Raw genomic sequence first — 113,487 nt, 5'->3', positions numbered from 1 at the left:
TAAAATATTAATTTAATAAGATGCAACTTAAGGAAAAAAAAAAAAAAAACAAAAATAAAAATGTGAGTTGTGTGGTATTTAACTTTAGAAAATTTTGATGATAAACTTTTAGTTTCATTTAAATTAAACAGTTGTTAAATATTATCCCATAATTTGAGGAAATATATCATAAAAAATTATAAAAATTAATTTACTAATTAATTATTCTTAAATGTTGATAATAGACTTTTAGTTGGAGTAGATGTTAAAAGGTTTTTTTTTTTTTTTGAAAAAGAAAATGTAGATTGTTGTTTGGGATTCAAATTTAGAATTTTTTATAATAGACTTTTAGTTTGAATAGAATTTAAATTTGTTGAAGTTTAAAGATAAGTTTTATCTAAATTAAACAATTGCTAAATATTATTTCTTGATTTGAGGAATTATATGATAACAAATAATATAAAATTAATTTATTAATTGGTTGTTCTTAAAAATATTGATAATAGAGTTTTAGTTAGAGTAGAAGTCAAAACATGGGGTTTTTTTTAAGAAAAAAAAACGTAGGTAGTTGTTTGGGATTAAATTTATAATTTTTTTATAATAGACTTTGTGGGAATAAAAGAACTGAGTAGGAGTATTGAGCCGTGGGTCATACCCGAGAATGCCAAGGAACCCGAGGATAATCAGACAGCAGGATAAGCATGTGAGTCAATGGGCCGAGGACGAGGACAAATAGTGACAAACAAGTGGTGTCTCCCGAGAATCCAAACCTCCTCGGTATGCAATGTGGAGGGGTGGAGTTTGGCCACCTAGAGAATATTGTGCAAGAGTAACCATGTTTTTGAGGATAAACTTTAGAGAAAGGATTCAACAGTGAACTAAGAAATATCTGAGAAGAATGCTGCTACCACCACATTAAATGTTCTGCACCTAATCCCCTGACCACATTTATGTGGAAATAACGCCAAAACAGGGATATTTAGTCTTACAACTACACCCAAAGCTTCTAGCAGAGTTCTAATGGGACAAGCATCCAAGAGATCATCTACATGATCAACAAGTGGAAGGTTAGGATGAAGGTAGAGGGGAAGACTATAAGGAGAGGGCCTCCATGAAAGAAGGGGCATTTGGTCTACAGAAAATAAAAAAAGAACTCTTTGTACTTAGAAAAAGTTGGAATAAAGATAAGAACTTATCTTCCTCGGATTTGATCGAAGAGTGCTTTTCTCTTCAAAGTATACTTCTTAATCATTCTGACACTAAACCAATCTACTATGTCCAATACTTAATTCGTTAAGTCTTCACCTGTAAACTCCACTCTCTAACAAATTTATTGTTGTGAGCTTGTTGGGCCATCACTCACTTCTCTTGGGCTGAGGGTCAATTTTAGTCCTTACAGACTTTTAGTTTAAATATAATTTAAATTTGTTGAAATTTAAAAGATAGAATTTTACCTAAATTAAATAGTTGTTAAATATTATCCCTCAATTTGAGGAAATATATCCTAATAAATAATATAAAATTAATTTACTAATTAGTGAGAGTAATCATTTTGGCATAACCATGATTTCTAAACTCAAATTTTATTATTATTATTGTGGGGTCCAATAATTGACGGGCCAGGCCCATTTGCTGATGAAGGGTCCAAAGGCCTAAGCCGAAAAAGGTCATGGCCAGAGTTCAAGAATAGTATGGCCCAATTGGCCCGGAGAAGCAGCCGAGGACAGTGCAGTCCTCGGCTGACCCAAAAATAAGGGCAGAAAGGTAAAAGGACGTGCTTGAAGGGAAATCTAAAATATCTAAGAAAGGCTTCCTTTGCCACCTTCCCCATGCATATCTCTGCGCCTAACAGAACCTTATCCTTTAACTTTATCAACAACTCTCAACGACTTAGGTCTGGGACTGATGGGACAAGTATCAGACTTGGAAAGGTCGACCCTACACGTGGACGAAAAAAATTGAACGCATGCTAGTATGAAAGAAAAATATGTAACCTAAAGGAGGGGACTCCAGTCCCACGGAAAAAAGAGGAGGGGTTCCAGAGGTGGATACACCTAAACCATACGTGAGTTCCTTAACAAAACCACAGTCGGGTAAACACGACTTAGCCTTTCGATCCCACTCTCTACAAATGATATTGTATGGGCCCATTTACGTGCGAACCCAACTCTACTGCGGGTTGACGCGAAACGTGTCCCTACAATTGGCGCCGTCTGTGGGGAGGCTTGCGTGTTAGCTCGAGCGGTGGCAAAGTTGAGCTTCTGTCGAACAAGGGACTACGAGGGTGCCTGTATCACCGGCGACACATTGTTGCTATTCCAACATAAGCTCCCACTAGGGGCTGCGTTCCACGGTGTCAACGACATGGGCAAGCCTAGGGGCTTCAAACATCAGGCCAGCTTCCCCCACCTTATTTGAGGAGTTAAACCTTCAGAAGATAAGCAAATAAAGAAGAATACAAGTTTTGGACAGAACCAAGGCCTTGTATGGTCCTCGGACCCAAGCCTCTGGGGAAACACACTACTTAAAAAGAGAATACAAGTTTTGGACAGAACCAAGGCCTTATATGGTCCTCGGACCCAAGCCTCTGGGGAAACCAACTACTTAAAAAGAGAATACGAGTTTTGGACAGAACCAAGGCCTTGTATGGTCCTCGGACCCAAGCCTCTAGGGAAACCAACTACTTAAAAAGAGAACACAAGTTTTGGACAGAACTAAGGCCTTGTATGGTCCTCGGACCCAAGCCTCTGGGGAAACCAACTACTTAAAAAAGAGAATACGAGTTTTGGACAGAACCAAGGCCTTGTATGGTCCTCGGACCCAAGCCTCTGGGGAAACCAACTACTTAAAAAGAGAACACAAGTTTTAGACAGAACCAAGGCCTTGTATGGTCCTCGGACCCAAGCCTCTGGGGAAACCAACTACTTAAAAAGAGAATACAAGTTTTGGACAGAACCAAGGCCTTGTATGGTCCTCGGACCCAAGCCTCTGGGGAAACCAACTACTTAAAAAGAGAATACAAGTTTTGGACAGAACCAAGGCCTTGTATGGTCCTCGGACCCAAGCCTCTGGGGAAACCAACTACTTAAAAAGAGAACACAAGTTTTGGACAGAACCAAGGCCTTGTATGGTCCTCGGACCCAAGCCTCTGGGGAAACCAACTACTTAAAAAGAGAATACAAGTTTTGGACAGAACCAAGGCCTTGTATGGTCCTCGGACCCAAGCCTCTGGGGAAACCAACTACTTAAAAAGAGAATACGAGTTTTGGACAGAACCAAGGCCTTGTATGGTCCTCGGACCCAAGCCTCTGGGGAAACCAACTACTTAAAAAGAGAATACGAGTTTTGGACAGAACCAAGGCCTTGTATGGTCCTCGGACCCAAGCCTCTGGGGAAACCAACTACTTAAAAAGAGAACACAAGTTTTGGACAGAACCAAGGCCTTGTATGGTCCTCGGACCCAAGCCTCTGGGGAAACCAACTACTTAAAAAGAGAACACAAGTTTTGGACAGAACCAAGGCCTTGTATGGTCCTCGGACCCAAGCCTTTGGGGAAACCAACTACTTAAAAAGAGAATACAAGTTTTGGACAGAACCAAGGCCTTGTATGGTCCTCGGACCCAAGCCTCTGGGGAAACCAACTACTTAAAAAGACAATACAAGTTTTGGACAGAACCAAGGCCTTGTATGGTCCTCGGACCCAAGCCTCTGGGGAAACCAACTACTTAAAAAGAGAACACAAGTTTTGGACAGAACCAAGGCCTTGTATGGTCCTCGGACCCAAGCCTCTGGGGAAACCAACTACTTAAAAAGAGAATACGAGTTTTGGACAGAACCAAAGTCTTGTATGGTCCTCGGACCCAAGCCTCTGGGGAAACCAACTACTTAAAAAGAGAATACAAGTTTTGGACAGAACCAAGGCCTTGTATGGTCCTCGGACCCAAGCCTCTGGGGAAACCAACTACTTAAAAAGACAATACAAGTTTTGGACAGAACCAAGGCCTTGTATGGTCCTCGGACCCAAGCCTCTGGGGAAACCAACTACTTAAAAAGAGAACACGAGTTTTGGACAGAACCAAGGCCTTGTATGGTCCTCGGACCCAAGCCTCTGGGGAAACCAACTACTTAAAAGGAAAAACTGTGTTACATGGATTCTCTAGTTTGCCCTCGGATCCTCAACACTAAAGGGACCAGTATGGAATGGAGTAATGTGTTTCCGAAAGCATAACTGAAGTCATGCAATGCTCGGTCACTCCCTCAGATGAGTTATTTAGAATTTGTCGTTCTCATACAATATTCTCGTGCTTACTATGGAACGTTCAACCGTTATCTCGATTAGTTTCCTAAGTTTAACTTGCTATGAATTATTATTATTCTGCCTGATAGTGTCGATAGATTAGAATTAGTTGGATCGTGTTTCAAAAGTTCTTGCTTTAAATACTGCCGAGGAGAAACACACACATGGAGCACACCAACTCACCAAGTGGTTTTATCAAAGGAACAGCATTCAAAACAAGTAAAGAAATCGCCATTTTTTACTAAAGCAAAGAGATAGTACAGTGTACAATGAAAAGCTAGAATCAGTTTATGTCAAAGCCCACTACACGACCAAAAGAAAGGAAGATACAAGAGAATAAATAAAAGCCGGGGAAGTAGATCAGAGGAGAGGTTGGCTACAGCTCCAAGACCTTGCTCTTCCTCAGTGCTTTCACTTGCCCACAACTCAAACAGCAAAAGAGACCCAACTTGAGCCTGACACCGCTAAAGGAAAGGTGCAGGGAGTTGGAAGCTGAGGGGCTTTCTCTAAATATTCGCCCGCCACAAGGCAGAGACGGTGATGGCGGAGAATCTTTCTTCTGACACACCAAAGTTCTGGCATGAACAGAACCTGCTTCGGATTTTGACTAAAAGAGGGAGAAACATCCTTTCCCCTCGATTGAAATGGAGCACTCTCTTGAACTTATGCTTCCTGTGCCCATACCTCACCATTTTTCGTCTCATAAGGGCGCGGCGCTCCTGTGGCGGAGGGAATTCTTTCTTCCCAACTCTCGTCTCAAACATGTTATGCTAAGGGAGGACAGCACTGAGTATAAGAGCTGTGATTTGGGAGAAAACTAAAGAGTTGGTGCGAGGGTGAAGTAACTTTCTCTCATATTTATTTATCTAGAGAAATAAGGTGGTGGCATTTAATGCACGCAGCGCCCCAAGGAACGCTACGGACAAGATGGCTTAGGCTCAATATCCAATGCCACCTGTAACCATGGGATTAAAGGAGTCTCTGGAAGGTGCACCTCGAGCATTGGGACGCCAGAAAGCACCATGTAACCATAAAACTACGTAAATACCCTTAAAATTATGGGCCAAGTAAATTCGCGGTCCAAGCCTGTTCTGCATGGGGGCCCAGGGGCCATGGCCCACATCGAGGAATAACTGTTGCCAAGGACAACTTGCTGCTCGGAACCTCGTGAAATACCTGAGAAAAAGGAGAAACTGAACTCAAAGAATCCTGGACAGAACCTAGGCCTTGTGTGGTCCTCGGACTCAAGCCTATGGGGAAACCAAATGCTGAGAAAACCTAAGTTTTGTTTTGGACAGAACCTAGGGCTTGCATGGTCCTCGGACTCAAGCCTATGGGGAAACCAAGTAATGAGAAAAAATCTAAGTTTAAGACAGAACCTAGGCGCTACGAAGTCCTCGGACTCAAGCTTTTTGGGAAATCGACTGCTCGGATGGAGAAGTTTCTCGGCTCAAATACTGGAAAAGGTTAAGGTCAGTATGCTCAAGAGATGATGAAACGGCCTGATGATCGTTAGCCTAAGGAAACTACTCATTGGGAAGGTGACATGTCCTCGGATAGCTACTTCTTACACCGTATCTAGCACTTAGCCCCCATCTCGGCTAATTTAAGGTGAGTTTCGTCCCTCACTGGTCGGCTTTGCTATGTTAAATAATTTTATTAAAGTCATGGTGACGCCTTTTTTATTAGCAAACATTTTAGCCTTAGTTATTATTGATTCACATACTATATTACGGCGCCGAGCAGCGTTGGTAAACTTGTAAAAGCATAAAAACATAACATACGAAATAAATGAATAGCAATTTTTATTAATATGGAAAATTGTTACAACGTACAAAGAAGGGCTTGAACAAGCCTATACAAAAAATGAACTGTCAAAGCAACACTAGTATCTGCAATACAGATAAGTGAATAGTCAGCTGCCTTTCAAACTCGCCTTCAAAGCTTTTCCAATCTCTGCCTCAGTACTGCTCGTATCAGGAGAAGAACCTTTTTAGAAAAAGATAAAGGAGAAGGAAGAAGAATTGGAACACATGGAAGCACTTCAGCAAGCTCTTGTCGCCGAAGAGTGCAAAGGAAGAAGATGGAGGAGATGAATGAGGAAGATGGAGAACATGAGCAAGAGAAGGAGGAGAAGAAGAGGGAAGCAATGAAAAGAAAGTAAAAGGAGCAAAAGAGGGAGAAGGAAAAGCACCAGGATGGATCTGGTACGGGAAAGAGGAAGAAAGAAAAGTAAAGGGTGGCGCCAGTGAACGAAGAGAGGAAGAAGCAGGGGCATTTAGTCCCTGCCCCAGTCCTGACTCCTAGCACACCGGTACCACATTAGATATGCTCATAAGAGAGCGGGTGGTGATGATGCTGTGTGTTCTCGGCTCAGTCACGTCGGAGGTGCGACGTGACGAGTTCCTGCTTCGGATTTTGGCTGAAAGGTAGGCGAGACAAATCTTGAGTCTCCGCCACCCTTGCCCCGATCGAGCCATCTCGAGCTTAGCCAGAACAAGGTATTTTTGGAAGGGAGAAAGTTTCTTCATCACCTATGACTGTGACGGACGTATTACGAGTCGAGGTATAATCAGAGGGTAAATGTGAATGCTAGGAGGAATCTAAGGATTTCAGTTTTCTAGGGGATTAAATGATTCACATATGAAAGAAACAACTCATGTCCACCCTCTTTATATAAGGGACGAAGAGGATGGCCTTAAACGTGTTCTGATCTTTAAGGAAATCTGCCAGCAAGAATGCGACTGTTCCGCTCCCCCACGTTATCAGTAGCCATTGAATTTGAGAGGCCTCGTGAAGGAAAAACATTAAAGACCTACTTCGGGTAGCCAAACGGACAGAAAGGATAAAGGCTAAATCAAAAAGGATATCTCGTAGATAGGAGCGTTTCCTGGGCATTCTGATAACTGCCAACGCCAGGGAAGGGTCGAATTAAATGAGCCGTAATAAAAGCTCGGAGTTACCAAAACCCCCCTCTCCAACCAAGAGGCCGGACAGCAGGGTTTTGAGGGGCTATTGTGGGGTCCAATAATTGACGGGCCAGGCCCATTTGCTGATGAAGGGTCCAAAGGCCTAAGCCGAAAAAGGTCATGGCCAGAGTTCAAGAATAGTATGGCCCAATTGGCCCGGAGAAGCAGCCGAGGACAGTGCAGTCCTCGGCTGACCCAAAAATAAGGGTAGAAAGGTAAAAGGACGTGCTTGAAGGGAAATCTAAAATATCTAAGAAAGGCTTCCTTTGCCACCTTCCCCATGCATATCTCTGCGCCTAACAGAACCTTATCCTTTAACTTTATCAACAACTCTCAACGACTTAGGTCTGGGACTGATGAGACAAGTATCAGACTTGGAAAGGTCGACCCTACACGTGGACGAAGGAAATTGAACGCATGCTAGTATAAAAGAAAAATATGTAACCTAAAGGAGGGGACTCCAGTCCCACGGAAAAAAGAGGAGGGGTTCCAGAGGTGGATACACCTAAACCATACGTGAGTTCCTTAACAAAACCACAGCCGGGTAAACACGACTTAGCCTTTCGATCCCACTCTCTACAAATGATATTGTATGGGCCCATTTACGTGCGAACCCAACTCTACTGCGGGTTGACGCGAAACGTGTCCCTACAATTATTATTAGTATTATGCTTGTGCAATGCACGGCTTAATCAAGAATCACATGTAAACTAAAAAAAATAAGAAAATGTTTCCTAATTTCATTAAAATAGATAATAAAAATAAAATTTTATATATATATATATATATATATTTGGAAGTGAAGTAATCTTTTACTTTAAGTTATATAATGAATATATGTTGTGTGAGATGATAAAAAAATTATATTTGTAGCTCCAAATTTATATATATTAAAAATAATTAAAATTGAAAACATAAAGCACCACAATATACACATAGATGTAAATAAAATGCCCTAGATTGAATATATAAATGCAATTCGTAAAATAATTTAAAACATAGATTAGTAAAAGCTTCAGTTAAAAAAATTAAAATAAAATGTTTATCTATAAATCTAAACATCGAAAAATCTTATTTCATTTAAATATTTTATATGGTCCCAAAGAGCGAAACATTAGTTTTCAATCCAACATTTTTTTTTTTTTTTTTGATAGAGTTTCAACTATCAGAAATTTTACCAGTTGATCTAAATGGAATCCACCAATTTAACATAATTAATTTCATTGAATTATAGAATTAAAATGTTTCCGCTTACATCAATTAGTATTTTTTTAGTAATATTTAAACTTAAGAAATAGTAAACAAATAGATTTATTTACTTGATTAAATCACATATATAATCAAATATAATCTAAGGGAATTATATAATTTAATATATTTTAAGATCATTATTTCATTCGTTTTTTTTTTAGATCATTATTTCATTTATACTTGAAAAAACAAATTGGTAATGATTAATACCTTGATGCTACTGTGGTCCTCTTTCTTGTCTTGTTCTTCCTCCTAATCATTGGATCAAGCTTGTGGTGATTGTGTTGCGTGGTTTATAATGGGAACTACTTGGTTTCATAATTTTTTTAAAAAAAAAAAAAAATCAAACTCAGCTTATTTTAACTCTTTTTTCAACTTCAAATATTCTTTTTTTTTTCTTTACCTCATCCTCACACCAAAAAAAAAAAAAAAAACACAACAAAACAAAACAAAAAAAGAAAGAAAAAAGAGTAAAGTAAATAAAACAAAACAAAAGAAGGGTGGGTATACCTGACTCATATGGTGAAATCCTATATCCTTGTTAGCTTTGAAAGTTGGTTTGGAGAATCAAAGATTCAAAGGTTTCAGTGCTCATAATCCCACCACCACTATTCTTTGTCTTCTTATTCTTGTTCTTCGAATTGATTACTGTTTTGAGGCATTGCATTGGGCGACCTTAATCAACTTTTTTTTTCTTTTTTCTTTTTTTGTAGGGGTGAGCTCACATAATGACTAAAATTTAAATACTAAATAGCTTGTTGTTTAGTATATGATATACTATGGTATGTGTAGGTATGATAAGCCCAGTAGTATATATCTATCTCTCTCTCTCTCTCTCTCTCTCTCTCTCTCTCTCTCTCTCTCTCTCTCTCTCTATATATATATATATATATATATATATATGTTGGGTCGGGGGCCCAATTCGAGAACATCTAGTAGTCCGAGGACGGGTAAACATTGTCATGGAAGTCTGCATTAGTGAATGAAGAAATGAGATTTGGTCATAAGGGTCCAAGAAGGTAGTCCGAGGAAGAATGCCTCCTTGGCTGAGCCAAGAAGAAGTCTGAAGGTGTGGTCTACCACCCAGAACAACATTCTAGGAGATTCTATTGATAAGGGTACACATCATGAAGGCACAAGACAAAAGGGAAATATGAAATATCTAAGAGAAATCCGCTACCATCGTATTGAATGTTCTGTAGCTAACTCTCTGACCGCATTAATGTGGAAGTGATACCCGAACAGTAATTTTCAATCTTACAGCTACTTCCAGAGACTTCAGGAAGATGCTTATGGGACAAGGATCGACATCAGAAACATGGTTTACACGAGGAGGGTGGAGATGAAAGAAGGTAATATAAAAGAGAAAGAATACCCTGAGGAGGGAGGATCGAAAGATTAAGAGAAAAATATTGTAGCAACAAGAACTAGACTTATAATCAAATTTAAAAGAATCATATATAAGAACTAACCTTCTCAGATTAAGTTGATGACGATTTTCTTTGGATAAAATCAGTTTATCTTTGTTTTTTTGTAGTCTGGATCCACTATAATTGTTATCTAATTCATTAGAGCCTAGTTTTCTAACTCACTCTCTACAAATTCATTGTATTGGATTCTTTGGGTCTAGATCCTATTACCTTTTGGGCATAGGAACCAAATTGCGCCCTTACAGTATGATTCGTGAGTTATGTGGTATTTAACTTTAGAAAATTTAAATGATGGATTTTTAGTTTTATTTAAATTAAATCATTTTAAGTTAAAAATTTTTGAGGATAGACTTTTAGTTTGAATATAATTTAAAATTTTTGAAGTTTAAATGACATGTTTGATCTAAATTAAACAATTGCTAAATATTATCCCTTAATTTGAAGAATTATATCATAAAAATAATTTATTAATTATTTGTTCTTAAAATATTAATAATAGACTTTTAGTTATGGTAGAAGTCAAAACATGACTTTTTTTTTTGAAAGAAAATGTGGGCTTTTGTTTGGAACTAAAGTTTAAAACTTTTTATAATAAACTTTTAGTTTGAATATATTTTAAATTTCTTGATGTTTAAAATGATAAATTTTACCTAAACTAAATAATTTTTAAATATTATCTCTTAATTTGAGGAAATATAACCTAATAAATGATATATAAGTAATTTACGTATTAGTGAGAGTAGTCATTTGGTGTAATCAAGGTTTTTAAACTCAAATTTTATTATATAGTATATAATATATATATATATATATATTATTAACTTTTCAAATAAAATAAACATTTTAAAAATATAATAAATAAATAAAAGAAAAAGTGTTGTACCTCAATCAAATAAGGAATTTGTTATACCATAAATATTAATGTTTTCCAAACATGCATGGGTGATATGCCCCCGGCCCCCCAAGCGGGCACACGGCGTCGAGGTGAGGCCCCAAAACCTTGTCATGTCATATAAAAACAAAAAAAGCTGTAGGTACTGAACATTAATTGAGAATCATGCCCTTTAGGGTCTGTTTGGATTGAACTTATTATTGCTGAAACTGAAAACTGAAAACTGAAAACTGAAAACTGAAAACTGAAAACACTGTAGCAAAATAATTTTTAAATGTGTAAAAAGTACCGTGGGACCCATTTTTAATATTTTTAAATGCGTAAATAGTACTGCTACAGTACATGAACAGTAACAAAACAGTATATGAACAGTGAAAATGGTCTCCTTAAACGCGTGAAAGTGAAAAAAAAAAAAAAAAAAAGAAAAAAAAAAAAAGAAAGGGGAAAAACGTGGACGCGGATTCAGCAAACGCTGAATCCAAACCCACCCTTAATGAATGACAATGGATCGGGTTTAATGGGCTTTTCAATCCAACCTCATTCATTCTAATACGGTTTGAAACTTTTTAAATGAATTTGACTTCAAATTTTTAAACCCATTAAGGTTTGGGAATTTTTTTTTTTTTTTGAATTTTACTTTAAGGTACATATGAATCCTATTACTACTTTTTTTTTTTTTTTTTTTTTTTTGGTTAGAGAGAGTTTCAATCTATGGCGTCCGCTCCTGATGATAGCTCTTTATCATCAGATCAAGACACTAATAAGTTTTTTGGTGTAGGCAGGAATTAAACCCAGATCTCTTATACAATCATCAGAGATTTTATTAACTGAGCTATTCCTATTCCTACTTGATTGTGAATTTATATTACCAAAATGAAAAATTATGGCTACAGGCTAATTTTTTTCTTATATCATTCATATTTACAAAATTTTCAAAAGATAAAAAATTAATAATTATGCTATTAATAAAATATCTAAATTTCAACTTTTGTAGTTTAGAATTGCGCATAAAAAATAAGTTTATGAATCGAATAATAAATATCATTCAATTAGTATGAAGTTTGACATTCGTGTTAAGAATATAAAAAACATACAATCAAACAGTTAGATATTCAAAATACTTAACCATGTTAATTTTTTTTAATGAGAATTGTAGTCAAATTAATAGCAAAACTTTCTCCTTATTAAAATACCTTTATTTCTAACAATTTTATTTATATTCAAAAACTATGATTTTTTGTTATTCCGCCATAGGGAAACCAAAAAAAAAAAAAAAAAAAAAGCCAAAAATCTTTTTTTAAAAATAAAAAGTTAATTTCTATACCACCATTTATGATATTTAATTATTTATTTGACTAAAACTGCTGGTAATTCTTTTTTTTTTTTTTTGAGAAAAGCTGGTAATTCATATTAATGAAATGGATTTTGATTATTTCAAATGAGATGAATTTAATTAAGATGGAATTACTAAATTATAAACTTCAAAACTTTGACAAGTAGTTGAGAACGTGGAAATCAATACGATCTGACCAAAGAATTTATGACTCTGTTTATACTTTTGCAGGTGAGATATGCATCACTCGCGTCTTGTCTTAACAGTATGCACTGTGGTACTCATGTCGGTGTTGTACGACTTTTTAGCGTATTCATACTTCCATTTATATCAAGGGACTAGTACAACAAGTCTCTACAACCACAATTCTAGAACATGACTTGTTTCACATGTAAATTACCACACGGAATCTTTTATAAGTCATTTGTAATAGAAATCATTGATGATTCAATTCAATATTGTAAAATAAAAGTTTTCTTTTATTAAAAAAAAAGGGAAATTGTAAATTGTAAATTGTAAATTGAAAGTTAAAAGTTAAAATAAAATTCCCACATAATTTTGTTCTGTTTAGTGTACAGTTTTTGGTGGTTTTATATTAATGTCTCTGAGTTTTACCAATTTGTTGAAATTCTCTGCACCATCTACAATTATGCTGATTAAACTTGTATTAGTAATGTCTATGTATAATTTAAAATTCCATATGTACATATTTTAGTGTTATTTATACTTATTTATCATTATGCACACATAGGTCCATATTTATATTCTGAAATTCATAAAAATTTATATATTTCTCTAACACATATAATTCCCATATTTGGTGGGGTGGAATATCCATGCAGTTCCCAGTAAAATGAAATTATAACTACTACCACAAGTACAATATCCTAAAGTGGCTGAAATTAATATATAAGGTTTGATTATGATATTTGCAGTTTTGGTATAATAAGACTATAAACTATAATAAGAATAGACGTGTAGGTAGCAAAGTACGAACTTTCTAGCTACTTGGTTTCAATGTCGTCGGCACAATTTTCAACCACAGGAAATTAAATTAATGTTTCTTAGACCTCCAGCAGATTGCTTGACCTTTCTATCCCTCTCTTCCTCCTTATCAATATTCCCTTCCAAATTGGTTCTCCAAAAAAAAAAAAAATTCCCTTCCAAAACTTTCCATTTACATACATACATACAAAGCTAGCTATATATCAATTTTTTTTCAAGAAGTGAGACATCGCGATGATCCAAAAACACCAAAACACACGCATGGATTATGTAAAGCACTCAATTGGAAACCCTGCTCTTCTCTTATTCTTCCTCTTTGGGTTCTTTTATCTCTGTATTTGGTCCTCCTCTATCACAAAGTCATTCAGTGTGTTCCAAAAGGAGTCTCTTTCTGCACTATCAAACACAGTAAGTTTCAACTTTCTAAGCTTATTCCTTCATTGATTTCACAAACATGCATATGGGTTGTCTTAATTTTGTACAAAAAAAAAAAAACACTCAAAATTCTTTTAATTCTTACAGTCAAACATTCATGTTCCTCAAGATGACCTCGAAGAAGCTTTATCGAAAGCTTCAATGGCAGACAAAACGGTCATTATCACTATCATAAACAAGGCTTATGCAGAACAAGATATCAAAGCTGACATCACCATGCTTGACCTTTTTCTTGAGAGCTTTTGGCTAGGGGAAAACACTAGGCCACTGCTTGACAACCTTTTGATCGTGGCAATGGATCAGACGGCCTACGATCGCTGCCTTTTTCGACGGTTGAACTGCTACATGTTGAAAACGGACGGTTTGGATTTTGGGGGAGAAAAAGTTTACATGTCCGAGGATTTCATCAAGATGATGTGGAGAAGAACTCAGTTTCTCATTGAAGTTCTTAAGCGTGGCTACAACTTCATTTTCACGGTACGTTACTATTTTTTTTCTTATAGTTTAGTATTTAGAGTTATAAACACGGATTAAAAAAAAAAATGTTTGCTTGCATGGGATTTAATTTTTTCTTTTTATTTAGTTAATGAATGATTTAATAATTTCTCGTAAAAAAATAAATTTCAATTCAAAATATAGTGAAAATAAGCCAAAGCAAAAAACTATAACACATGTAACGTTACACAATACATTTACGCAATCAATCATAAAATAAAAAAATAATAATAATAAAATTAAAAAATTAAAACTATGACTTAAAGACGCTATTAAAACTATGGTTGAAAATGTAACGTTGGCTTTATAATTAGCTAAGATGTTTTAGTCTCTTAGAGTAGAAGCTAGAAAGTAATACTTTTGAAGTGAACTTAAAGTTTGCACTTGTAATAAAATTTATCGATTCCTCTCATTCTACTTAATTAATAAGGAAAAACAAAAGTTACACCATTAATTAGATAGTTTTTGGTTGATAATGCCAATGGTTGGTTGCATTTAAAAAATAATGATTGGAATATGATATAGGAATGTGAATGCGACTGTGATTGACTTTTGGTTAGGAATATTAATGTAGGATACGTATCTCGAATTTATTATTATTATTTGTTTCTTTCTAAGAAAGAGATATATTTTATAAGAAATGAAAATTTTAGGATATGATTCTATGGCAATATTTCATATATAAAAAAAAAAAAAAAAAAAAAAAAAGTAGTACATCGATGTAACATGTGTCATTTTTGCCATAGTTTGTGATGTGAACGTGGGCCTCTAAGTTGAAGCATTTCATGAAGCCCTGTTGTCATGTGAAAATAATTTTAAATTGCGGTCATGCCATTTGGATTTTTCCGGTGTAATTTTTTGGTATGTCAAGAATTAGCAATAGACTAATTATATTCCAATATAATTCAATTAAAATTTGATTAGCCCACCTCAAAAAGGCTTAGTATTGGATTAGCTTAGCCAAAACAACCTGTCTTTGACATTGGATCGGTTAAGTGCTCGACAGAGTGGCTAATATGGCCTTTGGGGGGTCGGTTTGGCTGTAAGATGTTTGATATTAGTTATTAAGTGGCTGATTTATGTTGTGGGTATTCGATCTTGATTGTCGGTAGTCGATTTTGGTCATTATATCTGTTTATGATTAAAATAGAATAAATAAATAGTATCTAAATAGAATACTACAAAAGTAGAAAGTAAAGTGAAAATAGACTAACAAAAATACAAAATAGTAAAAAAATGAGTTTTTTTTTTTTTAGCTTAAACTTATAAAGAGGTTTATATGAATGTTCTTGTTGGAATGTCTAAATTTAGGTTTATATGTTCAGAAAAAATTAAATAATAATAATTTAGGTTTATGTGAATGTTCTTATTGAGTGTCTAAGTTTAGTATTCTCTAGGGCTTTACTTTTAACAAGATGGATTATTTTGGGAAGAAAGCTTAGAAATTTCAGAGTCATCTAGGAGAGCAAAGGCATGTATATATAACTATATAAGACAAAATGTTTGGTTTGTGTTCTGAAGGAACTGTCGGTGGTGGAGATAATTGTGATAATAAAGAAATGTTATAAAGTTAATAGAAGTCATAAAAAAATATATATAATATATATATAAAAAATAAAAGAATAAAAAAAAATAAAAAAGGTGACAACTTTTACTATGTGACAAGTCAAGAAGTCTACCACCGTGGCCTTTATCATACCATTTTTTACTACTATTATATATGGCCGATTGTGAGTAGTGTAAAAATAGTGATAGGTTTATATGTAATTAGTTGGCAGCCAATCAAGGGCATAGTTAGAAATTTATACTTGGAGGGCTGGTTTGTTGTAATTTTTTTTAGAATCACTACAACAAAAATTGTAGTATTAATACAATAATCATAATTCAAAAATTTATTGAATACAGAATTATCAACTTTGATATATTATCATATTCTCAACAATTATTTAGTTCACTATAGATATATACAAAAAATTTCACTATTATTTTAAAAACTATCAACCCATTATTATTTGTGATATTGAAAATTTCCTATATTTTTTAAAATTTTTTAATGAATTATTTAGCACCTATTTTCAAACCAAAAAAAAAATCAACTTAAAAAAATGATGACATAGAGAGATAAAATATATTATAATATAGCAAGCAATACAAAAATTGAAGAACAAAATCTTGATAAACAAAACATATTCATTAAACTAATTATAAAGGCAAAGACTCATATGGTCAGATTCATATCATAATTAAAAAAAAAAAAAAAAAAAACCATATGTCCATTATCATATGTATAACAAAACTTAAATTTAAATGCCCATATGCTTGAGTTTATTTGGTTGTGCTGAGAAGTGAGTTAACGTATTGATTTGAAAGAGGGCAGTGTGGGCTAGCAGTAATAGGGAGATGTACTAAAGATAGCTTCTTGAGATTGAGATAAATGGAAAAAAGGTTAGTTTTTTGTTTGAAGAAGTGACTAAATGATGCTCTTTTGAAACAGTTGTTATTATCCATTGGGTACGCAACAAATCAAGGGGGCCAGCTAGTATATTATTCGAGGATTTGTGGACTTTTTTTTTTTTTTAAAGAAAGATATGTGGACTTTAAGTCATATATTTATTGGACTATGTTGAGATCTTAGGAATAATTGGGGGGTTGTCATATTTTTTGAGGGGCCCATTGCCTATTACTTCTTTGTTGAACCAGACCTGTAGCCTAAAATTACCAAAATAGTAGTAGAAAATTAAAATTTTGGAGGGCCATTGCTATTGAGAATTATGTGACAATTCAAGAAGTCTACACCCCAGACTATACGATACCATTTTCTACTACTATTATATATGGCTGATTGTGAGTAGTGTAAAAATAGTGATGGGTCTATATGTAATTAGTAGGCAGTCAGTCATAATTTACCATATAAGATAGTTATAATTAGGTGTACTATAAAAGCTGTGTTACTAGAATAACATATGAGAAATTAATCAATACTAAGAACTTTGGAATTTGGATTATGCATTATTGGTCAAATTCTGATACACACATCATTTTGTGAAACACATCCGTGCACATGTAAATAGGAACTGAAATCGTGAGTGATAGTGACCAAAGCTTTCAAGGATTTTTATGACCTACAGCTTCACTTGATTTTAGATTGAAACTTTCTGGAAGACCACTAAAAGTGACAATTTAGCTATAGCTGGAATGCAGCTTTATAATTTCTTTCACATGTTAGATCTAAATATGAGCCCGAAATGAGACACTGACTATACTCAGACAAGTCTCCATATTCGAGAATAGAAACTGTAACGTGGGGACATTTAATTCTCAGACCATATGCTCAAAAGGTAATGTTTTTGGTTGAGATCATATACTATGCTAATTATTTGTGTTGCCCTCAATCATTGTACCAAACCTTTTATATAATAAATTCAAAATAAAAATTAAAAATAAAAAACCCCATTATCTAAATAATCAACTCATTCATCATATTGATTAGACTTAATCAAGTTCAAGTTATTGTTATTTAGACTCTGTTTAACATTTTTATTTAAAATGGATATTACATATTTCAATAAAGTAATATTATACATCTAATAATAAATAAATGATGTTTGGTAACATTTTCAGGTTTTTGATTTGCATTTTCACGAAAACTTATGTTGCATTTTTTATTTTCTGAAGCAAAAAATGAGAACTCCAAATTTGAGGATTCTCATTTTTGTATTTCCCTTTTTCTTTTCATTCTCCATTAAAAAACAATTTTCCCTCTCATTGTTTTTTATTTTTCCTCTCATTTCCTTATGAATTTTTTCTCTCCTCCCATGGATTACTAGCAATTGTGCATTTCAATAGTTCAAAGGGTTAAGTGTAATCGGTGTGATAGTTTAGGATGAAAAACTATAATTTTCCAAATCTAACTCCAACACTAATCACTACCACGTCTACAATTCTATTTCATTCTTATTCCAAAGGGAAATCATCGTTACATCTTTTTGTATGACAATATTATTTTCCATTCTCATATAAATCCATGATTTTTCAATTTTTCACATATAAAACTCTTTTAAAGATATATCAAGGAGGATGAGGAGAATAAGAGAAGAGAAGAAAACAAAAACAGAGAAGGAAAAAAAATGTAATTAGTTTAAACATTCATAATAATAATCATCACATGTGACATTAGCCACACAAAAAAAAAAAAAAAACAAAAACAAAAACAAAAAACAAAATAAAAAAAACAAAACAAAAACAAAAACAAACAAACTTGAATGATTATCTAATAAACTCGTTAGTGTTCATTATTTTTAGAGAAGTGTTACATTCATAATATTTTTAGAACACTTCACCGTAAATTATAAGTGGTAAATTATTGTTGGTTTTAATTTAAATTTACAACTTTAAAATTAATTTTTTACCCACCCATAAAAGTCAATAACAACTTTCCATTTAAGATTTATTATGAAAGTGTTGTGAAATTGTTATGAACGTAGTATTTTTCTTATTTTTAAGGGTAATAACCAGTGCACATATATTGTTACACAAAGTACACTCAAACACAGTTTTGTACTCAACTCATTACTTGAAGTTACGATTTCAGTTTGGAAATCAAGACGAGTTCAATGTAAAATTGTGCATGTGTGCAATTCATGCGAAACAAAGTGTGTGAAATAACGCCACTCTATTTTTATATAAAATTGGTCAAGTTAAAAATTAATAAACCAACATATATGGAATAATTTCTCTTATCCTCCACTAGAAAAAGATAAGCTCGTAAAAAGAGAGTTGAAATGTGTAAGACAGCCGATTGGGCTTTTTCTATAGAAGCCCATTGGTAAGCACGTTAGGAAAAAGATGTGTAACACATAACTTAGCCGATTGGGCTCTTTTTTATATAAGACCATTGGGCTTTCTTTTGTAACACATTAGGGCCTTTTTTTTTTTTTTTTTGCCTCTTTGCGGATTTGTTGTTTGTATCCTGTAATCTTTTAGATGGAGGGGAACCCATACTCCATGAGTGATACTTAGATAGTCCCAGGACTATCTAAGTTTTTCTCATACTCCGTAGCCTTGTTTTTCTCTTTTCCTCTACAAAAGAAAGTCTTTTATATATTCAGGGGGGAAATGTGACTTGGCAAAAATAAATAAATCACATATTGTGTAATCAAAGTATTTACATTCTCATATTCTCTATCTTCACCCCCCCCCCCCCCCCTTAAATCATGAAATTGCTCAAGATTAGTTTGTTAATTCCTAAGCCAAATAATAGATTGTTCAAATAGCTAGATGCTCAATTTAGTTTGTGCCGCTTAATTCATTTCATAGAGCACCATTTTATTAAGCATTAGGTTGGATGGGAAAAATTATCTTATGAGACTCTCATGGAGTGCTTCTCTTGAAATATATGACTCCCACTAATATATGGTAATGGGATCTACTAAATATGAGAGGAGTACTCCATTAGATGATATCATGATACTCTCTCCCTATTTAGGCCCATATCTAACGAGAGGATATCTCATGAATTTGTATTATGAGACCATCCTCTCATTTCTAGCTCGTGAGATCCACAGATATGGAACCCACACATCTTGAGCAAGAGAAGTCTTAAGAGACTGTCTTATATGATACTTTTTTTCATATCTAACCTCTTTCGATGAATTGACGATAAGCAAAGGTTAAATATTGAACTTTCTAAACCAAATCAAGTTTATGCTAGGCCATAGGCCCATAAACATAATGCTCTTTTCTTTTTTCTCTATTTTTTCTTTTCCCTCCTTATTTGTATGTTCTTAAAAATTATACTATTCTTATATGGTTGAACTTTTTGTAACAGGATACAGATGTGATGTGGCTAAGGAATCCCCTTATTAGGCTAAGTACAAATGAAACCAAGGATCTTCAAATTAGTACTGACAATTTTTTAGGTGATTCGCAATCTGAAAAGCATCTTATCAACACTGGCTTCTACTACATTCGATCAAATAATAAGACCATCAAATTATTAGAAAAATGGTATGCCATGAAAGACAACTCAACAGGACAAAAAGAGCAAGATGTGTTATTAAACCTGATAGGAGGGGGGATAATTAGAGAATTAAATCTTAGTGTAAGGTTCTTAGACACCCGTTATTTTAGTGGGTTTTGCCAAGATAGCGAGGATTTGAGGGCAGTGGCTACAGTACACGCCAATTGTTGTAGAAGTATTAGTGCCAAGGTGAATGATCTAAAGGCTGTCCTTCGTGATTGGAAGCGATTCAAGAAGTACGCTTCTTATAAACGATTGGCTAATGTAACGGCAAATTTAAGGTGGTCATTACACTGGGGATGTTACAAATCATGGAAAGTAGCTAGTACGACTATGGGTTAATTAATGTATAGTTTGTTTTATTTGTGGCTTCAATTTTTCAAACTCATAAAGGGAATATAATTTATTTATTTTTTTTTTTTTTGAGAGAATTTCAACCTATGGCGTCCGCTCCTGATGATAGCTCTTTATCATCAGACCAAGACATCAATCAGTTTTTGGTGTAGACGGGGATTGAACCCCAGGTCTCTTATACAACCATCAGAGACTTTACCAGTTGAGCTAACTGGAACTCACTATAATTTATTTGATATACATAGATTGATACATGATTTGACCATAGAGTGTTATATTTACTTAGCATTATTTTGATCCACATTTTTGCCTCATGATATCTCTTATCTCTTATTCTGTTATGATAACTTTTGCACTTAGTAAATTGGCATTTAGCGTTGGTAAATTGTCCTGTATACGGTTTGACCAATGAAGTAAATACCGTACGAGGCCGTTTTGGTTAGTTTGAGAATCGAAATATTTTGAATACCAATTAATACTAGTATACTATTTAGGATTTATCGCTAATAATTATATATATACATATAATATAGTTATTTATGAATTTATATGTTTATTGGATAAAATAAGAATAACAATTTATTAAGAATATTTAAAATTATAATATCTCTTTTTTTATTTTTAGATAAGCTTAGATATCATTGTTTATGAAAATGTATCAATATTAGCTCTTTAATAATATTTCATGGCAATGTGTTGGTTTTTTTTTTTTTTTTTTTTCTTCCTTTCTTTTTTGTTTCATTTAAATATTTGTGTTGTCTGGTAAAGTAGATGATTAGATTGGAAAGGTTACAGAGTGATGTTATGTACAAGCCCATTACAAGCAAGCTAATAAGGGTCTATTTGGATAGAACTTATTTTGCTGAAACTGAAAATTGAAAATACTGTAACAAAATAATTTGTAAATGTGTGAATAATACTGTAGGACCAATTTTTAATGAAAAAGTTGATAAAAAGTGGAGTTTGTGTAAAATAATTTGTAAATGTGTGAATAGTACTGTAGGACCAATTTTTAATGAAAAAGTTGATAAAAAGTGGAGTTTGTGGGACCTGTGAACAATGCATAAGTGCACTGTTCACAGAAGAACGGGTCAACCATTGCAGCTGAAAAGAAAAAAAAAAAAAAAAAAAAACCTGAGCAAATGCAAACACAGCACTAATAAGTGCTATCTAAACTAGCACTAATATTCCTAAGCGTGTTTGAGAAAAGGTTTTTTGCTTTTTGTTTCAGGGTTTTTTTTTTTTTTTTTTTTCAAATAATCTAATTAATTTTTTTTTTTTTTTTAAAAGCTAGTTTTACCATTGCACACATTTGGTGTGATAGTCACCCCGAAAGTATAAGTGCTTATGGAGTGTGGAGAGTAAGGACTGGGGTTTACGTTTGCAGAAGGGAGTTTTACACACATGTATCTTAGATTAAGTTTGAGTAAAATTTCTGCTTGTATCAAAATTTAAAAAAAAAAAAAAAAAAAAAAAGCTAATTTTTAATTTTTTGTCATATATTTAACATAAAAGTTATCAAAAACTATATTGAAGGTGAGTTTTGATAAAAAACTATGCAAATAAGTTTTATTCCAAAAAATTTCTCAACAAAAAAGTTTGCCAAACTCACCTTTTAAAAAAAAAAAAATTTTTATTTCTCAAATAAAATATTGCTCTTTTTTTCACTTATGTAAATGCACTACAGAAAAACAAACGTAGAAGCCATTGTCATGACTGTGGGCCGAAACTCCTTTCTACACACACACACACACACACACAAAAAAAAAAAATTGGGCCGAAACTAGGGAGAGTGTGCACGTTTGGGCCATAATATTCGGTAGATAGTGTGAGCTGCGACTGTAATAGTATGATATTGTGTGGAATTTTTTTTTTCCCCCGAAAGTTAGATGGTTTGTTGAATTCGACATGATATATTGCATCTTTGCATTTGCATATTAATCATGACTACCACAAAAAATTTCAATTTTCTTAGGATGAAATAAAATATTAGCAGTTTCTAAAATTACTCCCAGAGTTAAACTCAACTATATAAGATATATATAACATTATCAAATTATTCAAATTAAATAAAATATAATTGAAAAATATATAATTATTGAATTTTTAAAGTAAGTAATATTTCAAGACATTCCAAGATCAAATGTTTGGCACATCCAAGTAAGGCAATTTGTCATGAGAAGTATCACACTATATATACTAAATAGACACCAAGAGCCTTGTACCACACCAATGATTTTAATGGTCTAGTGACACCTCCCTTCGTACTAAGTATCTATGGGTGAGCAAGATTAAAAAAAAAAAACACACAAAAAAACAAAGGTCTTGTAGCTCAATTGCATGGTCTGGTCTCTTTTATAACACGGAATTCCCCTCTCCACCCACCTTGTTGGAACAAATAATATAAAAGAAGGGCACAACTTCTGTCTAGTGCCTCCAATACACTGGACCCATTACAATTATGACATGTGTCATGATCGTAGCAGGTTCAATGTCACAGAACACTGGAAAGAAGTAACACCCATAAAAGAAATGGTACATACAAAACATTAATTAAGAATCATGCTCTTTAATGAAATGATAATGGGCCAAGTTTAATGGGATTTATGATTAAACATCATTCTAATAATAAAGGTTTGAAACTTTTTAAATGAATTTGACTTCAAAGCTTTTGAATTTGACCTTAAGGTATGTATGAATTTACTCTCTTTGTTCTAATTTTTTTGTCTTGTTTGAAAAGTCAAACTTTTTAAGAAAACATTATTTATTATCTTGTCTGTCTTATAAAAATGTATAAATTTACAAAACTACTCTTAAATAAATTTATCAGTTTTTTTTTTTTTTAATTTTTAATTTTTAATTTTTTATAAAAGAGTTATTCTTAATGAGTTAACTAAAAAGGTGCCCCAATTATATTGATTTTTTAAATATTTGTTAGTTTTCTTTTCAAATAGTTTTGAAAATAAAGTAGGGGTATAACATGAACATTAGTAAATTAAATCATTGTAAATCTTATCCCTTAGTCAAAAGTCTTTTAGCTTAATATCCTAATAAAATATTAATTTAATAAGATGCAACTTGAGGAAAAAAAACAAAAATGAAAATGTGAGTTGTGTAGTATTTAACTTTAGAAAATTTTGATGATAGGCTTTTAGTTTCATTTAAATTAAACAGTTGTTAAATATTATCTCATAATTTGAGGAAATATATCATAAAAAATTATAAAAATTAATTTACTAATTAATTATTCTTAAATGTTGATAATAGATTTTTAGTTGGAGTAGACATCAAAAGATTTTTTTTTTTTAGAAAGAAAATGTAGATTGTTGTTTGGGATTCAAGTTTAGAATTTTTTATAATAGACTTTTAGTTTGAATAAAATTTAAATTTGTTAAAGTTTAAAGATAAGTTTTATCTAAATTAAACAATTGCTAAATATTATCCCTTAATTTGAGGAATTATATCATAACAAATAATATAAAATTAATTAATTAATTAGTTGTTCTTAAAATATTGATAATAGAGTTTTAGTTAGAGTAGAAGTCAAAACATAGGGTTTTTTTAAGAAAGAAAACATGGGTAGTTGTTTGGGATTAAATTTATAATAGAATTTTAGTTTAAATATAATTTAAATTTATTGAAATTTAAAAGATAAAATTTTACCTAAATTAAATAGTTGTTAAATATTATCCCTTAATTTGAGGAAATATATCATAATAAATAATATAAAATTAATTTACTAATTAGTGAGGGTAATCATTTGGCACAACCATGGTTTTTAAACGCAAATTTTACTATTATTATTATTATTATTATTATACCCGTGCGATGCATGGCTTAATTAAGAATCACATGTAAACTAAAGAAAAGAAGAAAATTTTTCTTAATTTCATTAAAATTAGATAATAAAATAGATAATAAAAATAAAATTATATATATTTATATTTGGAAGTGAGTAATCTTTTACTTTAAGTTATATAGTAAATATATGTTGTGTGAGATGATAAAAAAATTATATTTGTAGTTCCAAATTTATATATATTAAACAATAATTAAAAAAAACATAAAGAACCACAATATACACATAGGTGTAAATGAAAATGCCCTAGATTGAATATATAAATGCAATTCATAAAATAATTTAAAAAATATTTTAGTAAAAGCTTCAGTTAAAAAAATTAAAATAAAATGTTTATCTATAAATCTAAACATCGAAAATATTTTTTCATTTAAATATTTTATATGGTCCCAAAGAGCAAAACGTTAGTTTTCAATTTAACATTTTTTTTAAAAGAGTTTCAACCACCAGAGATTTTACGAGTTAAACTAACTGGAACCCACCAATCTAACATAATTAATTTCATTGAATTAGAGAATTAAAATGTTTCCGCTTACATCAATTAGTATTTTTTTTAGTAGTATTTAAACTTAAGAAATAGTAAACAAATAGATTCATTTACTTAATAGTATTTAATAATCATTTACTTAAGATCATTATTTTATTCATTTTTTTTAAGATCATTATTTCATTTATATTTGAAAAAAATGGTAATGATTAATACCTAGGTGCTACTGTGGTCCTCTTTCTCGTCTTATTCTTCCTCCTAATCATTAGATCAAGCTTGTGGCAATTGTGTAGCATGATTTATATTGGGAACTACTTCGTTTCATAAAATTTATAAAAATAAAATAAAATAAAAAATTCAAACTCGGCTTATTTTAACTCTTTTTTCAACTTCAAATATTTTTTTTTTCTTTACCTCATCCTCACAAAAAAAAAAAAAAATAAATTAAATTAAATAAAACAAAACAAAATAAAGGTAGGTATACCTGATTCATATGGTGAAATCCTATATCCTTGTTAGTTTTGAAAGTTGGTTTGGAGAATCAAAGATTCAAAGGTTTCAGTGCTCATAATCCCACCACCACTATTCTTTGTCTTCTTATTCTTGTTCTTTGAGTTGATTACTATTTTGAGGCATTGCATTGGGCAAATTTAATCAACTTTTTTTTATGGGGGTGAGCTCACATAATGATTGAAATTTAAATACTAAATAGCTTGTTGTATAGTATATAATATGTTATGATATGATTCGTGAGTTATGTGGTATTTAACTTTAGAAAATTTAAATGATATACTTTTAGTTTTATTTAAATTAAATAATTTTAAGTTTAGAATTTTGGATAATAGACTTTTAGTTTGAATATAATTTAAAATTGTTGAAGTTTAAATCATATGTTTGATCTAAATGCTAAATATTATCCCTTAATTAGAGGAATTATATCATAAAAATAATATAAAAATAATATATTTATTATTTGTTCTTAAAATATTAATAATCGACTTTTAATTGGAGTAGAAGTCAAAACATGACCTTTTTTTTTTTTTTTTTTTTTAAGAAAATGTGGGTTTTTGTTTGGAATTAAAGTTTAAAATTTTTATAATAAACTTTTTGATGGGACTGACGAACTCAACTTCCATGGACGATATTATCGTTACCAACGAGGTCATCCCCTAAGACGAGCTGATCAAATGTCCACACCATTGACGAAGGTAGCAAAGCCATTCAATACGGGCAATAATACCTCGGGTGGTTACAAAGACAGCTGTATAGACTGTTGAAAGCCCATTGAAGTCAATATTATTGAGCACAAGGCGTTACCAAGAAAGGCATTAAAGCCACAATAATTGCCACAACGACTAGGGGCTGTAGAAACATATATAAGGCCCTCACAAGCACCAACACAAGGTACATAGACACATCTAAGAACACTGCTAGTTATTTTAATACTCTCTTATTTCCTAAAAACTCTTTTATACTGATTTTGGTATCGGAGACGTTGTGGTAGGCACCACACCGATAACCACCTTAAAGGAGTTACCTTACCATATCAGGGTGACATAAACAGAAGAACGACTCCATCTAGACGCACACACAACGACTGACGAATCTGCACTTCATCACTTTTAGTTTGAATATAATTTAAATTTGTTGAAGTTTAAAATAATAAATTTTACCTAAATTAAATAATTTTTAAATATTATCCCATAATTTGGGGAAATATAACGTAACACATAATATATAATTAATTTACTAATTAGTGAGAGTGGTTGTTTGGCGCAATTAAGGCTTTTAAGCTCAAATTTTATTATATATAGTATATATATATATATATATAATATTATTAAATTTTCAAATAAAATAAAATAAAATATTAAAAATATGATAAATAAATAAAAGAAAAAGTGTTGTACCTCAATCACATAAGAGATTTGTTAAACCAAAAATATTAATGTTTTCCAAACATGCATGGTGATATTAGACATGGCAAAACGGGTCAGAATTTTCTGACCCGACCCGAAAAATACCCGACCCGAACCCGATTTTTTTGACCCGAAGCAAAAACGGGTTGACCCGTGACCCGACCCGTGTTTTGTGCGGGTCAACCCGACCCGACCCGCGACCCGACCCGAACTCGAACCATTTTTTTAAAACTTTTTTTTTTTGGTAAAAAAAATAGTGAAATTAAGACAATATTGGTTTAATTGTTTATTGTGAGTTTTAAGGAAAAAATTGATACATTTACATAACTGCATGCAAATTAATTGAAAAATAAATGGTTGAGCATTCTGTAATGAGTAAAGATTTTTAGATATCAAATAGCAAAGTACATGCCAAGATAATCCAGTTACAGTAAAGTTAAAAACATATTTAAAATTGTAGATATGTGTGAGACACATTCACGAGTGTGAAAATAGTAAAGCCAAAGTATCAAATTAGCATAAATTATGAATGCTTAGATCTATTTTTTAACAATTTATGTTCAAAATAAACGGCTTTTCAAAATAAATTATGATATTTCCTAAAGTGTGTGCTGCTTAACAATGATATGATCTTCATAAAAGAGACTAGGTATAAATAAGTAAGCAATCAAACTTTAATGTATATCTCAAATTGAAATAGAGTGTCAACCACAATTGATAATAGATTATAAAATTAATTTTTAAAATTGTAACTTTCTTATATGTTTTTATTCTTTATCAAATGAGTTATCCAATAAGTCATTTGTAATTTTTTTTTTTTTGGAATGTTGATATTGTGTAAAAATAAAACTTGTATATTTGTTTTACTTATCTTTGTGTTGTTTTGTTTTAGATAGCAATGTTAGGATTTGTATAATTTTAAAATTATTGAATAAATGTTAATAAATTTAACTGAGTTTATTCTTGATATAAGTAGTGAATGCAAAATAATGCATTTTACATCAAGTAATATGTTGCATAACTATCCAAATGGCAAATACATATTGTTTTCTTTATAAAAATAAATAAAAAATAAATAAAAAATAAAAAATAAAAAATTTCATGTGAAAAATACGGGTCAACCCGACCCAACCCGACCCGACCCGCAACCCGATTGACCCGAACCCGATTTCAACCCGCTTAAAATGACCCGTTTTTGACCCGTGACCCGTTTGACCCGTGACCCGATTGACCCGACCCGAACCCGACCCGACCCGCCCGTTTTGCCATGTCTAGGTGATATGCCCCCCAAGCAGGCACGCGGCGTCGGGGTGAGGCCCCAAAACCTTGTCATGTCACATAAAAACAAAAAAAAGCTGTATGTACTAAACATTAATTGAGAATCATGTCCTTTAATGAATGACAATGGATCGGGTTTAATGGGCTTTTCAATCCAACCTGATTCTTATAAGGTTTGAAACTTTTTAAATGAATTTGACTTCAAATTTTTAAACCCATTAAGGTTTGGGATTTTTTTTTGAATTTTACCTTAAGGTACATATGAATCCTATTCGGATTCCTAGTTGACTATGAATTTCCATTATTAAATTGACAAAATTTGATTACAAACTAATTTTCTTCTTATATTTTCCTTTTTTGTAAAATTTTCAGAAGATAAAAAATTAATAGTTATGTCATATCAATTAAATGTTTAAATTTCAACTTTAGTCTAAAATTATGCATAAAAAAATAACTTCATTCATCAAATAGTAAATATTAAATAACATTTAATTAGCATAAAGTTTGACATGCGTATTAAAAATATAAAGAACATGAAATCTAATTGTTAGATTTTCAAAATACGTAACTATGTTAATTTTTTTAATAGGAATTGTAACCAAATCAATAAAGTTTATAGTCAAACTTTGTCCTCACTAAAATACTTTCATGTCTAACAATTTTATTTAAAATAAAATTTTTTTTAAGAAAAAACTATGATTTTTTGTTATTCCAATAAATTGAAAAACAACAAAGAACCAAAATTCCTATGATTTATTCTATAACAAAAGTGAATGTGTTACCTATCTTTCTCAAAAAACAAATCTTAAAAAAAAAAAAAAGAAGTTTCTTATACCACCATTTATGATATTTAATTATTTTTTAGACTCAACTGCTGGTAATTGATCATGTGAACGAATGGATTTGATTTTTTCAAATGAGATGAATTTAAGATAGTTTTGTTATGCACCAAAAAAAAAAAAAAAAAGATGGAATTACTAAACTGTCATAGCATTATTATAAACGTTTTCAACTCCATGAATTGATCACCAATTTAAAGCTTTGACAATTAGGATCCGTTTGGATAGAACTTATTTGCTGAAATTCACAATTAAAAACTGAAAATATTGTAACAAAATAATTTTTAAATGTGTAAATAGTACCTTGAAACTTATTTTTAATGGAAAAGTTATTGAAAATTGAAATTTGTAGATTCGTAAACAATATACAAATATACTGTTCATATTGAAAAGTCAACAAAATCAACTAAAAAAAAAGTGAAAATGGAAAACGCAATGTAGGAAACGCAGATCCAAACCGCAACTTAGGTTGTGTTTGGTTCGTGTAAAAGCATTTCCGGAAAATATTCCATTTTCCGGAAATGCTATTTTCCGAAAAGGAAAATGTTTTCATGTGTTTGGTTGCACTTCAAAAAAAATTTCAAAAAATATTTTCTGGTGATTGGTTGTGTTCTTGAAAATACCATAGAAAACACATTTTCTCACATTTTCTCGGTTGCCAAATGAATATATAATCCCATTTCTCAATTGATAAACACCGAAACAAAAACCAACCAAAAAAAATTCATCAAATCCAATCAAATTCATCAAAACCCAACCATTTCTCAATTGAGATTCAAAGTCGAAGTCGAACGGCAAAGTCGAAGGGCTCTGGGTTCGCCGGCGAAGTCGAAGGTTGCGATCTGGGTGCGATACGAAGTCGAACGGCGAAGTCGAAGGGTGCGAAGTCGAAGGGCTCTGGGTTCACCGGCGAAGTCGAACGACGAAGTGGGTTCTAGGTTGCGATCTGGGCTCTGGGTTCGATCCTTCTCTGGGTTCGCCAGCGAAGTCGAACGGCGAAGTGGGCTCTGGGTTGCGATTTGGGCTCTGGATTCGATCTCTCTCTGGGTTCGCCGGCGAAGTCTAACGGCGAAGTGGGAGGGAGTGCTTTCTTTCTTTCTCTTGCTCGTTGGCTGGATCGGCATTTGGCTGAGCTCTCGTTCTTTCTCTCGCTCTCGCTTTCTCTCTTGCGCGTGACCCAGAAATGATTTGAAGTAAAAATGAAAATGTAAAATCATTTCCGGGTCAAAGGAGTAAATTTTGGTCAACAGGAAATGGTTTTTCGGAAAATTTCATTTTCCGTTGCTACCAAACACGCGGGTTTGGGGGAAAATGATTTCCTAAAATCATTTTCTCCCAAAACAAACGCACCCTTAGTTGAAAACGTGGAAATACGTTTTGACATCCGCGTTTTATGACCAAAGAATTTATGACTGTACTTTTCTGGTTAGATATGCACCACTCGTGACTTGTCCCAACACTTCTGCACTGTGTCAGTGTGAGTGACTGTGACACTAACGTCGGTGTTGTATGTCTGTGTCACTGTCACGTATTCATACTTCATTTATATCAAAGGGACTGCAACGAGTCTACAACTACACTTCTAGAACACGACTTGTCACAAGTAAATTAGCTCAAGGAATCTAATGGCTACGAAAATCAAGAATTAAACATTGTGATCTAATAGAAATCAATGATAATTAATTAGTTTAATTCAATATCTAACACCAATATCATTGTAAGGACTTGAATTGGATTGGACTCAAGAATTGGATTAGACCTAATACAGGATTGGGTTTAAGCTCAAGAAGTCCAAACAATAAATTTATAGAGCGTGGATAAAAAGAACTAGATCTACTCTAGAAGAAAAACGATAAAATTTGCTAATTTAAAGCTACTAAACACAAGTAAAATAAGAAAATCTGTCCTCGGAGTGGCCTGAGGAACTTATATTATATTGTCTTGTTTTTTAACAGCTTTACAAGAGTTCACAGTCTTATCGAAATAGTTTTTTTGGATTTCTTCCCTGATCTCTCCTCCTTTTTTTAGTACATCTTCCTATGCTATATACTACAATCTTGGTATCATCCCTACCACACACATGTAGGTTAGATTCGGAGAACTCCATCCTGTCCCATCCAACACCTCCTAAAACCATCAACTAGTAGCTGTAAGGCTGTTTGACCACTGTTCAGGCATCTCCTCCACATTAATACGGCCAGAGAGTTGGTTGGGAGGCATTTAATGCGAATGTAGCAGCTTTTGAAGATATTTGTTTGCACTTCTCTTTTCTTACCCCTTGTCCAACGACCAACCCTCAGTTGTGATGTAACGTCGAAGAAGGTCCATGATGATATAGCACTCTTACTGACCTTGGACCTTTGTTACCGAGATGACTTTTCTCCTCGAACATTCGTTGTACTTATCTCTTATTATTTCTACTCTTCTCTTTACTCCGTTCCCCTTATAATTTCATCTGGACATCTTTGGATGGTCTAATGTCCTCGGATTGGGCCATAGGCCCAATTAGTACAGCCTTAACAGTACCTTTTGATTAACTGGTCCCCGCAATAGCCCTTCAAAATCTTGCTTTTTGACTCCTCGGGATAAAAGGATGATTTTGACGTCCTCAGCCCCTCTTGTTTATGGTCCTATTCTGTATTCCTGACCTCCTATATGTCTTTTTACCTGCTCAAGGCAAGCTCCTGACGCTTTGGTGTCCAAAGCGTGCCATCATCAAATTTTGTTTGCATACGCCTAACTTGACCCAAATATTCTTGCATTCTTATATCTCGGACTTCCAGTTCCCCTTTTACTTGGCCTACGATCAGTCTTGAATCCGAGAACATTTCCACTATCTTTCCACCCATTTTCTGGACCATAGCCATTCCCATCAGCAAAGCTTCATATTCTGCTTCGTTGTTTGTATCCGAGAATCCCAACCTCAAGACTTTTCAATGATGATCTTTTCAGGGGATATTAGAACTAGCCCCGCTCCTACTCCTCGCTGGTTCGCTGCTCCATCCACATGTACTTTCCAGAATGAGGAGTCTTGTGTGGAGATTAGGCCAACTGATTTTTCATCCATGCCATGTTACTTCACCTCTGCTTCTTCTGGAAGTTTAGCAAATTCGGCTACTAGATCGGCGAAGACCTGGCCTTTCACAGAGGTACGAGGCATATATTTGATGTCAAAAGCCCCTAGAATCATGCCTAATTTAGCAATCCTCCCAGTAAAATCTGCACTTCGAAGTATGGACTTGAGCAGTAATTGAGTTAGAACCACCACGGTGTGTGCCTGGAAATAATTGGGGAGTTTTCGTGTAGCATGCACTACTGCCAAGATGGCCTTTTCCAGTGATAAGTACCGCACCTCGGCTTCATGAAGTGACTTACTTACATAATAGACTGGTCTTTGGATGCCACTGTCTTCTCGTATCAAAACAAAACTTACTGCATGAGAGGCTACCGCCAGATAGGCAAATAGGACCTCGTCCACCTCAGGACTGGACATGATAGGCAGCCGAGATAGGTACTCTTTCAGCTGCTAAAATGCTATAGCACATTCCTTGGTCCATTCAAATCCTTTCCATTTATGCAGTAAAAGGAAGAAGGGTCTGCACCTATCAGCTGACCTAAAGATAAATCGATTCAAAGTGGCAGTCATCCCTGTCAGTTTCTGGACCTCCTTGGGGTTCTGAGGTGCTTGCAAGCCGTTAATGGCCTTAATATGATCTGGGTTCACCTCGATTCCCCTGTGAGTCACCATGTATCCCAAGAACTTTCCGGAGTCTACACCAAATGAACACTTTGAAGTATTCAGACTTAGTTTGTACTTTTTCAGAATTCCAAAAATGCTCATAAGATCTCCCACATGCTCAGACACCACTTTGCTCTTTACAACCATATTATCAATATAGACTTCAATGTTCCTACCCAATTGTGGTTTGAACATTTTGGTCATCATCCGTTGATAAGTAGACCCCACATTTTTCAAACCAAAAGGCATCACTTTATAGTGATAATTTCCAATGGGAGTGACAAAAGCTGTCTTTTCTTGATCATCCAATACTAACGGTATTTGGTGATATCCTTGGAAGGCATCCAAAAAACTCATCCGAGGATGACCGACCGTTGCATCCACCAACTGATCAATCTGAGGCTTAGGGAAGGGTCCTTGGGACAGGCTTTATTGAGATCCGTGAAGTCCACGCATACACGCCATTTTCCAGTCTTCTTTTTCACCACCACCGTGTTGGCTAACCATTGAGGATAAAAAAATTCCTTAATAGCCCCTGCATGCTTGAGCTTGGTTACTTCATTTCTGACATCCTCAGCGTGCTCTTTTGACGGACGCCGAGGTGGCTGCCTCTTCGAAATGATGGAAGGGTTAACATTTAAATGATGACAGATGAAACTTGGGTCTATGCCCGGGGCTTCATACGTACTCCATGTGAACACATCAACATTTTCTCTGATGAACTCAACCATTTGCTCTTTCTCCTGCAAAGGCAGTTTAGCTCCAACCTGAAAGAATTTCTCCGAATCATCACCAACAATTACCCTCTCTAGATCTTCACATTTCGCCTCGTCGACAGGTTCGTTGAAGGGTAACGTCGGGGTTCTAATTGCTAGAAACCATTATTAGTGGTGGTTGAGGTCTCCGCCTCAGGCCGATGTTGGATAGCCGCTACCAGGCATTGTCGGGCAGCAATTTGATTTCCTACTATCTTCAAAACCTGGTCTCCGGATGGGCACTTCATCTTCTGGTGAAGATTAAAGGAGATAGCCCCCAGGGTATGAAGCCAGCGTCTGCCCATAATGGCCTTGTAGGGAGAGAAAACATTTACGACGATGAAGTCCACATCCACCTCATCCGTACCAGTTTGCACAGGTAATCTGATTTGACCTTTTGGGACGACCATTTTACCTTTAAAACTCACCAGAGGAGAACTGTAGGCTGTTAAGTTCTCAGGTTTCAAATTTAGCCCCCTATACAAGTCAGGGTACATTATGTCAGCAATGCTGCCTTAGTCAATCATCACCCTTTTCACATCATACCCACCAATTCTCAATGTAACCACTAGGGCATCATCATGGGGCTGTATGGTTCCAACTTTGTCTTCATTTGAAAAACCTAACACTAATAGGATACCCATCTTGGCTTTCTTAGGCATCGAACTAGACTCCTTGGCTTATTAATGGGATATCGACATTACCTTGGAAGGACAAGATCCAGTCCCTCCCGGGGCAGCAAAAATAACGTTTATTGTGCCAAGAGGGAGTCTTGAAGAAGCATCTCCCTGAAGCTCCGAGCCCGTTTGGCTTACCCAACCACTGGAATGATGCAAGAGTTGCTTCAACTTCCCTTCTCGGACTAATTGGTCCAAATGGTCCTATAAATTTCTACAATCCTCAGTTATGTGTCCATGATCCTAATGATAGTGGCAATAAAGGTTCTGGTTGCGTCTCATAAGATCTCTTGCCATTTTGTTTGGCCATTTGAAGAACGACTCATTCTTAATCTTCCCCAATACCTGTTGTACTGGCTCTCGAAACACAGCGTTAACCACCTGGGTATTGGCGGATCCTGACTGCCCAACAAAGTCTTTCCGAGGTCGGATATTATTGTACCAGTTCGACCTAAAATCTCTCCTCTCTTGAGGGATCACCTTAGCCTTTCCTTTCCCCTGTAGTTGGTCTTCTTCTACTCTTCTGTACTTGTTAATCCAATCCATCAGTTGGCGTACACTAGTAACAGGTTTACCAGTTAGAGATTTCCTTAAATCGTGCTCAACTGGAAGACCAGCCTTAAAAGTGCTAATGGCCACATCATTGTACTCTCCCTCTATTTCGTTAAACATCTCCCAGTATCTATTTCAATAAGCCTTTAGAGTCTCACCCTCCCGCATGGACATAGACAATAAGGATCCCAAAGGCCAAGGAACCCTGCTACAAGTAATAAAGCGAGCACCAAAAGCCCGGGTGAGTTTCTTAAAAGAGTTAATAGAGTTCGCCCTTAAACCGTTGAACCACCTCATCACCAACAGGCCCAAGCTAGATGGAAAGACCTTACACATCAAGGCTTCATCTTTGGAGTGAACGGCCATCCTTTGACTGAAATGGCTAACGTGTTCTACCGGGTCTGTCCGACCATTATAAATGGTGAACGTGGGTTGATGAAATCACCAAGGAAGTCTCGCATCTTCTATGTTTCGTGTGAAGGGTGACTTAGAAACTTGACTCAGCCCCTTGTTCATGGCATCGTTCTCCAGGCCTTTGCAAGGCGGCTTTTGTACCTACGTTTATGGTGGTACTCCTCTTTATAGGAAAAGGTCTTGCTAGGCGGAGTTCTGCATCTCTGTCTATAACTAGCACCATCTGTCTCTTCAGAGGATGGTTCGGAGCTGGGCGATGAATGTCTTCGCCGAGCATGACGCAACTCCCTATTCAAATCATCGATTTCACGTTGCATGTCTCTGTCATTCTTTGCATGGGAAACGTGGCTCTTCCCTCGAGATTGACTTTTATTGGTGTGAGTTGTGTGCACACTTCCCTCACGGCCTCCTTTCTGTTCAGGGTTCCTACACGGATTGCTATGCTGAGAACCCCTTAATTCTGCTTGATGTAGATTAACATCTACCTGGTGTGGTCCTGCCTCCTCTATCATGAACGTTGTAACCAAATCTCCTTTAGACTAGATCAAGCTCTTCCTACAGACAGTGCCAATTGTAAAGACTGGAATTGGATTGGACCCAATACAGGATTGGATTTAAGCCCAAGAAGCCCAAACAATAAATTTATAGAGCATGGATGAAAGAACTAGATCTACTCCAGAAGAAAAACGATAAAATTTGCTAATTTAAGGCTACTAAACACAAGTAAAATAAGAAAATCTGTCTTCGAAGTGGCCTGAGGAACTTATATTATATTGTCTTGTTTTTTAACAGCTTTACAAGAGTTCACAATCTTATCGAAATAGTTTTTTTGGATTTCTTCCCTAATCTCTCCTCCTTTTTTTAGTACATCTTCTCATGCTATATACTACAATCTTGGTATCATCCCTACCACACACGTGTAGGTTAGATTCGGGGAACTCCATCCTGTCCCATCCAACACCTCCCAGAACCATCAACTAGTAGCTGTAAGGTTGCTTAACCCTTGTTCAGGCATCACCTCCACATTAATGCGGTCAGAGAGTTGGTTGAGAGGCATTTAATGCGGAGGTAGTAGCTTTTGTAGATATTTGTTTGCCCTTCTCTTTTCTTACCCCTTGTCCAACATCCAACCCTTAGTTGTGATGTAACTTCGAAGAAGGTCCATGATGATATAACACTCTTACTGACCTCGGACCCTTGTTACCGAGATGGCTTTTCTCCTCGGACATTCGTTGTACTTATCTCTTATTATCTCTACTCTTCTCTTTACTCCGTTCCTCTTATAATTTCATCTGGACATCCTCGAATGGTCTAATGTTCTCGGATTAGGCCATAAGCCCAGTTAGTACAACCTTAACAGTACCTCCTGATTAACTGGCCCCCATAATCATATACTATATAATAAAAGTTAAGTTTAAAAGTCATGATTGCATAAAGTGACTATTTTTACTAATTAGTAAATTAATTTTATATTATTTATTAGGTTATATTTTTTTCAAATTAAGATATAATATTTAACAATTTTTTAATTTAGGTAAAAATCTATATATAAAATAATAGGTGAAGCAGAGAGAGTGTGAAATTGAATTCCAAATTAGAACTCTAATTTTGTGCCATGTGTCTAGAATCTGAAATTGAAGTTGAATTTTGCATCATGTGGCTAAATGTATGTGGGCTCATTCTCATTAAAACCACTTCTATGTATCGGGTCAAGTGAGTTACTGTGCTAATTAAGTTGTTTTCTTGATTTTGTAGTCAAACGTGAAAACCAAAGAGATTATTAATATCGGTGATAAAAACTTGGTTTGGGTACATTGCATAATTTCCAAATAGATAGCAAAGCCAGAGTTTGCATCTTTGTTATAAATTGCTTACAAAGTTTGCATCTTTACATTTGCACTGAGTTTCGGATTAAAGTACTTTCTTCTTGGTTCTGATGATGAGTTTTGTTTACTATTCACTTACAAAGTTTGCATCTTTACATTTGTTATAAATTGCTAATATGTGATTAGATGCACATTATGCCTAAAATTCACTATCCTTATATTTGGCTTTTTGTTCAGGTTGGGCACCTATAACAATGAAGAAAGCACTGTTGTGGACCGATGGATGATACTTTTTGTAGGCTGCAAAGGAAATTAGTGATCAATGAAATCTCACGTGAATTGGAGAGGACCCGACTGTAGATGTCTGGATGGCAGATGTGAGTCACTATGTTTTTAAAATGTTCAGTGAAGGTAAAGGTTATGAACAATGTAAATTTTCCGGAGAGAGATTTATTATTCTATATTTACGCAAGTTTGGTCACCTTCTTGGAGTGGATCACTCCACCCTGTCTTTCTACTGTAATTTTTTATTCAGATTGTTACAATTTAATTCGAAATTTTATTTGAGTTTTCCTATTGTTGTTACTATCATATATTATCATTCCAATTGTTCATTCCAATTTTATTATACACGTGTACAATCTAATTATTTTTAATTTTGCTATCATGTGCAGAAGCCAATGAGATGAAATTAATAACACATTAAACACTCATGTTTTGGGAATCGGTAGTACCAATCTAAATCCATTGGACCTGTTTCGTGATAATACAACTATGAAGGATGTATAAAAACACGCACAAACCCATCTCTCTATAAAAAGAGATTGGAGAGAATTTCTTTTATCAACCATGGAACTTCAGAGGTTTTTTCTTCACACAAATGTCCATCATGTTACAAAATGATCCATCGTAAAACTACAAAATGAGTACAACTCTGAGAGTTTTTTTTTTTTTTTTTTTTTAAATTTTAAATTTTTTGAGCTGCGAAAATTTCAATCACCGTTAGAGATTGAAGATTCAAAAGCGTGAATGGATCTTTTGGATAAACATTGTCACCAAGGTTCATCTTTCTGTGTAAAATATATATACTGCTAAGTTTTGTTAATGAAATTTTCTGGTTAATAATATGAATTTAGACTTAACTGAGCCTTTTAAACATAAATAAACTCATGATTAATAATATATCCATTCACGTGCGGTAGCACGGGGCTACATACTAGTTTATTATTAAAACCTCAACAAATTTAAATTTTATTTAAACTAAAAGTCTATTATAAAAAAAATTCTAAACTTTAATCCCAAACAACAACCCACGTTTTCTTTCTTAAAAAAAAAAACCACTTTTTGATTTCTATTCTAACTAAAAGTCAATTATTAATATTTTAAGAACAAATAATTAATAAATTACTTTTATATTATTTTTTATGATATAATTCCACAAATTAAGGGATAATATTTAGCAATTGTTTAATTTAGATCAAACATATCATTTAAACTTGAACACTTTTAAATTATATTCAAACTAAAAGTCTATTATAAAAAATTCTAAACTTAAATCCCAGACAAAAAATCACATTTTCTTTCTAAATATATAAACAACCTTTTTGACTTCTATTCTAACCAAATGTCTATTATTAACATCTTAAGAGCAATTAATTAGTAAATTAATTCATATTATTTCTTATGATATATTTCCTCAAATTAAGGGATAATATTTAACAAATGTTTAATCTATCTATCTATCTATCTCTCTCTCTCTCTCTATCTATATATATATATAATAAAAGTTGGGCTTAGACACCGTGGTTCCACCAAGTGACTTTGCCAAATTACAGAAATTTTATTAAATTTTTAGATTTTAAGAAAAAAAAAAAATATATATATATATATATAATTTTACTTCTATAATTTCTAAATGGATATTAGATTAATCAGAACTCTAATTCATTGTTATCATAAAGTAAGTGTATCTCTAAAAAAAAAAAAAAAAATCATATAGTAAGCGTAAAAAAATTTGAAAAGAATCCTATAATTTATAATTCATTCTTATCTCTAATTCATTGTTATTATAAAGTAAGTGTATCTTTATAAAAAATAAAAAATAAATCATATAGTAAGCGTAAAAAAATTTGAGAAGATTGATCCAAGAATTATTGAAGGACGAAGGAAAATGTTTGCTGAGCACAACAAGCTTACAGTGGTTTTTCGCATGGCAAGAGACAGATTTCAAGATTTGGATTTTGTTCCTATTCATTTAAGTGTCATTTATGGCTATGCAGTATCCAATACTGTTTCCTTTTGGAAAAGATGGTTTCTACATTGGCATTCCTTAGTTCAATAATGAAGGAAGAAGAAAAACAAAGCGAGAAACTATTACAGTGAGGGAGTATTACGCATATAGGATTCAACATCGAAGAAATGAAGGACAAACAATTCTCTGTGGTGGTCGACTCTTCCAACAATTCATAGTTGATGCATATACAGCTATTGAAGAAGCAAGACTAAGGTTTATACACAAAAAAACAGCCACAATTAAGAGCTGATTTGTACAAGAACGTGCGTGATGCTGCTGTTAGAGGTGGCACAAGTCGTAAATCACTTGGTAAAAGAATAGTTCTCCCTACAACTTTTACAGGTGGACCAAGATATATGATACAAAACTATCAAGATGCCATGGCAATATGTAGATGGGCAGGTAATCCTGATCTACTCATGACATTCACTACAACGAGACGACAATTGATGATAATGGATATCCAATTTATAGAAGAAGAGATGATGGAGGATTTATACAAAAAGGAGATGTCAAGCATGACAACAGTAATGTTGTTCCTCACAATATCAATCTATTGATACAATATCAAGCTCATATAAATGTTTTTTTTTTTTTTTTTTTTTGAGAAACCAGACTATTAGTAGCCTGAGCTTTTATTCCACAAGAAAACAACTCAATGAATGTCAAAGATTATAAGAGAAGCGATGTCCTCAGGCATGAAATCAGTCCATACCGAGTCTCCCTACAATTCTTGGCTTTTTTGGCTAGTGCATCTGCTACAACGTTGCAGTGCCTAGTATTAAAAATAAATTCAAAAGAAGAAAGAGCAGCAACTTGAGTTCGGATATCCTCGAGAATGTAGCCATAAGTCAAGTGATCTGTGCTGTCCAGATTAAGAGCTTGGATCACCTGGAGGGAGTCACCTTCAAAGACAACATCTTGAAGGCCTAGCTCCACCGCAAACAGCACCGCTCGGCGACAAGCAAGGGCTTCTAACTCCACAACTGTTTGAGCTACAGGAACTGACGTGGATAATGCTCCAATAGCCTCATCATGCCAGTCCCGGACGATCACACCTAGCCCTGCTTGGTTACAAGACTTGAAGACCGCAACATCAAAATTAACTTTGAACTTATTTTCATCAGGTGGCTGCCATTGCTGAGGCAAAGAAGGGCCTGTAGCAGCTGGTGTATGATCTTGGACGTCCAGATATTCTTGAAGGTAACTTCCGGCCAAAGAGCTAATACGGTTGAGAGGCTGGACTTGAAGGTTGAGTCTCAGAGCATTGCATCGGTTCCACAGCATCCAGGCAATGATGACGAAGATCTCGGCTCTGTAATCTTCCTTGATCTGCATGTATCGGTGAAGAAGTTCTTGAAAGCTTAAAGCATGGGCATTAGCTAAGTGCAAGGACCAAGAAAATGAGCTCCAGGCTGGTTCAAGTTTCGTGCAAGACCATAGGGCGTGGAGGGTGTCCTCGGGCTGAGCTTGATAGGCGCTGCAAACCTCTGTGGTGGCAATATGTCTCCGAACCAGGTTGGTCATTATGGGCAAGGCATCGTTGCACGCACGCCAGGAAAAGTGCTTGAGCTTGTTTGGCACTCTAAGTTGCCATAAACTTCTCCAGAACAACCTCTGATTCTTAGATGATGATGTACCTGCAAGGTTAGTAGAGTTACGAGAAACAAGAAGCTTGTATGCACTCTTTGTTGTGAACATACCCGAAGAAGTGAGGCCCCAAATAATTTTGTCAGGCGGAAGTCTTATGCTCAAGGGCATGCCGCAAATAACAGTGGCTTCATGGGGTAGGAAAAGCTGATTCACCAAGGTCGAATTCCACCCTCTCAACTCCGGATTGATTAGGGAGCTCACCTTAGTTTCTGGTGCAACTGAGGGAAGAGATGAGATGACCAACCTGTTGGATTGAACCGGCAGCCACTTATCCTCCCTTATTCTTATGGATTGCCCATTCCCAATCCTCTAAACCATCCCTTCCCGAATCACATCCCTAGCACTTATAATGCTCTTCCATGCATAGGACCCCAAAGTAGAATCCTTAGCTTCAAGGATTGAACAATCCGGAAAAAATCGAGCTTTGAACACTTTATGGCATAAAGAATCCAGATTATTAATCATACGCCAAACCTGCTTGGCCAACAAAGAATCATTAAATTTTTCAATGTCTTTAAATCCCATCCCTCCCTTCTCCTTATCTTCACACAATCTCTCCCACTTAACCCAATGTACTTTTTTACTATCTCTGTTGTACCCCCACCAGAATTTTCGAATGAGAGTTTCTAGTTCCTTGATCAGACCTTTAGGGAGCTTGAAACAACTCATAGTGTAGGTAGGAATCACCTGAATGACCGCTTTGATAAGCACCTCTCCACCAGCCTGTGAAAGGAGCTTCTCCTTCCAACCTTGTAATTTTCTCCAAACTCTTTCTCTGATGTAGACAAAGCTTTGTTTTTTGGCACGCCCCACCAATGCTGGCAAACCCAGATATTTTTCATACTACCGAATGGCTGGTACTCCTAAAAGTTGTTGAATCTGATTCTGCATGTCTTGATGGGTGTTTGCACTGAAGAAAATGTTTGTTTTTTCTCTATTTATTTTCTGCCCGGAGCCTTTTTCATAGACTGAGAGTAAATCAAGGACCCTCTAACATTTCTCCACTTTAGCCCGACAAAAGAGTACACTGTCATTTGCAAAAAATAAATGAGCTACCCGTGGGCCATTTCTGCAAATAGATACACCTCTGATGTCACCATTAGTTTTAGCCTTTTTGATAAGTCCCTGTAAACCCATAGCACAAAGGAGGAACAAGTAGGGTGATAAAGGGTCACCCTGTCTAAGGCCCCTTGTAGGTTTAATGTTACCCACAGGTTGGCCATTAATGAGGACAGAATAGGAGACTGTACTCATGCAGGAAGATATAAGGGAGACCAACTTATTCGAGAAGCCTAAATGCTCCATTACCTTCACCAAAAAAACCCATTTCACCCGGTTATAAGCCTTGCTCATATCCAACTTAAAAGCCATAAATCCCAATTTACCATGGGTTTTTCTTTTAAGGTAATGCAAGGTTTCAAATGCCATAAGGACATTATTAGTGACAAGTCTACTTGAGAGAAAAGCACTTTGAGAGTCATCAATCACATGGGATAAGATTTTTTTCAACCGGTTAACCACCACTTTGACAATTAATTTGTAAACAATATTACACAAACTAATTGGTCTAAATTCAGCAACTCGTTTCGGGTTTTTAACCTTTGGAATAAAGGCAATAAAGGTAGCATTGAGAGATTCATGAACCTTACCTGAATTTAAAGCATTAAGAACAATAGAGATAACATCATCACCAACAATATGCCAATAAGTTTTATAAAAAATGGGAGACATACCATCTGGACCGAGCGCAATGAGTGGGGCCATTTGTTTAAGAGCAAGGAGCACTTCTTCAGCTTGATAGACTCGGCTTAAGGAAGCACTCATTTCAACTGTGATCACTGGTCGCAAACCCTCCAGGATGACATCAAACTGACTCGGGTTTGATGATGTAAACAAGTCTTGAAAGTAGTCTTCAACCACTTTGCCCAAAACCTCTTCCTCTTCAACCTAAACGCCGGCCTCATCTTCCAAACCCAAAATGAGATTACGTTTATTTCTTTGAGTTGCTCTACAGTGAAAAAATCTGGTATTTTTATCACCTTCCTTCAACCAAGCCATACGGGATCGCTGCTTCCACATACATTCTTCCTTATTCTTCAGTTGCTCGATTTCAGAGCGTAGCATGTGCACACGGGTAGGATCTGAAACATACCCAACCGACTCCTCCACTACCTTCAACTCCTTTAGCTTTTTGGCTAGGGAGTTACGGACATGACCAAAGGATTGTCTATTCCAAGTTTTCAAATTGTCTTGGACTGAACTGAGTTTTCTGCTGAAGCCCCACACCGAAGCTGCAAGACTAGTTGAACCCCAAGAATCTTTGATGACCTTTTCACATGAATCATTCTTAACCCACATGACCTCAAATCTAAAAGGCCCGCCCCGCCTATAGAAACGCTTCAGTTCAGAGTCCGAGCATAGTAGTATTGGCTTATTGTCTGAATGAAAAGCATCTAGATGATGGATTCGGGAAGTAGGAAATCTCAACATCCATTCCAGTGTGGCAACACCCCTATCAAGTCGAATCCACACATTGTGAGCACCAGGTCTCCTATTGCACCATGTAAAAGGGTAACCATTAAATCCTAAATCCTTCAATCTACAGTCATCCAGAGCATCTCTAAATAACTGCATTTGTCTTTTAGGTCGATCAAGCTAGCCAAGTTTCTCCTCACCCAACAAGATTTCATTGAAATCACCCATACAAATCCAAGGAAGAGAGAAACGACAGCTTAAGACACGTAGCAAAGACCAGGAGTTTTCCCTGTTGGCGGTGTCAGGGTCACCATAGAAACCCGTAAACCACCAAGCGTCATCAACTCCATGGTCCACAATAGCATCAATGTGATTATCAGAATAAGATTGAACATCCACAGAACAATCAGCTTTCCAAAGTAAGGCCAAACCACCACCTGTATTAACACGTGGAACAACAAAAATGTTAGCAAACTGCATTTTTCTACCAATTCTTTCCACAGTAATTTTTCAACTTTGGTTTCCATCAAGAAAACCATCTTGGGATCTTTATTGCTCACCAACGCGGCAAGCTCTTCTTCTATAGCTCATATAAATGTTGAGTGGTGCAATCAATCTAAAGCAATTAAAATATCTCTTCAAGTATATTAACAAAGGCCCTGATAGAGCTACAGTGTTGGTACAAGAAAACGTAACAAGAAATGAAATATCCGGAAAGAAACAAATAAGTGATGTTGATGAAATCAAGAGTTACTTAGATTGTCGATATATTTCTGCGTGTGAAGCATGTTGGAGAATTTACCAATTTGACATACATTATCGAACTCCAGCAGTTGAATAATTATCATTTCATCTACTAGATGAACAGACCGTCACTTTCACAGACAATCAAGGAGCTAGAAATGTTATTGACAAGTATGACACATGGAAGAGCTATGATTGCTCAACTTTTATATCATATATAATTTAATATAAAACAAAAAACTTTAGTTAAATATATATTCATTATATTTTTGAGATCATACAAATTTATGATTGCATTTCTTAACTATTACATTGAGGTCGCCACTTAAATATGCTTTAAATAATTTTTTTTAGTTATTGAATTCAAGGTTTTTCATATAAATATGCAACTATGTTTAAATTATGCAAACTCTTTTTATATTTTTCAAGCATATCCTTTTTTATTAATTGCATAGTTATCTACCATATTCCATTCAATTAATTTTGGACTTATATATGATTTTTTTAATAAAAAACTTAATCTTACACAATATGCATTCATTTGGATATACACCATTGTTAGTTTCTTTAAAAACTTTTTCCCCTCTCCCCTGGTGTGTATGTTAAAATACAAATATTCTATAAAAAAAAAATTAAAAAAGAGAGTAAAAGATTAGTTTATTTTTATTATCTATTTAATTTTAATTAATATAAAATTATTATTTTTTATTTTCAATAATTTACAGATGACTCTTGATTAAGCCGTGCATCGCACGGGCATAATACTAGTCTATATATATATATATAACCGAAACTTTTTAAGCTCCCACAATTTTCCATGTCAGCATTATTTAAAAAAAAAAACAAAAATTTTGATTATTTTTTTCCTAAAGCCCGATAATACAAAAAACTAAAAACCTAAATTCTAATCAAAACCACGGCAAAAGCAAAACCAAAAAAAAAAAAACAAAAATTCTGATTATTTTTTTCCTAAAGCCCGATAATACAAAAAACTAAAACCCTAAATTCTAATCAAAACCACGGCAAAAGTAAAAAAAAAAAAAAAAAAAAAAAAAAACAAAAATTCTGATTATTTTTTTCCTAGAGCCCGATAATACAAAAAACTAAAAACCTAAATTCTAATCAAAACCACGGCAAAAGCAAAACCATGGGCAACATATACGACCATTCCTCTCTCTCCTCAGAAACCCTCTCTCTCCAAAAATCAAAACCTTCTCCTTCCCCCAAAAATCCAAAATCCAAATCCAAAACTTAGGATGAGAAAGGAGGAAAAGCCGATTGGATATGTTGGGAAATGATTGACCCATCATCTTTACCTCTCAGAGCTCAAACTGGTACAATGATGAAGAAGCCAGAATTCTTGATGGCTTGCAAGGTTGACCAGCGGTTGCACTTCAAATCCAAGGTTTTCTTTCTTCAATTATATTGAATTGGGAAATTCTAGCTCTTTATATTATAGATTTATGTTGCTGTTAACGAATTGTTTTATTAAATTTGCTATATATGATGAAAAAGCTTGCCCCTTTTATTCACTGTTGTTTTCTGAAGATGTTTAATTGAATGGTACAGTGAATTTTCCTTACAAGCCAAGTAGAAAAGGATTATATATGGTATGGATTTGGTGTCATCGAATAGTTGTTTTAATTTCCCAATCATTAACATCATAGGGATAGCTCCCCCAAATAGAAACTATTTGTCTTTTGATGTCACAAGAGTTGTGTTCTTTTATGACTGGTCTTTATAATATTTGACTGTAGCATTAGTGTTTGACACTAATTTTCCAAGTTACCATCCTTCCTAGAATCTTCTCCTTTATGTTTTTCTCTCCAACAAAATATTCAAATTTTGCTTTCTACTTTGCCAAGATTTGATCCTTTAAAGTTTAGCAAATGGATTGTTGAATAGCAGTTTGTGCATGTATAACAGTGACATTTTAGATTATTCTCAATAGAGACATAGCGTCTTTTTTAACTATTGTTATATCCTGTTGAAACAATGAAGTCTAATCCAGTCATGGGTAACTCTAAATATCGATTAATTATCCTACTTATCTCTCAAATTTGGAATGGTGGTTGTGCTTTTGATTGTGGCAATTTAAATATCAGTTTTTGCTTTATTTGACAAAATGATAAAAAGAGTTTATAATAGTGCCTGTAAGGTGTTTGATGCTATGTCTGCAGTGGGATTCTGCATATGGGATTCTACATAGTGCATATGAGGTGTTTGAGGTGTTTTTGCTTGTATTTTCATTCCTATTTTTTATTTTTAAGATCCTTCTCAAGTTTATAATTATTTTATACTTAGTAAAAGCCCTTTTGCACATAAGGTAGAAGTCATGTTCAAAGTTTAGCTCATTAAAAGAGGGGTGGCTCAGTGATGATCTCCCTCTTAAGTTTCTTCTTGGTTGGCATTTTATTTTTAGCAGCTAATCTTTGCTATGCAATCTTCTAACTCCAAATTTTAAAGCTATGAACTTTTTAGTTGCTGATATTTTAATATTTTATACTCTGTTGCTAGGATTGTATTAGTGGAAATTCAATTTCATTCCAGCCAAGCTAAATAAGGTTGTTGTAATGTTAGCTAATTGTGCAGGGTGAGTTATCTTCATTTTCATGATTTCTATTTTCAGTACATTATTACAACATTATGTTCAAAATACTAAATTCCTTGATGTGAGACTAGCAACTTTCCATATGAAATTCAAGGAATCTTAGAAATTTTAAATTAACATAAAACATGTAGCTCAAAGAAGATGTTCAAATTTATGTTCCATCCCATCCCTCTCTTTTTGTGTTATTCATGTTCAAAATCCTAAATTCCTTGATGTGAGACTAGCATCTTTTCATATGAAATTCAAGGAATCTTAGAAATTTTAAATTAACATAAAACATGTAGCTCAAAGAAGATGTTCAAATTTATGTTCCATCCCATCTCTCTCTTTTTGTGTTATTGCTTTGGTTTTTAATAATAATAATGATTTTTGTTTGGTCAATAAGAAATTATAGGATTCAAATTATAAATAATTTTGGGTTTTTATTTAGTGTGTTTGGGATTCAAGAATCTTTATATAGCTATTTTATTTGTTTTATCAGTTGGTTGGTTTCAACTTTGATTCATGGTTATTTTGTTCTTGACTTTCTATCTTCTGGGTATTAAATTTTCAAATTTCTTTTATTGATATGGATTGCAGTGACTCCTTCCATCGGATTTCCAGATCATCCACACAGAGGTTCTGTCCTCATTGTTGTTTTTGATATTATGTGCATTCATTAATCATGGATCATTTTGTATAGTTAATTAGGTATATTCTGATGTGATTTATGTTTTACAGGTTTTGAGACTATCAGTTACAGGTATACCTTGTCTCAAAACTATTCAATTACTTGATTACTATTAGGTTTAATTGTAAAGAAATTGAAGTTGAGTTTTTTGGATTTTATGTAGGCATTACTCATCAGGATTGTGCAGGCCATAAGGGTACAATTGGACTTTCCTTTTAGCTATGTGCTAATTATAACGAGTAGATATGTTATCTTAGAATAAAAAATCTATCTCTAATCTTAAACACACAAAGACAGACTTGTCAGTTTGAGATAGAGTTGGCTTCTTGATATCTACAATTAATAGATAGTTGATCATGAATTTATAAATATATAATGAGTGATTTATCAAATTGACGATTCTTTTTAGTTGTGTGTTTCCAACTTCTTTCAATTTCTTTTTGGTTTTTTTTTTCCTCCAGTTTTACAGTATCTTCTAATATACTTTGCAAAAATTCTAGAATGGTAATGCACAATTAACTGGAAAAGAAAAATGGAAAAGAAAAGTTGTGCACATCACTTTTAAGGATTCTGCAATCACACACTACTGAATGCAAATTAAACTTGAAATGTCATATTTACATGTTTGCACGTACCAAATTAAAAATGTCATATTAAGTTTCCACATACTGACTTGATTACTCATATGCATATTAAATTATTTATCAGATGAATGAATACTCATGCATATTGGTAGTATTTGAGAAGAGTACTAAAGATTCATAATCATATCACTTAACTTTTTAATATTGTTATTGTTGATGTGATGCTACTTTAAAGTAGTGAGAATGGGAATTTGAATTGTACATGATGATCTATAGACTAGATGGGGTTTGATGGAAGGTTGAATAATCAAAACACTTTGAAATGCATATCATTTATGCCAATGGTGTGAGACCACTCCACAAACATTTTCGTGCATGATAGCTTTGTGATTGACTTTGTGTGGATGGTAGAAAAGACTCATGTCGAAGATAGATGTGAAAGCATTTTTTTAACTCTTTGCTTTCTCTTTGCCCATTAAATAATAATTTCAGGGATATAATTTTTTTAAAAAAAATATTAAATTCCTATTTTGCAAATTTTAATGTTGAAATTAGATAAAAGAGCTGCACTTATCAAGTTAAAAAAGGACCAGGTTTTTACATTCCATTTTAAGTGTGTGTTCAATGCTTGATATATTCTTTTTCTTATTTGACAATGCAATGTTTTAGATGATGATTTTCAAACCATATGCTCATATCTTTTGATTTTCATGATGGAAACGATGGACTGTATGTGATTTAAAGTCTTTGGTGTTATCTTTAATGTGAGTTATGAAATTCAATGGTGGATTAGTGAAACTAAATAATATGATTCTTATTCTATTAAGTGGACATTTTCATGTGGTGGTCTTTGTTATTGTCATGGAAGTTAATAAGTTATTTTCTTTTTCAAGGCATATAAGTTGCACTTTTGGGAGATCTAGGGTACCATGGAAAAGAAAGAACACTGCTGGGGGCCTAAAAACAACTTTATGTTGCTCTAACTTTATGTTACATCATACAAAGACACAATTGTATACAATAATGAAGATTTCCAGCCATGAGAAGTGGGAGCATATAAGCATAACAAATTATTTTTGTATTTATTTGTATGTAAGTTTTTGATATTATATTATTGCAATTTTAATGTGGAAATTGTTATTATAAACCTTGATTTATTTGTTCAAATATACAATTTTTATTTATTAGTGCTTAATAAAGGCAAAAAAAAAAAAAACATATAATATATTAAAATAAATTTCTTGAACTTTCCCGTGCATAACACAGGTTAGCGACTAGTCTATATATATATATAAAACCGAAGCCTTTAAAACTCCCACAATTTTCCACATCATCATTTTAATTTAAAAAAATTTTAATTTTTAAAACTAAACAGTGAGAGAGTCCTAACAGGAGTCTCTTATATATATATATATATATATATGTATATAAAAGAGACAAAATCTTTGAAAACCCTAAAGCAATCTCCTCTGTCTGTCTCCACTAAGAGAGAAAACTCTAAGTTTCAATTTCTTTGGTATGCTTGCTATTGCTTTTTCTCTTTTTTGTGAATAAGTTTTTTTTTGCTTTTGTTTTGTGTCTGGTGGAGGTGATCTTGTGGCTGTCTGTTCTTCCAAGCCCCATGAGATTTTACATGACTCTCATTAGCGATGGAGTAGTACTTTACAATATATAGTATAACTACAAGTATTGTGGTAAGTTTGTTAACTTTTTGTGTAGTTCAAAGATGCTATATTCTATATTATTTTAGATTATATAACCTTAAGCTTTACCTTATGGAGACGTATGTTAGGTTGTCTCACATTAGAAGTAGCTTATTGCATTTGTTGTACAAGTTTTCAATTCCTTTTGTGTGGATATTTTTTCACAGCTGTGGAGTAAGGTATATGCATTATATGTTATCTTATGTTTTCTCTTATGGTATCATGCTTCTTTGTTTATTAATTAAAGATTATGTTAGAAGCCTATATTATTTGCACCTTCAAAGTGTTTGACAATGTTTGAACCAAATTTTTCATCAATTATGAAGAATTGGATAAAAAAAACTTAGAAAAGCTTTCCATCCTTACTGAAATTGTCTCGCAATAATGACTTTTTGTTTTTGTTTTGTTTTTATAATTTGTAGGTTCTGAATCTTTTGATTTTAAATTTTATTGTCTTTTGAAAGTTTGACCATCTAAATTTTTGGGTTCAATTTTTTGCAATATTTGAAACAGTTTAGCAAATTTCAACTGTTATAACTATGGATTATTCTCTTGAAGGTAACCTATCTTTCTCTTATATTTTCTCTATTTGGTAGTCATATATATATATATATATATATATTTTTTTTTTTTTCCTTTTAGACGTTTTAACATTAGAATTTTTTAGTTATTTTTTTTCAATATCTAAATTTGTTAGCTAGATTTTTTGCAACCCATTGCATGTTCAAGCAATGACTTATTCATCAAATTGTAACTCAAAAAAATAGGAGCAATTCACGCAATAGTATAATTTCATAATCAATTTAAAATTTTATAAAATTATTTTAGTCTATTATAAATAGATAAGATCCCGTGCGTTGCACGGGTTTCTGACTAGTCAATATATATATATATATATAACCGAAACTTTTGAAGCTCCCACAAATTTCCACGTCAGCATAATATTAAAAAAAATAAAAATAAAAAAACGTAATAAAACTATAAAAGACACCCTTTCACGCCGCTTATCCACAAAAAAAAAAAAAAAAAAAACGCAGACCCTAAAACCCAAATCGACTCAAACTTGTGATTCTTCGCTGCACCTCCATATACACACAGATCGAAATTGAGAGGCGATGAAAGAGAGAGAGAGACGACGAGGAAACAGTGAAAGAAGCAGAGAAAGAGAGATGGAAATAGAGGGAGGCGATGAGGTCTGGGACACGAAGAGAGAAACTGAGAAGAGAAAGAGGCAAAACACGATTACTGTCAGATTTTCCGCCGCCATCCGTTCCCTCGCCAGACTCAAAACACCAAAACCGCAGGCACACACAGGAATTGAGATTGAGGAAGAGAAATCTAAGTGCCATTAACTCCGTTCAGGCCATTTACCTGCCATCATCAGATCGTCGAAACTGCCACCGGTTATTTTTTTTCCCCTTTCTTATATCTGGGTATTTAATATGACTTAGTTTTTGGGTATTTTGGTTGGATAGGTATAGATATAGATATTTGCTTAGATGTTTTGGGATTTTCTGTTATGATTTGTAGATTTCAGATTTTGATATTGTTTGTTTGGTTCTTTCCTTCTTGCCCTAACTCACTTTTTCTCTCTTGCTTTCCATCTCTGTTTCTTTCCCAAGAAAGCTGTGATTATATATGCTTTTTTATTTGTTATTTTTCTTTAAAGAGTATAACTCAAGGGATTATTCAGTTTGCGTAATTAGAAACAATGAGGTTTTTGATTGGTTGTTGAGAAAATGGAGGATTAAGTGAGGGAATGATGAGGGAAATTGGAATTTGTTTTTGGTTCAATTGGGGACTGATTGAATGAGCAAAGTTTGAGTTTTTGGTTTTGTTAGAAACTAAACAGTAAAAAATGTGTGAAAGGTTATTAATTTGATGCTTCATTTGTTGCTGGAATTGTTCTGGAAAAGAAATAAATGTGAACAATATTAAGGCTTTTACTGTTGTTCTTATTTTAAATTTTATGCTTGGTATTTGATGTGACCTTTTTTTTTTTTTTTTATAATTCAAATACTTATCTTAGGAATGCTAATCTTAGCAATTAAAGAAAGTTTACATTTTTCACATCAAATGGTATTTCCTCATCCATCTATCATCCGCTTCTCTCATCTATATCTCCAGTCACGCTTCACTGCTCCTCTAATTTTCTCTCTCTCTTTTTTTTTTTTTTTTTTTTTTTTTTTTTGCAGATCAAGCATAGATTGTTTCATTAGCTTCGAAATTCCTATCCACAATCCATCTTTTCTGAGTGAGTTATTTTCTTAAAACAATGCTTACTCCTAAATTAGTTTTATATATGTTCATGATTATTGATATGCAGATTATTTACAGCTTTAAGTTTAAAAACCCGCATGATACATCGTTTCAGTAATCTTAAAATTTTAACTTTTACTGCTACAACACCATTCGAAAGCCTCTCACTATAAATAAAACAAATAAACCGCTTAAATTACAATCAAATGCTTGCTGAACATTGAATTTACATTTTAAACCAATTTAGTCTTGGTCCTATGAGCATTCGACATTACAAGCTTTTTTTTTTTTTTTTTTTTGCTTCTCACCAAATTCTGCACATGCATGTTTTTGCTACATTTTTCAAAATTTTAAAAAGTGAAAGATACAAAGTTGTAGATATAAAGGGAAGGAACCAAATTGATTCAATAATGCCCCCCTGTTATAATACTAACAGTTAAGCTGATGGTTTATTAAAATGTTTCATGTTATGCCACGTAGGATAAAAACCCACTTAAACTTATACCTCATGTACAGTTAAAAAAGAAAAAACACGTTATTCTGCTTAATGTAATAGTAAGTTAACAGGTATTTCCTATTAGCGTAGGGAGCAGAGAGTATTTTTGGAAATGGTTATTTTGAATTCATGTCTTTTGGAAATCCAAATTTTGATATGTGATTATTATTATTATTAAATCTTTTTTTTGTCAATGGGTATCTTTGATCACTTGGTATTTGTTAAATTTCTTATTCAAAATCTTGGTTTCTTTGTTTATGCTTACCTTTTTGGTAGGGCTTCCAAATTTCCATAGACATTGATTTCATGTCTAACATTGAAAATTTCATTGCAATGTGGCAACTGTGGAATGACAATGGTTAAACACACATGCAAATGTGGATTTAGCCCTATAGATTTTTTTTTCTTTTTTAAATGCTTGATGTAATTATTTCCCACCCCCTTATTTATGATGCTTTGATATTGAGTATTTTTTTCCTGTTATCTGTTATTATATGCCTAGATAGCAAAGAGTAGATGAGAGAATCAAAAGCGTGTCCAACAAAAGTTACTAGAAGATCTAGGAAGCAAAAAACTCATTCCAAGTTCGTTGTATTGGACAAGGGAACCGAAATCTATTCTAATTTAAAAGAGATCAGTGACTCAAATATGTTGGCGCCACACCAAATCCAAGATAAGGTTCTGAAGGATGGCTAGAAGAAGAACGAGAAGACTATATCTAGGTAATACTAACTGTTATGCTCGCATCCGAATTGGTTATGAATGAATAGTTTAGAAGAAGCTATAATTTTCGTATATATTAATAATTTTTTTTTAATAAACCTGAGTGGTTCTATCATCTGTCACTTAGATTTGGAAACTTGATCCTATTGATACAGTTTATTGAATACATTTGACTACATTTGTTTCTCCTAAGTGGTTCTGTTTGAAAATGTATGAAGGATTTGTCACTTTGTTAAAACTGTGAAATTTGAAAGTATAATGTTATTTACTTTTACGTTTTGATAGAGATTTATTTCTTAAAATATTTTTAACTGTTGATTTGATTGTTTACAATGCTCGATTTTATAGTTTTTTAAAGTTGTATTTCATTCTTAAAATTAGATTGGCAATCTGTTTGATGCTAAGAATTAAAAAGTAAAACAAAGGTAACCAGTTCTCAAGTTTGTTTCATCGTACCCTTTTGTTATTTACTTTATTTTTTGTTTTCTTTCAGATTATGAGAGATTTAATATTCTATATTTAGGTTATGGTTTTATAATTGTTGGAGGATTTGTTTTAGTTTATTTATACCATATTTTTCATTAAATTTTCGGTTTTGTCATAGGATATTCCGAGTATCCTAAGACTTATATCAACATGAAATTCAAGTGATGTAATATTTGTGATTCCAGTTTTGAACTCAGTTGTAATTTAACCTAATGTTGTTTGCTTAATTGTAGTTATGGTTAGGGGGTTTTTAGGTAGATCTTGCTTACATCTCAATGTGTTAATGTCATTCTTTCCATCTTATCATTTTCTGTGTCTTTGTTCAATTGAAGAAAATTTGTGTTAAATATTATTTAGGTTTTGTTATTTGTTAGTTTTTTTTTTTTTTTAAGATTTAATTTTGTGAAAAATAATTATTAATATAACTCATATTTGTAGTCTAATTTTTGTGTTGATGGTTTAATTAGGCCGACAACTGTTCACAGCTGCTTATGCTTCACTGTCATCATTCTTTTGAACCCTTGGAAGGGTGAGCTTCAGTAATTTGAAATAAAATGATTTAGAAAGAAGATAAAGTTTTTCACTTACCAAAAAAAAGGAAAGAAGATAAGGTTTTAGTCAATAGGCTTTCTATGTTGCTCCTATGGTCATAAGGCTAATCTTCATTTTCCAGTATTCAAACTAACATTATTGTTGCTGTGTGCTGCTATACTAAGGCTTGGTGCTGCTGTTTGTGAAATTTTTTTGTTGTTGTTGTACATGCTAATATGCATTATGCTTCTATTGTACTTAGTGTTAGCTGTATTGTGATAATTGGTAATTGTTGGCATTGTACTAGGAATTGATGCAGAGTCCAGGATGTTTTGGTAGTTATTGGCAGATTCTTAAAAAAGCACTTAGTGAGAAATATTAACATAGGTTGTGTTTGTTTGCTTCATGTTAATAGAAGGTTGCAAGGAAATTCAAATGTTAATAAAAAGTTGGCCTCTTAAGAGTGTGCCACCTCAGCTTTGGAGTCTTCATAATTTTACACCTCAACAATATTTTTAATTTTTATTTTTAGCACGGTATTTTAGTTAAATATTTTACTTAGTTTGAACTTAGAACTACTTTGAACCCGATAATGCACTCCCCCTCTCTCTATCTCTGTAACCTTAATAGGCTATGGCTGCTACCGTGATTTCAAATATCTCTAATAGCAACCTCTGAGGACAACCATCCAAAGGCAAGATGGAATGTGGGTACCGCTGCAAGTGTTGCCTCGAAAAGAAATGACTGCAGTTGATTCAAATGCTCTAGCTACTTCTTGCAGTGCACACAAGATTGAGACCGCTGCAAGTGTTGCCTTGAAAAGAAAAGACTGCAGTTGATTCAAATGCTCCAGCTACTGCTTGCAGTGCACACAAGATTGAGACAGGGCTGATGAATTACTTTATATGTAATAACATTATAACCTTATTTCACAAAGATCAAGGTCCTTAATGTTTTTCTTTTAATATGTTTTTCTTTTAATATGTTTTATTTATTTATTTATTTAAATGGATGTAGTTTATTTAAAGATATGTAAAGCATTCTTGTGTTTGCATGTTGTGCTTCCTTTCTACTGTTTATTAATTACCAGGATTTTGCAAACAGACTGAATAATAAAAGGGATTATGTTAAAAAAAATGATAGGGACCTTAAATTTCATGAAAAAAAGGATGCAATTGATAATAGACGTAGGATGCCTACCAGTAATTTGAGGTTGTTAACTAAAGGTACAAACAAGTAATACAAAGTTAGATGTTGTTTTTAACTTTGTACTTAGGTAGAACACAACAATCGAATTTCTCATATTGGTGTTGTGTTTTAAGAGATTTGAACTTTGATAAATACTCATGTATATTTAACAATCTTAAAAATAAATAAATAATACTATTTTGGAACTTAGTTATTAATTTTCCCGTGCGTCGCACGGGTTAGCGACTAGTCTATATATATATATATATAAAACCGAAACCTTTGCTGGCACCACAATTTTCCACGTCAGCATAAAAAATTAAAAAATAAATAAAAATTATAACTCCTCAAAACCCTAGCAACCTTACCCTTCTCTCAAGTTAAGATATATAAAGCCACGGTTTCTGCAAACTCTCTCTTTCTCCAGACGTAGGAAGCCCTAAATCATTCAAGATCTACAAAACCCTAGCAACCTTAGCCCTCTCTCAAGTTAAGAAATATAAAGCCACGGTTTTTGTAAACTCTCTCTCTCCAGACGTAGGAAGCCCTAAAGCATTCAAGATTTACAATGCACGGTATTTCAAGATCTACAATGCACGGTATAGATTTTAGCTTATAAAGTTCAGCTTTTGTAAGGTTAGTTTGTTTATATATTTAGTCCTTATATTTAGGTTTAGGTTTTAAGAGATTTATATATTACTACTATGTGGCTGAATTTCCCGTGACATCAGTTTTATGTTTTTTTTTTTTTTTTTTTAATTTGTTTTATGTAAGGTTAGTTTGTTTACATCAGTTCTTTATCTCAAAGATAAGGCTTTTATTTCTACCGCAAGAACTATTTAGGTATGTATCCCTTACAAGCACACATGAACTTAAATTGTCTTTTAATATATGCATGCTTTATTATTTTCTAATAGTTTCCCGTGCATCGCACAGGTTAGCGACTAGTCTATATATATATATAAAACCGAAGCCTTGCTCTCTCCACAATTTTCCACATCAGCATTTTTTATTTATATTTTTTAATAAAAAAAATAATTAATAAACTATTAATCATCTAATAGTGGGCCATAGCTTCAAGTTGATCAGGCCATGATAATGATCTAATAGTGGGCCGTAGCTTCTTCAACTTGATATATACCGTAGCTTCAATTTGATATATATTAGATATATTAAAAAACGTATCTTTCTTCCCCAAAAGCAACCCGATAAAATTCCTGAAACAAACCTAATTAAAAAACCTCTCTTTCTTCCCCAAAAGCAAACCCGTTAAAACTCCTCAAAAAAATATTTTGCTAGCAGACTAAAGAATCAACGAAGAAACAACAAATCAAGCAAAACAACGCTGACCCAAGCACGACCATGGGTGTTCCTCTCTCAAACGCAGAACCAAGCTCGACCATGGGTGCCAATGTTTTCAATCTTCGACCCGGCCGCCATATCAGATCATTCTCTCTAGGTATTTCTCAATTAATCTATGACTAATCTCTTTTCCTACTGTCTTCAATTAGGTTTTCTATCAATTTAGGAATTTCAATTCCTAACCCTTTTTTCCTCTCTATTCTTTTTTTGTTGGAGTCAGGGAAACACTAATAGAAAATCAATTTCTACAGGTTTTGTAAGAAAATATTGTGGATATGAATGGGTTTTGTAGTGGAGATAGTATTGAAGAGCCTCCCAACCCTCAAAATCTGACAACAATCATACAGGTTTTGCCTTATCTTCAAGTTCTGCTTTATTTGCTATTTAGGTTTTTTTACCATATTCGATTTACCTTAACTTAATCGTCTATTTGATTGAATAATTATTTGGCTACCTAAAATGCCAGCCTTCTGCCTCTTCATTATAGAGAAATAGGGAATTAAAAATGTGTTGATGAAATTTTTATTTCTTGCTTTATAATTAATTCTTAATTTGGTTTGTATTCTAGAGTTGATTGTATTTTGTAGTTTATAATTTTGAATTTGGTTGGAAATTTTTATTATTATTTGTGAATTTGAAATTTAAAGCAGTTGAGTATGAGGATATTTGTAAACCTGTAGTTTGGCTTTGTGTGTGGTTCTAATATATATCAAATTTCAGGAAGGGGTTACTTAGTATGTGGTTTGACCTATAAAACTTCAATGCTGCTATATCCTCCTCCTCTCAGGTTCTCACATTTTCTTATTTAGTATTTTAATTCCTTTTTCTATTTGGTTGGAGATTTGTACTTTTCTTTATTTTTTTTGTTATTATTAGTAGCCTTGGTTGGAGTTTCTTAATTCCTATAAGATATTGTTTGAAATACAAAGTGTTTTGGCTGAATTATTATGTAAGCATCCAAATAAGAAGTTGTATAACTGACTGGAAACTCAGATTCAGTTTGTTATTTTCTATTTGATTATTGAATTCCCTGTAGATTTTTTGTTTGGGGTAGGGTTGGAGTAGACTATGTGTATCTGTGGGAGTCTTTTTTATATCATTATTGGTTTATTAAGTTTAATCTAAACTGTATATGCAATATTGTGGCTCTATTTGGATTTTGAAGTTTATTTTATATCAGAAGTATTTGCCATATAAAATATTAGTAGTAAATAGTGTTAGGGTATGAAAATATCAGAACACAAGTACCGTTTTACATATAATATACCTGGCTGTCTCTGGTAATTTAGACTTTGCACATTCGTGATATCATTATAACTACGGTGTGTAGCTCTGGACAGGTGCTTCCAATAATTGGGTTATTGGATTTAATTTTGTGAATTCTTATTTGGGTTCATGTATGGCTGCCAATGTCTGAATTCTTATTGTAATTTATGCACGATTGGGTGTTGGTTACCTGAGATTTTAAGTTTATTTTAGGTTTCTAATTGTGATGGAAATGCCCTGTTTCAAACATATTGTCCTTCATTTCTATTTGCTGGGAAATCTAACTAAATATCTAGCACAAACTTTGTGATATTGATGGCTGACAGACCGTTATTATTCTACTGTTATAAGTATGAATATTTGATCTAAATTCAATGTGTTTCAAATCTTGCTGTAGTTGCATGAGCCCTTTGTTGCATGCCATAAATGTCCTACGAAAATCTTAGAATAAAATGAGAGGTAGCTAACCTAACTTCTATCTAGCACTTCAAGCCTTCAAGAGACAATGGATCCTTTGTAAATAAATTGAATCTATAAATATTGAAGCTGTAATGTCATGTGTTCTGTGCATTGTCCATACCCTCCTTGCTTAAGAAGTGTATGGACAAATTTATACAAAATTTAACTATAAAATTATGAATTGATTGATATCAAATTCAATTTCTAGGAAACTATCTTTACCTGTTAGGGAAAGATTACAAACATTAAGATAGATAATTTTGGGTGGTATTTTATCTGTTGCGAAGTATGTCGTAAAAAGGTGAAATCAAGAGATGAATTTTTATGGTGCGACAATTGCAACAAAAAGGCATCCTTCCCAATCCCAAGGGGTACACAAAATAAAATGTTTACTTTTAATATTAAAATACACAATAACTAATATGATATTAACATTATATATGTCATTTCTCTTATCGGGTATAGAATTCAAAAGCAATGTGCAACTCACACTAACATTTGTACTCAAGGAAAACCAAAGGACATATTCAGTGTCTACTACGATGCAACAAAGGAAGAAAATACAAAAAAACACTTTAAAGTTGTCTTTTGATTTATTTTAAATATTGATTAAGTAGTTCTTTAAATTTGTGTTTCATACATTTTATGGATAATTGAGGATGTTAAAGATTTAATTCTTCATTTTATTTTAAACTTATGTTTGATTTCTATTTTTTATTATGTAAATTAATGTTTCATATCAAGCTTAATATTTCATGTCAAGGATAGGAAGCTATAAAACTGGAATCCTAATGTACAAGCAAAGAGGAAGATAAAAAGAATAGCTTACATCTTTATATATTACTACTATGTGGCTGAATTTCCCGTGACATCAGTTTTATGTTTTTTTTTTTTTTTTTTTAATTTGTTTTATGTAAGGTTAGTTTGTTTACATCAGTTCTTTATCTCAAAGATAAGACTTTTATTTCTACCGCAAGAACTATTTAGGTATGTATCCCTTACAAGCACACATGAACTTAAATTGTCTTTTAATATATGCATGCTTTATTATTTTCTAATAGTTTCCCGTGCATCGCACGGGTTAGCGACTAGTATATATATATAACCGAAGTCTCTAAAACTCCCACAATTTTCCACATCACCACTATTTTCTTTTTCTTTTTATTTTAGAACAGTAGAATAGTTCTATCCCTTCTTGTAGAAGGTGTGTTTTGTTTTTTTCCTTAAAATAACAAGGTTATTTTAAGGTTTGTTGGTTGTTTTTCTTCGTGGGGTGGGGAAATACTTTAGTTTTTATTTTGCAGTACCGTTTTTCAAGTTTTTATCCCAGATCTTTTCAATTCATCTGGAGGATTTGCTCTCTAGTTAAGCGACAAAGAGTTCCAAGACGGGAATATAAGGCACAGGTTCTGGGGGGGAGTGAAGTTTTTCAGAAACAGAGTGCTGGACATACCGGAGTTCATGTTCTGGTGCTGGTGGGGAACAAGAAAGCTGTCAGTTAAGGCCGTATTAATTATGGCAAAAATCACGGAAGGAAAGAACAATACGTGCATCAGTAACGGTAGTGTCATTTATTTCCTGAGAGGTCTTGCCAGCTAGCGTCAATCCCGAATCCTAAGGTAACCCTAATTTTCCATTCACTCGCCTCATTTAACCAATCAATTATTGGTGTTTCACACGTTTTACATTTATAAGGAGGCGCCAATAATTTCCACAACAGACTTTTTACCCAACCAAACCGTAATACCCTAGCACCCTTAATCACAAATAACTTCCCTACTAAGCACCTCAGACAATTATTAACCTACCCAAGAACCGTTCAATAACTGGCATCCAATCTCACGTGACACACATGTGGTGTGTAAATCAGAAACAATCCCAGCACAGCAACGACAGACTACGGGTTCTAGACAAGTTTTCGTGACCATGAATCTTTTAGTGTGGAATTGTCAGGGGTTGGGGAATCTCCAGACAGGGAAAGAGCTTGAAGAAATAATCCAGGCAAAAGACCCCGCTGTCGTATTTTTAGCCGAGAAGTGGGCAAACGATGCAATGCTAGAGACTGTACAGAGGAATATTGACTTCGAACACAAGTGGTTAGTACCTAAAGAAGGACGAGGTGGGGGTATTGCACTATTTTTGAAAGCCTCTGTTAACCTTGAAGTGGTGGATTCGTCCAATTATTACATTGACACATTGATTGAGAAGGGTACGGATAATGAATGGAGATTTATAGGCTTCTATGGGGAACCAAAAACTTCAAGAAGAACTGAAGCTTGGGATAGCCTTCGTTCTTTAAACCACCACTCTCAGGTTCCGTGGTTGTGCGCTGACGATTTTAATGAAATCACTAGGCAAGATGAAAAGAAAGGAGGTGCAATTTGAAGCAATGGACAAATGCAACTTTTTAGAGATGTAATAGAGGAGTGTAATTTTATGGACCTTGGATATGTGGGTTCTCGATTCAACTGGAGTAAGCACTTCACGGATGGGCATTCTCTATGGGAAAGACTTGACCGAGGCTTAGCAAACAATCCTTGGTTGATGAAATTTCCAGGTTCTATTGTAACTCATCTTAATTGTAATTCTTCAGATCACTGTCCATTATTAATTAAGCTTTTAGGGTTTGAGCCACCACCACGTAAGTGCCCTTTTAGGTTTGAGGAAATGTGGTTATCGGATGAAAGATGTTTGGAAACTGTGGAAGCTTCATGGTCTTCGGTACATGATGGAACAAGTGATGAGTGCATCTTGAAGAAGGTCGAAGCATGTGGAAAAGATTTAGCTTGGTGGAATAAGAACATCTTTGGGAATGTTAGGAAAGAGTTGGAAAAGAAGAAAGCTCAACTAGGTCAAGCCAAAAGGGAAGCAATTGTTAATGGGGTGAACCATAGAGTTCGTGAGCTAAAGGAGCATATCAATGTACTTCTTGATAGGGAAGCAAGACTATGGTGTCAATGTTCAAGAGTACTCTGGCTAAAAAATGGTGACAATAACACAAAATTCTTCTACTGCCGAGCAAGTAAGAGACATAGGAGGAACCTGATTCGTGGGATTAGGGATGAAACAAATAATTGGTAGATCCATTCAGAGCCAATTGCCTTGGTGTTCATAAGGTACTATTAGGAGTTGTTTGCCACCTCAAAACCGGACACACATATGGATATCCTTGACCACATTCTAAGGGTAATAACAGAAGAGATGAATGCAGCACTCACGAGTTCATTCCTAGAATCCGAAGTGGTCACAGCATTGAAACAAATGGCCCTATTGAAAGCTCCAAGCCCTGATGGAATGCCGCCTTTGTTCTATCAACACTTTTGGGGTCTAGTGGATAACGATGTTAAAATCTCAGTTTTATCTTGGCTCAATTCAGGTACTCTCTGTCACCCCCTAAACCACACCTTTATCACCCTTATTCCCAAATTGGTCCAAGAATTTCGGCCCATTAGTTTATGCAATGTTCTCTACAAAATTTTCTCTAAAGTTCTAGCTAATAGACTCATGAAAGTTTTATCCCAAATCATTACCGAACACCAATCTGCCTTCACAAAAAATAGACTCATCACTGATAACATTTTGGTGGCCTTTGAATCATTGCATTGCATGAAAAACCAAGTCGCAGGAGATACAGGTTATATGGCGATCAAGCTTGACGTGAGCAAAGCTTATAATCAGGTTGAATAGGTGTACCTTGAAAATATAATGAGGAAAATGGGGTTTTGTGAGCAATGGATTGGGTTAATCATGGCTTGTGTTCAATCAGTGACATATTTGATACTAGTGAACGGAGAGCCCCACGATTTGATTCATCCTACTAAAGGCATTCAACAAGGAGACCCTTTGTCTCCTTTTCTCTTCCTCCTTTGCACTGAAGGTCTAAATCGCCTCATACTACAGGCGGCAAAAAGGGGGGATATCAAAGGGTTCTCATTATGTCGAAGGGGACCAAAACTAACCCATCTTTTATTTGCAGATGATAGCCTTATCTTTTGCAGGGCAACCCAAAGGGAGTGTGGACAAATTTTGAACATCTTGGAAAGATATGAGAAAGCTTCGGGGCAGAAGGTTAACAAAAATAAAACAGCAATTTTCTTCAACAAATCAACCGTGGAGATCAATAAAAACGAGATCAAATCAACCTTGGGATTACAGGAGATTGAACATTTTGAGCAATATCTAGACCTACCATCTTTGGTTGGAAGAAGGAAGAAACAAAGCTTCAATCTCATTAAAGAAAAGATTTGGAGAAAATTACAAAGTTGGGAAGGAAAGCTTTTGTCTCAAGTGGGTTGTGAAGTATTGATTAAGGTTGTCATTCAAGCCATCCCAACCTTTGCCATGGGGTGCTTCAAATTACCTGTGGGGCTTTGTCATGATATTGAAGCCTTGATCAAGAAATTCTGGTAGGGACAAAAGGGGGAAAGAAGGAAAATCCATTGAGTGAAATGGGAAGAATTTACTAAATCAAAACATGAAGGAGGTATGGGGTTTAGAGAGTTAGCTTTGTTTAATAATTCCCTTTTGGCGAAGCAAGCTTGGCAGCTCTTGAAAAACCAAGATTCTCTGTTTTATAAAGTATTTAAGGCTCGGTTTTTCCCGAAGTGTTCAATTATGGAAGCCAAAAATTCTAGAGAGGGGTCGTATGCATGGAGTAGTATTTTACATAGGAGGGATGTGTTAGAAAGGGGTTGTAGATGGAGAATAGGTAATGGGAAATCAGTGGGCATATGGGAGAGCAATTTGCTTCCAAGGAAACAAGGCCCACAAGTTCTTTCTCCAATATGTGAAACCTTGGCTGAGGCGAGAGTCGAAATTCTCATTGACAGTGAACTAAGGCAGTGGAATCACGGCATGGTGGAGGGTATTTTTGTTCAGGAGGAAGCGGATTTAATTAAAAATCTGCCTTTGCCAACCGAGACTTGTGAGGACAGCCTATTTTGGCCTTTCACACACAATGGAGTGTATAATAGCAAATCCGGATATCGGTTTCTCAAGGCAGAGGGTGCTCCCAATGTAGAATCAGAACTGGTTGCATCAGAAAAGACAATGTGGAAGGAGGTTTGGTCTCTACAAATCCCAAACAAAATGAGGAACCTGTTAAACCTTGCCAGAATTCACTGCCCACAAAACAGAGCCTTGTTCGACGCACGATCATCGATGATCCTCTATGTGATAGATGTAAGATGATGCCCGAAACGCCCCTTCACGCCCTCTGGTCATGCCGTGAACTGGATGTTGTATGGGCAGATGAATCATTATGGGCTTGTAGAAGAACCACGGCTGTCATTGATTTCAAAGAGCTACTGTCTTGGATGATCAAAAGGCAACAGAATTTAGAGTTGTTCTCGGTCACGGTTTGGACAATATGGACACATCGGAACTGGGTCAGAGCTAATCAACCTTGGTGTAGCCCAAACCAGCTCGCAAACTTGGCCTTGGAACTCCTAATGGAATACCAGGCGGTGCAGCCATCTCCCCCACCACAGTCCACACTGGTCCGAGCTCGATGGAGAGTTCCTATCTTGGACATGGTTAAGATCAATTTTGATGGCGCACTATTCAGTAAGGAGCAAAGGTCAGGGATTGGTGCCGTAATTCGTGATGCACAGGGAGCGGTATTGGCTTCGCTGTCCAGGACCCTAAGCTGTGTATATTCTCCTTTTTAAGTTGAAGGTATGGTTGCAGCATCGGCCTTGCAGCTAGCGTCCAAACTGGGGTTTCAAGGGGTCACCTTGAAGGGTGATTGTCAAGTCCTCATGCATGCTCTTAAATATGATAGTCCCTTTTTGTCAACAGACGGTATAATTCTTGATGCAGTAAGATCAAAGGCTAAATGTTTTAGTAAATTACACTACTCTCATGTTAAGAGAGAGGGTAATATGGTTGCTCATGTTTTAGCTCGTTTTGCTTTAAATGTTACAGATTATAGGGTGTGTCAAGTCCTCATGCATGCTCTTAAATATGATAGTCCCTTTTTGTCAACAGACGGTATAATTCTTGATGCAGTAAGATCAAAGGCTAGATGTTTTAGTAAATTACACTACTCTTATGTTAAGAGAGAGGGTAATATGGTTGCTCATGCTTTAGCTTGTTTTGCTTTAAATGTTACAGATTATAAGGTGTGGATGGAGGATGTTCCACCATAGATTCATTCTTTTGTTTTAGCAGACTCTGATGGTATTCACTGAATAAAAGACACTACTTTGATTCTCAAAAAAAAAAAAAAAAGTGTTACAACAGTTTAGTTTAAGTAAAACTCTATTAGATATATGTTTCAAGAGCTTGAAAATTCTACTTCAACAAAAATTATATAACAAAAATTTCAACAAATATAAACCCCTGCCAAAGTCAAAACCTTTCATACTCACTCAAATTTTTACAAAAAGAAAACACACACAACAAATTGAAGCCATGGTAGGAAGCATGAAGGTTCAGAAGAAACTGAGAATTGAAAGAGATGATGACAAAGACGAAGACAACATAATAAGCTTTCCTGTGTATCACACGGGTTCGCGACTAGTATATATATAAAACCGAAACCTTTGATTTTTGGTTGACCTCTCCACAATTTTCCACATCAGCATTTTTTATTAATATTTTTTAATTTGATTTAATTCTTTCAATTTTATAACATCAAATTGCAGAAAATTTGAGGGAGGAAGAGAGAGTCCTAACAGGAGTCTCTCTCACTTTTTCCCTTAATCCTAAAGTTTTTTTTTTTTTTTTAAATTATTAAGTGAGGTAATTGAAAAAAAATTATAATTATTTTTTTAATCCTAATTCTAACGTAAGTCTCTCAAAAAGTTAAAGATTTTAATTTTATATTATATATAGATAATAATAATGACGTGGCAAGCTCTAAGGATATGAGAATGTAATTTATAGATCTACTATCAAGATAACATAGATTAGATTGGTGGAGGATACTGGATAGTAGATTTAATTACAGTTGAGTATTATGTGAAGTCAACACCATAGAATAGCCCACGCTAGGATGTGTTATGTGGAACCAATTATATGAAGAAAAAAAAATTCTAAACCATTACATTGAATAAAAAATTACTTATTTTCATTTATTTTTAAGCTACAAATTTTTTTAAGTCAAGTCATAGACATTTAAGTAAAACAAATACTTTTAATTTTTATTTAACTATTCCACGCATCGCACGAGTTAGTGACTAGTTTAAATAAAACTAAAAGTCTATCATTAAAATTTTCTAAAGTTAAAAATCACATAACTCACGAATCATATCATATCATATACTATATATATAATAATAAAAGTTGAGCTTAGAAATCATGGTTGTGCCAAATGACTACTCTCACTAATTAGTAAATTAATTTTATATTATTTATTAGGATATATTTTCTCAAATTAAGGGATAATATTTAGCAACTATTTAATTTAGGTAAAATTTTATCATTTAAATTTTATTTAAACTAAAAGTCTAATATAAAAAATTATAAATTTAATCACAAACAACTACCCACGTTTTCTTTCTATAAAAAAACACTCATGTCTTGACTTCTACTCTAACTAAAATCTATTATCAATATTTTAAGAACAACTAATTAATAAATTAATTTTATATTATTTATTATGATATAATTCCTCAAATTAGGGGATAATATTTAGTAATTGTTTAATTTAGATAAAACTTATATTTAAACTTTAAAAAATTGAAATTCTATTCAAACTAAAAGTCTATTATCAAAAATTCTAAACTTGAATCCCTAACAACAACCTACATTTTCTTTCTCAAAAAAAAAAAAAAAAAAAAAAAAAAAAAAAAAAAAAAAAAACAACAACAACAACAACAACAACAACAACATCATCATTTTGACATCTACTCCAACTAAAAGTCTATTATCAACATTTTAAGAATAATTAATTAGTAAATTAATTTATATTATTTGTTATGATATATTTCTTCAAAATAAGGGATAACATTTAACAACTATTTAATTTAAATAAAATCAAAAGTCTATCATCAAAATTTTCTAAACTACATACCACACAACTCACATTTTTATTTTTGTTTTTTTTCCTCAAGTTGCATCTTATTATATTAATATTTTATTAGATATCAAGCTAAAATAATCTTGACTAAGGGATAAAATTTAACAATAATTTAATTTAGATAAAAAATTATCACACACACACACACACACACAGGCAGCTCCACATTCAGTTTAGGGTGGTCACAGGACCACCTTGACCTAAAAGAAAAAATTATTATATATAAATTTTAAAATTTTATGATTTTTTAATCCTTAAAAAATATTTGTGACCACCCTAAATTTTTTTAGGCCCAACATAATTAAATTTTGGACAAAATTTGGTAACAAACTTGGTTGTAAACTAAAACTATAACGAAACTCAATATTTTTTTAATTATATGTGAATATTGACAAATCCACAAATAAATTACATTTTCTTCTTAAATCCTTCATATTTGCAAAATTTCAAGAAGATCAAAAATTAATAGGTATGTCATCAATCAAATCTTTAAATTTTGAGTTTTTATAGTTTAAAATTATAGATAAAAATAAATTTATGGATTAAAAGTAAATAACATACAATTGACATAAAATTTGACATGCGTTTTAAAAACATAAAGAACATACAATTTAACCATTAGATTTTCAAAATATGTGATCATGTTAATTTATTTAATGAGAGTTGTAGCCTTAGGATATAATTAAATTTGTAGCCAAACTTTGTCCTTAAACTTTAGTCCCCTTTACAATATATTAGGTCTTTACAAACCAAAAAAAAAAATCCCAAGAAAATTTTTATCTAACTAATTTTGATAGAGATGTAACTTGCAACATTAGTAATGAGACTATCATGCAAAAATTTCAAAATAATAAAATTTGTAGAAAGAAATTGTATGATTTTATGTATTTGTGTGTGTGCGTTGTTTTTTTTTTTTATCAATATATGAAGTTTTCTTTTAATTAAATTTTTTATCATTTAAGTTTCTTAATGCCCACTCTGAAAAATATTCCTGGAGCCGCCACTGTGTGTGTGTGTGTATATATATATATTAAGTCATGACTTTTTGATATAATCACTCTTAACCAATAAAGTCATCCATATAATTAAATCTCACATATTACACCCCATGTTTTTGTTTTTATTTTTTCACTTTTTTTTCCCAAGTTGCAACTAACGCTTATTGTTCATCACGATTATTGTTTTAATTTAATAAATTAATCTTACTTATTGTTCTTTACTTCTGAATTTGTGTGAAGGATATTATGCCAAAGGAAGTTTACTATAAAGAAGCAAAACAATGGACGCCCATTTAAGCTCTTAATTCTCTTATGTAAATTTTTAAAATTTTTTATATTCTCAATTTTTTAACTCTTTTGTGTATGTTTTGATTTTTGGTTTTGATTATTATATTTAATTTTTGAGTGTGTTGATTTTTTTTAATTAGACTATCACTAGGAAAAAAAATATGTATTGAGGAACTATTTTGTTTATTATTGTTTGTGTTGACTATGGCATAACCCAAATAGGAATGATTAAACTCACTTTGTATCTCATATTAAAAAATTAACACAAAGAACGAAGAAAATTTTAAAATGTAAAAATAGATAAACACTGATAATGTCCAAACTCTACACAATTGGAACACAAAGTAATTATTTTATTAAAATTACTTACTTATTTTAGAATTTATTATTACTTTTTATTTTAGAATTTTTTATAATTATTATTAAAAAAATTTAGCTTACACATGAATGTTCACTGTAAGGGCGGCCTTTGAGGCCCCGGCCCAACAAGTAAGTGGTTCTGGCCCAAAAGTCCCCAGACAATAAATTTGTAGAGAGTGGGTTACAGAGTTAGGACTAGACGAAGTGAACGTCAGTTAGACGTACACCATGCAACATGTTGAACGTGAGAATATTCAATCTATGTTTAATGGGATATCGATCCGAGGAGACGTATAAGTGCACCTCTTGCCCTATTTACAGACTACAAAGTTCTTTCACCTTTCTCTCTCTCTCTTTTTTCTTAATTTTCCGATCCCCTCTTCATGGGGATCTCCTTCTCTTATATAGCCTCCTTGAATTGATAAGGACCTTACACTTGTAAGCCATCTGGACCTTCACTTGAGTGTCTGTCCCATCGGACATCTCCCTTATCCTTCTGTGAGTTGCACTGGCCAATGTAGCACTGTTCGCCTGTCTTCTCCACATTAATGCGGCTGAAAAGGTAGCTTTCCTGCATTTAATGCGGTAGTTGTGGCTTCTCCCTAATGCCTTACATTTTCCTCTTTCCTGCTGCGTGAGGCTCACCCTCCTACCCACGTTCGCTTGGATGGGTTCTTCACTGTGAGGGGGACGCATATTGGGCCCATATTTGAGTGTCTGAGGAGGCATTCCTCCTCGGACGTCTTCTAGAACGAACCAGGCTCAATAGGGTTGGGCCAGAAGTCATTTGGGCCCCTATTCCCCGTTGGGTCATAGTTAGGCTTCGTGTGGGTCCCTAGGCCCACTGTTGATTTGGGAGTTTCACCCCTACATTCACCATGCCATGCATTGCAAGGGAATAATACTAGTTGCGAAAGAAAATTGTAAATTGAAAGTTAAGATAAAATTCTCACATAATTTTGTTTTGTTTAGTGTACAGCTTTTGGTGGTTTTATATTAATGTCTCTGAGTTTTACCAATTTGTTGAAATTCTCTGCACCATCTACAATTATGCTAATTAAGCTTGTATTAGTAACATGGTTTTAAAAATCGGACCGAACCAACTGGTCCGATCGGTTCAACTGGGAACCGACCTTCAATCTGGTCCAATTATGGGTAAAAATCGGGAAAATCTGGAAACCGGCTAGTTTTAATCGAAAAACCGAGAACCGACATGGTGGAATCGGTTAATGGCCGGTTGGGTTGAAAACCTAAACTACACCATTTTTTTTTTTTTTTACATTTTCCCTACCTAAAACTACATTGTTTTGTATAGAGGAACCTAAAAACTAAAATGTCTTAACCCTAAAATACAGTAAACGCCTGATTCACTCTCTCACACCTTTCTATCTCACTGTCTCTCGCTCTCACCTCACTCAAGCTCACGCCTCTCTTTGAATCTCTCTCACTCTCATTTTTTTTCTTTCTCACCCTCACGGCCTCTTAAGTCTGATTTGCTTCTCATCCTCATGGGTCATGGCCTTTGCTTCTAGGTTTTATTTTTCTTTGGTCTCGATCTCCCCGTCTTGGTCTCGCCCTCTGTGCTCTGCTTTCTGCTTTATCAGGTATTGAACATATTTTGATTATTTTCCTTTTTCCTTTACTTTTGATTGTTGATTCTCTTTCTTTCATTTGATCATTTTCTCAACCATTTTTTTTTTCCATTTCTCTCGGCTTCATCTCAGGTTCTTCGTTCATGTTCTTTGCCTTCAAATTTCCAATCAGTTCAGTGACTTCGCTGGTAACTTCTATCATTAACTTAATTATTCAATTTATTCTTTCAATTATTAGTTTAGCATAGCATTTTAGTTTATTTGTGATTTTGTGTATGTTGTGTTGATGGATTTATTTGTTGATAAAATGGTTGCTGCCAGTCTGAAATTGTTGAGTGAAATGGAGTACGCCTCTATACCATCTAATGAACATGCTTCTACAACCGAGTCTAATGCTAATTCTTCATCTGTGAGAGCGAAATGTGATCACACATGGGATCATGTAACTGGAGAGTTGAAAGACGGAAAAAAAAGTTATAGATGCATACATTGTGGGAAAATTTATAAATGAGAGAGCATCAATAGGATGAAAAGACATCTAGCTGGAATTAAAGGCGATGTGGTTGCATGTACAAGTGTACCCCATTAGAGGACTCACCAAAATTTGAAGATGTCCAAGAAGTTACTCCTAGAGGTAAGGGGTTAGGTAGTGGAAATAGAAGTGGTCCTAGTAGTTTGCCACCAAGATCCAATCTTGGCAAGAGAAAGGTTGGTGATATTGGTAATTACTTCACTCCTAGAACAACACCGGGAGCTCAACCTTCCATTAAAAGTGTGCTTGCTAACAAAGAAAATAAAAGGAGGGTTGGTATGGCTGTAGCAAGATGGATGTATGAAGCTTGCATTCCAACTAATGCTGTGAATTCTAGTTATTATTAACCTATGTTAAATGCTGTAGCTTCTTATGGTCCTGGATATAGAGGCCCAAATTATCATGCCCTTCGAGTGCCTTCGTTGAGAGAGGCAAAAAGAGAAGTCCAATTGATTGTTAATTCTCATCGTTCATATTGGATTGGCATTGGTTGTACAATAATGGTTGATGGGTGGACTAATACTAGGCACAGAACATTGATTAATTGGTCAATGTAGCTGCTAGAAGAATTCTGTGTGGAAAATATAGGAACATTAGTTGGTCACCTTGTGCAGCACATTGCCTGAACCTAATTTTAAAGGAGATTGAAAAGATGGATCATGTAAATAAACTTGCAAATCGTGCATCCAAGATCACAGCGTTCATCTATAACCATGTGGCTTTGCAAGCTTGGTTGAGGACTAGAAAAAACTGGACGAAAATTGTGCGTCCAGGGCCAACTACGTTTGCTACTACTTTCATTGCCTTAGGGAGCCTTAAGGAACATAAGCATGACTTACAAGCATTGGTGACTAGCAAATTTTATGTTGAATCAAGATATGCAAAAGATAAGAAAGCAAAGGCAGTTTTGAAAATCATTCTTGATAATCAATTTTGGAATGATTGTCATGTAATTGTGCATATTGTGTCACTGTTAATTTGTTTATTACGCATTGTTGATTCTAATGAAAAACCAGCTATGGGTTATGTATATGATGGCATGTATAGAGCAATTGATGGAATCAAAAAAAAAATTCAAGGACAAGAAGAGATTATGGGAGCCTTATGTTAATATTATCAAGGATCGTTGGGATACTTAATTCTATAGAGATTTTCATGCTACTGCTTATTGGTTGAATCTTGCATTCCAATATGACCCATCCACTCTTAATAAGAGGCTAGAGACACAATCTGCTTTGACAGATGTTATTGAATCAAAAGTTTCAGTCGGTCGAATGAAGTTGGTGGAGGAATTAAGGCTACTTCAAAAGCGTGAACAAACTTTTGGAACCCAACTTGCTCAAGAATCAGCCAAGACATCTCAGCCGAGTAAGATATTGTTTTAATTTTTTTGGTATAAGTATGGCTATGTTTATTGATTCATTGTATCTTTGTTTTGTGTTGTATATGGAACTTAGATGAGTGGTGGAAGTTGTTTGGATCTTGTGCTCCAACCTTACAAAAGTTTGTAGTTCGGATCCTTTGCCAAACAACTGCCTCTTCGGAATGTGAGTGGAATTGGAGTGTTTTTGAACAAATACATATCAAAAGAAGAAATAAATTAGAGCATCAATGACTTAATGATCTCGTGTATGTTCATTATAACTATCGATTGAAAGAAAGGTATATATTATATAATCTCTTTGTTTCAATCTTTTTCTTTTAATCTCACTGTGCACTGAATTTAAAAATGAATAATGGGTTTTTGTTATTCCATTAATTTTGCTTTTTGTGGGGAAATATGAGTGATTCACTAATTTGGTTAAGTGGATTCTTTGGGATTGTGAAATATAAGTGATTTGGTTACTTTCATCTTATGATATAGAGTCAAAAGGAAGAAGTTTAATTTTGATCTTATTGATTATGCAAGTATCGATAAAACTAAATTTTGGGCAGTGGAAGATAAGGAACCTCTATTTCTTAATCATGAGGAGATAGAGAATGCATTATATGAAACGGGAGCTTATCTAATCGAAGAAGGGTCTTCTAGCCATGTACAAGGAGGTTAGCTTATAACAATTCTTTGCCTAGTTACATATTTTAATTAGACTATTTATGATTTATGAGAAATGATTATTAGAATCGTTATTTCATTTATTTTTCTTTGGTTTTGGAATTTGTATAGATATGGACAATGAAGTGATTGACGATGATGATGACAGCAATTTGGAATCATTTGGTGATGAACTTGATGATAATGATAATTGATGATGCCGAAAAATCACCAGTGAGCCACACAGTCTTTGCACGCTTAAAACAATACCTGCACAATAAAAAGAGAAGACCTAACAGAGAGCACCGGTGTAGTGCCAGCCAGATACCCTCCAAATGTCAATTTAGAACTTCTTACAACTCTAGAGCGCCAGAGTTAGGGTGAATTATGCGTACCTTGGTTTGTGAGAGTTTTGGGGTTTTTATAGTAGTAAAGGGTTGATATCTATTCCTTGGTTTAGAAGTCCTTTCCTTGTAGGAATCCTTATGAACGTATTTTGCAGAATCCTTTCCTTGTAGGAGTCCTCTTGATTAGCATTGAACATGGGGCGCAAGATATTTCCTTATATGCGCATGCGTAGGGCCAAGTAAGGCCACGGCTGCATCATCATACTTATACGTAGTCTTCAGCTCCCTCACATCAACTTCCTATTTTATTAGCCACGATACTGCCGTCAGCTTTGGCGTAGAGCCGTAGACCTCCTATTGTCATTTCCAAGCTAGTGAAGCTGACAGGGTTATTTAAGACCGTCATTTTTCGTCTTATCCTGGGTAAGTACTAGTATTGCAAAATTATCCTTATTAGCTATCCCCTACTCCATAGCTTCATCGACTAAACCTGACGAGTTATGGAGTTTAGTTTTTTTTGTAATTTTTATTTATTTGATTTCATTTATTTAGGAATAAGGAAAAAGCATTTATGGGCAATTTCTCGAGCAGCCTTTATTAATTGCTTGAACACGTGGTGCATTCTCATTGGTTCTGCTTCTAGATGAGGGTGTCGTTTCGTCTTCCGTGCATTCTTCATTCTATATATATCTCAGTTCTCCCCCCATTCTTCCTATTTCATCGTCGAACTAGAGAGAGAACTTGTTACTCTGAGAACCTTGCTCCTGTCGTCTTACTACCTTTCGTTGAGACCGTCATTTCTTCAGAGACTATCTGCTTGGTAAGTCACCTCTTCCTTCTACCTTCCATTTTTGTTTGCTTGTTTTAGTTGATCATATAACTTTTTAATGAGTCCGTCAATTTAGGTACTTAGAATATCTCCGTCACTTGTAGGAAAAAATGTCTAGAGAAGCGATTAGTGAGCAGTCGTCAGTCCATGAAGGAGCAGGCTACGACGAGATCTACCAATCTACCAAACAGGTCATGAGCCTCAAGGAGGGCCATTCCTGGTCGTCAGAGAGAGAGATGTCAGCCTGTTCTCCTGACGAGGAATGGGAAAGTTACATAAAAGAGGGAGATGAGGAAAAGATAGGTGGGAGAGAAGTTAATGGTGAGGGAGAGGTTGAAGGTGACGAAGGAATGGAAGGTGATGGAGACGAGAATGACGTAGATGAGAGGGCCCCCGAGGTTGGGAGTTCCAAAAGTCTCAGGAGTGGGCACGCTCGTCCGTTTATCCTTCCTCAAATGTGGACCATCAATGATTTTTTACCAAAGATGATGACCAATATTTTTAAGAACTAGAGGGACCATTACCAAATCCCTGACCACATACCAATCTGTCTCCCTGGGAAGTATGAGAAGTGCTACTTAGGGAAGACTGGGGATGTTGGTATGTATGACACCATGTTCGTAGTGGGGCTAAGGTTGCCACAGACGGCATTACATCGTCAGTTGGCTAACTTCCTCAATCTATCCGTCAACCAGATTGCTCCTAATGCTTGGAGGATCTTCATAAGGGCGAAGATCTTGTGGGGTCGTTTAAGCGGATGGAACCGTTAGCTTTTGTTGGACAAGTTCTTCTAGTGCTACAGGCCCCAACACATCATCTCGTCATAAGGGATTTATCATTTTGCTACACTAAAAAAGCGCTAAGGTTTGTGTCAGACATGCCCGACTCCAACAAGAATTGGAAGGGCAGATACTTTTTTTGTCAAAAGGATGGACTGGGTATGCCGTCCTGAGGAGTGGGATACAATGCCTCATGGTTTTGACAATACTTGAGGCATTGTCAAGGATTCAGGTTTAATGCCGTCAGCTTTTGCTTTAACCTTTTAATTTACTCGTTAAGCGTTCTAATGTCATCATTTTCCTTTTTCAGCTAGTATCCATCCATCCATGACTAACGAGTAGGAAGCCTTCATTCAACAAGTTATTGAAATTCCATTCGAGCAGTGTAAATGTAGGGATTTGATCATCCTAGACACACTACACGCGTACTGTGGTGGTCCAAAGCCAACCCAGACAGCTTGTAGGCTAAACAGTTACGCCCATTGCCGTAAATATTTGTAAGTCTCTCCATCATTTTTTTAGCCATCAATTGATTTAATGCCTGTCATTTATCCTTTGCAGAAATGGAGGCCGCCAGGCTGAGGGTGCAGGTGCGAGCGGCTGCTACTAAGAAGAAAGAAGAAAAGAAAACGAAGGGGGATGGGGCGTCATCGTCAGCTCCAAAAGTTATCGGGAAGGGCGCTTCTAAGAGAAAAGCTAACGGGAAGGATGATCGTCCTCCTAAGAAGGCTTCTGTCACTGCTGGGGACAATTCCCTCAAAAAACCGACGCCCTCCAAGCCTAGCCACAGGGCAGGTAAGGGTCAGATGACGACATCAGGACCCGTCGCTTTGGGATCGGATCGTCGTCTCCTCATGCACAAGGACTACATCGTTGAGATGGTGGAGTCCATCATCAGGGACAAGGATATAGACCCTTGTGTTGAGCAAGGGATGGAGGAGTTAAGGGCGTCAGGCCTCTTCGATCTTGCGTGGGTACATTTTTGTCTTCACTTTATTGATTCACTTATTTTTATTGTTCAATGGCTAACGGCTGTTCTGCCTTGTAGACAATGGTTTGTATGAAAGCTTTGTAAGATAGGGGTGTCGCCAAAGAAGGGGTGATTGCCCATCTACATAAGCGCATAAAGATCCTAACGGACGAGGAGAAGCAATACAAGGGCGTCATTCGCACCCATAACCAGGAGGTAAAGGATATGACAGTTAAGCTTGAGGAGGAGGGTCGTCAGAGAAAGAAAGAGCAAGAAGCCAAGGAAATGGTAGATAAGGAGCTGACAACCCTTCTTGAGTAGGTGGAGACGGCTAGGGCTGACGCCGTAAACGAATACAAGGCCTCAGAGCCATTCATAGATTTCTGTGCCAGCTATTATGGTGAAGGGTTCGAGGACTGCCTTAAACAGGTCAAGTCCTTCTATCCTCGCCTAGATTTTTCAAAGGTCACCATAGACAAGCCCCTACCATCAACTTCTACTGGTGACGCTGTCCAAGAAGAAATTGACGACTCCATGGAGTCTAATCCAAAAGATGACAGCGTCGTCCTCGCCTAGCCAGCCACTAATGCTCCCGTTACTTCCCTGGTCTCGTCCACTGAGCCTGTGAACATTGAAGACCCTGTTGCCCAGGACACTCAAGAGAAGAATGATGAGAACCCTTCGAACCCTCCGGTCTTGTAGTTTTATATATTTATCGTACATTAATTCTATCTTTAAAACCCTATAAAGTGCCCTACTGCTTTTTGGGCTTTGTTTGTAAAGACTTCACTTTATTTATGTTATTTTAAATCTTGCTTTAGTATATATGTGTAGCTTTCTGTTTATACGTCTGTATGCATGCTAGAACGTTTTTGTACTTGGTAAACTAGGACGAACCCATCTATTTACTGGATTTTGAATAAACTTGTCCACCCAAGGATTTCATGGCCTTAAGACCCTCATGGCCCAGGCTTGTCTACTTGTGTGCTTAATTATGGACTTGTCCAGTTAATTTATGGACTTGACAGTATTTCGTTTTGATGGACTCGTCTTCTTGTCTCCTATTTATGAGTTCGTCTACTTGTGGATTTGATAAGTCTGTCCACATTAATTTAGATTTGCCCACTTTCGGACCAACTCATGAACCCGTCGGACTTTATGATGATAACTTATCTTTATGGGATAAGCTTGTCAATTCTATGGACATGATAGTGAATTCGTCCACTTTACAGACTAGTAATAATTCATCCTTCTGGAATGAACTCGTCCATTTTATGGACTTACTAATATACTTATCCACTTAATGGACTAATGAATTCGTCCACTTTATGGACTTGATATGAACTCGTCCACTTTAGGGACTTAATAATAGACTCATCCACTTTATGGACTTGATAATAAACTTGTCCAGGACTTAATAATAGACTCGTCCACTTTATGGACTTGGCAATAATTCGTCCACTCTATGGACTTGATAATAAACTCATCCATTTTATGGACTTGATAATAGACTCGTCCACCTTATGGACTTGGTAATAATTCATCCACTTTATGGACTTAATAATAGTCTCGTCCACTTTATGGACTTGGTAATATTTCGTAGAAAAACACATTAGTCATATCTGAATAAACTCCTCTTATTATGATAAACCATGCATTCGTAGAAAAATTGTTCTCTAAAGAAAAAGACCTGCTGCTTGGACTTAAAAAGTATTGTAGCGAAATTTAACTAAGGTAAGCTGAAAAAACTAAGGAGTGTAACTAAAATTAACTAAAGTAAACTAGAAAATGAAGAATGTTGTTTTCCACGCTATTAGCTCTACTGGTAGTACTTTCGTAGGTGCTCGGTGTTCCACGGATGGTGCAGCTTCCATCCATCTAGTGTCTCTAGATGGTAAGTGTCTTTCATCTACCATAACGTAATCCTATAAGGTCCTTCCCAGTTGGGGCCAAGCTTCCCTTGGGTAGGGTCTTTAGTGGAGCCCATTACTTTCCTCAAAATGAGATCTTTAACCTGAAAGTCTCTGTGTTTGACCCGGGAGTTGTAGTGCTTGGCCATGAGATCTTGGTATCGTGCAAGTCTTTGTTCTACTGTCGCCTTGACTTCGTCTAGTAGATCGAGCTACAGACTCACAGCCTCGTCGTTTTTGCTTTCATCGTGGTTGTCCACCCTGTAGCTTGTGAGCCCGACCTTGGCTGGAATGACTGCCTCGTTCCCGTATGTTAGCTGGAATGGAGTTTCTTTGGTAGGTATTCTTGCTGTTGCCCTATATGCCCATAGTATGCTCAACAACTCTTCTGGCCATATACCATTTGCCCCCTCGAGTCGAGTCTTGATGATTTTAAGTAAGGATCGGTTTGTGACTTTAACTTGTCCATTAGCTTGAGGATGGGCGGTAGAGGAGTAGTGGTTTTTAATCCCTAACTGCGAGCAAAAATCACAAAGAATTCGTTGTCGAATTGTTTCTCGTTGTCTGAGACTAGGACCCTAGGGATCCCATACCTATAAATGATGTATCTCCAGACGAAGCTCTGCACATTCTTCTCTGTAATGGTTGCCAAGGCTTCAACTTCTACCCATTTTGTGAAGTAGTCTATGCCTACTATAAGGAACTTCAACTGTCGCGCCGCTACCAGGAATGGTCCTATGATGTCTAATCCTTACTGAGCAAAAGGCCATGGGGCCTTCATTGGGGTCAACTCTTTGGACGACTGTCTGATGATGTTGTTAAACCTTTGATACTTGTCACAGGTTTTAACATAAGTTTGGGCATCCTTTTGCATGGTTGGCCAGTAATACGCGACTCGAATCAGTTTGTGTACTAACGATCCTGACCCCGAGTGGTTTTCGCAAATCCCTTCATGAACTTCTCTTATGTCGTAGTCTGCTTCCTCAGTGCCCAAACACCTTAGGTATGGGCAGGAGAAGCCTCTCTTGTACAAGACGTCCTTTATTAGAACGAATCGCGTTGCTTGAACTTTTAGCTTTCTTGTTGCTTCATTCCCGTCTGGCAGCACGCCACTTTTTAGGTAGGAGACTAATGGTGTGGTTCAGTTATTTTCAGAATCTATCTCCTGCACATCGTCGGAATCTATTAGTGGAGAATGCTGAACAGAGGAGAGTACATTGCCATGGATGGTCATATGTTTTTCTGAAGCGGCTTTAGCAAGGCGGTTGACTTGCTCATTTTCTCCTCTGGGGATTTGAAAAACCTTGGCCTGTAGGTCGTCCACCCTTCTCTTTACTTACTCTAGGTCTTTCTTCATCCTTTTACCCTTAAATTGGTAATCTTCGTTTACCTGGTTGGTGACGACCTAGGAGTCGCAATGAATGACCACACTTGTGGCCCTTGCTGCTTTGGCGAGATCAAGTCCTGCCACTAGAGTTTCGTACTCTGCTTCATTGTTTGTGGTGGGGAAGTCAAGGCGAACCATACATTCAATCCTGTCTCCTTCTGGAGAAAGAAGCACGATACTTGCCCCACCAGCCTATTCGTTAGACGATCCGTCTATATGTATGCTCCACTAAGGACACTCGTCTGCCCCCTTGCCTTCTCCGTTGGTGAATTCTGCTATGAAATTAACAATGACCTGTCCCTTGATGGTGGTACACGGGTGGTACTAAATGTCAAACTCACTTAACTCTATCGCCCACAGTGTCAATCGTCCGGTAGCTTCAGGGCTGCTCATCGCCCGTCGTAATGGTTTGTCGGTTAGAACGATCACCGTATCGGCTTGGAAGTATGGTTTGAGCTTGCGAGCTACCATTACTAAAGCGAAGGCGAGCTTCTCCATTGGCAGGTACCTTTCTTCTGCACCACGAAGTGCCCGGCTGGTGTAGTATTCGGGCTTTTGAACCTTGTCTTCTTCCCTGACTAAGGTCGCGCTAACAGCTGCAGGGGAGATGGCCAAATAAAGGAATAACACTTCCCCCGGTTGCGAAGGACTCAACAGTAGTGGGGAAGAGAAGTAGACCTTTAGATCCTCGAATGCCTACTGATACTCGGTCGTCCACTCAAAAAACTTTTTCAGTGTGCAGAAGAAGAGTAGACACTTATCTGTTGCCCTTAACATGAACTTGTTTAGGGCGACGACCTTGCCGTTTAAACTTTGCACTTCTTTTATGTTCTTTAGGGGGGCCATCTCTACTATGGCCCTAATCTTGTCGGGTTGGCCTCAATACCTCTCTGAGACACCATAAACCCTAAGAACTTTCCTACCATCACTCCGAAGGCACACTTGCATGGATTGAGCTTCATGTTGTAGGAGCGAAGGGTGTCAAACGTTTCTCTAAGATCCCCCAAGTGGTCTTCCTCCCTTTGGCTTTTCACCAACATGTCGTCAACATAGACCTGTATATTTCTCCCAATTTGCTGTGTGAACATCTTGTTCATGAGCCTTCGATACGTCACCCCCGCATTCTTCTGGCGCAGTTGTTCCTCTAAGTCATGATTTTGCTTGGTGAGGCGTTCCACTACTGCTGTGAGAGTTTGGACTTGCCTCTCTAGGGCAGTGGGTCACGATTTGTCGCCTTGATTGTTGGTGGTGGTTGCCATTGAACGAGTAAGTACCATGCAACTCTTTGTCTAGGAAGCGATATGGCTTATAAGTCACAATAGTTCCCCATAGACGATGCCAATTGATGATGCCAAAGAATCACCAGTGAGCCACACAGCCTTTGCATGCTCAAAACAATACCTACACAACAAAAAGAGAAGACCTAATAGAGAGCACCGATGTGGTGCCGGCCAGATACTCTCCGAAAGTCAAGTTAGAACTTCTCACAACTCTAGAGTGCCAAAGATAGGGTGAATTATGCGTACCTTGGTTTGTGAGGGTTTTGGGGTTTTTATAATAGTAAAGGATTGACATTTATTCCTTGGTTTAGAAGTCCTTTTCTTGTAGGAATCCTTATGTACGTATTTTGTGGAATCCTTTCCTTGTAGGAGTTCTCTTGATTAGCATTGAACGTGGGGCGCAAGATATTTCCTTATATGCGCATGCGTAGGGGCCAAGTAAGGCCACGACCGCATCATCAAACTGATACGTAGTCTTCAACTCCCTCACGTCAACTTCCTATTTCATTAGCCACGATACTGTCGTCAGCTTCAGCGTAGAACCGTAAACCTCCTATTGTCGTTTCCAAGCTAGTGAAGCTGACGGGGTTATTTAAGACCGTCGCTTTTTGCCTTATCATGGGTAAGTGCCAGTATTGCAAAATTATCCTTATCAATAATAATGCTATTCAAGTTGAAGATAAAGAATACGAGGATGAGAATGATGATAATGATAATGATGCTAGTGGTGGAGCATTTGGTTCACATGATGATATTGATTTCGATTTTCTTCATGACAAATGAGGCTTGTGTTATAAAATGAACCTTAAAACTTAGTAGTTGTTTGTTTGAAACTTTTTTGTTATTTGAATATAATGAACTTATTTATTTAGTTCTCTATTTGAAACTTATTTGCTTTTTGGATGTAATGAACTTATTTATTTAGTTCTCCACTATTTGGATGTAATGGACTTATTTATTTAGTTCTCCGTTTAAAACTTATTTGCTATTTGGATGTAATGAACTTATTTGCTATTTGCCATTTGGATGTAAATGTAATGAATAATGAACTTATTTATTTGGTTTTGTTGAAAGTTTATTATGTTAAGGATGATTGTTTTGTAATGTTATTACTTATTATGTTAAATTCTTTAAAAAGATGTTATATACTTTTATGTTTTTTAAGGAAACATATTTATTACTATTGGTTTGTTAGTTTTAGTATATTAAAAAATTATTAATTATTTATATAATTTAAATAAATAATAATTAAATTATTTATGATGACACTGGTTTGACCATCAATTGGACTTTGGTCCGACCAGAAAACCGGTAATTAGTTCATTTTCTAGTTCTTTCACCCTACCTGTCACGACCCAAATCCATAGAACATGAATTTAGATGCATGACTAACTTGCTAATCTTACATAACTCAATAAACATAATTAATTTAAACATAGTTCAATAAAACTCCAAATAAACAATGCTCTTAATAAATCTTTTACAATACTAAAATCCACAATTTAGAATAATCTCCAAAATACTATGAGATCTAAAGTGGAATAAAAATAACTAATAATCATTTAGGACTTCAAGTATTATTGACTTTGCCTAAAAACTCTCACGCTCCACCTTGCACCTTACGAAGCAATCCAAAGGTTCTGTTCCCCAACTAAACTTTAATCTGAAAACAGTAATTGATGGGGTAAGCCACACATCTAGTAAGTAATTATACAAAATACACAACAGGATAGAGTCAAGCAAAGCACGAGTATTTTGATTTTTCACAAACTCATTCAATGATATCAAAAATAATTATTCCAAAATATATAATGAATCACCTAATACATATGTAATCACATCTTAAAATCATTAGAAAAAACATACATATAATTGATCAGAGCATAGTGTCACATATACACATATCACATATTCTCACATACAATCCTGTGAGCGGATACCAATATCTAACCCCTGCTAGTGAGGGATCAACACTTATTCTCACATACAACCCTGTGAGCGGGCTTACACATATACCTGATCAATTCTAAAAACACTTATTTTGAGTCACATATTACAAAAGCAAAGTTTATACAAATAGAATAATTTCTTAATATTAACAATTATTCCAAATACAGAGGCATATCAAAGATCATAATATTGAATTGAACATAAATCAAAGGATGCTTGACTCTCTTAGGGAATGAGTAGGAACTAAGGAGTTTATTCAAGTATTTTAAAATTCTTGAGTAAATTTGGAAATTCAATTTGCTAAAAGAAACATTTTAAATACCATTTGGAGAATAGGAATATGACTTTGAAATCACTTGGTTTTACACAAATTTAAAGAACAAGAACCATTTTAGAAAACTTACATTGAAACTCAATTCTTTTTGGAAAATAGTTTAATTTAGAAATCATCTTTTAAATGAGATTCGGACATTCAAAATGTTATTTAAAATTCGAAATTTCTCTTTAAAACATTATTTAAAAGCCAATGTTTCTCTTTCAATGATGTAAAAATGCCTTTGATAAACTTTAGAAAACGTAGGCTTAAAAACATAACTTTTGAAAACATTTAGCTTCTAAGAACCTAATGGACAAAACTTGTGTATATTATGCATAATTACTTACAGCACTTGAATCATTCTGAAAGTCTAGCCGAAACACCCTCCAAAAAGTCTCAAAACACTCTTAAATAGAACCTATAATTAATTATGGAAATTAATATCCTCCACCAAAATATAAAGCTTATCGAATTATATAAACTAACTCACTTAGATTATTCTTTGTTGAACTAATTAATAACACCAATGCAAGGTATCACCCAAAAATGTTTTCTTGAATTTATCAAACTTTAGAGGCAGTAGCCAATATATTGTAAACTCATGATTTGATATATGCCCCAATGGAAAGTAAACCCTTATACATTATTAAACCCTTATACATTATTGAAGCTTTATAATCTTGACTTTTGTACTAGAATACAAGCTGTAGGGACCCTAGGATTTAATATATATATATATATATATATATATATATATATAACCCAAAGAAAACGTAAAAGCCATGTGCATAATCAAACTGTGTAACCCGTGGCTTTATTCTAGCAAGTTTTGTAATCCATGGCTTTATCTAGATAGCACACAATGGCTTTGTTCTTAAATGTAATCTGTGGCTTTATAATCCCAAAGTAAAAAAAATAAAAAAAACGTTAAGCCCATCTAATCTATATAACCACCAAGAAAATGTCAAAGCCGTGTTGTTCTTGAATTAGGATTTGCAATCTAATAATTAATATTAATATAACCCAAAGAAGAACGGAAAATCATCTACACGAAATTAAGATTTATAGTATAAACAATCCCCTTTTAAAGAATCTACCCATCACTACCGATTCCATGATAAGGTTCTAACTTTTTAATTCTTTGATTCTAACAAATGAGAAAACAGGTTCTAACTTTTTAATTCTTTGATTCTAACAAATGAGAAAACATACCTGGAATTCTTTGGTTGCCTCTTTAATTAACTCCAAGGAAAATACACCTCCTAACCTCCTTAGTGATGAATTCATTTCTATGAAAAACTCTAATTTATCTCTTCATCTACCTTATATTTGACGCATCGGAGATGTGGGCTGTAGTTTAAAACCTACTTAAACTTATCTCTTTAGTCTCCAAGAGGCCCATAAAATATTTTCCTTTTTTATTTATTTATTTCTTATTTTAATTGTTGCACTAAAACTTTAATTTTCTCACCTATTTTGTAGCACCACAAAATTGTCTACTCCCATCTTACCGTGCACACACATATTGTACCCCAACTCTATAATAATATGACAATGTATGGTGATAATCATAAAGACAAAATTAGGGTATTACATAGCCAGTTTTTAAAACCATGATTAGTAATGTTTATGTATAATTTAAAATTCCATATGTACATATTTTAGTGTTATTTACTTATTTATCATTATGAACACATAGGTCCATATTTATATTCTGAAATTCATAAAAATTTATATATTTCTATAACACATATAATTCCCATATTTGGTGGGGTGGAATATCCATGCAGTACCTAAGAATCTGGCCAATAAAATGAAATTATAACTACCACAAGTACAATATCCTGAAGTGACTGGAATTAATATATAAGGTTTGATTTTGCAGTTTTCGTGTAAGACTATAAGTATAGACGTGTAGGTAACAAAGTACGAACTTTCTACTTATTTCCAATGTCGTGGCCACCATTTTCAACCACAGGAAATTAAATTAATGTTTCTTAAGATCTCCAGCAGATTGCATGACCTTTCTATCCCTTTCTTCCTCTTTATCTAAATTCCCTTCCAAAACTTTCCATTACATACATACAAAGCTAGCTATCAATTTTTTTCAAGAAGTGAAACATCTCGATATATGATCCAAAAACACCAAAACACACACATGGATTATGTAAAGTACTCAATTGGAAACCCTGCTCTACTCTTATTCTTCCTCTTTGGGTTCTTTTATCTCTGTATTTGGTCCTCCTCTATCACAAATTCATTCAGTGTGTTCCAAAAGGAGTCTCTTTCTGCACTATCAAACACAGTAAGTTTCAACTTTCAAGCTTATTCCTTCATTGATTTCACAAACATGCATATGGGTTGTCTTAATTTTGTACAAAAGCCTCAAAATTCTTTTAATTCTTACAGTCCAACATTCATGTCCCTCAAGATGACCTTGAAGAAGCTTTATCCAAAGCTTCAATGGCAGACAAAACGGTCATTATCACTATCATGAACAAGGCCTATGCAGACCAAGATATCAATGCTGACACCACCATGCTTGACCTTTTTCTTGAGAGCTTTTGGCTAGGGGAGAACACTAGGCCACTGCTTGACAACCTTTTGATCGTGGCAATGGATCAGACGGCCTACGTTCGCTGCCTGTTTCGACGGTTGAACTGCTACATGTTGAAAACGGACGGTTCGGATTTTCGGGGAGAAAAAGTTTACATGTCCGAGGATTTCATCAAGATGATGTGGAGAAGAACTCTGTTTCTCATAGAAGTTCTTAAGCGTGGCTACAACTTCATTTTCACGGTACGTTACTATTTTTTTTTAGTTTAGTATTACATGCAGTAAATATTTAGAGTTATAAACACAGATAAAAAAACAAGGGTTTGGTTAACTGGATATGCACTTTAATTTTGTTTTAAATATACAATAAGAAATGGTAGTAAGTTTTAATTTTCACATTTTATTTAGTTAGTGAATGATATGACAATTTTTCATTAAAATAAAAAGATATTCTAATTAAAAAAGTAATGGAAGTAAACTAAACCCAAAAAACTATAACATACGTGATGTTACACAATACATTTACGCAATCAATCATTAAAAAAAAAAAAAAAGATTAAAACTATAGCTTAAAGACCCGATTTTTGATCAAATTATTTTTGAAACTACGTGTAATATACACTATTCTATAAACTATGGTTGAAAAAATGTACCATTGGCTTTATAATTACCTAAGATGTTTAGTCTCTTAGAGTAGAAGCTAGAAATTAATACTTTTGAAGTGAACTTAAAGTTTGCACTTGTAATAAAATTTATCGATTCCTTTCATGCATTCTCCTTAATTATTAAGGAAAAACAAAAGTGACACCATTAATTACATAGTTTTTAGTTGATAATGTCAATGGTTGGTTGGAATTTAAAAAATAATGATTGGAATATGATATAGGGATGTGAATACGGCTGTGATTGACTCTTTGGTTAGGAATATTAATTTAGGATACGTATCTCGAAATGTTTTTTTTTTTTAGTATTATTTGTTTCTTTCTAAGAAAGAGTTATATTTTATAAGAAATGAAAATATTAGGATATGATTCTATGGCAATAATTCATATAAAAATTAAAAATAAAATAAAATAAAAGTAGAACATCGATGTAACATGTATCATTTTTGCCAATAGTTTGTGATGTAAACGTGGGCATCTTAAGTTTTTTATTTTTTGACTCTTGGGAACAAGGAATACGTGGGCCTCTAAGTTTAAGCATTTCATGAAGCCAGTTGTCATGTGAAAATGATTTTAAATGGTTTTGTACTTTTGTTTCCTAGGATGGGGTTCATGCCATTTGGATTTTTCCGGTGTAATTTTTTGGTATGTCTAGAATTAGCAATAGACTAATTATATCCCAATATAATTCAATTAAAATTTGATTAGCCCACCTCAAAAAGGCTTAGTATTGGGTTAGCTTAGCCAAAACAACCTGTCTTTGACATTGGATCGGTTAAGTGTTCGATAGAGTGGCTAATATGGCCTTTGGGGGCAGGGCCGGCTCAATAACTTTGAGAGTTAGGCGAAAATTTTAAGTGGGATCTTTTTTATATTTAAATATTAATTAAATAATATTTATTTAAAATTTATTTTTTTACTTTCTGAGATGCAAAATTACTAATTGGTTGTGACAAATTTTCTAAAACCGTGACCACGTTATACTTTAAAGTATAAAACTATACAAATAAAAAATTTATTACATAGTTCAATAAATTAGTATCATGTAAAATAAATAAATAAATTAGTATCACTATAATACAATTGAATTAATATGATAACATCAAATTATTAGTTAGCGTGATAATTTATAATAACCCATAAGAGCATCTCCAACAAATGCTGTATCCGGGTTGGCTAGCTAAACTTTGGAGAATTTGGGCACTGTTCATGCTCCAACCGATTCGATATACATGGATTTTTTTTTGGCTCATGAACAGTAGCCCATCAAGTTTGATGGGCTACTGTTCATTCTTCAAATCCTTTTTTTAATTATAATAATTAAGTGTTGAATAAAAAAATGTTGGAAGATGTGTAGTTAGGGCTGTCCACTGGTCGAGTCGGGTCAGTTTTGGGCCCAACCCGGACTCAATCCACCGGGGTTGGGTGGAGGGGCAGAGGAACCCGGAACCGACCGCCGGAAAAATCGGTCGAGTCGGTTTTGGGTGAGGGTGAGCGTTGGTCGATTCGGTCAGTTGCTGAAATAAAAAAAAATCATCGAAATCTGAAGAAAAAAAAAAAAAAAAAAAAAAAAAAAAAAAAAAAAAAAGGTCGCCGGAATCTGGAAAATCTCTCCGGTATCTTCATTTTTTCTCGCTGGAATCTAAAATTTTTCACTAAAAATTGCTGGAATTGGTCGAATCTGGCTAAATCCCACTAGATCTAGTCGGATCTAGTTGAGATCTCACCAGATTTGGTCGAGATCTCGCCGGATCTGGCTTGATTTTGCAGGATTTGGCCAGATTTTTTATACAACTCCGGTCGGGTTCGGGTTGCTCGGGTTTTGGAGAAGCAAACCCGCCACTCGACCCACTGGTGTCAGTTCTTGAGAACGGAAACCCACCGCCGACCGATTGGACCTTCGGTTCGGGCCGAAATCGGATCGGCGTCAAGCGGTTTGGCTAGGTTGTCGGGCTCCGGTCAAGTCTGGACAATCCTATGTGTAGTTGTTAAAAAAGAATAAATAATGAATGAAGAAATAATATTTAAATGAGATAGAGAATGAGACAGAGAGTCTGTTGGAAAGTGTATTTGAAAAAGTAGGTAGATAAAGGTAAAAATTACTGTTCATTCTCCAAACAGTACAAAAAATTGATGATACTACTGGAGATGCTCTAAAGTAAAAGCTTGCATAAAAAAATATATATTAATTTGAGTGGGTATACATTGGGTGTGGGTGTGGCCTGTCTGGGTGGGTTACTGGGTTAGTAAGTGTGTAGGTGGTGTAGCTGTGTGGGTGGGGGCTAGCTAATGGCTATATGCGGAGATCTCTTGCACTTGCATGGTAGTTATGAAATTGTTTTCAACTTTTTTAGATTATAAAATATTATATACTCAACAGCCGAGTCTTATTAGCCTATCATAATGATAGTATCATTCTATCAAGTATCAAGTTGTGTGCGGTGTGCACTGTCACTGTAGGGTGTGACAGTGAGCTCATTGTTTTTTTCTCCTTTTTAATCTTCTGCAATTTAAGATAGATGAGACTTTTTAATGCATTTTATTAACTAATAAAATAATTAAAACTTTTTATTTTTGTAATTAAAATATATAAATAAATATATTATATATAATTTTTTTTTTTTTACAAGTGGGGACCTTCTTTTATTTGGAACTTAGACGATTGCATCAATTGTATTCATTGTTGAGTCGGCCCTATTTGAAAAGTCAATTCGGCTGTAAAATGTTTGACATTAGTTATTAAGTGGTTGATTTATGTTGTGGGTATTCGATCTTGATTGTCGGTAGTTGATTTTGGTCATTATATTTGTTTGTGATTAAAATAGAATAAATAAATAGTATCTAAATAGAATACCACAAAAGGAGAAAGTAAAGTGAAAAATAGACTAACAAAATAGTAAAAAAATCAGTTATTTAAAATAAATTAAAAAAAAAAAAAAAAAAAAAAAAAAACAAGACTTAGCTTAAACTTATAAAGAGGTTTATGTGAATGTTCTTGTTGGAATGTCTAAATTTAGGTTTATATGTTCAAAAAAAATTAAATAATAATAATTTAGGTTTGTGTGAATGTTCTTATTGAGTGTCTAAGTTTAGTATTCTCTAGGGCTTTACTTTTAACAAGATGGATTATTTGAGAAGAAAGCTTAGAAATTTCAGAGTCATCTAGGAGAGCAAAGGCATGTATATAAAACTATATAAGATAAAATGTTTGGTTTGTGTTTTAGTATATAGTATTATCTAAAATTTGATCATACATTCAACCGTGGAATGCTCAAAATTTCAAACAGGCAGCAACAAAAGTCCTGTACCTTAGGTCCCAATTAATTTCAACCATGTGGCTGAATTAATCAATGCATCACACCTTCTTAAAAGCTCAATCAAAGCAACTTATTCACAAAAATATACCTCATGAGAAACTAAAACAATAATACCAATAGGAAGAAAGATTAATCTAATAAACCTTGCAATTCAATCTCAAACAAGCAAACTCATACCTTGTAATGCATTTACATATTTATAAAATTTGGAAATGTGATAGAAATTTGACAACTACTAACTACTTTCACAGATTTAAATTACCAAAAAAAAGTTCAGGCAATCGAAATTAATACAAAACCCCCTATTGCTCTGGATCTTTAAAAAAAATGAAAAGTCTCGAAAAGCAAGCTATATTTCTATTCTTAACACATACAAAAACGAAAGAGGGCAAAGATGAAGAGGAACCCAGATCAAGAATCATAGTAATAGACACAAAAACATGAATAAATTAGGGAATTGAGGAAGGTTAGAAAGGTACCACCAGATATCTTCAATGATGTCGAAGGTGTAGACCTTGCCGAGGGAGGTGCCCCACACCGCACCTTGTTTGGGTTTGGACTAGTTGTCAAACCAGAAGGTCCAATCAGAAATTCGAAGCTTACTAATGAGTGATTGGAGGCCGAGAAAGTGATTGGAGGCCGAGAAAGTGGGGGAAAATGAAAACCTAACCCTAAAATGTCTCAGGTGAGGGTTGGGTTTTTTTTTTTTTTTTTTTTTTGGGTGGGAAGGGCTAGATTGAGTTTGGGTATATTGTTATTGGGTTAAATGAGCTTCAATGGGTTTTTAGTTAAAACCCAATTATCACTAGGTCTAATTGGGTTGATACCCATTTAACCCAATTAATAATTGGGTGAATTTGGGTTTAATTAGAGTGGGTGATTTTGGATGGGCAAATGGGTTTGGGCTTATTTTACCAGTCCTATAATAAAGAAATGTTATAAAGTTAATAGAAGTCATAAAATAAATAAAAAATAAAAAGTGACAACTTTTACTATTGAGAATTATGTGACAAGTCAAGTACTACCACTCGGCCTTTATCATACTATTTTCTACAACTATTATATATGGCCAATTATGAGTGGTGTAAAAATAGTGATGAGTTTATATGTAATTACCTAGCAGTCAGTTATAATTTACCATATAAAATAGTTATAATAAGGTGTACTATAAAAGCTGTGTTACTAGAATAATATGTGAGAAATTAATCAATACTAAGAACTTTGGAGTTTGGATTATGCATTATTGGTCAAATTCTGATACACACATCATTTTGCACACGCATCCGTGCACATGTAAATTTGAACTGAAATCGTGAGTGATAGTGACCAAAGCTTTCAAGGATTTTTATGACCTACAGCTTCACTTGATTTTAGAGTGAAACTTTCTGCATGACCACTAAAAGTGACAATTTAGCTATAGCTGGAATGCAGCTTTATAATTTCTTTCACATGTTAGATCTAAATATGAGCCGAAATGAGACAATGACTATACTCAGACAAGTCTCCATATTCAAGCATAAAAAACTGTAACGTGTCTTATCAAAAAAAAAAAAAAAAAACTGTAACGTGGGGACATTTAATTCTCAGACCATATGCTCAAAAGGTAATGTCTTTGGCTGAGATCATATACTATGCTAATTATTTGTGTTGCCCTCAATCATTGTACCAACCTTTTATACAATACATTCAAGAAAAAAAAAAAAAAAAAAAAAAAAAAAACCCCATTATATCATATTATTTCTTCAATTTGTTTTTGTGTTACATGGTCACCATGACGTACAAAGTCCACCATCCTATGATTAATAATCTACGTATTTTCAAAAAATAAAATAAAAAATAAAGTATTTGTTTTTTAGTGTATATATATATATATATATATATTTTTTCTTTTTCATTTGTTATCTAAATAATCAACTCATTCATCACAGTGATTAGACTTAATCAAGTTCAAGATATCGTTATTTAGACTCTATTTAACATTTTTATTTAAAATGGATTTTACATATTTCAATAAAGTAATATTATACATATAATAATAAATAAATGATGTTTGGTAACATTTTCAGGTTTTGATTTGCATTTTCACGAAAACTTATGTTGCATATTTTATTTTCTGAAGCAAAAAATGAGAACTCCAAATTTGAGGATTCTCATTTTTGTTTTCTCCTTTTTCTTTTCATTCTCCATTAAAAAACAATTTTCTCTCTCATTGTTTGTTATTTTTCTCTCATTTCCTTTTGAATTTTTTCTCTCCTCCCATGGGCTCTGCAATCATTGCCATTACTATCAATTGTGCATCCTAATAGTTCAGAGAGTTAAGTGCAATCGGTGTGATAGTTTAGGGTGAAAAACTATAATTTGCCAAATCTAACTCCAACATTAATCACTACCACCTCTACAATTCTATTTCATTCTTATTCCAAAGGGAAATCATCGTTACATCCTTTTGTATGACAATATTATTTTCCATTCTCATATAAATCCATGATTTTTCAATTTTTCACATATAAAACTCTTTTTAAAGATAAATCAAGGAGGATGAGGAGAATAAGAGAAGAGAAGAAAACAAAAACAGAGAAGGAAAAAAATGTAATTAGTTTAAACATTCATTATGATAATCAGTCACATGGGACATTAGCCACAAAAAATTAAAAAATTAAAACAAAAACAAGCAAACACTTGATTGATTATCTAATCAACTCGTGTGTTCATTATTTTTAGAGAAATGTTACATCCACAATATTTCAGAACACTTCACAATAAATTATAAGTGATAAGTTATTATTGGTTTTAATTTAAATTCACAACTTGAAAATTACTTTTTTATCCACCCATAAAAGTCAATAACAACTTTCCATTTAAGATTTAGGGATAATTACATTTTACCCACCTATGATTTGCCTCTAATTTGATGTGCCTACCCGTGGTTTAAATTTTGACACTTTACCCACCTATGATTCCCACCGTTACTGTGCCGTAACCCACCTCTCCCTCAGCCGTTACTCTAACACAGAATATTTAAAAAACAAAAATCCAAACAGATCAAAAAGTTAGGGTTTCTGTCTTCAGCCGTCACATTAAAAAAATAAAATGGGTATCTGTCTTCTTGTTTCCTTTGTATTTATCAATCAAAGCTCAGAGGACAAATGAAGATGAGGGTATTTTTCTATCTTCTTGTGTCCTTTGAATTTATCAATCAAATGGGTATCTGTCATATTTTTTCTCTCTTTTAATTTTATAATTAAAAAACATTTCTTAATGTTCTTCAACTTATTCTTCATTTTATAACTGGTTCTTTGAATTATTCATGTTCTTCTCCAAATTCTAACACAATCAACACCAAATTCTCAGCAAATCAAACCCATAAACCTAGTAAATAAACCAACTTAAATCAAGAAACCAATCACAACAAATCCAAAAAAACACAATCAAATCCAGATCAAACCCAGACCAACACAATCAAACCCAGATCCCACCACCACTGACCAACACAATCAAACCACCACCACCCCACCTCCCCGCCGACCAAACCAAAGATCCACCCCACCAATCAGTCACCAAACCCACCGATCAGTCAACAAACCAATGCCAACAAAGTAACCAAACCCACTACCACCATCGTTGATCAAAAAAGAGAGAGGAAAAGGGATTTCGCAATCATCAACGGACCAGGTGGAGGCCGAGATCGAGCTCCATTTTAGCCGAGACGGAGGCCGAGACTAGGATGGAGGCCAAGATCGAGCTCTATTCTCTCTAAACCACCGCCGACCCTCTTCCTGGATTTGCTCCAAACCGCCGAGACAAAGGCTGAAACCGAGACGAATGCGAGAACGAACGAAATCAAATGAACCCACAACCAAAACCACAAAAAAATGAAACCCATGAAGCAAGAACAGAGGAAAATGAAACCCATCACTGTGGTGGCCAATGTCCTCCTTAACTCCACCATCGGAGAGAGAAAGCAAAGAGATGAGAGAGAGAATGTTGTAGAAGAATAGGTGAGAGGAAAGAGACATGTAGAGAAGGAAAATATGATATTTATAGTGGTTGACTTAGGTTTGATTTTTCTGGGCATATATTCTCATAGAAGTTCTTAAACAATTAAAAACCCTAACTTTTTGATCTGTTTGGGTATTTTTTTTTTACATATTCTGTGTTAGAGTAACGGCTGAGGGAGAGGTGGGTTACGGCACAGTAACGGTGGGAATCACAGGTGGGTAAAGTGTCAAAATTTAAACCACGGATAGGCACATCAAATTAGAGACAAACCACAGGTAGGTAAGGTGTAATTATCCCTAAAATTTATTATGAAAGTGTTGTGAAATTATTGTGAACATAGTGTTTCTCTTATTTTTAAGGGTAATAACTAGTGCACATATATTATTACACACAAAGTACACACAGACACAATTTTGTACAAAACTCATTACTTGAAGTTACAATTTCAGTATGGAAATCAAGACGATTTCAATGTAAAATTGTGCATGTGTGCAATTCGTGGGAAACAAAGTGTGTGAAATAACGCCACTCTATTTTTATAAAAAAATTGGTCAAGTTAAAAATTAATAAACCCACATATATGGAATAATTTCTCTTATCCTCCACTAGAAAAAGACAAGCTCGTAAAAAGAGAGTTGAAATGTGTAACACATAGCCGATTGGGCTTTTTCTATAGAAGCCCATTGCGCTTTCTTTTGTAAACAAGTTAGGAAAAAGATGTGTAACACATAACTTAGCCGATTGGGCTTTTTTTTATATAAGGCTATTGGGCTTTCTTTTGTAACACATTAGGGCCTTTTTTTTTTTTTTTTTTTTTTTTGCCTCTTTACGGATTTGTTGTTTGTACCCTGTAATCTTTTAGATGGAGGGGAACCCATACTCCATGAGTGATACTTAGATAGTCCCAGGACTATCTTAAGTTTTTCTCATACTCCGTAGCCTTGTTTTTCTCTTTTCCACTACAAAAGAAAGTCTTTTGTATATTCAGGGGGAAAATGTGACTTGGCAAAAATAAATAAATCACATATTGTGTAATCAAAGTATTTACGTTCTCATATTCTCTATCTTCACTCCCCCCACCCCCCCCCCCCCCTATATCATGAAATTGCTCAAGATTAGTTTGTTAATTTCTAAGCCAAATAATAGATTGTTCAAATAGCTAGATGTTCAATTTAGTTCGTTCCGCTTAATTCATTTCATAGAGCACCATTTTATTAGCATTAGGTTGGATGGGAAAAATTATCTTATGAGACTCTGATGGAGCGCTTCTCTCGAAATATATGACTCTCACTGATATATGATAATGGGATCTACCAAATATGAGAGGAGTACTCCATTAGATGATATCATGATACTCTCTCCCTATTTTGGCCCATGTCTAACAAGAGGATATCTCATGAATTTGTATTATGAGACCATCCTCTCATTTCTAGCTCGTGAGATCCATAGATGTGGAACCCACACATCTTGTGCAAAAGAGGTCTTAAGAGACTATCTTATATGATACTTTTTTTCATGTCTAACCTCTTTTGATGAATTGACGATAAACAAAGGTTAAATATTGAACTTTCTAAACCAAATCAAGGCTTTGCTACGCCATAGGCCCATAAACATAATGCTCTTTTCTTTTCTCTCTGTTTTTTCTTTTCCCTCTTTATTTGTATGTTCTTAAACATTATACTATTCTTATATGGTTGAACTTTTTGTAACAGGATACAGATGTGATGTGGCTAAGGAATCCCCTTGTTAGGCTAAGTACAAATGAAACCAAGGATCTTCAAATTAGTACTGACAATTTTTTAGGTAATTCGCAATCTGAAAAACATCATATCAATACTGGCTTCTACTACATCCGATCAAATAATAAGACCATCAAATTATTAGAAAAATGGTATGCCATGAAAGACAACTCAACAGGGCAAAAAGAGCAAGATGTGTTATTAAACCTGATAAGAGGGGGGATAATTAGAGAATTAAATCTTAGTGTAAGGTTCTTAGACACCCTTTATTTTAGTGGGTTTTGCCAAGATAGCAAGGACCTAAGGGCAGTGGCTACAGTACACGCCAATTGTTGTAGAAGTATTAGTGCCAAGGTGAATGATCTAAAGGCCGTCCTTCGTGATTGGAAGCGATTCAAGAAGTACGCTTCTTATAAACGATTGGCTAATGTAACAGCAAATTTAGGGTGGTCATTACACTGGGGATGTTACAAATCATGGAAAGTAGCTAGTACGACAATGGGTTAATTAATGTATAGTTTGTTTTATTTGTGGCTTCAATTTTTCAAACTCATAAAGGGAATATTATCTATTTGATATACATAGATTGATACATGATTTGACTGTGGAGTGTTATATTTACTTTGGCACCATTTTGATCCACATTTTCGCCTCATATGATATCTTTTATCCCTTATTCTATTATGATGACTTTTGCGCTTAGTAAATTGGCATTTAGTGTTGGTAAATTATCCTGTATACGGTTTGACCAACGAAGTAAATACCGTAACAGAGGCCGTTTTGGTTAGTTTGAGAATCGAAATATTTTGATAACAATTAATACTAGTGTACTATTTAGGATTTATCGCTAATAATTATATATATACATATAATATAGTTATTTATGAATTTATATGTTTATTGGATAAAATAAGAATAACAATTTATTAAGAATATTTAAAATTATAATCTCTCTTTTTTTATTTTTAGATAAGCTTAGATATCATTGTTTATGAAAATGTATCAATATTAGCTCTTTAATAATATTTCATGGCAATGTGTTAGGTTTTTTTTTTTCCTTTCTTTTTTGTTTCATTTAAATATTTGTCTCGTCTGATAAAGTAGATGATTAGATTGGAAAGGTTACAGAGGGATGTTATGTACAAGCCCATTACAAGCAAGCTAGTAATATTCCTGAGTGTATTTGAGAAAAGTTTTTTTGCTTTTTGTTTAAAGTTTTATTTTATTTTTTTTCAAATACTCTAATTTTTAGTTTTTTTAAAAATAAGCTAGTATTACCATTGTACACTCTTAGTGCAATGGTCACTCTACAAGTATAAGTGCTTGTGGGTGTGGGGGATAAGAGCTGGGGTTCAAGTCTCCAAGAAAGAGTTTCACACACATATACACTTAGACTAAGATAAAATAGAATTTCTATCTTGTATCAAAATAAAAATAATAATAATAATAATAAAAAGCTAGTTTTTAAATTTTTTGTCATATATTTAACATAAAAGTTATCAAAAACTATATTTTTTTGAAGGTGAATTTTGATAAATACTATGCAAATAAGTTTTATTCCAAAAAATTTCTCAACAAAAAAGTTTGCCAAACTCACCTTCTTTTTTTTTTTTTTGTTTCTCAAATAAAATATTGCTCTTTTTTTCACTTATGTAAATGCACTACAGAAAAACAAACGTATAAGCCATTGTCATGACTATGGGCCGAAACTCCTTTCTACCAAAAAAAAAGACTGGTCCGAAACTAGGGAGAGTGTGCGCGTTTGGGCCATAATATTTGGTAGATAGTGTGTGCTGCGACTGTAATAGTATGATATTGTGTTGAATTTATTTTTATTTCCCCGAAAGTAGATAGTGTGTTGAATTCGACATGATATATTGCATCTTTGCATTTGCATATTAATCATGACTACCACAAAAAATTTCAATTTTCTTAGGATGAAATAAAATATTACCAGTTTCTAAAATTACTCCCAGAGTTAAACTCAACTATATAAGATATATATAACATTTTCAAATTATTCAAATTAAATATAATATAATTGAAAAATATATAATTGAAGTAGGGCAATTTGTCATGAGAAGTATCACACTATATATACTAAATAAACACCAAGAGCCTTGTACCACACCAATGACTTATCTATGGGTGAGCAAGGTTAAAAAAAAAAAAAAAAAAAAAAAGGTCTTGCAGCTCAATTGCATGGTCTGGTCTCTTTTATGACAAGGTTGGAATTCCCCTCTCTCCACCCACCTTGTTGGAACAAATAATATAAAAGAAGGGCGCAACTTCTGTCTAATGCCTCCAATGTACCGGACCCGTTATGATCATAACACGTGTTTATCTTCGAACACGTATTATGATCGCAGTGAGTTCAATATCACAGGACACTGGATAAAACCCACATCCATAAAAGAAATGGTAACAAAATATTAATTAAGAATCATGCTCTTTAATGAAATGATAATGTGCCGAGTTTAATGGGCTTTATGAAAAAACATGATTCTAATAATAACGGTTAGAAACTTTTTAAATGAATCTGACTTCAAAGCTTTTGAATTTGACCTTAAGGTACGTATGAATTTATATTGCTAAAAGGACTACAATTTCACATAATATTTTTTTATTTGATGTGAATTTTAAGAAATTCATAATTGGCTAACATTTCCTTTTTATATTATCCATTCTTGCAGAATTTTCAGAAAATAAAATATTAATAGCTATGACATCAATCAAATGTTTAAATTTCAAGTTTTGTAATCTAAAATTATGCAAAAAAAAAATTTATGGACCGAATAATAAATAATATCTAATTGGCATGAAGTTTAATATGGGTATTAAGAATATAAAGAACATGTAATCCAATGATTAGATTTTCAAAATATGTAACCATGTTAATTTTTCTTAGTGACAATTATAACAAATTCTACAAAGTTTGTAGCCAAACTTTGTCCTTACTAAAATACTTTCATTTCTAACAATTTTATTTATAATAATAAATAAATAAATAAATAAAAAACTATGATTTTTTGTTATTCCACAATAGGGAAAAACAACAAAGAGCAAAAAATCCAATGATTTTTTCTATAACAAAAATAAATGTGTACCTATCTTTCTCTCTTAAAAATTCTTTTAAAAACCACCACACGTCCTTGGTGCAATGATCACTCCACAAGTATAAGTGCTTGTGGGGTGTCGAGGGCAAGACCTGGGTTTAAGTCTCTAGTTTGAAGTTTTATACACATGTACATTTAAATTAAATTAAAATAGAATTTTTATCTTTGTATAAAAAAAATCTTAAAAAAATGTTTCTGTACCACTATTTATGATATTTAATTATTTATTTATTTATTACACTTAACTGCTGGTAATTCATATGAATGGATTTGACCATTCAAATGAGATGAGTTAAAGATGGAATTACTAAACTTTGATAGCATTATAAACGTTTTCAACCCCGTGATTACCATTTTAAACGTTAAAACTTTGACAAGTAGTTAAAAACGTGGAAATATTTTGCTATTCTTTCAACTGAAACTTAGATGCATTTTTCATATTTTGATAAAATATGGAATTACTAAACTACTTGTCATATTTTGACTATTCTTTTTTTTTTTTTTTTTGAGAAACAACCCCCTTGGGTTAAAAAATTTATTAATGCATCCTTAAAAGATCAAGTTGATAAACATAAAAAATATCTGGAGGAACATCCTCCATCCATACAAGAAAAGGATCTCTAATAGCCCGTCTAGCAACTTTGTGGGCAACACAATTCCCTTCCCTATGAATATGCTTGACTGAAATAAAAGAAAAACTAGAAAACAACAACTTAATATCCTGCAGTACATGACCCATATAAGAGCAGTCCATATAGTCACCTAAAATAGCCTTGATAACCGTCTCAGAGTCACCCTCCAAGATTATCTTGTCAAACCCAAGTTCCTTAGCAAAAACCAGAGCTTGACGAGCCGCTAACACCTCCACCATCTCCACCGAAGCAGGTGATGGAATTTGTTGTGACAAAGCAGCCATAACCAATCCTTGCTCATTTCGGATTATCACGCCAGTACCAGCTAGTCCATCTTGGGAGAAGATAGCACCATCGAAGTTCGCCTTCACACATGGCGCAGAGGGAGGCCTCCATTTTACTGCACGGGCTGTTCTTGGTATCACAGCATGAGCGGGGCGAAGCTGCTGGAATTCTTGAAGCGAACTAGCTGCCTTAAGAGCAACCTGGCAGACCGGTACAGTAGGCTCTCCCATACGAGCTCTGTTTCGGCGCATCCAGATTTCCGCTACCGTCATAGCAAACAAGTCCAATGACGGTTTTTCTGATGTCGCACGTTCCAGAACTTCAATAAACCTGGAGCAAGAGCCTGCGTCTGTCACAAGCTTTTCAAAATGCACTTTCCACACCTCCTGTAGGATCGGGCAGGACCAGAGAGCATGCTGCGTGTCCTCTGCCTGTACCTTGCATTCCGAACATACCGCATCAGTAAGGACTCTTCGCCGGACCAAGTTCATCCGTGTAGGAAGGGCATTTCTCCCAGCTCGCCATACAAGAGATTTTACACGGTTTGGCACTTTCATGCGCCAAATGGCCTTCCAAACCAAAGATGCAGTCCCAGGATGCGCCGTATCATTTTGCTCTGTATCCTCAAGCTCCATTAAACGGTGATAACCAGACTTAACCGAGAACCTACCATCACGGGAGAATGGCCAAAAAGGGAGGTCCTGTTGAGCAAACAAACTAAGTGGAATGGCCTTGATGGTGGCTGCCTCATTAGGTAAGAACATTCTATCAATCTCAGCCACATTCCAACTCCTATCTTCATGGTTAATTAAGTTATAAACCAAGGCATTTGCATGGCTTTCAAGGGCAGGGGAGAACACTTTACCGTGTTGAGAGCCAGGCAGCCAGGCATCATGAAAAATACGCACTTGTGCACCATCCCCAATCCTCCACATCAATCCCCCCTTGATGAGTTCTCTACCCTTCAAAATGCTCTTCCATGCAAAAGACCCTTTAGTGTCCTTAGCATAAAAAATAGACCCATGTGGGAAATATTTTGATTTAAAGAACCTGTAAAAAAGGGAGTCTTGATTGTTTAATAGTCGCCATACTTGCTTGGCTAGCATGGCGTCATTAAAACTTCTAAGCTCCCGAAACCCCATACCTCCATAAGCTTTTGGCCTACATAAAGTGCGCCATTTTACCCAATGAATACGCCTTCTTGTACCACGTTGTCCCCACCAAAATTGTCGAATCATGATCTCAATCTCCTGGAAAAGTGAAATGGGGAGTTTAAAATAACTCATAGAGTAGGCTGGGATCGCTTGTATCACTGCCTTTAGAAGGACTTCTCTACCAGCTTGGGAGAGGAGCTTCTCTTTCCACCCTTGGAGCTTAGACCAAATCCGATCTTTAATGTAAGCCAAACTTGCTTTCTTTCGCTTTCCCACAAAGGATGGTAGGCCCAAATATTTTTCATACTGCTTAATCTCCGGAACCCCTAGCAAATCTTTGATAGATTCTTGGACCTCAATGCCCGTATTTTTACTGAAGAACAACTTTGTCTTCTCCCGATTCAGTTGTTGCCCAGAAGCTTCTTCATAAGTAGCAAGAAGGTTTTGTATGTGATTGCATTCCTGTAAAGAAACTCTACAAAAAAGAAGGCTATCATCTGCAAAAAATAAGTGGGTTAATCGAGGACCATTCCTGCAAATAGATATACCTCTAATATCACCAAAAGTGGCCGCTTTGGAAATTAGGCCGTGCAAACCCTCTGTAACAAGGAGGAATGGGTAAGGAGAGATAGGATCTCCTTGTTGCAATCCTCTACTAGGATAGATGGTTTGTGAGGGCTCCCCATTGATCAGAATAGAGTAAGAGACGGTAGTAATACACTCCATCATAAGATCAACCCAGCAGTTATGAAAACCCAATCTTCTCAACAAGCAATCCAGAAAAGACCATTCAACTCGGTCATACGCCTTACTCATGTCGAGTTTGAGAGCCATAAAACCTGTGGAACCAGTTTGCTGAGTTTTCATGTAATGTAAAGTTTCAAATGCCATGAGGATATTGTCTGTGATCACCCTCCCAGCTTGAAAAGCACTTTGATTCTCAGACACAATAGAAGGCAATAAAGGTTTCAATCGGTTTGCTAGAACCTTTGAAATCAATTTATAAATAACATTACACAAACTTATTGGCCTAAACTCAGCAATTTTTTCAGGATTTTTCACTTTAGGAATAAGAGTCACATAAGTGTAATTGAACTCTTTAGGAATATAACATGACTGTAAACAATCCAGGACAGCTTTAGAGACATCATCACCAATCAAAGGCCAAAAAGACTGAAAGAATAGAGGAGGCATACTATCGGGTCCTAGAGCCTTAAGTGGGGCCATCTCCTTCAAAGCAAGATCAACTTCTTGTCTAGTGAAATCTCTAATTAGGTTGGTGTTCATCTCTTCAGTGACTATGGGTTGTATCACTTCCAAAATACCTTGGGCAGTGGATGGTCTCTCAAATGTGAACAACCTCAAATAAAACTCAACTATAATATCAGCCACCTACTTAGTATCTGTACACCATGAATTAGAGTCATCCAATAAACCCACAATCCTATTGCGCCTAAATCTCTGAGAAGCTTTGTTGTGGAAAAACCGTGTGTTTTGATCACCACACTTAAGATGCAAAGCTCTAGCCCTCTGCTGCCACATTAAGCTCTCCTTGTCCAACAATTCATTGACCTCCAATTTTAGTAATCTCACTGGTTCATAGTCTGCCCCCCTTGCCACTGCAAATTCAGCCTTTTCCAGAAGTTTTGATTTTTCCTCCAACTGCTTCCTCACGCTGCCAAAGGATCTCTTGCTCCACTCCATAAGCCTAATACCACAAAGCTTTATTTTTTCATGCATCATCGGAGAGCTTGAAACAGGGGAAGGAGACAGCCATGCTGGCTTTACGGTATCACTACATCCACTTTCTTTCAACCACATGTGTTCAAACCTAAAGGGTTTGCAAGGTCTATCTGCAACCCCTTCAGGATTAATAATAATGGGATAATGATCAGAAACATAGGACCGAATGCATTGAACTCTAGTAGCTGGATTCTGAGCAAGCCATGAATGAGTAGCAAGAGCACGGTCAAGTCTCTCCAATACCATGGTATCACCTCTCTTGCCTCTCCAAGTATATTTTTTCCCCACACACCCTAAGTCCATGAACCCACAGTCATCCACAACCTCTCTAAACTCACTCATTGCTGCTGCACTTCTCAGTCCCCCTCCAAGCTTTTCATGTGACAGTAGGATTTCATTGAAATCACCGGCACACAACCACGGAAGGGTGTATTTCCGATGGAGATTACGCAGTAAATTCCAAGTCTCACTTTTCCGGCTGGCCTCCGGAAACCCATAAATACCCGTGAACCTCCATGAATCCTCCCTTCCTCTGTTAACTATAACATCAATATGATTAAGAGAAGAGGAGTCCACATTAATCTGAATTGTGTTCTTCCATAAAAGGGCCAAACCGCCAGCCCTTGTCACTCTTGGAACTACCCATTTCTCATCAAAATGCAAGTCATCACAAATCTTAGAAAGCCTATCATCGTCTGCCCATGTCTCGGCCAAGAACAGGACAGCAGGATCTTGCGCCCGCATTATCGATGCAAGCTCATGAACGGTGCGTTGGTTCCCAAGCCCCCGCACGTTCCAACATAGCCAACTCATTGGAGTCGGCGGGGCTACTAGGCAGCCTCCACCATTGAGAAAGAGAGTGGCTGTGAAGCCTCATTCTGCTACAAACGACGCTTTGCTTCTGGATGTTCAGAGGAAGAAGCTTCAACATGGCGCTTTCCCAGTTGTGCAGCGTCTTTTACTTCTACGTAGTGATTGTTAGGCCGGGCCATCCTCACCCATTTGGCTGAAAATTCCTTTACCAGGCCCGGTCTCACAAGAGGGTCCTTTTTGTTTCCAATGCTGGTTGGGCCTAGCCCAACACGGGCCTCACTACATCCAGTGGACTCCACCGTGTCATCCAATACATTATCAGCATGTTGGCTAATCCCATGCAGATCAGAATCCTTGGACGTGCGCTCTGAATTAATGGGATTAATTGTATCATCATTAACGGCCTCATGTTGACTCTGAAAAATAGGCGTTGAAACCGGCTTGTCTGGATTCAAGTTAGCATTAAATTCATCCGGACTAGGCGCACCTTCCGTTTATGGTTTTCCCTGTTGCCGGCACTGGACATCCGGCTCTCCTCTCCGATTGAATTTCATCGTGACAGTCGCCCTCTCTTTGATTTTCTGTTTCTGTGTTTCAAAATAACCAGGCACACAAACAGAATTTTTGCTTGAGGGATAGAAAGGCAAGGCTTTAATGCTAGAATCATACCTTTTGTCCTTTATCTTGAGGGTGCCATTACTCTGAATCCATTCTTCGCAGTCCTTATCGGTATGGTCTAGACGTCCACACCAATAACAAAGAATTGGCAGCCGCTCATACTTAAAGGCTACCCATGACTGCTCACCATTTTCCAAAGTCACCACTCTCCCACGACAAAGGGGTTGAGTAACATCCACTCGAACCCGTACCCGCATAAAACCTTGTCCGCCCAAGGTAGAGTTCCCCGGCACATGAATCACCTCTCCAATCGATGCACACAAAGCTTCAGCCATAGCTTGGTTCATGTATGTGATCGGTATGTCATGCACTTGAACCCAAAAAACGGTCTCCTTAAACACCACATCACGTAACGGGAGGGTTTTGTTAAAGTATTGGAGTACAATAACATGCTTGTCAAAGCTCCAAGGTTCATTGCGTAAGACCCTTTCCACATCTGATTTATTTTCAAAAATGAACAATAATCAATGGTCACCAAGATTTTGGATCTGAAACCCATTCTTTGATCTCCAGATAGGGTTAAAGGTACGTGTTACTGCTTCCACATTTAGAGCTCTAGGTGTGAAGAACTTCGCCACAATCGAGAACTCTTGGGATTTATGTTGCGCCTGAAATTTGAATTCATTCCCTTCTCTGTCTAAGAGGGATAGTTTTTTCCATCCATTCATGATATCCTCCATAGAGAAAACTGTTCGAGCAAACACTCAAAGCACTCACTGTTTCCCAGAACCCCAAGAAACAAAGCCCTACAAGCCTTGATAGTAAACTAGTTACTTCAAGGATTCAAACAAAAACACTCACAAGAACATTCTACAGTCTAATGTTAGCAGGTGTTGGAGACCTGAAAACCATTAGATCAAAGAAACATTCCAATCAACCAGCACTAATGCACCGGATCCAATCAACTCCAACATTTTTCAACGCTCAATACTTAATGGTTCTCTAACGATATCAAAAAAAAAAAAAAAAAATAATTGTTCTAATGAAGTTTTTAACTAATACTTTTTCCTAAGGGAGAAAAGCACTAAACATCTCTCGTCATTAAGCACAAACTCCTTTGACTATTCAAATGAGATGAGTTAAAGATGGAATTACTAAACTTTGATAGCATTATAAACGTTTTCAACCCTGTGATTACCATTTTAAACGTTAAAACTTTGACAAGTAGTTAAAAACGTGGAAATATTTTGTTATTCTATCAATTGAAACTTAGATGCATTTTGCATATTTTGATAAAATACTTATTATTACTTTATATAAAGAAATTGATAAGAACAAATATGTTGTTTCTATCTAAAAAATATTTTTATCCAAAATATTGCTATAATTTGGTGAAGCCACTTAACACAATCATAGTTTCTAAGCCTGATTTTTATTTAAAGAAATTGATAAGAACAAAGATGTTGTTGTCTCTATCTAAAAAATACTTTTATCCAAAATATTGTTGTATTTTGGTAAAGCCACTTAGTGCGGTTTCTAAGCCTAACTTTTAGTATATAGTATATTATTTTTTAGAAAAAAACTAAATGTTAAACACACACACACACACACACTCTCTCTCTCTCTCTCTCTCTCTCTCTCTCTCTCTCTCTCTCTCTCTCTCTCTCTCTCCAAGCTCAAACACATTATTTAACTCAAAGTAGCACTACAAAAGGGACTAACTTTTGTAGTAGTAGAGTGGGGTTTTAAGCAAAATTATATAGTATATGATAAGATATGCAGCACATCTAAATAACACAATTTATCATGAGAAGCATCATAACTTTATATACTAAATAAACATTGCACGGACCAAGAATAGCAGCCCAGCCCCAAATTGCAGGCCCACTCATTGAATGTTCTTGGCCCACTTAGCTAAGCTGAGATGGGCTTGGCCGAACATTCGAACAAACCCAAGATATGCCATGAACAAGAGATAATGTCTTGGGGTGAATCTGCCCGCTGAGCAATAATCGACATTAGGCACAAGTTACTAGGAAGTCATATCAATAGTAGGAGGTGGGTCCCCTTTGGTCAATAATATGATACGGAGGGACCCACTAACATGAGGAGATCTCCTCATCATGATAACCCCATTAAGGGGGGGATATAAATAGGAGAGGAGAGGTAAGAATCAAGGGTTGGAAAATTTTGGGAAGAGAGAAACACGAGAGTAGTGAGGAAAAGCATATCTTTGGAAGAAGGAAAGCCTACTCGAATTTCAAGGTAGAAGCTCGATTGCCTAGTATCCACCTCGGCTGAGCTAGAAACCAAAGAGTTAGGTGCTAGAGTAACTTTCAATTTCCATTAGTGATCTGAAGAAACACTTCTTGGATCTCCCATTGTGGAATAAGCTCAACCCAAAATACAAATAAATTGGGGGTTTAGGCCCAAAAGTCCAAGATTATTGGGAAGGGACCACCACAAACACCAAGAGCCTTGTACCTTGCCCTAATTACATCTCTCTTACCTAATGTGATCTCTCTTGGGGTATGCAAAGTTAAACTAAAAAACATTCTACCTCAATTGCATGGTCGGGTCTCTTTTAATGAATTGTATATGCTAAACATTAATTGAGAATCACGGTCTTTAATGAATGATAATAGAACGGGTTTAACGGGCTTTTCGGTCCAACCTGATTCTAGTAGTAAAAGTTTGGAACTTTTTAAATGAAATTGACTTCCAATTTTTGAAGCCATTAAGGTTTGGGAAATATTTAAATTTTACCTTAGGCATATATGAATCCTATTCCTAGTTGATTATGAATTTACATTGCTATAAAAAGACAAGCCAATGGTTACAACTTTACTTAATATCTTTTTATTGGATGTAAATTTTGAGAAATCCACAATTGGATAACATTTTTTTCATATATCATTCATGCTTGCAAATTTTCAAGAAAACCAAAGATTAATAGTTATATTATCAATCAAATGTTTAAATTTCAACTTTTGTAGTTTAAAAATATGTATAAAAAATAAATTTATGAAGCAAATAGTAAATAACATCCAATTGATATGCGTGTTAAGAACATAAAGAATATGTAATCCAACAATTAAATTTTCAAAATACATAACTATGTTAATTTTTTTTAATGGGAGTTGTAGCCAATTTAACTAAATTTGTAACCAAACTTTATCCTTACTAAAATACCTTTATTCCTAACAATTTTATTTATATTAAAAAACTTTGGTATTTTGTTAGTCCACTCTGGGGAAAAACAACAAAGAGCCAAAAATCCTATACTCTCTTTAACAAAGGTAAATATGTACCTATCTTTCTCTAGCTCTTAAAAAACCTTTGTTAAAAAGGAAAAAAAAAATATATATATATATATATATATATATGTGTGTGTGTGTGTGTGTGTATTTCTATATCACCATTTATGATATTTAGGGTTTGTTTGGGATTTGTTTATTTTGCTGAAACTGAAAACTTTTTGTTGAAAGTACTATAGATAAAAGTAAAAGTTAGCTGAAATAATACAATGGGATCCATAAATAATACCAAAAAGTACAGTGGAACTCATGAATAATAGCAAAAATAAGCTGAATAGTAAAATAAGTTGGCAAAAATAATCTTTGCCAAACAAACTCTCAGTGGTGGCGCCACGTTATGCTCAGGGTGCTCCCAAGAACACCCTTAATTGAAAAAAAAAAAATTTATATATAGTAATTAAAATTTTTTTTTATTTGTTTACCCTTTAAAAAAAAATTAGGAACACCCTAAAAAAAAAAAAATTTGTAACAGAGCAAGCGGCACGCCCAACGTCAAGCCCACGACAAGCCCAACAAATGGTAGCAAACCTAGTAACCCACGGACTCTCAAAATAAAAATTATAAAAAAAAAAAAAAAAAAAAAAAAAAAAACTAACCTAATATATTGAAATCAGATCCAGCCTCAAACAGAACCGAAATTAAAAACTCTCTCTCTCTCTCTCTCTCTCTCTCTCTCTCTCTCTAAAAAAAGTCTGAAACTTTTCGAAAACCCTAATTGAAAAAGAAAGAAGCAAAAGGCTCTCTCTCTCTCTCTGTCACACTCATTTAGGAGTGGGAGTGGTGCCGAGAAGGCTAGCATTTTGGAGCTCGATTTCGGTGAGTTGTTGGTCGCAGTTCATCTCGATGATAAGTGGCATAGCCAGGATCAGGAAGGTGGTGCCGACGATCCACCCCACCTTGCTAGTGCTACGGAGGAGCTTCTTAGACACGATGACGGCTTCGGAGGCGGCGTACTTGGTGTGGATGACAATGGATGATTGGGATACGTTGTGGCTGGCCCTAGATATGAGGGAATGTTCGCTTTCCTTGCCTTGGGTCACTCGCTTTTTCCCTTGAGACGACCAACAGAATGGACGGAGAAGGAGATCGCCAGATCGGGCCTCGAACTCGATCTCCCATTCAAACTGAAAGAATGTGATAAGGGCGGCCAAGCACCAAGTGCTCGACCCCACGGTGGTCCACAGAGTCACTCCTTTCTTTGATCTATAAGAGGAGGAGTTTGAAGAGTTGTACACCGATGTGACTCTCTCTCTCTCTCTCTCTCTCTCTCTAAGACTTTGAACTATGATTGTCATTTGTCTGTTGTTTTGCCTTTTGCTTAGTTTACTTTATAAATTTTTATTAATATTTTCCCTATTTTTGGAGTTATCCGTTGGTATTGGTGTTGGTGAGATAAATTAATTGTCTTTTAGTATTGGTGTTGTGTTTTTGGTGAGATACAATTAATTGGCTTTATTTGATTGGCTCTAGTCTTGTGATTGGGGGCCATGGGGCATTGGGGCTTGTCTGTTGAATTGGGGGGTGGATGGGGGCATGAGGCCGGGGTAAATGCACATGGGTGTGTGGCTATGTGCTAGTGTAGCAGTGCAACTAATAAACAATCATTTAATTAACCAATAATTAATTGGAGAAAGCAACTAATAAACAATAATTAATAATTTCATTAACCAATACATTATAAAAGACAAACAAATTAAATTATGTTACTATATTAGGCTAAACAACAATTAATAATTTTATAATTAATGAAACAACAATATAACAAATTATAGTAGTTTATAAAAGACAAACAAATTAATGAAACAACTAAACAACAATAATTAATAATTTTATTAATATTTCAAATGAACTTATAGTTTATTATTTATTATTTTGCTAGAAATATGGACAAGTATTTGATAAGAAAACCACGTACCCAAAATTCATCTTTTGTGCAAAATTCAGCTTCATCTTCTAAACGAATTCATGTTGACTTTAAGTTTTTGACTTAGAAATTCTTAAGGAACACCTTGGGAAAAATTCCTAGAACCACTACTGTAGACTCTTAATTATTTATTTGACTCAACTTCTGGTAATTCATATTAATGAATGGATTTCATTATTTCAAATGAGATGAATTTAATTAAGATGGAATTATTAAACTTTGATAGCATTATAAACGTTTTCAACCATTTTAAAACTTAAAAGTTAAAACTTTGACTAGTAGTTAAAAACGTGGAAATACGTTTTGACATCTCCATTTTATGACCAAAGAATTTATGACTCTTTATACATTGCTGGCGAGATATGAGCCACTCGTGACTCCCAAGTCCTAACACTTCTGTGACTACAACAAGTCTCTACAACTGAACTACTAGAACATGACTTGTCACATGTAAATTAATTCACGTAATCTAATGACTACGAAAATCAGAATTCGACATATATATAGTCATTTCTATTTTCTAATAGGAATTTATGACCAAAGAATTTATGACTCTTTATACATTGCTGGCGAGATATGAGCCACTCGTGACTCCCAAGTCCTAACACTTCTGTGACTACAACAAGTCTCTACAACTGAACTTCTAGAACATGACTTGTCACATGTAAATTAATTCACGTAATCTAATGACTACGAAAATCAGAATTCGACATATATATATAGTCATTTCTATTTTCTAATAGGAATTAATGGTATCTATTAGGACATATGTAGATCATGTTAAGAATATATGTTATTTAGAATTAGCTAATCTTTTGACAAAACGCATTTTACTTGTAATTGGATAAATCTAGGATGTGTTTAATACTTCAAAAACAAGAGTTCGAGTTCAAATTCAAGTATTGAAGTCATGCAAATCTGTTTAAGAATCAAGTGAAGAAGTGCTGTATTTTAAAACTCGACAGATAGTTCGACAGATGTATCTATCGAGATTTAAAATGTAATACTCAACAGATAAGCTCGACAGCTGTATCTATCAAGAATTACGAAAATCAGTTTTTTCAAATCTAATTTCACGCATATCCATGTGTATGTGTTTAGGTTTTCTTTTTTCACAACCCCAAACATATATAAAGATTATTTTAAGAGCCATCTCACTTGATGCAAGTAGACGAAAAGGTTGTTGCACTTGTTGTTGCAAGCATATTAAGACCGGAGACATATGCCCTAGTTCATCTTTCTCTTGAAGAAGTTGTTGCATTTGTACGCTATAAGGTTTTGTAATCAAGAAGTTTCTTGATCTTCATCATGTGGATGAACTGAAGAACTTTGCAGCCATCATCCTTCTCAAGTTGGTGTGTTAGTCACGTACTTGAATCCGTACATTGATTGGTTAGTCACGAACTAAGAGCTTTGCATTGAAAATGAGAGATTGTCACTACAAAATAAGTCCAATTGAGTATTGGGGTAAGGGTTCAACTGTAAGTTGGTATAAGGTACTGAGATTCTTTTACTTGTAACCGTTTGTTTTGATAATAGTAAATTCTCAGGAGTGGTGACCTTAAATTCACTCGGTGGAGTTTTGCCTCGATGGTTTTCCCCATTCATAAACAAATCACCTATATCAAATTTATTTTCCGCTGCATTTAACTTAGTTGGTGATTTGTTTGTTCTACCACGCTTATTACATGTAATTGAATCTAATTAATTCTTATTGACTAAATTAATTGGTTAATTTATCACAAGGGGTCAACACATTCTTGACCTATCAGTATTAATTCAATATTTAACACCAATACTGTAAAATAAAATTCTCATACAATTTTGTTCTGTAGTGTTACAGTTTTTGGTGGTTTTATATTCATGTCAGAGTTTTACCAATTTGTTGAAATTCTCTGCACCATCTACAATTATGCTTGGCTTGTATTAGTAATGTCTATGTATAATTTAAAATTCCATATGTGACTATTTTTGTGTTATTTATCATTATGCACATAGCTCTGAAAAGCACTCAAATCAATGTTTATATAATAGAAAATATACCACATTTTAGTTTATCAAGTTGAAAATTCACCCTCATCAGATTATGTAAAATTATGTAAAAATACATTGTTGTTATAGTAATCGTGTAGATTTACATTGACACTATTTATTTTGCATTTAGTTTTTTATTTTTTCTTTATATATCCCAAAGATGAAGGAAGAAAGTGGATGGTGATTGTTGTGTGTGAAGAAAGAGAAACAATTTTTAAAAAAATCAAGAAAATTTAATATTTTAATGAAATGTAATATAAAATAGATAATTTAATGTTTGGTTTTTTGAAACGTAAGTATGTGTAAAATAGAAGGAAAAAAAAAAAGTAGATTCTTATGCTAAAATAGAAATAAAATTTTGCATGAGCTATGTGAATGCTCTTTTATATGTACTTCATGTCTATCTTTATTTTCTCAAAAAAAAAAAATCATAAAAATATAAGTATTTCTCTAACATATAATTTCCATATTTGGTGGGCTGGAATATGCATGCAGCATGCGGTAACCAAGAATTTGGACAAGAAAATGAAAAGTATTACAACTACCAGTCTACCACAAGTACAATATATCCTGAAGTGATTGGAATTAATATGATGTTTCTAAGACTTCAGGCAGATTGCATGACCTTCCTACCTTTTTTTGCTTTTTTGGTGGTAATTTGGTAAATGATGATGACCTTTCTACCTAGCATGACCTTTTCAATCTCTCTCTCCCTCTTTATCTAAGTTCCTTCTCTATCAATTTTTTTTCTAGAAGTGAGACATCTTGATCATCCAAAAACCCCAAAAGACACACATGGATCATGTAAAACACTCATTTGGAAACCCTGCAATACTTTTATTATTCTTCGTGGGGTTCTTGTGTCTTGCTGTTTGGTCCTCCTCCTATATCACAAATCCATTCAGTGTGTTCCGAAAGGAATCTCTTTCCACACAATCAAACACAGTAAGTTTCAACTTTCAAGCTTATTCCTTCATTTATTTCACAAACATGCATATGGGTTATCTTAATTTTGTACCAAAAACTCAAAAAATCTTTTAATTCTTACAGACCAACATACGTGTTCCTCAAGATGAGCTTGAAGAAGCTTTATCCAAAGCTTCAATGGCAAACAAAACGGTCATAATCACCATCATAAACAAGGCCTATGCTGTCCAAGACATCCAAGCTGACATCACCATGCTTGACCTTTTTCTTGAGAGCTTTTGGCTTGGGGAGAACACTAGGCCACTGCTTGACAACCTTTTGATCGTGGCAATAGATCAGACGGCCTATGATCGCTGCCTGTTTCGACGGTTGAACTGCTACAGATTGAAAACGGACGGTGTGGATTTTGAGGGAGAAAAAGTTTACATGTCCGAGGATTTCATCAAGATGATGTGGAGAAGAACCCAGTTTCTTATCGAGGTTCTTAAACGTGGCTACAGCTTCATTTTCACGGTAAGTTATAGTTTAGTATTGCATTTATAGTATATATTTGGAGTTATAAACATGGCTAAAAGTTATTACACGTTCTGTTACACCCATTTGAAAAACCAACTATGACTTACAATTATGATCTTCAAGTTATTCTTGAAACTATGTGTAACAGAGTAGGTGAACACTACTCTATACATATTAGATAGTAATTCTGGATATGGTATGGTTAGAAGTACACTATTGGCTTTTATAATTAATGTCTTATGTAGTAGAAACTAGAAAGTAACACTTTTGAAGCAAACTTGAAGTTCGCACTTACAAACAAATTTTTCGGCTCCTCTCATTCAACTTTTAATTAATGAGGAAAAACAAAAGCTACGCCGTTAGATGGATTTTGGTTGATAATGTAAATGGTTGGTTGGAATTGAAACAATGGTGTTGGAATATGATAGGATTGTGAATATGGCAGATATTGACTTTTTTGTCAGGAATATGACAGGTTACAATGCCCGTTTGGTTCAACTTTTGGGCTAGTAAAAAAGCGTTTTTTGGGGCTTGTAAAATGTAAATGCGTTTTTTTTGCGTGTTCGTATTGGACTTTCAGGCCCATTTTGTTAGGTATTTGGAAGTTTAAAAGAGTGTTTTTAAAACTTAAAACTTTATTTTGCAAACCACAATTTTCATAGTATTTTCACAAATTCTTATTTTAAACTCAAAAGGATAGTTTTTGCTTATACAAACACACTCAGAGGTGCAATACCAAAATGCATTAAACACAATCCAAGGTCGGTTTAACTAGAGCATTTTGTATTATTTTCAAATACAATAAGATACATAATATAATTCCTATATACATATATAATTTAAATACTATTGATAGTCATTTTTATATTTTGTTAACTCTTTCAAAAAATTTATAAAAATATTATTAGATATAAAATGTAAATTGTCATTTTTATTATTATTGTGAAGCATTTTTTTTTATGATTTATTTATTTTAGACTCATTGGTTTTTGTACTTAATAACTCACTTGGATGAATATTTATGATGTAGTCCCACATTTGATTCTAAAATTAAGAAATAAATCTCTTTAAGAATAAATAATTTAGGACACATGGCGCAAAATTGGAACTCTAATTTAAAATTCTAATTTGAGTTTTTTTCAGCTTTACCTATTATTATATATATAGAGATGTGTGTGTGTGATTTTAAATGGCTTTGAACTTTTGTTTCCTAGGATGGGGTTCATGCCATATGAATATTCCTGTGTAATTTTTTGGTATGTCAAATGTCAATTAGCAATAGATTAATTATCCGAATTCTTCAATTAAAATTTGATTAGCCCACGTCAAAAAGGCTTAGTAAACAATCCGTTTTTGACATTGGATTTTGGTGGTCAAGTGTTCAATAATTGAGATTAGGCATGCCGTAGTCGAGGTTGCCATAGGGTGGCTAATATGGTTGTTGGGGGGTCGATTTGGCTATAAGATGTAAGTGGCTGATCTATGCTGTGGGTATCCGATCTTGATTGTTGCCGTCGGTAGTCAATTTTGGTCATTAGGTGTTGTTTTGGATACGGATTATTCACGTTTGTGTTTATACTGTTGCGCGTTTCAACCATTTTTTTTCTTTCTCAGCTGTGCCGTGATTATTGACTTTGGTACCAAACTTATTGCACACCTCAGCAACTTGTCAGCACTTTAATCAACTTTTCAGCGTTTAAAAATTATTTTAATTAATTTTTCAGTACCTTTTACACAACTTTTCAGCAACTTTTCAGTTACGAGACCCACAAATCTCATTTTTTGACAATTTTTTCATTAAAAATGGGTCCCACAATACTATTCATACATTTAAAAATTATTTTGCTACAGTATTTTCAGTTTTCAGTTTTCAATTTCAGCAAAATAAGTTCTATCCAAACAGACCCTAGATTTGTTTGTGAATAAAATAAAATAAATAATAGTATCTAAATAGAATAGTAAAAAAGTAGAAGGTAAAGTGAAAAATAGAATAACAAAATAGAAAGAAAAAAATGAGTTTTTATTTTTTATTTTTTTATTTTTTATAATATCAAAACTTAGCTTATAAACTTATAAAGAGGTTTATGTGAATGTTATTATTGGAGTGTCTAAATTTCGGTTTATGTGTTCAGTAAAAAAATTAGTTTAGGTTTATGTGAATGTTCTTATTGAGTGTCTAAGTTTAGTGTTATCTAGGGCTTTACTTCTAACAATATGGATTATGTGAGAAGAAAG

At 34.4% G+C, this 113,487-nt stretch overlaps 3 protein-coding genes and 2 long non-coding RNA genes across 8 annotated transcripts in view; 4 read left to right on the top strand and 1 right to left on the bottom strand.

Annotated features, from left to right (window-relative positions):
* The first annotated feature begins 13,129 nt into the window (after positions 1 to 13,129).
* On the top strand, positions 13,130 to 94,767 carry LOC126723271 (uncharacterized protein At1g28695-like). Of its 3 annotated transcripts, XM_050426601.1 has the most exons (4): positions 13,130 to 13,564; positions 13,679 to 14,068; positions 19,914 to 20,294; positions 94,528 to 94,767. In XM_050426601.1, exons 1-4 carry the CDS (start codon positions 13,391 to 13,393, stop codon positions 94,678 to 94,680), a joined length of 1,098 nt encoding a protein of 365 aa, XP_050282558.1. In that variant the 5' UTR covers positions 13,130 to 13,390; the 3' UTR covers positions 94,681 to 94,767. The 3 variants fall into 3 exon arrangements, with proteins under 3 accessions (XP_050282558.1, XP_050282556.1, XP_050282557.1); XM_050426599.1 differs by lacking the exon at positions 94,528 to 94,767 and having other exon boundaries at positions 19,914 to 20,514; XM_050426600.1 differs by lacking the exons at positions 13,130 to 13,564; positions 13,679 to 14,068; positions 19,914 to 20,294 and adding exons at positions 83,852 to 84,205; positions 84,310 to 84,699 and having other exon boundaries at positions 94,147 to 94,767.
* On the top strand, positions 45,298 to 54,970 carry LOC126723275 (uncharacterized). Of its 2 annotated transcripts, XR_007654219.1 has the most exons (7): positions 45,298 to 45,374; positions 47,160 to 47,198; positions 47,301 to 47,322; positions 47,414 to 47,446; positions 51,733 to 51,791; positions 52,795 to 53,014; positions 53,969 to 54,970. It is a non-coding gene; the product is annotated as an uncharacterized LOC126723275 (long non-coding RNA). The 2 variants fall into 2 exon arrangements; XR_007654218.1 differs by lacking the exons at positions 45,298 to 45,374; positions 47,160 to 47,198; positions 47,301 to 47,322; positions 47,414 to 47,446 and adding an exon at positions 50,536 to 50,940.
* LOC126723274 (uncharacterized) lies at positions 56,349 to 57,702 on the top strand. The gene is made up of 3 exons (XR_007654217.1): positions 56,349 to 56,679; positions 56,834 to 56,929; positions 57,303 to 57,702. It is a non-coding gene; the product is annotated as an uncharacterized LOC126723274 (long non-coding RNA).
* A 5,985-nt stretch (positions 94,768 to 100,752) lies between the features above and the next one.
* LOC126722366 (uncharacterized) lies at positions 100,753 to 101,847 on the bottom strand. Its single transcript, XM_050425532.1, has one exon. It carries the CDS (start codon positions 101,845 to 101,847, stop codon positions 100,753 to 100,755), a length of 1,095 nt encoding a protein of 364 aa, XP_050281489.1.
* Positions 101,848 to 110,401: 8,554 nt separating this feature from the next.
* The window catches only part of LOC126723273 (uncharacterized protein At1g28695-like), a 4,899-nt gene continuing 1,813 nt past the window's right edge, over positions 110,402 to 113,487 (top strand). Inside the window, exons 1-2 of the mRNA XM_050426602.1 lie at positions 110,402 to 110,754; positions 110,860 to 111,249. Coding sequence (XP_050282559.1) covers positions 110,605 to 110,754; positions 110,860 to 111,249 — 540 coding nt within the window. The 5' untranslated portion in view covers positions 110,402 to 110,604. The remainder of the gene's footprint in view (positions 110,755 to 110,859; positions 111,250 to 113,487) is intronic.

The sequence above is a fragment of the Quercus robur genome, chromosome 4 (assembly GCF_932294415.1).
Source record: "Quercus robur chromosome 4, dhQueRobu3.1, whole genome shotgun sequence".
Lineage (NCBI taxonomy): Eukaryota > Viridiplantae > Streptophyta > Magnoliopsida > Fagales > Fagaceae > Quercus > Quercus robur.
The sequence above is the reverse complement of the archived record's forward strand: the minus strand, read 5'-3'. Positions and strand labels throughout refer to the sequence as shown.

What these genes read in the sequence shown, in the direction of transcription:
- LOC126723271 (XM_050426601.1), top strand. Translation starts at nt 13,391, where the DNA reads ATGATCCAAAAACACCAAAACACACGCATGGATTATGTAAAGCACTCA. An exon ending in GCTACAACTTCATTTTCACG is followed by an intron (nt 14,069 to 19,913) that starts GTACGTTACTAT and finishes TTTTTGTAACAG; the next exon opens with GATACAGATGTGATGTGGCT. An exon ending in GTAGAAGTATTAGTGCCAAG is followed by an intron (nt 20,295 to 94,527) that starts GTGAATGATCTA and finishes ATTAGTGCCAAG; the next exon opens with GTGAATGATCTAAAGGCCGT.
- LOC126722366 (XM_050425532.1), bottom strand. Translation starts at nt 101,847, where the DNA reads ATGCGGGCGCAAGATCCTGCTGTCCTGTTCTTGGCCGAGACATGGGCA.